At 45.8% G+C, this 144,179-nt stretch overlaps 1 protein-coding gene across 6 annotated transcripts; it reads right to left on the bottom strand.

The window, feature by feature from the left end:
- Nucleotides 1-26,210: 26,210 nt before the first annotated feature.
- Nucleotides 26,211-137,179, bottom strand: kank2 (KN motif and ankyrin repeat domains 2). Of its 6 annotated transcripts, none has more exons than XM_041177120.1 (15): nt 137,009-137,179; nt 107,630-107,843; nt 96,730-96,826; nt 83,185-83,315; nt 56,496-56,586; nt 50,338-52,233; nt 46,987-47,220; nt 45,644-45,755; nt 40,454-40,981; nt 38,641-38,728; nt 36,878-37,097; nt 35,563-35,705; nt 34,141-34,341; nt 30,302-30,409; nt 26,211-28,037 (listed from the first exon to the last, which is right to left on the bottom strand). In XM_041177120.1, exons 5-15 carry the CDS (start codon nt 56,530-56,532, stop codon nt 27,978-27,980), a joined length of 3,627 nt encoding a protein of 1,208 aa, XP_041033054.1. In that variant the 5' UTR covers nt 56,533-56,586; nt 83,185-83,315; nt 96,730-96,826; nt 107,630-107,843; nt 137,009-137,179; the 3' UTR covers nt 26,211-27,977. The 6 variants fall into 6 exon arrangements, with proteins under 6 accessions (XP_041033054.1, XP_041033051.1, XP_041033050.1 ...); XM_041177117.1 differs by lacking the exon at nt 96,730-96,826 and adding an exon at nt 82,189-82,247; XM_041177116.1 differs by lacking the exon at nt 96,730-96,826.
- Between the last annotated feature and the right edge of the window lie 7,000 nt (nt 137,180-144,179).

Genomic DNA, 144,179 nt, shown 5'->3' with positions numbered 1-144,179 from the left:
TGTTGATGACCTGGTTCTCTCCGACAAAGTATTTCTTCAATGGTGAGAGGCTGGGAAGTGTTAAACTTCAAAAGGATTTGGGTGTCTTTGTTCATGAGTCACTGACAGCTAACATGCAGGTACAGCAAGCAATTAAAAAGGCAAATGGTATGTTGGCCATTGTTATAAGAGGATTTGAGTATATTATATAGAGCTTTGATGAGATAACACCTGCAGGTATTGTGTACAGTTTTGGTCTCCTTACCCAAGGAAAGATATACTTGCCACAGAGGGAGTGTAGCAAAGGTTCACCAAACTAATGGAGGGATTGGTTTATGAGGAAAGTTTAAATTGACTGGGCTCTAAACTCTGGAGTTTAAAAGAACAAGAGGTGATTCAAAACTACAAAATACTTACAGGGCTTAACAGGGTAGATGCCTGAAGGATGTTTCCCTTGGCTGGGGTTGGGGGAGGAGGGTCTAGAAGCAGAGAACACAGTCTCAGAATAAGGGGCAGGCCATTTAGGACTGAAATGAAGAATTTCTTCACCCAGAAAGTGGTGAATCTTCGGAATTCTCTGCCCCAGAGGCTGTCATTATGTTCAAGACTTGAGATCGAAAGATTTCTACATATTAAAAACATCAAGGGATAAGGGGATCGTACCTGAAAATGGTGTTGACGTAGATCATCAGCCAGGACCTCGTTAAGTGGTGGAGCAGGCTCGAAAGGCTGAATGGCCTCCTCCTGCTCCTATTTCTATGTTCTCAAGTTATCACATTGCTGTTTGTGAAAGTTTGCTGTGTGCCAATTAGCTGCTGTGTTTCCTCCATTACCACAGTCACTACACTTCAAAAGCACTTCATTGACTGCAAAGTGCTTTAGGAAGTCCTGAAGATGCAATATAAATGCACATAAATTCTTTTATTAGATGGTGCCAGCTTCTATCCAACTCATCAGCACCCACCTGACTGATCAGAATTGTTACAATTGGCCTTATATTTCCAGACGAGGCAAAGGAAAATATCACCTGTAGGTTCAGAATAGAACTATTGACCCACACCCTAATCAACACCTTCAGGTGAGGATCAGCGTTGCAAAGATTTTATATGAGGATCTTTTATTCATTCAAGTGAGAGAAAACAAAGTGAGTCAGGAACATCATCATGGGCAGCGGCCTGCTTCTGCTTGTCAATGTCGCTAGTCAAAATCCTGGAACTCCCTAACAGCACTGTGGGTGTACCTATACCACTGGGACTTCAGCGGTTCAAGAAGGCAGCTCACCCCCACCTTCTCAAGGGATGGCCAATAAATGCTGGCCCAGCCAGCGAAGCCCACATCACATGAATGAATTTTAAAAGAAGAGATTAAAATCGGGCATGTGCAAGAGGCCAGAAGTGGAGGAGCACAGATTGGATAGCTGGAGGAAGTTACAGAGATAGTGAGGGGTATAGCTATGGAGGGATTTGAAAACAACAATAAAACTGTCCGATAGCCAGTGTAATTCAGTCAAGGATGTGGCATGAATGCTACTAGGCACCAGTTAATGTATGGCAGCAGAGTTTTGGATGAGCTCAAGTTTATTAAGTACCAATATCCCTCATCTGAGTGATGTATTGCCGAGCCAGACTTACTGCAACTAATATATATGAACCATCTTCTACCTGACATCAAGAACTCATTGTGTGAAGACGAGCAGAATATACATTGCGTATAATTACTCTGCGTTGCTTTCTTTAGCGAGGGAATGGTGAGAATGTGGAAATCTCGACCACATGGTGTAGTTGAAACGACAGCATAGATGCATTTAGGGGGGAAGCAAGATAAATACATGTGGGAGAAGGAAATAGAAGGTTATGTTGATACAGTAAGAAGAGGTAAGGTTAGAGGGGCCTCGTTTGAAGCATAAGCATCAGTATGGACAGATGGGTCAAATGCTCTGTTTCGGTGCTATAAATTCTATGTAATGTGAGCTACAGAAAGATTTTTTACAGTTATTCATTACAACCAATATCTAACCTCACCAATTTGATCAGATTGTATGTTTCTGTGTAGCCTCTCTCTGGGACATCCCATGTCAGAGTGCAATTTAAAGCAAGGTCTTGTTCCATATGTCTACTGTAATCTGTTAGCAAATATGAGAAATTAGAGGCAGGCCCTTCACACCTGTCAGCGCTCTATCGGAGTTTGCATGAAGCAATCAGACTCAGATTGAATTGAGTTCTTGAACACAAAAATCAAAGCTGACACTCCCACTGCAGTACTGGTAGAGTGTTGCATTGTCGGAGGTGCCATCTTTCGGATGAGACCCAAGTCTGCCCACTCAGATAGATGCAAAGTATCCTGTGGCACTATTTTGAAGAAGAGCAGGGGGGCTCCTCCTACACCCCTCCCACCCACACCACCTTGCTCCCCGGTATCCTGACCAACATTTATCCCTCAATCAACATCACAAAACTGAGCGATCTAGTCATTATCACATTGTTGTAGGATTTTGCTGTGCAAAACTTGGCTGCCTCGTTTCCGATATTACAGCAGTGACTGCTGATTACGAAAAGTATTTTATTGACTTTAAATTTCTTTGGGGCAGTTGCTGGTCATGAAAGGCACTATACAAATGCAAGTCTTTAAGACAGCAGTGAGATTTTTTTTATTCATTCATGGGATGTGGGCTTTGCTGGCTGGACCAGCATTTATTGCCCGTCCCTAATTGCCCTTGAGAAGGTGGGGGTGAGCTGCCTTCTTGAACCACTGCAGTCCGTGTGGGGAAGGTACACCCATAGGGCTGTTAGGGAGGGAGTTCCAGGATTTTGACCCAGCGACAGTGAAGGAATGGCTGATATATTTCCAAGTCAGGATGGCGAGTGACTTAGAGGGGAACTTCCAGGTGGTGGTGTTCCCATGTGTCTGCTGCCAATCAAGATGGCTGCTTTGTCCTGGATGGTGTTGAGCTTCTTGAGTGTTGTGGGAGCTACACTCATCCAGGCAAGTGGGGAGGATTCCATCACACTCCTGACTTGTGCCTTGTAGATGGTGGACAGGCTTTGGGGAGTCAAGAGGTGAGTTTTTCGTTGCAGGATTCCTAGCCTCTGACCTGCTCTTGTAGCCACAGTATTTATATGGCTAGTCCAGTTCAGTTTCTGGTCAATGGTAATCCCAAGGGTGTTGATAGTGGAGGATTCAGTGATGGTAATGCCACTGAATATCAATGTATATCAGTATGTCAGGCAATCTTGAACTGTATAATGAAACTGGTTGTTTCCCCTTAGCCATCTGGACAGTAGTAAGAACAAAACTGGAGAATTTCCCAGTCAGATGCCATAACCTCAGTGGTACATTAACAGAAAATCCCTTATGCACAGCATTTTGGAGTTTCTGCCTGATGTGACCACAGCTGACCGGAGGCACCCCAGCGGGGATATTCCTGGAGCAATAGTGCCAGGCATGCTGAGTGCAGAAAGGAAAGAGAAAGTGAAAATCGCAAATCACAGTAAGTGGCTGAAAATAGGGAGATCCCCACCAGTAATCAAATCAAATTTGACAAATTGCTACCTCCACTTAGCCCTGAGGGGACTGGAAATGTAGCAGGAAATTGTAAAAATAGGTTGAAACAAAGGTTGGAAATGGCATTTGCAAGGAAAATAATCCAGTTGAAAGATAGAAATGAGCAATTTCCTACATGTTATCACACTAGCAGCAATTTCAGCTTTGAAGACGTGAATTTGGTATTGGATGTGGTGGTGAATCAGTTGAGAGCTGATTCAATTTGATCAATGGAATGAATGCGGAGGAATTTCTCCTGGTCACAGGGTGAACCTTCAATCAGTACATCATCCGGTTCAGAGCTTGTGTGGCAGAGTGGCACAATGAAATGTGCTGGGCCCATAACTCAGAGGTTGATGGTTTGAAATCTTCCTCTGTTATTTACATTCTCTGGCATGGACTCGATGGGCCAAATGGCCTCCTTCTGTGCTGTAATTGACTCAAAGACCTACAGACTTAAGTGAACTGATATGATACTGGAAAGGGTATAGTTATGTGTAAAACATAATCCAGTTAAACACAATTTGACCAGATTTTGTACTGAGTTGTTTGTTAGCCTTGTGCCTAAAGGTCTTTGGGCTCTTGCAGAGCAAGTTGCAGTCAGCCAACCATCCAATAAAAGTTCAGGGGCCAGATAAAACAGTGCGAGAGAAGGGAGCGGAGGACCAGATAAAACAGTGCGAGAGAAGAGAGCGGAGGACCAGATAAAACAGTGCGAGAGAAGAGAGCGGAGGACCAGATAAAACAGTGTGAGAGAAGAGAGCGGAGGACCAGATAAAACAGTGTGAAAGAAGAGAGCGGGGGACCAGATAAAACAGTGTGAGAGAAGAGAGCGGAGGACCAGATAAAACAGTGCGAGAGAAGAGAGCGGAGGACCAGATAAAACAGTGTGAGAGGAGAGAGCGGGGGACCAGATAAAACAGTGCGAGAAGAGAGCGGGGGACCAGATAAAACAGTGCGAGAGGAGAGAGCAGGGGACCAGATAAAACAGTGCGAGAGAAGAGCGTGGTGGAGCAGATAAAATAGTGCAGGATGAGAGAGCGATGGACCAGGTAAAACAACGTGGGAGGAGAGACCAATGACCTGATAAAACATTGCAGAGAGATCTGGATACCAGATAAAACAGCATGAGGAGAGAGCGGCAGACCGGATAAAACATCACAACAGGAGAGGGCTACAGGCTAGATAAAACAGTACGAGTGGAGGGGGTGCGGGACCAGATAAACAGCACAACAGGGGAGCATGACAGACGGACCAGATAAAAGAGCACGAGAGGACAGAGCGGCAGAACAGATAAAACAGAATGGGAGGAGAGAGTGGGGGCCAGATAAAACAGCATAAGGAGGAGAGAGTGATAGACTGGATAAAACAGCATGAGAGGAGAGGGCGGGAGACCAGATTAAACAGCACGAGAGGATAGAATGCGATGGACTAGGTAAAAGAGTACAAGAGGAGAAAGAGGAGGACCAGATAAAACAGCGTGAAAGGTGAGAGTGGTGGACTAAATGAAACAGTGTGAGAGGAGAGAGTGGGGGGCCCAATAAAACAGCCTAAGTAGAGAGAGCGGGGGACCAGATAAAACAGTGTGAGAGGAGAGAGCGGGGGACCAGATAAAACAGCGCAGGAAGAGAAAGAGAGGGAGCGTGGTGGGCCAGATAAAACAGTGCGAGAGGAAAGATTGACAGGCCGGATATAACAGTGTGAGAGGAGAGAGTGGGGGACCTGATAAAACAGCACAAGAGGAGAGAGCGGGGGACCAGAAAAAACAGTGCAAGAGAAGGGAGCAGGGGAACAGATGAAAAAGTGTGAGAGGAGAGAGTGAAAGACTGGATAAAACAGTGCGAAAGGAGAGATCAGTGGACCAGATAAAACAGCGCGAGAGGAGAGAACGATGGACGGATAAAACAGCGCAAGAGGAGAGCAAAGGTAATCCATGAGGTCGAGACCAGAAACCCAGAAGACACACAGTCCTGCTTCTTGGGTGAGATCAAAGGTTGTGGTTCTTCATTTTGGAATGCTGACATCTGGGTAAACGGCCATCTGACAAATTTTAAATTAGGTTCAGGTGCCAACGTGACAGTCCTGTCAGCCGAGGAGCCATGGCTTCGAACAACAGACGCCCCACTTTCTGGGGCAGGAGGAGTCCGGCTCCTGGTCATTAGCATGATCCTGGAACCACATGAGATTTGGCAGCAAACAGATCTTTAAGCTGATGTACGTCATCCATAACCAGCCTTTGTCTCTCCTGAGCAGGGATGCCTGCAAAGCCCTGGATCCCCTCCAAAAGGCAGAGGATGTCAAGACTCTCACTGTTGTTAGCCAACCAGAACTACACAGCCCCAAGTACTCAAACACTAAAGAGTATTCAGGCTTGAATTTCACCTTTGATCTCTCTTGTCTATTTGTGGAGCGTTTTTGCTCATTATTATTCTAGGTTCAGGAAAGTTCGCAATGGTCCTACCGCCCACAAGATTACCATGACACATCCAGTGGAAACAGTGCCAGAGAATCATCAGCAGTCCAAGAAGCCTCTACCTCCAACTACGATGATGGTACAGCAACCGCTGTGCACAACACTGCAACTTCCAGCCAACATGCCACAACCACAAGGGAGGCTGGAATCCGGTATCAGTCTCTCACCATTGACAACAAAGAGCAGTGGTGAGTGTAATGCTAAATCTCCTCCTCCTCCTTCAGAGGGCTTCGAGGAGGCTCACACAAAGAAAGCGGAATAAAAAGCAGTGCCAAGGGGGTGAATACCATGCTCGTCATCCCACCAAGAAATGATCAAGAATAACAGCAACTGTGCAAAAATACTACAGTTGGACGAACCAAGCGTGGTTCCACATAAAGCATGGAAGTAAAGAATGAAAGCATACCCAAATGCTAGTCCAACCTCCGAGCCAACAGCAAGAACCAGAACCAACAGAGCCTACTACTCCTTGGACAGAACGGTGAACGAGATGTGGAAGGGTTATAAGGCCTCCAGGTCACTCGAACCTCAAACTTCAAGGACTTGAAGGTGACAGGTGGGTTACTGAGAATATTGTAATAATGCTAACACAGTATCAGCAATAATATTGGAATAGAACTAAGGCAGTAACAACCAGGTAAATGCAGAAGACTAATTACAATGTAAGACTTGAAGTAAACTAATGTAACTCCATATCCAGGGTGTAAAGGCTTAGGAAGTAGTGTAGTATAAAGGTCCAGTACTCACTAGGTTAATGTGTGACTGAGTACAGTACTACCCACACAGTGATGTAACCCAAACCTAGGGTCAGTATGGTGTTGAGCAGAGGCATGTTAAGACCTAGACATGGAGGTAGCTCCTTGTCTGTACCCTTTACATATAAGCAGTTGATAAAGACTTGCTCTTAAAATAAGAAGACTATGAAGACTGCTCTAACAGACCTGTTTTGTAACCAACACCATCCCAACAGGGAAAGCAGTGGATCAGTTAAAACAGCATGAGAAGGGAGAGTGGTGGACCAGCAAGAGGGGAGAGCAGAGGACCAGCGAGAGGGGAGAGTGGTGGACCAGCGAGAGGGGAGAGCAGAGGACCAGCGAGAGGGGAGAGCAGAGGACCAGCGAGAGGGGAGAGCAGAGGACCAGCGAGAGGGGAGAGCAGAGGACCAGCGAGAGGGGAGAGCAGAGGACCAGCGAGAGGGGAGAGCAGAGGACCAGCGAGAGGGGAGAGCAGAGGACCAGCGAGAGGGGAGAGCAGAGGACCAGCGAGAGGGGAGAGCAGAGGACCAGCGAGAGGGGAGAGCAGAGGACCAGCGAGAGGGGAGAGCAGAGGACCAGCGAGAGGGGAGAGCAGAGGACCAGCGAGAGGGGAGAGCAGAGGACCAGCGAGAGGGGAGAGCAGAGGACCAGCGAGAGGGGAGAGCAGAGGACCAGCGAGAGGGGAGAGCAGAGGACCAGCGAGAGGGGAGAGCAGAGGACCAGCGAGAGGGGAGAGCGGTGGACCAGCGAGAGGGGAGAGTGGTGGACCAGCGAGAGGGGAGAGTGGTGGACCAGCAAGAGGGGAGAGCGGTGGACCAGCGAGAGGGGAGAGTGGTGGACCAGCGAGAGGGGAGAGCAGAGGACCAGCGAGAGGGGAGAGTGGTGGACCAGCAAGAGGGGAGAGCAGAGGACCAGCGAGAGGGGAGAGTGGTGGACCAGCGAGAGGGGAGAGCAGAGGACCAGCGAGAGGGGAGAGTGGTGGACCAGCGAGGAGGGTTCACTCTGTGGGTCCAGAGTGGATCTGAGCAAAATCAAAGTATGACCTCACTCATTGGTTCACGAGTATTTTTCTTTTGCTTCTTTATCTTTCAAAACTCAGCAATGTATTTTGTTGGTAATTGTAAGGTTATTTTAATACTAGTAAGGTTTACTAATAGTAGTAAAGCTTATTACAGGTACAATGTCCCAAGCCTGTCACCTTTGGCTCTGAGACCATGCTGGATTTCAGACTTTCCTGGATTTTGGGGATTGAAAGATCAATTCTTTCACACAGGCTGTCTCTAAAAATAACTCAGTTGTAGATCACAGGACGAGAGTTTGATTAGATAATATTTTAAAAATGTATTAATCCAACAATGGAGTGATCCTTGCAATGAAAGAGCATTTGCTTGGACTGTAATAATGGGGACAGAGAGAAACAGCTGATTCCTGATCCCCTCACCCGAAAGGAGCCAGGAATGCTGCAATTGGGATCTTCCCGCTAGTGGAACGGCACCTTTGTGTCTGGAGATTAAGGAAGGCTGGTGGGGAAGCAGATATTAAAGTGCTGCCTGTCCTCTGGGATCAGCCCAAGAATGGCCTCTTCATTCCCCCACTTATTCTGTTCCAAAGGCAGTGCCTTAGAGAAAACTGTCCAGAGGGTTTTAAACTAAATAGTGGGTGGAAGGGAGCATGTGAGAGGAGATGTGGTAAAACAAAGGGAAACAACAAAGTACTAGAATAGAGGTAGCGATTTAGAAAATGATAATCATAGTATGGCAGGAAGGGGCAGAGAGTGGAAACATAAGACTGCACCAGCAGATAAGGCCAGGGATTGCAAAACATAAAAAGACAGAGTTAAAGGCTTTGTATCTGACTGTGTGCAGCATTCGTAACAAAATGGATGAATTGTTAGCACAGATAGAAATGAATATGCATGACTTGATAGCCATCACGGAGACATGGTTGAAGGGTGACCAAGGCTGAGGCCTGAATATCGAAGGGTATTTGACATTTTGAAAAGATAGGAAGCTAGAAAAAAGTGGTGGGGTAGCTTTGTTAAATAAGGATGTCATTAGTACAGTAGTGTGAGATGACCTTAGCTCAAAATAGCAAGATTTAGAATCAGTTTGAGTAGGGATAAGAAATAGGAAAGTTAAGAGGTCAGTTGTGGGAGTAGTTTATAGACACCCAAACAGTGGTTATGCTGTAGGACAGGGTATACAGGAAGAAATAAATGGGGCATGTAAGACAGATACTGCAATAATCATGGGTGACTTTAATCTACCTGTAGATTCGTCAAAACAGATTGGCAAAAGTAGCCTGGAAAATTAGTTCATAGAGTGTATTCAAGACAATTTCTTAGAGCACTATGCTGTGGAGCCAACCAAGACGTAGGCTTTTCTGGGCCTGGTAATGTGCAATGCAATAGGATTAGTCAATAACCTCATGGTAAATGAACCTCTTGGCGACAGTGATCATAACATGATAGAATTTCAAGTTCAGTTTGAAGGAGAGAAGTGTTGGTCTAAGACTAGTGTTTTAACCTAAATAAAGGTACATATAAGGCTTTGAAGGCAGAGCTGGGTAAAGTGAATTTGGTGATTAGCTTAAAAGATAGGACAGTAGCAATGCAGTGTCAGACTTTTAAAGAGCTATTTAATAACTATCAAGCAAAGATTTATCCCAGTGAGAAAGAAAGACTCTTTGAGAAGGATACATCATCTGTGGCTAACTAAGGAAGTTAAGGATAGTATCAAAGTGAAAGAAATACTACAAATCTGCAAAGATTAGGGTAAGTCAGAAGATTGAACAGATTTTAAGAACCAGCAAAGAATGACTAAAAAAAACATAACGAGGGACAAAATGGAATATCAGAGAAAGCTAGCAAGTCATATGCAAAGAGATAGTAAGAGGTCCTACAAATATTTAAATAAGAAAAGAGTAACCAAAGCAAGCGGTTGTCCTCTAGAGAGTGAGTCTGGGGAACTGATAATGGAATACAAGGAAATGGCAGAGGCAGGTATTTTGTGTCTGTCTTCACTGTAGAAGACTTAGAAAACTTCTCAAAGGTACTTGAAAATCAAGAGGTGAAAGGGAGGGAGGAACTTAAAACAATCACCATCACCAGGGAAAAGGTGCTGGGAAAACTATTAGACCTTCTGAAGGCTGACAAATCCCCTGGGCCAGATGGCTTGCGCCCTAGGGTCTTAAAAGATATGGCAGAGACAGTAGAGACAGTGGTTATAACCTTCCAAAATTCCTTAGATTCTGGATGGGTCCCAGAGGATTGGAAAATAGCAAATGTAACAACTTCATTCAAGAAAGGAGACAAAAAGCAGGAAACTATAGGCCAGTTAGTCTAGCATCTGTCATGGAATCCATTATTAAGGATGTTATAGTAGGATACTTAGAAAATCATAATGCGATCAGGCAGAGTCAACATGGTTTTGTGAAATGGAAATCGTGTTTAACTCATTTATTGGAGATCTTTGAGGAAGTAACAAGCAAGGTGGATAAAGGGGAACGTGCAGTGTTCTTGGATTTCTAAAAGACACTTGATTGGTACCACATCAAAGGTTACTACACAAGATAAGAGCACGTGGTGTAGGGGATAACATATTAGCATGGAAAGGATTAGTTAGCTAACAGGAAGCTGAGAGTAGGAATAAATGGGCCTTTTTTGGGTTGGGAAGCTATAATCAGTGGAGTGCCACCGGGATCAGTGCTGGGGTCTCAACTATTTACAATCTACGTCAATTATTTGGATGATGGGACTGAATGTACGACAGCTAAATTTATTGATGACACCAAGGTAGGTAGGAAAATAAATTATCAAGAGGAGGTAGAGGGTCTGTAAAGGGATATAGGTAGGTTAAGTGAGTGAGCAAAAGTTTGGCAGTTGGACTATATTGTGGGAAAATATGAACTAGTCCACCTTGGCAGGAAGAATGGTAAAGCAACATATTACTTAAATGGAGAAAGGCTACAGAACTCGGTGGTACAGATTGGATCTGGGTGTACTGGTACATGAAACAACCACAAAAGGTCAGTTTGCAGCTGATTAGGAAGGCAAATGCAATATTGGTGTTTATTGCATGGGGAATGGAATATGATAGAATGGACATTTTACTGCAGCTGTACAGGGTCTTGGTGAGATCACACCTGGAATACTGTGTACAGCTTTGGTCTCCTTATTTGAAAAGGGATATGATTGCATTGGAAGCTGTTCAGAGAAGGTTCACTCCACTCATTCCTGGGATGAAGGGCTTGTTTTATGAAGAAAGGTTGAACAGATTGAGCCTATACACATTGGAGTCTTTTTTCTCTCAGAGAGTTATTGGTCTGTCGAATTCTCTTCCCCAGAAAGCGGTGGAGGCTGGGTCACTGAATTTATTCAAGGCTGAGTTAGATAGAATTTTAATAGACACAAGAGTCAAGGGTGATGGAGGCGGGGCGCAGATAGCAAAGTTGAGACCACAACCAGATCAGCCATGATCTTATCGAATGGTGGAGTGGGCTCGAAGGGCAGAATGGCCTACTCCTGCTCCTAAGTCCAAGTTCTTATGTTCTATGCTCCTTTATAGGGCATCTAAGGAGCTATGTGATCAGGGCAAGACACCGTGCCTCTCTGTAGCCAATCAGGTGGAAAAATTGTAAATAAGCAGCGCACAATTTGAAGCAGGAAGTGTCAGGTAAACCAGTCAATTCAGTGTCAAATTGGGTACAGAAATAAAGAGGGAAAGAAAGATTTGATTGAGAGGCATTAAAGGCAAAGAAAAAGCAAAAAAAAAAAGAGAAACAAGCCTGTTAAAAGTGACTCGAAAACAATAGCTTCAGACAATGATTTTGAATGTCGAATACACTTTTCCAAAGCTTAGATGCTGAACCAATGATTATATTCACTTGGGACGTAAGGAGACTAATGGATATGAAGAAAGGGTGAAGAGTTGATTAAAGAGATAAAGAGCAACCAGGCTTAACAACATAATGGTACAAAGCTCCCACGCCTCCTTTCTGATCATTGTGGAGCGCTCACAACTTGGTGCTCTCCTGGTGCAGAATGATCTGAATGATATTTCAGTGAATATCTTTGCCCTAGGACCATGCACCAAACCCTGGAATAAAGTGGGTGCACGCCATCACTTGCAACACAGTTTGATGCAACATTCTAGTGATACACTCTGGTGAATCCACACTGTAGCCCTCAGGCCAGTCCCTGAGGTCAGTATCCAACACTGAACACAATACTCCAGATGAAGTCTGACCAAAAATCTGTTGGGACGAAGTATCACTTCCTCGTTTTCAAACTACAGGCCCCTTGAGATAAAAGCCAACATTCTGTTAAGTCTCTACATTGACTTTGTTGTACCTGTGTATCAGTTTTTGATGATTTATATTCATGGACAGCTTTACTCTTTGCTTTTCCACAGCTCTGGTTGCTGACTTTCTTGACAGTGGAAACTCTATCAAAACACTGTTAAGGAGGACGTTCAAGTGGAGCACAAATGCTGTGTAGCCTATGTGACATGTCTTTCTCAGATTCAAAGCAAATGGCCTTGCACTTCTCTGACAATGAACTCCACAACATTCCTGAAGGTAACATACACACAGGGGGAAGTGTGTCTGACAGGGAGGTGAGGCAGGTATCTCCCAACAAGGTGGCTCCTCTCTTCTGAGGGTAGAGGAAGGCAAAGGTGATAGTGTATCCCAGCATGGGGAACCTGAATCAATTCTCTCCAGTTGGACCCTTTCATTCATTTTGACAGCTTTGAGCTGTGGCATCTGGGTCACTGTTACTCCCACGTGAACTGTTTTGACAGCTCTCACCATTCTTTGCAAATCTTCTTTTAAATTTAGAATATTCTTTTGTGGGCTGAAGCACAGATTGTCATTTTAATGTGGGTGGCCCAATATTAGTGTTGCACTGATGGAACTGGCTGATGGATGCCTTACGCATGCCAGCACAGCCCACAAAGAACACGTCAACTCCCCGCTCCCCAGCCCCTGCCACCTGCAACATCCTGGCACCAACACCATTCCTGCTCTCAAATGAAGAGTCTCCAAACTCCTGTAATTCTATTGGAAAAACACGGCGTACAGAACGGCAACCAACAGGTTAAAGCTAACAAACAGGCCACCCTCCCAGTGTTTCACACTGTGAGACCTTCCCCTATCAAATAGAAGGCCTCATCAGCAACCTGTAACCATGGTTATGGCATGAGGCCTGCTTATTAAAGGCAGAGTGTCAAACGTCCAGCTTACTCTGAAAAAGTGACAGCAAAGGCTGAATTTGTGCTACACAAATATTCTTAGCTAGTACCTAACTAACCAACCGTAATCACTTACTATATACCCCCTTGACATTACACTATAATCTAATACCTAAGTATTAAATCATCCTATATTTAATTCCCTTATAATGTCACCCTATATTTAAATAACCGACTCAAGTTACTACTATAAGCTCTCTGTAATTGAATGTTCTGAGGTGTTATAATTTAAAGTGGGATTTAGACTAATAAAGGGGCCACTAGCTTGGAATGTCATCGACAAGTTTCTGAATTGAGCTGGAGGGCTGTTTTGCTGTTTCTCCCCTCCACTCTCCACATCCTCTCCAGAACTCACAAGGGTTTGGTTCACTCTCTCTGTCTGACATGCTCCTGATGTTAAAAAGAAAGACTTGCATTTATATACCACCTTTCGCAACCTCAGGAGGTCTTAGAGCGCTTTACAACCAATGAAATTAAGTCACTGTTGTAAAGTAGGAAATGCAGCAGCCAATTTGCACACAGCAAGCTCCCACAAGCGGCAATAATAACTAGATAATGAGTAGATCATCTGCTTGAGCAATGGGATAATCATTGGCCAGGATATTGGAGAAACCTCCCTGTTGTCCTGTGAATAGATCTAGGGGATCTGTTACATCTACCTGAGACAGCAGACATCAGTTTAACATCTTATCTGACATCCGATAGTGCTGCACTGATGTGAGTATGCTTGGCCATTGGATGAAGACATCCCTCCTGAGGTAAGCCTGCTACCTCCTCTCCTGAGCCAGGAGTATCAGGTGAAGTTCCTGGGAGGCCAGTCCTTGATATCGAGCCACTCTCTACCCGTCACGGCTGTTTGTTCTGGAATTCAGCTGGCAAATCCAGTGACTGTCCATTAGTGTCACCTGACTGAAAATAGTGGCAGTATCCCTGCTCCGGCTTCTTATGCCTGTGGTCCTCACAGCACAACAAGCACGCCACAAAACCAATTAATACAGTGAGTACAGTTTATCACAGGCCAAGCCAGCATCTCATGATGCCACGATCCTACAGTGACAGCATGGCAGCATCAGTAACAGCATTACTCTCAGTGAGACAGGAACAGGCACACTAGACACCTTCAGCGTATCATTCACAGATGTACTGAGAACTCCCTCTGTGTGTTATAACAGGCGCACTGAGACACTCTCTGTGCAACAGTAATAGGTTCACTAAGAAACCTTCAGTGTGACAGTCACTGGAGTGCTGAGAAACCTTCAGTGTGACAGTCACAGGAGCGCTGAGAAACCTTCAGTGTGACAGTCACAGGAGCGCTGAGAAACCTTCAGTGTGACAGCAACAGGTTCACTGAGAAACCCAAAGTGAGACAGTCACAGGCATACTGAGACAATAAAAAGGGTACTGAGAAACCCTCTGTGTGTCAGTAACAGGCATATTGGGACAAATTCAGTGTGACAAAAACAAGTGCACTCTGCTTCCTGTAGCAACAGACTGGGCCTGATAACAGAGTCACTTTTCCACTCCCCCCAGGTTGTGTAACTGAGTCTGTCAGGTGGAGATATGGTTTCTTTTGTGTGATCACACACCAGTAACGCTTCCTTCACCAAGTCAGCAGCTTTGCTTCATCTCAGTTCTATTCCCTGCCGGCCCTGCTCCTGCTCCTGGCTTTGTGCAGAGGAGATCGCTTCTCACCCTGAAGCCAGCCAGGTTTTCTGGGATATCCTCCTGAGTCATTCTCCTCTGGGTTCCCCTCATGATGGCTGCTGTAATAAGTCTGCCTTGGAGCACAAATCTGCAGTAATACACTGACTATTCCTCCGACAATGTCAGTGGCAGCACATTCTTACCGTTGAGTCACGAAGGTTCAATTCCTACTCTGTTAGAGTTAAGCACAAATTCCAGTGCTTCACTATATGTCAGAGGTGGCGTCTTTCAGATGAGATATTAACCTAGCTCCTGACCAGTGCCGTTTCACATAGACATAAAAGATCCCATGGTCTTATGTTAAAGAAGAACAGGGGTGGTCACCCAGTATCCTGGTCACAATTTATCCTTCAACTAACATCACTTAAAAATGATGATCTGGTCATTGCTGTTTGTGGGAGTTTGCTGTATGCAAATTAGTTGCTGCATTCCTTACATCGCAACAGTGACTACAAATTTCTGACTACAAAACATCTTGGGATGTCTTGAAGTAGAGAAAGGCGCTATATTAATGCAAGATTTTCTTTTTGTGCAGCTTCAATTTGCCTCAGCTCATCTGTACTATAGAAAGGAGGTACATCAGGCCGGGGGGGGGGTGGGGGGAGGAGGGAGGAGGGGCAGTGGGAGGGGGAGAGGGAGGGGGAGAGGGGAGGGGGGAGACGGGAAAGGGGGAGTGGAGGGGAGAGGGGTGGGGAGAAGGGAGGGAGAGGGAGGGGGAGGGGGAGGGGAAGGGGGAAGGGGGAGTAAATTGGAAATAAAACTTTGTGAGAGCTCCTTTAAGAAAACAGATTAAGGAGCTGAAGTGTTGAAGAGGGAATTGGGCTGGGAGATGTGAGCTCTCATGTCTATTTTCTGCTGTCTGACTGATTGACTTGTTTCTATCTGCTCCTATCCCTGCTCCCCCCACCCCCCCTCCCAACCCCACAACATTGCTCCATTTTATTCCCAGCGGGACGTGACTGCTTCCATTGAAAGCTGTTACAATCCTGGGCCTTGGCCAGCTCAGTCTAGTGATCGAGCTTGTGTTTGGAGGCCGTGAATAGGTGGTGGGCCCCCTGAGACGGGAGGCGTGGACTTCATATCACACCACCAGCAAGAGGGGCGTGCTCTTGTTAAAATTAGGAGAGGTTCCACCGTGCCCAACCTCTGCAGCCCTTCCTGAGCCTCCGTAGCTGTCAGGCTGAGGGATGACTCGCTGTAATGCTCAACAACAACTTCTGTTGCTCAGCAACCAGAATGCCAGAGACCTGGTTTGCTTCATGAGAAATTGCTGCTCAACAGAATTTTTTCTTTCTCTCTGGCTCATTCCTAAAGCAGAAAGAATGCGGGTTAATTAGTATTGAGTGGGATAGTGAGGAAGGGCAGTGTAAGGGAGACTCAGTAATGATTGCTGGGGGATGGGGGTTAAAAATTAAAGGGGAATGGGTTAAGGCCCTAAAGATCTTCAGTCTCAGTATAAACATTAATTTATTAACTGTCGACATTTTTTAAAGCTTTTCTTTATGTGTTTTGTTCTCCCTCTGCCCCACTGCTGTTGCACTCAGTGTCTCCCTGTAACCAGCTCCAGGAGCTCGGTGCAGGGGCCAGTGTTATTCATGCCCTGTGAAGCTGTCACTTGCTTAACCCCACCATGAGGTTCCCTTCTGCCTCTCTTCTCCTGGTGCTGGCACCCATTGGCATTCAGTACCAAGAGTGTCCAAGTGCCTGGCTTCAAATAGCATTCCTCGCATAGGAGCCTACAGCTATTGCACTGTGAAGGGCTCCACACTGAGTTTGATCCAGTCTTTGCATTGGTTATTGATCATGGGGGGAGACGATTTTTCTCTCTCCCCATGCTCTTATTGCCTAAGGGTTCTGAGGTTAACTATAATCCCTCCCACCAAATGCAGCTGGGGTCTGCTAGCTCAGGGGAGCCTAGGGGATTGAACCTAAGGGCTCCTGGTCTGTTTGCTTCAGTTACTAACTCATTGACTACCAGCTGAGACATTGAGCGGGATGGGGGTGGGGGTGGGGATGCTGTGTGGGTATGAACGTCTTGTCAGACTGTGAGGGAAGCTGAAGACATCAGCACTAGCAAGATGAGACCAACATAAAAGATCCTGGATAGCTATTCATTATCACCATGGAAACAGCCCCAGCCTGCCCTTCGCTTAACAGTTTGAATCGACATGTCTCATCTCATAATGGGGTCTTGTAATGAAGCGGCAAAAACGTTAACTGTTTGATGTTATTGAATTCCCTTCTTCCCTTGGTGATTGCTCTTAAAAGCACTGACAAAGGGCTGGGGTTGCAAGAGGCCTACTGGTGGGACTGACAGAATCACAGAAGGAGGCCATTTGGCCCATCGTTTCTGCACCAGCTCTCTGAATGAACAACTTCTTAGTGCCATTCTCCCTTCTCCTTGTAACCCTGCACATTCTTCCTTTGCAGGTAACAGTCTAATTCCCTCTTGAATGCTTCGATTGAACCTGCCTCCACCACAATCTCAGGCAGTGCATTCCAGATCTTAGCCACTCGTGTGAAAAAGTTTTTTCTCATATCGCTTTTGCTTTTTTTTTGCCGATTCCTTTAAACCTGTGCCCTCTCATTCTTGATCCTTTCACAAGTGGGAACAGTTTGTCCCTCCCTAATGTGTCCAAACCCCTGATGATTTTGAATACCTCTATCAAATCTCCTCTCAGCTTTCTTTTCTCCAAGAAAAACAGACCTAACTTCTCCAATCTATCTTCATAACCGAAGTTCCTCATCCCTGGAACCATTCTTGTGAATCTTCAGCATCTTAACATCCTTCCTAAAGTGCGGCACCCAGAGCTGGATGCAATATCCTGTCAGAGGAAACTAGTCCACAACTCAAAATCAGAATTGTTCCTTCTTTCCTCCTGCTATCCCTGTCCAGTCCTCTCCAAAGGTCTTGTTCACTCATCACCCCTTGACTTTGGCTCCCAATCCGAAAACGCCTGGTTTTCAAGTCTCCGCATGTCCTCACCATACCTTATCTCAGCAACCTCCTCCAGCCCCAGAACCTGTGAGATATCTGCACTCCTCCAGTTCTGGCTTTTTGTGCTTCTGCAATTTACTTCACCTCACCATTGAAGACCGTGCCTTCAGCTGTCTAACCCCTAAACTCAGGAATTCCTTTCCTAAAAATCTCCACCCCTTCTCCTTAAAACCAATTTCTTCCACCAAGCTTCTGATCTCCTGTCCTAATAGCTCGATGTCAAACTTTGTCTGGTATTGTTCCTGTCAAGCGCCTTGGGAATTATTCTATGTTACAGGCACGAGATAAGTGCAAGTTGTTGTTGTGTACCACATATCAGAAACCAACTCAAAAAACTCACTTATCACCCCACCAGTCTCCGCATTCAAAGGATCATCTTCGGCCATTTCCGCCAACTCCAGCATGTTGCCACGACCAAACACATCTTCCCTTCACCCCCCCCGGCGGCATTCTGTAGGGATCGTTCCCTCCATGACACCCTGGTCCACTCCTCCATCACCCCCTACTCCTCAACCCCCTCCCACGGCACCTTCCCATGCAACCGCAGAAGATGCAACATCTGCCCCTTCACTTCCCCTCTTCTCACTGTCCAAGGGCCCAAACACTCCTTTCAAGTGAAGCAGCATTTCACTTGCACTTCCCTCAACTTAGTCTACTGCATTCGTTGCTCCCAATGCGGTTTCCTCTACATTGGAGAGACCAAACGCAGACTGGGTGACCGCTTTGCAGAACACCTTCGGTCTGTCCGTAAGCATTACCCAGATCTCCCTCTCGCTTGCCATTTCAACACTCCACCCTGCTCTCATGTCTGTCCTTGGCTTGCTGCATTGTTCCAGTGAAGATCAACGCAAACTGGAGGAACAGCACCTCATCTTCTGACTAGGCACTTTACAGCCTTCCGGACTGAATATTGAGTTCAACAATTTTAGATCATGAACTCTTTCCTCCATCCCCACCCCCTTTCCGTTTCTTCCCCCTCCTTTTTGTTTTTTCCAATAATTTATATAGATTTTACTTTTCCCACCTATTACCATTATTTTTAAATGTATTTCCACCCATTGTTTACCTATACCTTTTAGCCCTTTTAGTATTCCTTCACCCCACCCCCGACTAGAACTATCTGTACCTTGTCTGTCCTGCTTTCTACTCTTAATTAGCACATTCCTTTAGATAATATCACCAACTTCAACACCTCTTTGTCCTTTTGTCTGTGACATCTTTTGGTTATCTCCACCAATTACTGGCTGCTTATCCCAAAACCGCCCCCCCCTTAAACCAGCTTATATTTCACCCCTTTCCTATTTTTACTTAGTTCTGTTGAAGGGTCATGAGGACTCGAAATGTCAACTGTGCTCTTCTCCGCCGATGCTGCCAGACCTGCTGAGTTCTTCCAGGTATTTCTGTTTCTGTTTCTGTTTCAAAAAACTGCTGTGATTTGGATGCATGTTGAAGATCCCATGTCACTGTTTAAGGGCCAGAACTCCCCAACCCCGCACCCCCTGCTTGACTGTACTTCAAAGTAAATCAGTGTATGCGAAGGAGAGAGCTCTGATACTATATAAAGGCACATTCCGTCTCTTGCTCCACTGCTAGTTACTGTTTGGAGGGAGAAATGTGCAGCAAGTGATTGAGGCTTTGCCAGCCAGTGGTTAGTTTTATAAGGAGCTGGGTGTTACCCTGCTGAACAGCTTCCTCATTGAGCGGGTTGGGAGTAGTGAGACATGTCTCTCATTCCTTGCATTTGTAGTCTTGGTTTTTCTCAATCCTTTGGATCCACACCAAGGTGTTTCCTAGTCTCTCTGGCAGCTGCTCCTCTGCTGGCCGCACAAATGATTAATTCTTCCTGGCCTTCTTATTGACATTCTCACGTTCGTTTTAAATCCCCATCCCGGCCTTGCCCCTCCGTCCCTCCCTCTGTAACCTCCTCCTACCCTGTGAGCTCTCAGTGCTCCTCCAATCCTGGCCTCCACCGTTGGCGACCTTTCCTTCAATTGCCTAGCCCTAAACTCTGGAATTCCTTCCCTAAATCTCTCTCCCTCTCCTCCTTTAAGCACTCTTTAGAATTTGCTGCCTTGCATATTTGTTGTCACCTTTCCACAGTGCCCTTACAGGGCGCTATGTCAAATTTTGTTCCATAACTGTGGACGCCCTGGGACTGTTTACTATGCTAAGGGTGCTACATCAATGCAAATTGTTGTTGTATTAGAAAGAAAGGCAGACCTGCCTTCCCCAATCTCATCACATCAATGGTGGGTGAGAGGGATAGAGAAGGGACATGAAGGATCAGAGCAGTAGTAGGTGGCATTCGGCCAATTGCATTGATTTTTTACCGCCTCGTACCAGATGGATTTTCCGGCCCAGGTTTGGTGGGACCCGCCATGGGAGATTTGGCGGCCCAGCCAAAAGCTCATTGACTCTCGGTGGGACCGGACACTCCCAGTGGTGGGCGGGGCCGGGATATCCCACCCGAAATCTTTTATCCCTAGGTGCCAAGCTGAGGTACGACCTTAAAAAAATGACTAAACTCTGCTTACGTAAACCAGAAATTGTTAGGCAAGTGGGAGAAATGTGTTCACACGAAACGCTTTCCCACAAGGGGCAGGGAGTGCGGCAGGAGGATTGTCTGGTGCATAAACACCTTATAGATCAGTTGGGGTGAATCGCCTGTTTTGTAAAATTCTATGGTACATCATTCAAAGGGGAATTGGATAAGCCACTGTCCAGGGATAAACCTCTCTGTTTGCTGAGGTCCCCAGCATCACAGGTGCCAGTCTTCAGCCAATTTGATTCACTCCACGTGATATCAAGAAACGGCTGAAGGCACTGGATACTGCAAAGGCTATGGGCCCTGACAATATTCCAGCAATAATACTGAAGACTTGTGCTCCAGAACTTGCTGCGCCCCTAGCCAAGCTGTTCCAGTGCAGCTACAACACTGGCATCTACCCAGCAAAGTGGAAAATTGCCCAGGTATGTCTTGTACACAAAAAGCAGAGCAAATCCAACCCGGCCAATTACCGCCCCATCCATCTACTCTCCATCATCAATAAAATGATGGAAGGAGTCACCATCAGTACTATCAAGTGGCACTTGCTTAGCAATAACCTTCTCACTGATGTTCAGTTTGGGTTCCGCCAGGGTAATTCAGCTCCTGACCTCATTACAGCCTTGGTTCAAACATGGACAAAAGAGCTGAACTCCAGAGGTGAGGTGAGAGTTACTGCCCTTGACATCAAGGCAGCATTTGACCGAGTGTGGCATCAAGGAACCCTAGCAACACTGGAGTCAATGGGAATCAGGGGAAAACTCTCTGCTGGTTGGAGTCATACCTAGCACAAAGGAAGGTGGTTGTGGTTATTGGAAGTCAATCATCTCAGTTCCAGAACATCACTGCAGGAGTTCCTCAGGGATGCACTGCAGAAACTCCCCCAGGCTCCTTTAGACAGCACCTTCCAAACTCACGACCACTACCATCTAGGAGGACAAAGGCAGCAGATTCATGGGAACACCACCACCTGGAAGTTCCCCTCCAAGCCAGTCACCATCTTGACTTGGAAATATGTCGGCCGTTCCTTCACTGTCACTGGGTCAAGGTCCTGGAACTCCCTCCCTAACAGCACTGTGGGTGTACCTACACCACATGGACTGCAGCAGCTCAAGGAGGCAGCTCACCACCACCTTCTCAAGGGCATTTAGGGATGGGCAATAAATTCTGGCCTAGCCAGCGACACCCACAGTCCAAAAATGAATTTTTAAAATGTGACCCGAAGCTGAGCTTCCGAGCACATATTTGCGCCATCACTCTGAGGCCACCTGCATCCTTGAGTCCACCCTGTCTCAGCTCATCTGCTGCTGAAACCCTCATTCATGCCTTTGTTACCTCTAGACTTGACTATTTGAACCCATTTTTGGTTAGCCTCCTACATTCTACCCTCCATAAACCTGAGTCTAAAACACTGCTGCCTGTGTCTTAACTCACACCTATCACCCCCACGCTCACTTACTTACACTGGCTCCTGGTCAAGCCATATCTCGATTTTAAAATTTGCGTCCTTGTTTTCAAATCCCTCTGTGGCCTTGCCCTTCCCCCCATCTCTGTAATCTCCTCCAGCCCTACAATCGTCTGAGAAATCTTCACCCCTCTAATTTCGGCCTCTCCGATATCAACAATTTTAATTGTTCCACCTTAGGTGGCTGTGTCTTTCTTTGCCTGGACTTGGGATTTCCCACTTCTCCACCTCTTTACCTCACTTTCCATCTTTCAGATACTCCTTAAAATCTCTTTGACCAAGATGTTGTTTATCTGACCTCATATTTGATGCGGGTCGTTGTCATATTTTATTTAATAATGCTCCTGTGCAGTGCTTTGGGAGATGCTGTAAACATAAAAGCTATTGTTGTTGAAAGGAAACAGCCTTGTTGAAGAGCTAACATTGCTTGGGTGTGATGGGGCTGAATGGCCTCCTCCTGTGCTGTAATTCCCATGGTTTAACTTTAAACACACACATGCTAAAGTACAACAAACGCCCTGAACAAACTTCAAACTGTTGCTGTAGAATGTAACAATGTTAGAAATGCAGGTCCCTTTACGAGTAAACCAGGACCAAGCTTCAAGGTGGATTGAGAGCAGGTGATGCTCGTTGAAGCCGGTACTTATTATGAACTAGGTTTTCCCCCCAGCAGAGGGAGATTGTGGGCCTGGACCAGGAAAGGATCCAGAAGGGAAGAGTGGAAATTGGTATTTGTTCAAACTATAGTTTAACAATAAAACAGTTGTGATTCACATAATGCCTTCTGCTGTCTGATTCAGTGAATGGGACATCCACCTATTAGAATGAACCATTTCCTTTGGCAGGGCTGTATGACAGCGCCATCTACTGGCAGCAAGACTCAAACGCAGCTGCAGATTGTATCCTCACACATCATGGACTTGCTGCTGTACTTTGGAGCAAATACTTATTAAACCTCATTCGCAAATAAACATATCCTACCAAACCTACATGGAAGTTTTGTGGCGCAGTGGGTAGCGTCCCTGCCTCTGATCCAGTAAAGAGCTGGGTTCAACTCCCACCACAGGATTTTGGCCAAGGAAGGGGCATCCATAACATGGTCAAACAAGCTGAGTGTCAACTTTTAAACCTTTCCAACATACACCAATAGCAGGTGGTAAGAGTGGGAGAGAATCTGGGCCAACCATATGATGGAAAGAATGTTGGAGCCTCTACCATCAGTCTCTACAACAGTACATATTGCAACAGCAACTCCCTGAATGAACTGAAATCTCACCATATTCTATGTTCCATAACGTATTTTTTCAGAGTCTTAGACAGTGTGTCTGACAATTCTGGTTAACAGTCAATGCAAGTCTTTAGCTGGATGTTGTGTTCTCCCTATCTAATTTCCTCCACCCCATAACCCTCCAAGATATCTGTGCTCCTCTAAGTCCAACCTCAATTGCTTTACTACTGGTGGGCACGTCTTCACCTGCTGGGCCTATAAGCCCCGGAATTCCTTTCCTAAAGTACTCCACCTCTCTTTCCTCCTTTAAGTTGCTCCTCAAAAAATACCTCTTTGACCAAGTGTTTTACCATTTGTCCTAGAATCACCTTATGTGGTTTAGTGTCAAACTTTGTTTTATGCTCCTGTGGAGCATCTTAGGATGTTTTATTATGTTAAAGTTGCTATATAAATGCAAGCATATATTGAGGTTCGGCATGAACTTAATGAGGCAGATGATCAACATCTCAGTCGCTCATCAAGAAAGCAAATATATTCTCATAATTGCTTTCCTTGAAATAGAGAGCGGGTGAGTGTGGATGTTATTTAAAACAGAGAGTGGGTGAGCGTGGACTTAATTTAAAATAGGGAGCGGGTGAGCGTGGACTTTATTTAAAATAGAGAATGGGTGAGCATTGACTTAATTTAAATAGAGACTGGATGTGTGTGGACTTAATGTAAAACAGAGTGGGGAGACTTCATTTAAAAAGAGTGCAGAGAGCAGCTGATTGGTGAGTTGAATTGGTGAGTATTTCTAGTCTTTAGATTAAAATTAAGGTCTATAGTTAGTGTTTAAATCTCTAGTCTTTATTTTCTCTTTCTTAAAAATAGCTTAAGTATAATAATTATTTTCAATAATGAATTAATTTCAATAAAGTGTAAAGAGCAGGGATATTATATCTAAAATAAGATAGCGATGGCAGGATAGGTGATGTGGAGCTGCTGGACACCAAGGTGATCCAGTGTGAGCACATCTGTTCCAAGTGTTGGCAGCTTGAGGAACTTCGGATCTGAGTTAAGGAGCTAGAGTCTGAGCTGCAGACATTGTGCTGCCTCAGGGAGGGGGAAAGTTTCCACACATAAGGCTACTTAATAAGATAAGAGCCCATGGTGTTGGGGGTAGCACATTAGCTTGGATAGAGGACTGGCTAACTAATAGAAGACAGAGGGTAGGGATACAGGGGGCATTTTCAGGATGGCAACCTGCAACTAGCAGAGTGCCACAGGGATCAGTGCTGGGGCCACAATTATTTACAATATATATTAATGACTTAGATGAGGAAATTAATGTACTATCGCCAAGTTTGCAGATGACCCAAAATAGGTGGGAAGGCAAGTGTTGAGGATGACACAAAGAGTCTACAGAGGGATTTGGACAGGTTAAATGAGTGGGTAAAAACATGGCAGATGGAATATAATGTGGGAAAATGTTAGGTTATGCACTTTGGCAGGAAGAATAGAGGAGCTGAATATTGGTTAAATGGAGAAAGACTGCAGAGAGCTGCAACACAGAGGGATTTGGGGGTCCTTGTGTATGAATCCCAAAAAGCTAACATACAAATTCAGCAGGTAATAGGGAAGGCAAATGGAATGTTGGCCTTTATTTCAAAGGGAATGGAGTATAAAAGTAGGGAAGCCTTGCTAAAACTATACAAGGCACTAGTTAGACCACACCTAGAATACTGTGAACAGTTTTGGTTCCCTTATCTAAGGAAAGATATACTGGCATTGGAGGCAGTCCAGAGAAGGTTCACTAGGTTGATCCCGGGTATGGAGGGATTTTCTTATGAGGAGAGGTTGAGTAGGTTGGGCCTGTGCTCATTGGAGTTTAGAAGAGTGGGAGGCAACCTTATTGAAACATATAAGATTCTTAGGGGGCGTGACAGGGTAGATGCTGAGAGGTTGTTTCCCCTTGTGGGAGAGTCTAGGACCAGAGGGTATAATTTTAGAGTAAGGGGTCGCTCATTTAAGACAGAGATGAGGAGGAATTTCTTCTCTCAGAGGGTAGTGAATCTGTGGAATTCTTTACCGCAGAATGCTGTAGAGGCTGGGTCATTAAGTATATTCAAGGCTGAGACAGACAGATTTTTAATCAGTAAGGGAATCAAGGGTTATGGGGAAAAGGCCGGAAAATGGAATTGAGGATTACCAGATCAGCCATGATATCATTGAATGACGGAGCAGAGTCGATGGGCCGAATGGCCTACTTCTGCTCCTACGTCTTATAGTCCTGTAATGGGAGTGACTGTGAAGAGGTCCTTTAAGTTTCAAAGGTTATATCAGTAAAATGGGGTATATTCATCAAGAATTCCTTGTAAATGTTGTATAGAGGTCTGCACAAGAAAGAAGAGGAGCTTTCGTTTATATAGAGCTCTTCATGACCTGAGGACACCTCAAAGTGCTTTAAAGCTAATTAATTAATTTCTGAAGTGTAGTCATAGTTCTAATGCAGGAAACGTGGCAGCCAATTTGTGCACAGCAAGCTCTCACACACAGCATTGTGATAATGACCAGATAACCTGTTTTATTGAAATTGATTGAGGGATAAATATTGGTCAGGACATTGGGAGGAACTCCTCTGCTCTTCTTTGAAATAGTGTTATGAGATCTTTTATATTTACCTGAGAGGGCGGATGAAACCTTGACTTAATATCTCATCCAAAATATGCATATGTGTGTGTGTGTGTGTGTGTGTGTGTGTGCATATATACATGTACATCAGTTAATCTCCTGTAGCAAGGCACACAGGGGAAACCATCAAAATCAAGTATTATCCTCAAGAAAGCCGATTCAGAGAATGGGAGAATGAACCTTGGCAAGAAAATATAATTCAATCCACGTTTTGAACTCAGATTTTAGTCCTTATTTTGATATTTCTATGATAAACTCCCACGTCCACATTTACAGTGGAAGCTGCCAGGGCAATGGAAAGCAGCCACATTCATAGTGTGACAGGTTTATATGGACACGTGTGGACCGAACCATCTCTAGTGGAAAACCTGACAGGAGTGGTGCAATTACAAGGCTGCACAGATGTAGATTCATTCCAAATAGATTTGTGCTGTACATTGATCCAAACAGATCCCTACTGAACGCTCAGCCCTTCTCCCGGTAGTGATCTGCCAGACAGGAACTGCACCAGTCGCCCTGTGATTCTCCACCTCGTCACCTTTGAAGTCTTAGCAAGATTTTCCTGCACGGGGAGATGGTTGATGAAATAAAGCACAGGCCAGTAATAATCCCTTTTCAGTATATTTCAATATGTGGATTACAAAACTCTTTGATAGATACTTCTGTATAAAGGCTAATACAAAGACACCAAGGGAAGGGGCAGGTCTAGGTCCCCCACAGAAAGCACCAATCCCAGCGACATCAATAGGAATGAAGTACAACTGGTTATTAGTAATAGATAAAACGGAGAGTGGCAGGAGACAAGACTGTAACCAGACCTGTAAATATCAGCTTAATAATATACACGAGAATAACTCCAATACATTTGGCTTATATATCAAGTGTGTGCAATGGGTGTGAGGGGAGGGAGGGTGTATGATGGTGCACGGTGTAACTTGCTTTATGTTCAACACTGGGTACAGCCTGGTCCTGAGCTTTCCATATTCCCTTTGAAACAAATCCGGTGATGTTTTAAATAAAGCATTTGGAATTCAAACACAATGAGGAGAACAGAGCGGTAGAATGGCTGCCCATTCCTAGGCCCCAACCAATTTTTCATGCCAATGTCTCCAACCTTCCTCCCTCCACTCTCTGTAGCCTCTGGTCTATGACACTGGGCTGGTCCACACTGGTCCTCTAGCTGGGTAAAGTAGTCATTGTTTCCTGGCTTTCCCCCTCCCCCAATCCAACCACAAAACAATTTGCTTGTTGAAGCATCACACCCTCTGTACTGTTTAAATGGTTAATCTCCGCTCCCTGCTCTCCTCTTTCAGTTTTCTAGCAGTCGTGCATCATTGCCCGGCTGAGGGAGTTGGCGGCTGGGTCCATAAATCGAGTACCAACTGGGTCCACTCCTTCATCCCGGGCTCTGCCAGTTCCGAGTTGGCAGCTGAGGACTGTGGTCAGTGAAGTTTGACCTTTCTCCGCCCCCGCCCCCCCCACCTTTCACTCTGGGTCAGGCCATTGCTTAAGCTGGGCTAACACAGCCCCACATAATACTCAGCACCTGCATCATTCTCACCATCTCCCGCTGACTGATATTAGGCAGAGCTGTTTGACTGCGTGTTCAGGGGAGTTCAGAACCAGATTCTGGCCTTAAGTCTCAGAGCCCTGGGGGTGTGAATCCAGCTTCACCTTCAGCTGGACACTGGTTGACCCAGTGCCATCCTAACAAGGCCGCTCTAGAGTCTGCCAGCGTGAGCTGGAGAACAACTGGGTGGCAGTATCGCCTGATGCCTGCATGATAGCTCCCTCTATCCTGTCAGTCTAAACTCTACAGTGCAGGCCCTGGAGATGCTGTTTGTCTGCACCAGCGTCACTGGCTGAAGCATCGATAGAAGCACAGCCCTCAGGAGATGGTGAGGGGAGCTCCCAGGCCGGAAACAGCTCCTGAGAATCTTGGTGAGGTGTCAACTGACCTAAAGGGAGGAGGGGGAGAGGAGCCAGAGATGGTCAGAATCAAACCGAATCAAACATAGGCCGACTGTTCTTTTTACAACGTCTATATATCTTCTTCATATAAAAGGCTGGTGGACGGATTGTGAGATTGTCGCGCAGGTTAAAGCTGCAGGTTTACCACCTGCTGATGTGAGGGTTTTAGTTTCCATTCGCTCTCTTTGTTCAGACCTCGTGCCTCAGTGTACAAGCTGTCCTCCGAGACAGGCTCGGCCGCAGTACCTCAGTGTCGAACGCAATCTGGGCCTACCCCGCCAAGGAGGTGCCCCGGCTGTGCCCGGTGTTGGGGAGAGATGCCCTCAGTCTGTTCAGGCAATTCCTGTTGAATTTCCACTTGGTGCAGCATAAGGAGCTGAATCGAGTGGCACTCGGGCCTACTGCTGGGCTTTAGACGGTGAGGGGTGAGCCAGGATCTGTGTGTGAGCAGGTGGAGCCTGTTGCAAATGATTAAGAAAGCACAGCCAGGGTTAGACATTTGTTCTTTTATCTACACAGCGCCAAATCAGACAGACTGGGATGAGGAGAAACTTCCGCATTCAGAGGGTTGTGAATCTTTAAATTCTCTACCCCAGAGATGTTCAGTTGCTAAGTATTCAAGACAGAGACTGATAGATTTTTGGATACTAAGGGAGTTAAGGAGGAGTCCCTGAGGTAAGTGATCAGCCATGGTGGTACTGAGTAGCAGAGCAGGCTCGAAGGGCTGAATGGCCTACTCTTGCTCCTATTTCTTATCTTTAATCAGACTTCACTGAGTTGGGCACCTGTTTGTGAGCACAGAGACAGGAATGGGAAGCAATGCATATCCTACAGAGCGAGGGTCACATTGATTCATTTACTCACTAACTAAAGAGCCGGATGAACAGCATTGACAGTTTGATACAGAGAGACAAACCCATGTAGTAAAACATCCCAAAGCCCTAAGCAAGAGTAACTATCACAGAAAATTTGACACTGAGACACATGAGACATTAGGATAAGTGACCAAAAACTTTTAAGAAGTGTCTGTCAGGCAGGAAATGTATAAAGAGGGGTGGAGAGTTTTAGGGAGGGAATTCCAGAGTTTAGGGCCCAGGCAACTGAAGACACAACCACTAATGATGGAATTGGTGATGCACAGGAAGCCAAAATCGGCAGAGGGGAGATATCCGCGAGCTTACAGAGATAGGGAGGGGTGAGGTCATGGAGGGGATTGAAAATGAGGATGAGAATTTTAATATTGTGCTGTTGTGGGACCAGGAACCCGGCGATCACTGGGGATGGGGTGTGATAAGCCAATGGGGTTTGGCGTGAGTCAGGATATGGGCAGCAGAGTTTGGTATGAGCTCATGTTTGGGAGGCATGGAAGGTGGGAAGCTGGTTGGGAAACTAGAGGTAACAAAGGTATCAATGAACCTTGTGTGGTGAAGGGATATGGAAGTGTCACTCGGGATTGTAACTGGATTAGGGTAGCTCTTTTGTGGCCAGTCCAATAGTGGACCGGGTTTATTTTTTAACAATTACAGGACACTTGGGGAAGGGGGACAATTACCGGCATGTAAAATGTGATAACCCACCCGAGGTTGTGAATGGTTGGATCTATCTCTATGACTGGGATAACGGTACTCATAGCCTCTAAATAATAAATTCACCACCAGAAAACCTTTTAAAAAACTGAGGCAATTCATATTATCACCAGGTGAGGGCACTAACTGCCCAGGGCTGTATCTAACGAACAGTTGCATAGAATTTACAGCACAGAAACAGGCCATTCAGCCCAATTGGTCTATGCTACTTTAGTTGCTTCACATGAGCCTCCTCCCATCCTACCTTATCTCACCCTACACTTCTATTCCTTTCTCCCTCAAGTGTTTATCTAGCTTCCCCTTAAATGGGTCTACGCTTCAACCACACAGTGTGGTAGCAAGTTTCACACTCTAACTCTCTCTGGGCAAAGATGTTTCAGCTCAATCCCTTCCTGAACTTGTTAATGACTTGCTTATATCTCTGGTCCCTAGTTTTCGATTCCCCAAGGTGAAAACATCTTCTCTAACATTTTACCTGATGAAAGCCCTTCATAGTTTTGAAGATCTTTATCAGGCGCCCCCTCAATTTTCCATTTTCTATAGAAAACAGCCCCAGTCTGTTCATTCTTTCCTGATAGTTATAACCTCTCAGTTTTGATATCATCTTTGTAAATCTTGGTTGCACCTTCTCCAGTGCTTCCGTACCCTATTGGTAATAATGGGGACCGGAATGGTGCCCATTCTGCTAAGCGTGGTCCAACCAAGATTCCATACAAGATCAACACAGCCTCTCTGCCCTGCCTTATACAACAGGCACCACAGGGGATGGGGGCACCAGAGAAAGGGGACACATTGAGCACTCCCTACTTGCGCCAAACAGAACGAGAGAGACAGAGCGAGGCAGAGATAATTAGGTGGGAACAGGTTAAAGATGTTAACACAGTGGGAAAGATAATGAACAAAAATTGGATTTAAAATGTGGTGAGGTAAAGCTGGTCCAGTCCTGAGCCCGTCCGACAGGAATCTCCGGCTGAGCGATTGACAGTTGTCATGGAGACCCCTTCGAGATGGCCTGGCCCAGCTACACCGTCGAAAAGAGACTAAGGCACTGGGAGGAAATCGATGGGTTTTGCGGGTTTCGTTGGCTCAGTTAATGTTGGGCGCAGGATTGAGGATGGGTTGTTGGGGATTCTCACCGGGGAAGAGCTGCGGGGGTCCTTGGAGTGATTCAGATGCTTGTAGAGAAGGGCAGCAATCTCCTTTTGTCCAGACTCGACTGCGATAGAGAGTGCGGTGCTACCGTCCTGTAGATAGGCAAACAAAGCATCAAAGAGTGTCCTGCCCCTTAAAAATACAGTCAGATCCTTGTCTCCGCACACGCTTGGCTGAATTTCCCAGCATGCTGACCCCCCAGCGCTCCATCCAATTAGGGACGGTGGGCGGGCCAAGCCGTGGGGAGGGCCAATGGGAGCGCTCGAGGCTGTGGGTGGTCAGCAGCTCCGCCCAGGAGAGGTGGAAGCTGCAGGTTTAGGTGGGTGACCATGCAGCGGCCTCAAGATGGAGGAGTCCTCAGGAAACCTCGAAAATGATTAAAAGTAAGTGTGGTCACGGCTGTCAGGCCAACGGTTTCGAGGGGAAACCCCTACACAGGATGGCCTGCAGCTGTTGCCCTCTGATTCCCATGGCCCCGGGGAGCTGGGGGGTCGGGGGTCAGGGGGGATTTAAAGGTAGTGGTGATGGCTCCTTGCCTATCTCTAGAGAGCTGGTGGGCTCTGCACATAGTGGGCAGCCACTCCATTGGCGAGAGGTTCCGTCTCTATCGGAAAGCAGCCTGTAATTGGGCTCTTAAGTGGCATAATTGGCTGCCTGCCACATTTCTTCGCTGTTTTCCCCAGGAAGTTACCTTGGAGACACAAATGCATTGGGAAGCCATCCAAAAGCAGCTCCCCTGTCTGTTCCCAGCCCCCATCCCCTATCTCCAACCTTGTCTCCAAATGGTTGGGATATTCAGCCCACTGTCTGTACACCCACGGTAGCTGTACTATGTATACACTGTCTGTACAATGCCCCCTGTGCTGTGTACACATTGTATGTCCCTGTTCCTCCTGTACTATGTACACACAGTCTCTTTCCCTGCTCTCCCTGTACTTTGTATGCATTGTTTCTGTACCATTCCCCCTATATTGTGTACAGTCTCTGTACCCATTTCCCCTGTACAGTGTACACACTTCCTCGTTACCCGCTCCCCTGTACTGTGTACACACTTTCCCTGTACCATTCCCCCGTACTGTGTGCACACTGCCTCTGTACTATTTCCTGTGTATTGCGTACACACTTTCTCACTATACACTCCCCCTGTACCGTGAACACACAGTCTCTGTACCATTCCCCCTGTACTATGTACACACTTTCTCTGTACCATTCCCCCTGTACTGTGTACACACCTTCCCTGGACCATTTTCCCTGTACTGTGTACACACTGATCGGGATTTTCCGGCCCTGCCTGCTGCCTGGATTGTCTGCTCCTGCCAAGAGTCAATGGACTTTTGGCTGGGCTGCCGAATGTGCCCGGGTGAGTCCCATCCACAATGGGGTCAGGAAATCCCAGCCACTGTCTCTATACCCGTTTCCCTCTGTACTGTGCACTTGCTGCCTGTGTGCCTGTTCTCCTATATATTCCCCCTAATCAATGTGTACGTCAATGCCTCTAACATAGGAATGATATATTGGTTTGTAATTTTAATATCATTTTAATTCAACATTACCCTTCTTTTAGTCTCCTGCCCACCACTTCCCTCTTACCTAGGATTTCACAGCTGCTGAATTTGTTTGTCTATTTTTGTTACTACATGATTGTTACATGTTTGTACGTGTTTAACCTGATTTACTTAGGCTTTATATGAATTTTTCGATGTAAGTTACATTGTGATTTAGCCTTTGGGCTTCACAAAAGTGCTCCTTGAATGAACTACCATTATATTTGTAACAGCCCCATCTCGTGACTATTTGTGTATGCACCAGTGTTGCTGTTCTGCAAAGATATCACAGTCTCAAGTCTTTTCAGTTCCTGCTCTACTTTCTCCCTTAGAGAATAGGGTCATGGAAGGGGCCTGCAATAAACTGGTCTTATGTTCCTCTGTATCTGTCCATTAGCCTTGTATCCTTGAATCAGTTTGGCTAGACATCAGAGGGTATTTGTTGATCACATCGTCTTACTATTTTGCTTTGACACAAGGAAGCTCAATCCAATTTAATTTAGTAACCAGTTTCTTCCGAACAAGGCTGGTTTCTCACCCTTCCCCACTATGGTGGGCAATTTTGCACATTGCTCATTGTGTGTGATAGGGAACTGACACACTTCCCATTATGGGAATTTTCTCTCCTCCATAACTGCAAAGCTCAATGCGTGATTTCTCCAGCTGATGTTGACTCAATTTTTCAAGACGTAGTGATTCGGAAATCGTGCTGACTGATGCGCCCCTGACGGTTTCCATGTTTACCGGAGCCCCATCCAAGGCTACTTGGACCACGATGCCCGGTGAATTTCCACTAGACATCTTTGTGCTTAAGGTCATATGGATCTCAACTGACCTCTCATCAACCTGTTTGACAGCCATGTGCAGTGACTGCCATTTTGTCCAGCCAGTGTTTTCTCCGTTTGGCACAGTGACCCTTCTTCTTGAAGCTGAAGCACCTTACCTTCACAAATGGACAATTCTATGCCCAAAGTTGGCCTAACTACCGGCAACAGGACTTTGTAGTACCACTGCTACTACTAACTGCTGGTGTTGGGGCCTTCAGCTTGCTCAGCTACAGCTGATGTACTTCAGCAGATGATTGACGGTTGTTAACTTTGACCTCTCTCGAGTCACGTTCCACCGTGCTCATGGACGGTGCTGTTTGACAAGCTATGTCGGAAGTTAACTTTGGCAACATCAGCAACTTACCGTGAATGCCTTCACTTTTTTTAACCGCGCACAAATCCCTTCTGCAACGCTCTCTCTTGAAATTCTCCAAAGTGACCATGAATGGACAGCTTTTTCAAGGCCACAATAAACTCTCCAATGTCCTCACTGGGCAACTGATTCCTGGTTCCGAATGATAGCTTTCTGCAAACTCCAGTGACTTGGGACTGCAGCAGTGCTCAAGCTTACACAAAATGTCTGACAGTGGCTTGTCTTTTGGCCTAGGAGGGGCAAGCAAATTCTTGAGCGTTTCAACCACATCTGGGCCTGCTTCAGTCAAAAATATCACCCTTTTCCCTTCCCCCAGGGAAACCCACAATCCCATCTCGCTGCCAGACGGTGATAGATTTGCAGGACAAAACCACTGGCGCATACACAAATGGTCACAAGAGGATGGGATTGTGCATTTCAGTTAGGTACTAAAACTCCAGTGCATACACCAGTGGTTTTGCCCTGCCAAGATATCACAATATTGTGTATACACTGTCCCTGTACCCATCCCGCTGTACTGCGTATACCCTCTACGCACAGTATGTGTCATCTCAGAATGCACTGTTCTTGTGCCATTCATCCAATGTACTATAAACACCATCTGACTATACCAGTATGTGTCTGAATAATACTCAGTAAATTACTTCAGTGATTCATATGTGATGACACATCTTTTCCCTCTCATTACTCTTCTGTTAAATATTTCTCCCTCCTCTCCTGATTCTCACTGAATTCAGTCCAAAGCCTTCTGCTGCCCCAAGGCACCTCACCTGGGGTGGGAGCTTAAACAAGACACCTTAGCCAGATACCATGCAGGGCATTGCAACCGGGCATCAGCCTCGCTTCCCTCAAACATCAATCCGTGCAAACTTTGGATTGGGGGAGCAAATCAGAGCGGGAATTCTGGCTGCTCTGTCCCCCTCTGCGGCCCAAGGTCAATTTTAGTTGAGCCACCTGGTGCAGGCCATGTTGCAGCCTGGGCGTTTCCTGCGTTTTAACCGGTTCAGTGGGCCGGGGGTGGGGGGGGGAACCTGCACCAGTCTCACCGCAGGGAGCAGTTCCCCATCTAACTCACTCACGTTGTCCGCTAAAGTTACATCGCAGCGCGGCATCTCCAACAGGAGCTTGACAATCTCCACGTGGCCATGCTCGCAGGCGCACATCAGTGCTGTCGACCCATCGTCATCCTGGACGCTGACGTCTGCCCCGCACGCCAACAGGGCCTTCACCATCTCTGCCCGCCCGTGGCTGACCGCTAACATCAGCGCCGTCTGACCCGCCTGTCGCCAAAGAAAGGGGAAATACCATTAGCGTTAAGGCCTCCAGGACCAAAGGTCTACTCTTCTACCGCAGCGGGTGCTCAGGGCCGCAGTCTGAGTCATCCTAGAACTAATCTAACTGTCCAACCCAAACCAGGTGACTGCTCAGCTTATAAAGGTGAGACCAAGGCTAAGAGATGGCTGGAATCTTCAATTGTTACAGGGCAGTCACAGGTATAAATTTACTAAATGTTTTTTCCAAACCCCTCATCCCACTTACAGCTATCGATAATTTACTCAATCGTCTCAGATTGGGAAACGTGATGAATAAATTTCTACAATTCTTTCACCAGCTGTTGACATCCCAAAGCGCTTTACAGTCAATGAAGTATTTTTGAAGTGTAGTCACTGTTGTAATGTTGGAAATGCGGCAGCCAATTTGCGCACAGCAAGCTCCCACAAACAGCGATGTGATAAACATAAAAACACAAGAAATAGGAGCAGGAGTGGACCACAGGCCCCTTCAACCTGCTCCGCCATTCAATACAATCGTGGTTGATCTTGGGTTTCAACTCTGCTTTCCCACCTGCTCCCATTTCCCTTGATTCCAAAGAGACAGAGAGCCCAAAAATCTGTCTATCCCCACAACCCTCTGGGGGTATAGAAGAAATTTCTCCTCATCTCAGCCCTAAATGATTGGCTCTTTACCCTGAGACTGTGCCCCCGGGTTTTCGATTCCCTGACCAGCGGAAACAATTTCTCAGAGTCCACCCTATCAAGCCCTCTCAGAATTCTGTAAGTTTCAATGAGATCACCTCTCATTCTTCTAAACTCCATAGGATATAGGCCCAATTTACTCAGCTTCTCATCATAGGACAACCTCCTCATCCCAGGGACCAGTTTAGTGAACCTTCAGTGTACCACCTCCAAGGCAAGTATAGCCTTCCTTAAGTTTGGACCAGATCATCTGTTTTATTGATGTTGGCTGAGGGATAGGAGACTGGGGAGAACTCCCCTCTGCTCTTCTTCAAAATAGTAACCGTGGGGTCTGTCATACACACCTGAGGGGGCAGACAGGGCCTCGGTTTAATGCATCATGGAAATCGGAGGTGTCACGAACCATTCACTAAGCACCATGACCTGTTGATGTCAGGTGCGAGGGTGGGCGCAGCTTCATGCCTGGACAATGGGGGAGGGAGGGGGAAAAATGGATGGAGAGTGCTGGTTCGACCTTTGACCCACCTGGCTGGCTTTAGCGTTGACATTGCCAAGGCGGAAGAGCTGTGTCACGGTCTGCATGTCGCTTTCGGATTGGAGAGCAGCGAGCGAGGCCAGCATGATGGCTGTGTAACCGGCTTTGTTCTGTTTGTCCAAACTGCAGGCGCCTGTGACAGGAAGGAGTCGGCACAGGTTAAATACACAGCACACCACCAACAGATCGTCAGCACCACCAGATCCAACTAGGTGCAATAGTTTAAAACTTTAAAGGACAGAGGGATTGTTTGCAAAAAAAACTTGCATTTCCAAAGGACCTTTCATGACCTCAGGATGTCCCAAAGTGCTTTACAGCAAAATGAATCACCGCTGTTGTAATGTACTAGGAAACATGGCAGCCAATTTGCGCACAGCAAGATTCCACAACTGATTAGATAACCTGCTTTCAGTGATGTCGGTTGGGGGATAAATATTCACCAGGAAGCACTCCCCTGCTCTTCTTCAAACAGTGATCATAGGATTTTTTTACATCCACCCAAATGGGCAGACGTGCCTTGGTTTAGCGCCTCATTCGAAAAACGGCACCTCCAGCAGTGCAGCATTCACTCAGTACTGTAATAGAATGTCAGCCTAGATTTTTTTGCTCAGGTCTCTGGGGTGGACTTAAACCCACAACCTTCTGACTCAGGGGCGAGTGCTCCCACTGAGCTGACACCTTGTCAAGGGCAGCTTGGAGGAGGGGCTAGAGGCAGGATTTTCAAAGGCTGATGGGGGGCAGCACTGGAGGTGGGTGGGCCCAGAATTGCGCACTGATGGCCGGCGTGCCAGTTTGCCAGCACCATTCTGTCCTCGAGCCATTTTCGAGAATACTGGCTTCGGGGTGGGTTCTCCCTCCTCAGTGGTGGCCTGACAGCTGTAGGAGGTCTGACTTTTTTGACTGCTTTCAAAGTGCTGACAAGGAGCTTCCATTTTGAGGTGCCCTCTCTCTCCCTTACCCACCTTGGCAGACTGCTGCTTGCTCAGTGCCATAGGAAGTTCCTATTAAGCCTCCAGTGTCGGAAGTCCACCCACTGTCCTTAACTAGATGGCAAAGTGCAGCCTCTGGCTATTAATTTGTATTTGTTACAAAAATTGTGTCTGTTGACTGTTTCCGGCATGGGGTGGGATCTGGAACCAGATGTTGTCCCAAATCTAGCCCTCCAGGTTCCAGCATAGTCACAGGTAAAGCAATACCTTAGGCTGTTCCTAAGTGGAGGGTTTATAAGGTTCATACTCTCTCCTAGTGGAGAAACACAGTGTGGCAATGAGAGACACAAGTTGTGGTAAGAGGCGAAGGTTATACCTGTGTCTAGCAGCAACCTGACGATGGGGAAATTGGAGTGAGAGACTGTGTAGTGAAGAGCTGTGTTTCCATTGCCATCAGCCATGTTGACTATCAGCTCTAGTAAATTTGGCGACATTGCCTTAAACACAGCCAGGTGTCGACGCACCACCTCAGGATCCGCTGTCTTCGGGCTTGACACTAAAAGCCACTCCTGCTGAACCTTGAGATAGCTCACTCTCTGCAGGGCATTGAAGAAGGAATTCATCAGGAATTGAATACATCTTAACAATTTGCAGCCAACACCCCCAACAAAATATTTCAAACAACTTGCCTATATACCCCACTCTAACTGTCCTAACACACTTAACTCATCTGCCCAGACACCCCTATTCTTATCTGCTCAGATACCCCCATACAAACCTGCCTAGACATTCCCATACAAACCTGCCCAGAAACCCCCATTCTAAGCTGCCCAGATACCCCCATTCTAACTTGCCCAGATACCCCTATTTCTAACCTGCTCAGATATCCCCATACTAACCTTCCCAGGTGCCCTTATTTCTAACCTGCCCAGATACCTCTATTTCTAACCTGCCCAGATACCCCTATTTCTAACCTGCCCAGACACCCCTATTTCTAACCTGCCCAGATACCTCTATTTCTAACCTGCCCAGAAACCCTTATTTCTAACCTGCCCAGATACCACCTTATTCTAACCTGCCCAGATACCCCCATTCTAATGTTCCCAGATTCCCCTATTTCTTACCTGTCCAGCTGGCCCCATACTAACCTTCCCAGATACCCCTATTTCTATCCTGCCCAGATACTCTTTAGCAAACATGCCCAACCTCCTTATCTAATTTGTCCAGATACCTCCAGCAAAGATATCCAGTACCCTCAACACAAGCCAATTAACCCACCAAAATACACTCTCAACGCATGCTCCCATTCTACCTGCTTACCATTGCAAAAACCTCTCTTAACCTCCCAAAACACCTCCCGCTTTGAATCCCTCTTCCGTCCTCCCTATCACCCCTTCGACCCCCAAAATATTTTAATGTCATAAGTATCATCGCAAAAATACCTAACATTGCTCGTGAAACTATTTCAAAATTAATACTGAACATATTTTGGTCAACAGTAACAAAGATGAACCTGTCCAGTCAGAAATGTAAGTATGTTTCTTAGCATAACATATTAGGGCCTTGGACAGGGTGCAGAGGAGTTTTCCCTAAATGTACCAGTGATAAGGGACTTCAGTTATCTGGAGAGACTGGGATTGTTCTCTTTAGAGCAGGGAAGGTTGAGGCGAGATTTTGTAGAGGTGTTCAAAATCATGAGGAGTTTTGATGGAGAAACAGCTTCCAACGGTAGCAGAGTTGATAACTAGAGGATTCAGGTATAAAATAATGCTGGAAAGTGCTGCCTGAGAGGGTGGCGGAAGCAGTTTCTAGAATAACTTTCAAAAGGGAATTGGATAAATAATCGAAAAGGGAAATTTTGCAGGGCTATGGGGAAAAAGTAGGGGGAGTGGGACGAATTGGAGAGCTCTTACAAGGAGCTGGCATAGGTACGATGGGTCGAATGGCCTTCCCCTGTGCAGTATTATTCCTTAAGAGGAGTGCGTTGTCAGCTAGATCCCTCTCACGCTGCTTCTGGGTCTATAGAATAATCAGGCACTTAACTGAAGGTGTGCAGAGAAAACACACTGTGAGCTTATCACTTGGTGTTGCATGAGGGGAGAGTGGCTGGGAAGATTGATAAACAGCAAGGTAGCATACCATGTCTTTGTTTGTGAACCGGCCTGGATCATTGAGGTGTTTCTGCAGAGTCACGCAGGCTGACACCAAGCCCTCAGTCAGCTCAAACCTGAAAGTAAGAAAGTCATAGATCAGCGAGGGATTACACAGGAGTCTGTGCCATCACATTCTGAAACACAGCAAGTATCTCATGGCAACAGGTACCTATCCTACCCCTCAAAGCGGCCCCTCAGCTGTTATCGGCAACATTACCGGTTGAAAGAAAGAAGAAATACTTGCATTTAAATAGCACCTTTCACAGCCCTAGAGCATCCCAAAGCACTTACATCCAGTGGAACACTTTTGAATTATCGTCACTGCTGTAATGTTGAAAATGCAGCAGCCGATCTGTGCAGAGTAAGGTCCCCACAAACAGCAATATGATAATAACCAGATATTCTGTTTTTAATAATGTTGGTGTTAATTCTATATTAATTGCATTTAATTGTATGCAGGCAGTGGGCATTAACTAGTGACTCACTTGATTCCCAATTAAATACACACAGACTGAAACTATGGTGGTTGGGTTAGGAGGTGTATGCTTGTACTGTGTAACTCTGTAACTAAATATACAAGCATGTAAAGATTGGCCCCAGTTCTAACCTTCGCCAACTGACTTTCTGCAGTATAACAGCTGCTTGAGAAATAACTATTGGTTCAGGACACTGAGATATAAAAGTATCTTATATGTCCACCTGAGAAGACAGATGGGACCACGATTTAAAGTTTCACCTGTAGGACAGGACCTCCAACAGTGTAGCACTTACTACTCACTGCACTAGGAGTGTCAGCCTAGAACTTGTGCTCACAGCTCCAGAGTGGGACTTGAACCCACTACCTTTGGACTTGCTGAATCCTGAGCAACCATGTTCCATTGGTATTAAACCTGTGACATCACACCCAAAAAGAGACATTCCTCTAGTACATGTCCTCACAGCTCTTGTTGGAATTCCCACTCAAATTATAAGAAACCAATTGGGCAGATTGGGTTCAGGATTTCAATACTGGGGTCTGAGGTTGAATTCACATGTCAGGACCTGTTGTGACATAAGACTGGGACAGTCTTAGCAATTCTTGTGACTGGCTAAGGAATGGTTGCAGAGACATAGGGATGTCTGATCACTCACTGGTTTATTGGATGAACATAACTATTCACAGATATACAAGGTTACAGGTGTTTCTTATTCTAAGACATGAGCTTTCTCCTTCTAAACTCCTAGTTATGTGACTCTCTCTCGTATCATCATGTGGGTGGTACTGTTTCTCCAGTCCCAGACATTAACCCTTTCAGCCCTGGACACCTAATACTCCAATTCATTGTATAGATTCTCAGCACAAACCACTCTAATCTCAGTACTATGTTATCTGTTCCATTTAGCGAGGGATCAAGGACAGGTAGGAATGGGAAATATCAAACTATCAAAATAAAGACATCTCTTCTCAGATAAAATAAAAACAGATAGTGCTGGAAATACTCAGCAGGTCTGGCAGCATCTGTGGAGAGAGAAACAGAGCTAACATATCAGGTTGGTGATCTTTCATCAGAACTCAGGTAAAGTCTAGAGGGAGATTTATTTTGTACCTAACCCAGTGCTGTACCTGTCTTGAGGGTGTTTGATGAGGACAGTGTAGGGGGGGGTTTACTCTGTATCTAACCACATGCTGTACCTGATCTGGTAGTGTTTGATGGGCAACTGAATGAATAACATGGGACAATTGATATTTCACAGCACTGTCCTTGCTCATATAAGAATGAAATTCTTAAAAAATTAAAAGTGAAAATTTATTTACATACGTGCTGCAGTTTGCTTCTTGCACTGAACTTTCTATTTCATGACGATTGGCCTTTTCTGGGTTGTCCTCTCCCTGCTTGACTGTTGCCTCTAGTTTATCTTCCGTTCTCTGCACCATCTCCTTCACATACTCTGCGCTCCCTACATTCTGAACCTCTTCCTCCCTTTCTGATCTTGCTGTGCACTGTGCTGGAGTCGCCACAATCTCGGTTTCTTGCACAGCCTTTGCTGGAGTCCCCTCGGTCTGAGACTCGTGCTCAGTCTCTCCTGGAGTCCCCTGCATCTGAGTCTCATGCATAGTCTCTGCTGGAGTCCCCTCGGTCTGAGTCTTGTGCACAGTCTCTGTTGGTGTCCGCACACTCTCGGTTTTCTGCACAGGCTCCGCTGGAGTCCCCTTGGTCTCTGTTTTCTCTGCCTGTTCTCCAGGGAGCCTCTCACTGGCCTCATGATAATCACTCTCGGTACTCTCACCATCTGACTCACTTGATGAGCTCTCTGAACTGGATTCTTCAGAAGATGTTGACTCATATCTAGAAGAAAGAAACTAAGGCTCAGAAGAATCTTTTCAAATGATTATTCTCCCCCAGATTATCTATCCCCGCCGTCCCTCCCCTGTCCCATGTCTCATATCCCAAACGAGCCAACAATGCCAGAATATAGCTCCATGTTGAGCAAATGCCCCCACTCACTGGAGCTTATCCATTGGACCATTCCTCATTTTCAAACAAAAACAGGAAATGTCAGGAAACCCAATCCTTTCCATATACTTACCTGTTGCAACAGGAGTTATTAATCAGGAGCAGAATCCCAGGCAACTGATCGAGAGCAGGGGCCCAGGATAATGATTGGGAACAGGATCTCGGGATAGTGATCGAGAACAGGATCCCGGGATAGTGATCACGGAAAGAATCTTGGGATAGTGATTGAGGACGGGATCCCAGGATAGTGATCAAAAACAGGATCTTGGGATAGTGATCGAGAACAGGATCCCGGGATAGTGATCACGGAAAGAATCTTGGGATAGTGATCAAGGACGGGATCCCAGGATAGTGATCAAAAACAGGATCTTGGAGTAGTGATCGAGGTCAGGATCCCGGGATAGTGATCATAGAAACATAAAAACAAGGAGCAGGTGTAGGCCATTCGGCCCTTCGAGCCTGCTCCGCCATTCACTATGATCATGGCTGATCGAGGATAAGATCCAGAGGTAATGATCTAGGACAGGATTCCAGGACAGTGATCGAGGACAAGATCCCGGGATAGTGATCGAGAATAGGATTCCTAGATCATTGTGAAAGTCATAGTGAAAGAGGACATGGTTGAGAGATTGGATGGGCTAAACCTGGATAAAGAGGAAGAATTAGAAAGGCTGACTATATATAAAATTGAATAAGTCACCAGGACTGGATAAGGTACCAAGGATACTGAAGAAAGTAAGGGTGGAAATTGCAGAAGCACTGGCCATAAGCTTCCAATTCTGTTTAGATACAGAGTTGGTACCAGAGAATTGCAGATGGTATATCCTTGTTCAAAAGGGCATAAAGATAAGCCCAGCGACTATAAGCCAGTCAGTTTAATGTCTGTGGTGGGAATGTTTTTAGAAATGTCAATCCAGGACAAAATTGAAAAATGTTTTAAAAATGTGGATTAATTAAGGAAAGCCAGCATGGATTTCATAAAGGCAAATTGTGTTTAAATAGCTGGACTAAATTTTTTGATGAGGTAACAGGGAGGGCTGATGAGGGTAGAGTGGCTGATGTGGTGTACATGGACTTCGAGAAGGCATTTGATGAAGTGCCACATGCATGACAGGCTTGTCAGCAAAGTGAAAGCTCATGGAATAGAAAGGACATGAGCAGCATGGATATGATGTTACCTTAGTGATAGCGAACAGAGAGTAGTGGTGTTGGATTGTTTTTTGGACTGGAGGAATGTATACAGTGGGGCTCCCCATGGGTTGGTATCAGAACCACTGCTTCCCTTGATCTGTATCAATGACACAGACTTAGGTGTGCAGGGAACGACTTCAAAATTTGCAGATGACTTAAAACTTGAAAGTATTGTGCACTGTGAGGAGGATAGCGACAGACTTCAAGAGGACATAGAGAGGCTGGTAGACTGGGCAGACATGTGGCTGATGAAATTTAATGCCGAGAACTGTGAAGTGATTCATTTTGGAAGGAAGAGAGTGGAGAGGCAATTTAAAATAAAGGGGTACAGTTCTAAAGTGGGTACAGGGACAGAGAGATCTGGAGGGTGTATGCGTGCAAATTGAAGGTGACAGGACAGGTTAAGAAACTCATTAAAAAGGCAGATTGGATCGTGGGTTTTATAAATAGAGGCATAGAGCCCAAAAGCAAGGAAGCTTTGGTGAACCTTTATAAAACAACTGGAGGGTTGAGTCCAATTCTGGCCACACTTTTGAAAGAGAGCAAAGGCTTGAGAGAGAGAGAGACAGAGAGAGAGAGAGAGAGAGAGAGAAGAGAGAGAGAGAAGAGAGAGAGAGAGAGAGAGAGAGAGCAACAAAGACTCATGAGAATGGTTTCAGGGATAAGGGATATCAATTATGTGGATAGATTGGAGAAGCTGGCGCTATTCTCCTTAGAGAAGATTAAGAAATTTGAAAGGTGTTTGAAACCATGAGTGCTCTGGAGAGTAGACAGGGAGAAACTGTTCCCATTGATGGAAGGACCAGGAGACATGATTTAAGGCTAAAGAACCAGAGGCAGCAGGAGGAAATTTTTTACGCAACAAGTGGTTAGGGTCCAGAATGCACTGCCTGAGAGTATGGTGGAGGCAGATTCAATCATTCCTTTCAAAAGAGAATTGGATAATTACCTGAAGAGAAAAATTTGCAGGACCATGGGGAAAAGGCAGGATGGAAGTGGGGAGGTGGTGGCGGTGGGACTAGCTCTTGCAGAGAGTCACATGGACACAACATGCTCAATGGCCTCCTTCTATGCTGCAACCATTCTATGGTTTAATGATCCTCCCCCAAGCACAGATCACTCTAACCAGCAGAAATAATAGTGTCAGCATTTACAGTACAAGACAGCATCAAACCATAAGATCGGCTGTACTTTCATTTGGGATGCCTGATCTGTAACCGCAAGGGAGTGACCTATCAAACCAGTAACTCTGGTTTAAAAAAGTCTGTGGCTCTTACATCAGCCACTGAGTGCAAAATAGCTGGATAATAAACGCACTGCTCCCCAGGGTATGGACTCTGTGTAACATTACAGAGTCCCTGCTTATTCAGTAGGGTAAGGATCACTCACTGTATAACGTTGCAAAGCCCCTGGTTATTCAGAGGGAATGGATCACAAAACAGTACAAAGTCTCTATTTATTCAGGAATGAAAGAGTTAATAACTTGAAATTCTGGAAGGGTTGCAGAGTCTGCTCCCAGAGTGATTCTCACCCTAGCCATGAGACTTAAGGACCAGCTCCAGGCCTCTGGAATTGATCTCAACATGAGCTAAGTCCATTACTTATTTTCCCCACCCACATATTACCCCAGGCCCTCTGTACACCCTGCAGAGTGCTTGACTCAGCCGAGTATAGTCCCTATGATAACATGGGTGAGATCAGGAACTTGTTGCGGAGGGAACTCTGGGTATAACTTCAGGACTAAGATTATAACCAGCTCACCAGTATTAGTTAACAATTTTTTCTAGTTTTACTCTGTAGCAGGGGTAAAAAGCACTAATTCATCAGTAAAGTGATGGAAGGGATCACCAACAGGACTATCAAGCAGCATTTGCTTAGCAATAACCTGCTCACTGATCCTCAGTTTGGGTTCCACTAGGACCACTCAGCTCCTGACCTCATTACAGACCTGGTTCAAACATGGACAAAAGAGCTGAACTCGAGAGGTGAGGTGAGAATGACAGTCCTTGACTTCAAGGTTGCATTTGACCGAGTGTGGCATCAAGGAGCCCTAGGGAAACTGGAGTCAATGGGTATTAGGGGGAAAACTCTCCACTGGTTGGAGTCATACCTAGCACAAAGGAAGGTGATTGTGGTTGCTGGAGTTCAATCATCTCAGTTCCAGGACATCAATGCATGAGTTCCTCAGGGTAGTGTCCTCGGCCCAACCATCTTCAGCTGCTTCATCAATGACCTTCCTTCCATCATAAGGTCAGAAGTGGGGATGTTCACTGATGATTGCACAATGTTCAGCACCATTCACGACTCCTCAGATACTGAAGTAGTCCATATTGAAATGCAGCAAGACCTGGACAATATCCAGGCTTAGGCTGACAAATGGCAGTAACATTTGTACCACATGAGTGCCAGGCAATGACCATTTCCAACAAGAGAGAATGTAATCTTTGCCCCTTGATGTTCAATGGCATTATCATTGCTGCTCCCCCATTATCAACATTCTGGGGGTTACCATTGACCAGAAATTGAACTGGACTAGTCATATAAATACTGTGGCTACAAGAACAGGTAAGAGGCTAGGAACCTTGCGGCTAGTAACTCACCTCCTGACTCCCCAAAGCCTGTCCACCACAAGTTAGGAGTGTGATGGAATACTCTCCACTTGCCTGGATGAGTGCAGCTCCATCAACCCTCAAAAAGTTCGACACCATCCAGGACAAAGCAGCCTGCTTGATTGACACCCCTTCTGAAAAACATTCATTCCACCCACCACCAGCGCACAGTAGCAGCAGTGTGTACCATCTACAAGATGCACTGCAGGAACTCACCTTTGACAGCACCTTTCAAACCCACGACCACTACCATCTAGAGGGACAAGAGCAGCAGATAGATGGGAACACCACCACCTGGAAGTTCCCCTCCAAGCCACTCACCATCCTGACTTGAAAATATATCACCATTCCTTCACTGTCGCTGGGTCAAAATCCTGGAACTCCTCTCCTAACAGCACTGTGGGTGCACTTACACCATGTGGACTGCAGCATTTCAAGAAGGCAGCTCACCTTCCGAGCACCACCGCTTTCTCAAGGGCAATTAGGGATGGGCAATAAATGTTGGCCTAGCCAGCGACACCCACATCCCATGAATGAATTTTTAAAAACCATCTGCATCTGAAGAATATGTCAGATGCCTGTTTAGAGTGAAACTCAGTGAGAATATCGATAAAAGGTCTTTCTGATCAAAACTGTGAGCCAGGGGATCTAAACCAGCAGAGTTGGAATGTACCACTGAACTGTGGTAACTCACCCGCCATTCACTCCTATAAACTGAAGGCTCTTCTTTGTCGGAGGGCTTTCAGGACTTGCTCCTCTCTCCTTCTTTTTCATGATGGACTTGAGTTGTGCTCCCTGTGGGGAAACTGAGGGGAAAAAGAAAGGGAAAAAGATCTTTACTTCAGAGGGAGTTGGCATTGTGAGGATCCCAGCCCCAACTCACAAGAACATATGAAATAGGAGCAGGAGTAGACTGTATGGCCTGTTCAACCTGTGCTGCCATTCAACACGATTGTGGCTGATCTCAGGCTTCAACTCCACTTTTCTGCCCTTTCCCATATCCTCCAGTTCCCTGAGAGGCCAAAAATCTGTCTGTCCCAGCCTTAAATGTACCCAACAAAGGAGCATCAGCAACACTCTGTGATGGAGAATTCCAAAGATTCACAACCCTTTGAGTGAAGTAATTTCTCCTCATCTCAGTCCTAAATGATCGGCCCCTTATCCTGAGACTGAGCCCCCATGTTTTAGGCTCCCCGACCAGCAGAGACAATCACAGTAAGTACTCTACCGAATTCCTTCAGAATCCTGTATAATTCAATGAGATGGCCTCTCATTCTTCTAAACTCCAGAGAATATAGGTCCAATTTTCTCAGCCTTTCATCAAAGGACAACCCCCTCTCTCAGGTGTCAATCTAATTAACCTTAGCTGTACCACCTCCAATACACATACATTCTTCCTTAAACATGGAGACCAAAACTCCACACAATATTCCAAATGTGGTCTCACCGAAACCCTGTAGCAAGTCTCCTTTATCCCTTTGCTCCAATCCCCTTGTAATAAAGACCAACATGCCAATTGTCGTAGATTCATGAACACATAGGGCACATCACAGGAGGCCACTTAGCCCATCATACCTGTATCAGCTCTTTGAAGGATGTGGGGTAGAGCATAGGGGGGAACGCCTCTGTTCTACTTCACATAAAAAATTTTTATGTTCACCTGAGAGGGCACACTTGGCTTAAAAGCCTCATCCCGAAGATGGCACTTCTAATGTTGTAGGACTCCCTCAGTACTAACACTGGAGTGTCAGTCTATATAATGCGCTCAGGAATCCAGAGTGGGACCTGAATACGCATCTTGTGACTCAGGCAAGCCTGCTACCCAGTACCTTCGGACCATAGTAGCCAGGGCAATTGCTATTCGAGCCAGTCAGGGAGCTACTTCTCAGGCACGTCAGCTGCTGCAATCTTCCTACAATCCATTATGCTCTGTGCTGCTCTCCTCCTGATACCAACCATCCAAACCACAACGTGGCAAGAACAAAAGGGGCTCAAACCTGTGAAAGGGTTAATACAGTAGACTGAAGGGTTACCTACCTGGCCTTGTCAAATCATCCTCAGATGGGACGGAATCCTCCTGTCTCACCGGAGCCAGACACCCCTGCTGGTGTTGGGGGGCTGTTGATTTCAGGGTGGGGAGCTGCTCCGGTAGCATCTCTATAGAGCTACAAACATTGGAAGCCAAAAAATGCCGAGGAGCCTCAGCGACATTGAGTGAGCGTCTGGAGGGAGCAGCAGGGTCAGCTTTGTGGTCTTCTCGAGAGGCTTGACATATAAGAAAAATTATAAGATAAGGTTCTATCGCTCAGCGTCTAATTCAAGATCCATCTGGACTGCAACTGGACCCCTCCCTTCAAGAAAATCTTTCTGGTGCAGTCTGCCTGTGTTTACCTCTTCCATGTTAGTGCAGGAACATATATCACATTAAGAATGCACTCCTCTGAGCATGAAGTTCAGGGGTGCTTGGCTAGTTTTACTCTGTAACTGTCCGGGGAGTGTTTGATGGGGAGAGTGTAGAGGGAGCTTTACTCTGTATCTAACCCCGTGCTGTACCTGTCCTGGGAGTGTTTGATGGGGACAGTGTAGAGGGAGCTTTGCTCTGTATCTAACCCCGTACTGTACCTGCCCTGTGAGTGTTTGATGGGGACAGTGTAGAGAGAGCTTTACTCTGTATGTAACCCTGTGCTGTACCTGTCCTGGGAGTGTTTGATGGGGGACAGTGTAGAGGGAGCTTTACTCTGTATCTAACCCTGCGCTGAACAGTCCTGGGAGTGTTTGATGGGGACAGTGTAGAGGGAGCTTTACTCCGTATCTAACCCTGTGCTGTAACTGTCCTGGGAGTGCTTGATGGGGACAGTGTAGAGGGAGCTTTACTCTGTATCTAACCTCATGTTGTACCTGTCCTGGGCATGTTTGATGGGGACGGTGTAGAGGGAGCTTTACTCTGTATCTAACCTCATGTTGTACCTGTCCTGGGCATGTTTGATGGGGACGGTGTAGAGGGAGCTTTACTCTGTATCTAACCCCGTGCTGTACCTGTCCTGGGCATGTTTGATGGGGACGGTGTAGAGGGAGCTTTACTCTGTATCTAACCCCATGCTGTACCTGTCCTGGGGGTGCACGCTATGAATAATGGATTAAGAAAATGTTCAGTTTCTGAGTGTTAGATGGTCATTTAAGTGTTCCTCAATCCCACATTCGGAATAATGCCTCCTACCTCAGTGGTGGGATGGTTTTCCAAAACTCAGCTAAGGTGTGTTCTGCTGCAGGTTAGTGTTCATTTCAGGCCAGCTTTCTACTCGTGTCTGTTGCATATAGGAACTAAACTGAGGCTGCCCAATCTTATTTTAATTGGGACCTCTCAGCATGGAGCGAGACTCCTTCCCCCACTGATCTGGGCTGGGTTTCAATTCCCCAGAGCTGAAAATTCATTGTCTTAGCCCCTGCCTGACCCAGTGATCGCCCATCAATGGAAAGGTTCATAATGCACTCCAGTTGATAAAGTGCTCTATCCACATAAACTCCCATGATTAAACCCACTTCCTATTCACCCTGATCGGACAGAATTTCTGTCCCAGTAAAACACAAGTCAGGATAAATCCTGGAGCAAGCTGCAATGCCACTATCCAGCTGCTGATGCTCAGCAGATCAGATATTCTCAATACAGGAATGCTAGGAGAAGGGGAAGAGAATGAGGAATAAGGACCCAGGGGAGGGGGGTGAGAAACAGGGATGGGGGAAGGGGGTGAGAAGGAGGGACCAAGGGAGGGGATTGGTTAGGAGGGACCAGGGGAAGTGGAGTGGGAATGAGGGCCCGGGGGGGAGGGGGTGAGAAAGACAGACCCAGGGGAGGGGAGTGGGAATGAGGGAGTCAGGCAGAGGAGTTGGGAATAGGGACCCAGGGGAGGGGGTGAGGAAGATATATGGGAGGGGAGTGGGAATTAGGGACACAGAGGAGGGAGTGAGGTAGAGGGAGCAGGAGAGAGGAGAGGGGAAGAGAGACTCAGCATGGGTGTGGGGGAAAGATATATGGGATAGGAATGGGAAAGAGGGAAGGAGGGGAGGAGGGAAGAAGGGGAACCTGGTGGGTGGGGATGGAGGAAGCAGATCCAGGGAAGCAGTGAGGAGGATTTAGCTGGAAGTGGCCCAGCAGCAGGGAGAGGAGCTCATGGGAAGGATGAGTGAGCTGGAGTTTGACAGGAAATGGGAGTCCGGTAAAATTTGGGAGCAGCAGTTCCAATGGGTGGGGGTGGTGGTGGTGATGTGGGGGGTGGTGGTGGTGATGTGGGGGGTGGTGGTGGTGATGGGGGGGGGGGGGGGGGGGGGGCGTATGTTGATTCCTGTCAGAAGATGCTGATGGTTGACAGGATGCAATTGCTGATCCCAGCACCATTGTATTGGAATGATCGGTTATGTCTCAGGCTCTGACTGCAGGCTGTCCTGGCAGACTGAGAAGATGCTGAGCGGATGTTGTGTCCATTTTCCATCTCTGCTCCCCTGTCTTTCCAGAGCTGCTATTTTAGGAGAGTCAGTCAGTCAGATCCAATGGTTCTGAGCACCCTGCTGGATCAGCTCTTCTGTCAGGTCTCTGGAAAGCAGATCCGCTGTTTTCCTGCATTGTTCCAATATTTTTCTCATTGCTTTTCCCTTGTTCTGCTGCTGAAATTGCAAAACCCCTGCTTTGGGCTCATGGGAGAATCATCCTCCATCTGGGGCAAAACTCCAACTGTTTTTGTAAAAATTAAACTAAACTGAAAGCTGATAACACCACGTTTACATGTTATCTTAACTCCTCACATAAGAGATAGGAGGAGTCAGCCATTCAGCCCATCAAGCCTACTCTGCCATTTAATGAGATCAAGGTTGATCTGACTGTGGCTTTATCTCCACTTTCCTGTCTGTCCTCCATAGCCCTTGACTCCCTCGCCAATCAAAAACCCGTCTAGCTCAGCCTTGAATGTATTCAATGACCCAGCTCAACTGCTCGCTGGGGTAGAGAATTCCAAAGACTAACAATCCCCTGAGAGACGAAATTCCTCTTCATCTCCATCTTAAGCAGGAGACCCATTATCATTACACTGTGCCCCCTAGTTCTAGATTCCTCCAGGGAAGGACACATCCTCTCAGCATCCACCCTGTCAAGTTCCTCAGAATCTTATAATGAGATCACCTCTCATTTTCCAATGAGTAGAGGCCCAACCTGCTCAGTCTTTCCTTATAAGACAACCTCTTCAGCCCAGGAATCAGCCGAGTGAACCGTCTTTCAACTGCCTCCAATCCAAGTATCTGTCCCCTTAAGTGAGCCCAAAACTGCACATAGTACTCTAGATGTGGTCTGTGCAACAATCAATGATAGCAGCATAGAGCACACTCACTTTAATACCTTACCTTGCGTGAGCTGCTCTACAGCTTCCCTTAGCTCCGCCCCGCTCGGTCCCGTCTTCACCTGCTTCATACTCTTTGCTGTGGTCATCACCGAGTTCACTTCCTCGCATGTGGACGCAAGTGTTGTTACAATTGTACAGGTCACCACCTTGGCTGCAACCTCCTTAAATGGTGTGTCAGAGGTAGGCCCCACCCTCTCCTCACTGACCACTGCTTCGCCTCCACTATGCAAGCTGCTGCCCAGTTTGGTTGCAGGTGGTGCCGTAGCACTGGCAGGGTGCCGGCTGCCGCTGGGCGAGGCCTGGGCTATGTCCACCTTAGAATAGGGCATCTCTTTCGGTTGTCCCTGCAGATGCGTGAACTGTGGCTGCTCCCTGTTCTGAATCAGATCCTTGCACGCCTGTTCGCCAAGAGAATATCCAAAGTGGCTAACTTGCACGCCCACTGACCGCTGTGGTACGAGCTGAACCAACCGGTCCTTCCTGTCACCGCCTGGGACAAGGCCTCCCCTTTTACCAGCCTTGCCTTCGAGTGGTTGAGATTGGACGTCTGCCTCGGGTGAAGCTCTCCAGGTCCTGTCTTGATTTGGTGGTTGCTTTGACCAACCCAGGATTGCTCCTCCAGTGCTAGCTGTCACTGAGATGTCTGCCTGTTGCCCTTTATCCGCCATCTCTTTCTTCTGGCCCTCAATGCTCCGGTGAGCGGCCTCCAGCTCTCTAGTGGTTTCCTGCAGTCGCTTCTCCAACATTGAGATCTTCTTGGTTAGAAGCTCCGTGACATGACGATAATGCTCTACCTCTAGCTGTAGTGATGAGGGGGATATTCCCAGGTCCTTTTCTCGCACCCAAACACCCACGCTCCTGACCTCAGCTGGGCTTCCGTTTGTCACTTTGACCCTTGAACTCTCATCAGTTCCATAACTACCTGGCCTGGTGTCTTTGGTTTGTTTAGAATTGTCCTTTTCAAGTTTCCCGATGTTACCCTGTGGCGATTTTTTGAGCACTGGAGATAGAGGCAATTCTGCTTTGCCCTGGTGGCTATCTTCTTCGGGTAGGTCAATGTAAAGCTCCCCTTTGGGCTTGCTGGGTGCAGTCAGTGATTTCTGTGGCCCAAAGCCCATGCTGTGGCCAAGGAACTTCTGACTCTTCAGCTGGACGCTGAGCTGCCTCTTCTCTTCTTGAAGGACAGAGATCTTCACCTGAAGGACAGGAACTATCTTCACTTGGTCCTCCAGCTCCCGCAGCCTTCGCAGAGCCACAGCCATCTGCTCCCGGATATTGTGCAAGTGAGTCGGGTTTGGGGTGGAGGGCGTGACCAAGCCTGAGCTCAGCGGAGTGAACTGGCCACAGGGAGCACTCTGTGACCCGTTGTGCGAGGAGAGCCTTGTGGACGACTGGGTCTGCAGGCCTGTTCCGGCCAGGGAGCTGGTGGAGCCCGCTACACTGCTGTGCAGGCTGCTCAGGCTGGTGTATCGTGGCCTCCTTCCCTCCCCACACCCCAGGGGCTCCTCTTCCAGCCGCCTCTTGGTTTCCAGCAAGGTCTTTTCCACCCTCGCGTTGTAACTGCTGGGCATCAGTGGTGGTGGCCTATTGTAGCTCCCGGAAAAGCTGCACGAAGGGGTGTACATGCTTCGGCCGCAGTACGAGACAGAGGAGCGCCGGCTGTCAGCGCTGGCGTTGGAGCAGAGGGACTCCGTGGAAGTCCACCAGGACCCCGTGTAACTGCAACCTCTCGGCTTCCGGTGGATGTGAACCTTCTTGATCGTGTTCCCCTTCTCAATATCATCCACGTACTTCACAAAGTCCAGGTCCAGGTGGAAACCATAGGGAGTTTCCACGGAGTAGGGCAAAGTCTGATCCTTATCCTTGACTTCTGAACCAGCTGAAAGGTTAACTTTACCTGGAAGACACAGCAAGAAAATCATAGGAGTGGGCTATCATTTATGACAGGTGTGCGCATTAAAAATAACCGCAATTTTATCCATTCAAGATCCTGCCATTCACACCTTCTCTAGACACCATTTAATTCTTTACTTGTCCCATTACAACTCCCTTTGGCCTTGCACCATGAAGCCTTTTGTCATTTAATCTCTCCCATCCTCCGCCTACCACAGGCCTTCCTTTTATTGTACTTTTCCCCTTCTGCCCTTTCACTTGCTCACAAAGCTATTACATTTCTAACTTGTGATGAAAGGTTACAGACCTGAAACATTAACTCTGTTTCTCTTTCCACAGATGTTGTCAGACCTGGTGACTACTTCCAGCATTTTCTATTTATATTGCAGATTTACAGCACCCGCAATATTTTGCTTTCCTATTACAATTTCCTCATGGTTCCATGATAAATGGAACTGCGAGGTAGGAGCAGTCCAAATAGGTCTCCCTACTCCATATGGGTAACATTGGGTTACTGTGAGAGTCAGACTGAAAGGAGAACTCATGTGCTGTCATTGACTCAAGGGGCTGTTTGGCCTCTTTCTGTACCGTATTGACTTCATGGCTCTATGTTTGGGGAAAAATTAGTCTGAGCAACATTTGAAATTAAGATTTAAACTTGGCATCTTTCATAGGGACTGGAGCGCATGATATAGTCAGCTGCTAGAAATTCCTCTGCGCTTGTATATATTCAGAGAGAGAACATACCATGATTGTCGAGACAGAAGCAGAGAAAGAGAAAGAGGCAAAGACAAGAGAGAAAAAGAGAAGGGAGAGAGAGAGAGCCGAAGAGAGAAAGAGAGGGACAGGGATCAAGAAAGCATGAATGCAACCATATCAAAAGATTGGAAGTGTTAACTCTCTATCTACACATCATAAGTTTCTGCTCAGTTGCAGAAGCATAAAAGGTTTATTAATTTTAAAGTGTTTCCTGTATCAGTGACTGACTTTTCCACAGAGCCACAGAGAGTACATTCACCCTGGTATCACGATGTCATTCTGAAGCATTGAACTCCTAAGGTTTTTTACCCTCGTGATTCAGGGCATTTTAGTACAATCAGGAATGACCTAAACAGAAAAACATTTTCACTGCACTGACCGACATCTTGGTTTCAACTTAAAAAAAATTGTTTCCAACATGGTGACACTTAAAATCTGTACCTCAGGTGTAGCATCTTATCTCTGGCCTCTGAGTGCAGTACTTCACAAATCCTCCTTGCCTTTCAGTAACCGCTCTCGCTGGGAGATACAATACAGACAACAGAGTCTGTCTGTCCAAATTCCACTCTCCCTCTCAGCCATGAACTGAGCTCACCAGTGTTTGCACCAACCAAACAGAATAACTCATCCTGTTGACAGACACAGTGGTGGGAGTAGTGAGGGTGGGTGAGGGGGGAGGAGGCGCCATCCAGCGAGAGCAAAGATCGGAGACTTGCACCCAAAGGCCAATTCTGGCATCGGTGCAGAGCCTCAGCTATTGACCGCGGATGAGAACTTGAAAGCAACATACATAGTGGACAGACAAAGTCTCTAGGAAATATTGTCCGTTCCACATACACTGTAAGTCGTACTCAACAGGGGGCATAGCAAGAACACATGGAGAGGCCCCTAAAAATTCAGCCAGGATTGTGAAGCAGAACAACAAGAAGACAGCATTGAGCAACATGAAAGGTCAACATTGTGTCTGTTCAATAAGAACGATAAGCCAGGCCAGGCATACTACTTCCTTCCAGAAAGCAACACTGGTTTCAAAAGGATGAAGGAGGATGGTTCAAACAAGAATACCCATCTCAGAACAGATGGGAATGTTTCTGGTAAAGACTGTCAATTGGGAATATCCGGGGAGCTGTGGTCACAGGTTGCCAGTGAAACTCACATACATTGGAACAATCCTGTCCAATTTTGGCTACCACACTTTGGGAACGATGTAACAGAGACAAAGAGTACAAAAGTAAAGAAGTTATGGTGAGCCTTCATAAAACACTGGCTAAGCCTCAACTGGAGGGTTGTATCCAATTCTGGGCACCGCACTTTAGGAGAAAAACGAAAGTATGGGAAAGGGTGCAGAAAACATTTACAAGAATGATTCCGGGGTGAGAGACTACGAGGATAGATTGGCAAAGCTGAGACTGTTAATCTTCTTTCCTCTAAAGATAAGAGGAGATTTGATAGAGGTGTTCAACAGCAGGCTCAAAGGCCGATTGACCTACTCCTGCTCCTATTTTCTATGTTTAACATCATGAGGGTTCTGGACAGAGTAGATAGGGAGAAACTGTTCCCATTGGCGGATGGATAAAAAACTGGAGGGCACGGATTTTAAGGTTATTGGCAAAAGAAGCAAAGGAACACAAATGATTTACTAATTTTAAAGTGTTTCTTGCATCAGTGAGTGACTATTTCATATCGCCACAGAGAGTTCATTTACCCTGGTACATTGCCACTCTGAAGAAGCCAGTGGCTAGGATCTGGAATGCACAGCTTGAGAGTGTGGTGGAGGCAGATTCAATCGTGCCTTTCAAAAGGAAACTGCATAATTATCCGAAGAGGAAAAATTTGCAGGGCTACAGGGAAAAGACAGTAGAGTGGGACTAGCTGAGTCGCTCTTCCGGGGAGCATGACAGCCCAAATGGCCTCCTGCTGTGAGGTAACCCTTTACAATGCTATGATTTGGAGAGGGCTGAGAGAGAGATCCGCCCAGAATGAAAGCAGGGATGAGGGGGTTCAGTTACATGGAGACACGAGAAAGGTGGGGTTATTTCTCCTTACAGCAGAGTTCAAGGGGAGATTTAACAGAGGTGTTCAAAATAAGGGGTTTTGATAAAGTAAATAAGGAGAAATAGTTTTCACTGGCAAGGAGGGTTGGTAACCAAAGAAAATATGGTTGAAGAAGCAGAGGAGAGATGAGGAGAATTTATTTTATGCAGCGAGTTGTTGAAATGCCTTACCTGAAAGGGCAGCAGAAGCAGATTTGATAATAACAGTGCAAAGGGAACATGGATAAATATTTGAAAAGGAAAGATTTGTGGAGCTATGAGGAAAGAACAGGGGAGTGGGAATAATTGAGCAGTTCTTCCAAAGATTCGGTAGCAGACATGGTGGACCAAATGGCTTCCTTCTGTGCTGTAGGATTCTATGATATGATGCACACGACATTCTGAAAGATGCTGTTGGCTACGACATGTTAGATGTGGCAACCATTTTCCCCAGTTTTCCAATCTTGACTGCTTGGTCATTATCTCTCAATAGAGGACCAGGGAGGGCCAGAAAGAATTACAGCCTGATCCTGTCCCGAACCAATAACCACACATACACACACTCTCTGGCAGAGGTCACTAGATAGTGAGCGGGGGCAAGGGCACAAGCTGAGATTACTCTTCAATCACTGGGGCTCAGTAAGCTCACCACAGTCCCAGGATTAAATCTAGGACCCTGTGGTCTGTAGGATTCAGCATTATGTGCGTGTTTAGTCACTAAGCTAGAGAGCTTAATAAATAAATGTGAAATCACTCTGTTACATTTAATGCAATATGATGTAACTTGTACAAATATGCAAAATATTAAGCTCTACCATGCATTTGGAGCCCTTGCCCACATATAATCTTAATTGAAAGTGACTTTTAATTTAATTTTCTACATTATGGAAATACATTTGATGCATATTAAGTTTGAAAAGCTTCACTGTGTAATTTGTGTATGTAGCTTTTATTTTTCATTAAGAAGATATATAAACCTATAGGGCCTGATTTTAACACACACAAAACCCACTCGCTTAAACAGAGTTAAAATTGGGCGTAATGTTCAGGAGAACATCTTTAGGTTCACATAAAGGCAATTGTTGGAGACTACAGGAGCAGTTTTAACTCAGCTCTCTGGATGGGATATCCTTGGGTTCAGGTGGAAAGACAGATTTTACATTCCATTTCAATATCGATTTCAAGAGTGAGTAAAATTGGTCTGGATATAAAACCAGTTCTGATGAAAGATCATCAGCCTAAAATGTTACTTGTGTGTTTCTCTCCATTGATACTGCCTGACCTGCTGGGTGTTTCCAGCAATTTCTGCTCATCAAACTAGTGGTGTACACAGATCCCACCACTTTCCCGATGGGCAGGTTAAGTTAGAATCATCCCCATGTGTCACACAAGTCTGAACAAACCTAGATTTATGCCAAGCTGGTTATCGAGTTATCACCTTAACTTAATATTGATTTGAATGCATTGTACATACCAGGGAAGCTCGCTTTCATTTGGAGCACCTCTGCCATCTTGACCTCTGATCTTCTGTCAGTCACTAGGAGATGAAGTAATCACACGGGAGTCTGTAGCCAAGAAGAAAAGGAAGTCAGAATGGTACAGAGAACAGGGCAGAACATTTGTGTTGTTCTGTCAGCAGTAGCTCAATAATCAGAGGATTGTAAGTTCAAGACCCACTCCAGAGACATAAGCACATTATCTAGGCTGACACTCCCTGTGCAGCACTGGGGGAGTGCTGCACTGTCAGAAATGCTGGCTTTGGAACGAAATGTTAAATCAAGGCCCTATCTGCTTTCACAGGTGGACATAAAGGGTCCTATTACGGGAAAGAGCAGGGGGGTTCTCCGTGATGTCTTGGAGCCAATATTTAACCCTCTGCCAACATCACTAAAAACAGATGATGTGGTCATTATCTTACTGACATTAATGGGGTCTTGCTGTGTGCAAATTGGCTGCCAACTTTCCTAAATTACAATAGTGAATGCACTTCAAAAGTACTTCATTAGTTGTAAAGCGCTTTGGGAGGTCCTGAGATTGCAAAAAGGTGTAATCCCTATCTTCAGCTTGCTTGGCCAGTGTTGTTGACACAAATGACCCTCTCTTCCACCTGCTGCTTGATACCTCCCTGCTCAGCACGAAGTATATTGGGGGCACCCTGCTCTATGGCACAAATTTGGACACAGGGTTGAGCAGCTAACCCCCTATTGGGGGAAGCTGTCCTTGAATACACAGTGTCGAAACAGGTCATTTGGCCCATCCAGTCCAAGCTGGTGTTTAAGCTCAATTTGAGACTCTTCTCAATCTAACTCTATCAGCATAACCCTCTCTGCCCTTGTTCCTCATATCTTCTCCCTAAATGCAAGTATAATATTCACCTCAACTACTCCCTGTGGTAGTGAGTTCCACATGGTCACCACTCTCTGGGTAAAGAAGATTTCTCTGAATTCCCCATTTGATTTCTTGCTGACTAGCTTATATTGATGGCCTCCAGTATTGCTCTTCTTCACAAGTGGAAACATTCTGTTTCTGTCAAAATCCTCCTTGATTTTAAAGACCTCCAGCAGGTCACCTCATTTCTAGAGAAGAGGGATCCAAGCTGCTCATTCTTACCTGATAGGTGTATTTTGAGCTGAAGCGATCTTACTGGACAATTCTAGGCTTGCAGTTTAATTAGGAACTTAGACCTGGGCATGAGTGAATGACCAGCACCAATATAATACCGCATCTAACAGGTAGCTCAGGGAGTTTTAACATGAGCAGATGGGGTACCAACAACAACTCGTATTTATAGAATACCATTAACTTAATAAAATGTCCCAAGGTGCTTCACAGGAGTGCTATCAAACAAAACGTGACACAAAGCCACATAAGGTGGTATTTGTGATGAAAGCTAGGTCAAAGGCTTTAAGGATCATCTGGAAGGAGAATAGTGAGGGAGAGGCGCAGAGAGATTTAGGAAAGGAATTCCAGAGCTTGGGGCCCAGGCAGCTGAAGGCATGGCCACTAATGGTGCAACGATTAAAAACAGGGATGTACAAGAGGCCAGAATTAGAGTATAGGTAACTTGTGGGGCTGCTGGGTTGGAGGAGATTTCAGAGATAGGGAGGGGGCAAAGCCATGGAAGGATCTGAAAACAAGGATGATAATTTTAAAATTGTGACATTGCTTAGCAACAGTACGATAGAACTGAACATTCTATCTGCTGACCTTATGGGACCCTCAACACAGTCTGAGTTCCCACGTCATACTGCTCACCCTCTGAATGTCAGGTTCAATTATTTTCAATGTATTTGCTCTTGGCACGCAGGGAATTCTGTCAAAGTCACATTTATTGCACTGAGGGCTTTGAGACAACAATTCGGTGGAGGCAGGAGTTGTATGTAGGGCTGGGGGTGGCAGTTCCGGTTCCTGAAGAATTCAGAGAGATTTTTCTCTACCCTGATGTTAACCTGCAATTTACCAAATTGCTGAATTCAACATCCATGTTAGGATTTGAACTCAGGATCCCTGGATTTTTAGCTTCCTAGCCCAGTCCCACAGCCCTTGTTCAGGGGCATTTAAGAGTCAACCACATTGTTACAGCAGGTAAGGACAACAAATTTCCTTCCATTAGTGAGCCAGAATTGGCAATAGTTTCATAGTCATCATTAGACTTTTAATTCCAGATTTTTATTGAATTCAAATTCCACCATCTGCTGTGGTGGGATTTGAACTCAGGTCCCCAGAGCATTACCCTGGGTCTCTGGATCACTAGTCCAGCGACAAGATCACTATGCCATCGCCTCCCCCTAACTATGTTTACATAGTTAAGTACAGCACAGACCAGGCCATTTGGCCCAACAGGTTAATGCTGGTCTTTGTGCTCCACACGAGCTTCCTCCCAGCCCTCTTTATCTCTCCCCATCAACATATCATGAGTAACTGAGGTATGGAGTAAATTGTGAAGAACGGGAATCTAGGGATGGATACACATGGACCATTAAAAGGTGGAAAAGGACAAAAAACGCAAATAGAATAGTTTTTGTAAGTTGCAACACTGAATTAAAAAAAGGAGTTGACGTGGAACCTGTACAGACATAGTTTGGGCCAAAGATGTTTGAAATGATTATTTTCATAGTGTGGCGATCACACAAATAAGGGCTGTACTCAACACAAACTGTTTACTTGTGGCGCCAATATATCTGCAACAGTCTGAATGCTTTGTTGGGTCAGTTAGGGTTGAACCCAAACTTAGCTCTGACCTCCATTACTGTGTGATGTCCTCAAAAAATGAAACTAGAACATGGTTCTTCACCTCTTGATACTTGGCATTAACATCATACATACTCCCAGCCCCAGTATAACAGGTTTTAAGCACAGAGCTAAGCTCCCTATACACATCCCCATCAAAAACTCCCAAGGCAGGTAGAGCATGAAGTTAGATACAGAGTAAAGGTCCCTATACACTGCCTCATCAAACACTCCCCATGCAGGTCCAGCACGGTGTTAGATTTTGAGTTAAGCTCCCTCTACACTGTCCCCAACAAATACTCCCCGAGCAGGTACAACACTGGGGTAGATACAGGGTAAATTTCCCTTCACACTGCCTCATGAAACACACCCGAGCAGGTACAATGCGGGGGTAGGTACTGAGTAAAGCTCCCTCTTAGTTGATTGACAATCTATGGAATGTAACTTGGTTCATTAAGGGGATTGAATTATTATGGATTTTTTTCTTCCTTTTATTCGTCCGGAGTTACACTGTTGTGTGGGGAGAGTTCTGGACTTGGCAAGTTGTACACATGTGGTCAATTAGAAGGAACAAGCAGACTTACTTTGCTCTATACTTCCCAATGATGCCTCCCCCAGTGCCAGTAATCCCCAAACTGCCTGAATCGGCTCCCACAATTTCCAGAGCAGCCAGTCAGCTCTCTGTGTGTGGCTGTTTGCCAAGCTGCTGCTCAGGTTTGAGTTCTGGCCCCTGCAGCCTGCAGCCTGCACCCTGCTTTAGCACTGAATCATCTCCCTGTTTGGCATCAATGCTGGTGTATTTGGCCTTGAAGATAAGAGGTGAGTGCTCAGTCCTGTAAAACGGGTGTCCAACAACACAGTTTCTGGCTGCATTCCATTCCTATTAACGATGCAGTTCTAATATTATGAGACAGCTCTTCCCTGAGATAAACACTCACGGCTGTCAAGCACTTATTGTGGAAATAAATTGGGGGGGGGGGTGCGGCAGCAAAATTGTTCTTGGTATTGATGGAATATGGGTGATAACAGGCCATTTTACACCCCTCCCGTTGTCTTTTAATTGAAGTTACTGTTAAAGGGATTTGGACCTAGTGTACGATGGCCCATGGTCCAGGATCAGTGAAACAGGCAGCCTGGCCTGGCCTCGATTGAAATCTCTCCTGAGAGTCCTCTGCAGCATTTTAGTGTCAGCCTAGACTAGATGCTATAGCCCTAATGTGGACCCTCCTAATGCAGACCCATACGCCTCTGACTCACCAGTTAGAGAGCTATCAAATCAGCCAAGCCTTGAGGGTCCATTTGATGTGCTGAATTGCAAATACACACAGCAGGTATTTTCTTTTATAGAGGGGACTGGGGTTAATTGGATAGCTCTGCCAATGAGCCGGGGATAGACACAATGGGCCAAATGGCCTCCTTCTCTGCTGTATCATCCTATGATTCTACTTAAACTGTGAGCACTTTAAAAAAAAACATTCACACGCTCAGTAGGAGGGAAACAGCAGAGCAGAAAGGAAAAGCTGCCCACAGGGGAGTACAGCCTTTGTCTTTAACTCAAAGGGGAATGGCCTCATTGCTAACTGATCAGTACACTGTGCAGAACATTTCCTGGCCTAGAAGTGTGGATTTTCCACAGCTTGTTCTCCTTGTGTTGTAGATCGACATGTTAGAGGGCTAGGGCTAATGCAAGTGAAATTTCCACATTATGCTATGAGCCCTTTCCCCGCAAGGTCAAGTGTTAAGTGGTCAGGAGCAATACCCATTGGGCATTGAGTGATGATCTGATGATGGACTGAGGTTAGGGGATATTAGCTAGCATAGGCTAACTGCTGCTGGGCGACACTAACGTTCTGATTAAAGGAGCCTTTGTCGGCCATTTAAAATGTGCTGCCTCAAATTCAATATTCTTGCCCGTGTGTTAAAATCCCTCCATGTCCCTTCCTATCTCTGTAATCCCTTAAATCTATAACCTTCTGGGATCTCTGCACTCGTCTAATTCTAACCTCCCCAGTTTCATTGTTAGCTCTGCCTTCAACTGCTTGGGCCCTAAGCTCTGGATATGTGCATCCTAAACTTCACCCCATCTCCCTCCTCCTTCAAGACACTCCTTAAAACCCACCTTTTCAGGAAGCTTTTGGTTACTGTCTTAACATCAACTTATCTGGCTCTCTGATAACCCTTAGGATGTTTTACTATTATTTTACTACTATTAATGGTGCTATATAAATGCAAGCTGTTGCTCTAAGGGGTGTTTGTGTGACCAGTGCATGGTACCATGGTTACTGCAATGATCTCCACTTCTCAGAGGTTAGGCCGTGTTTGGGCCTAGATGCCACTCTGATGGTTTAGTGAGTGAATGTACCGTATGGCTCGTGCCTTATGGATGACAGGGTCACTCAGTTTGCACTGGGCTGTGGTGGCAATAGGAAGCCAATTATTGGCTTTGGGGCCCTTGGGATGGCTCCTAATTTGCTGGGGCAAAGGGAGAGAGGACTGCATAAGAGGCCAGAGCTAGAGGAGTGCAGAGGCCTGGGAGGGTTGTAGGATTGGAGAAAGTTACAATGATAGGGATGGGTGAGGGATTTGAACATGAGGACAAAAATTTTATAATTGAGGTGTTGCTGGTTTGGGAACCAATGTAGATCAGTGAGCACAGGGGTTGATGGCGGAATGAGAACAGGATGAGGAGCGATAGGATACAAGTGACTACTTTCCAGTTCTGCAGAACCCACTTTATGGGAATGTTCAGACCCCGGGAGAAATTCCTGATCCCAACAGCTGATCTTCCCACTAGGCTTGTTCACCATCCTCCCCTCGAGCAATCATTTCACTCAAATACACCCAGAGATAAGAAGCCAAACAAAAATCGCCCGCAATTAAACAATTCCTCTTCCTCTAGATTGCATGCTACAGGCAACAGAAACAACTCATTCTCTCGCCATCTTCAGTAAAGTTGGTTGAGGCCAAATCTCTGATGGATGCTGGTGATATTATTCCAAAGACAACTAATCGTTAATGATGACAGCTCATCCAATGTTCCCTACGATATTCCTGCATAACTGGATCCGCACTTGGAAGTGCTGTAACATGCAGAGCAATGGACCAAGAGCTGGAAAGTGGGATTAGGCTGGATTGCTCTTTATTTGGTGGCATGCAATGTACACAATAGGCTGAATGGCCTCCTCTGTGCTGCAAATTTTCTATGCCTAGAGAACACAGAATGCACCAACACAGGAAGAGGTAAATGTTTACAGAAGAAAACTTGATGAAAGGAAAAGGAATAGAGAGCTAGACTGAAATGCTGGGATGAAGTGGATGGAATAGGAGGAGATTTGTATGGAATGTGAAGTCCAGCACAGACTCATTAGGCTGAATGTCCTGTTTCTGTGCTGTTTATGAAGCAGAAGGTCTTGCCTCCAGGAAGAAGGGAATGCTTTGGGAAGTCCAACTATCTCTTTGTATGCCGAGTAATTCTCTTGATAGATTTGATTTGATTAAAGTAGTTAAGTATGACGTGCCATTTACAACCTGGTTAGCTCAATGTAAGAGTGATTAATGCTCTCTGGCATTGCAGTCTTTTGCAGTCCACATACAAGAGGGTTAATTCCTGGAATCCAAGATTGGCTTCCCAAGGGAAGGGTTAGATTGTGGCATTTACCTTGATCTTATTCAAGTCTAGTTCTCCCTGACTTTTGGAATTATCCATAAAGGTTAAGGGAATTGTGTAATAAATCACCTCACAACACTCCAACAAAGCACAGTTCACATCTCCATATTGTGAGGATAGAGACACTGGAGAAGGTGCAAAAAAGATGATACCAGAACTGAGGGGCTAACTCTCAGGAAAGACTGAACATGTTTGGACTCTTATCACAAAAAAAGAGAGGCTGAGGGGTGACCTAATAGTGGACTTTATGAAGGGATCCCACGGAATAGACATAGAGAAGATATTTTCACTTGTGGGGGAGACCAGAACTCGTAGCTAAAAATATACAAGAGTCAATAATACATCCAGTAGGGAATTCAAAAGAAATTTCTTTACTCAGAGAACGGTTACAACATGAAACTCACTATCATAGGGAGTAGCTGAGGTGAATAAGCATAAATACATTTCAACTAGATAAGCATGAGGGAGGAAGAAATAGACCGATATGCTGATAGGCTGAGTTGAAGCCGGGTGGGAGGAGGGTCATGCAGAGTATAAACTGGCATTGAGGAGTTGGGCTGAATGACCCGTTTCTGTGCAGTAACTAAAAATATTTAACAAATTTTAGGTTTGCATTTAGAAATCAGGCTTGAAACTGACTGCACCAGAAACCCCAGAATTGAATATCACCATATCCCTCCAAATGTAGAGCCCAGTACTTGCTTATACACTGACACACAGATAGTGCTATATGCATAGACGCACACACACACATCCATCTCCACACACAGGCAGACACGCACATTCACACACACACACACTTAGAGACACACACATTTACACACAGACAGGTGCACACATTCATATACACACACACTCACAGATCCACAGACAGACATACACATTCTCACACTCACATACACACACGCATTTACACACAAACAGATGCACATTCATGTACACAGAGACACATACTCACAGACCCACAGACACACACACATTCTCACACTCAGACTGACAGACACACTCGGACGCACGGACAGACAAACACACACAGCCAAGACATGCAGCAAAAAGCATTCTCACCTCTGCAGCCGCTAGCCTGGTGCTGAGTTATATTGCCAGCTGCTCTTCTCTCATTCTCCTGCAGACCTGGTGTGTGTGACAAAGCCTGCCTGAGATGTTGAGGCTACATCACCTCCCTCCCACACTGGGTCACACTCAGTTAAAGGCAGCAAATTCTTCACTGCAAATGAGACTGACATTCTGCATCATGTGACAATGTTTACACTTTTGGGTTTAATGTTGGCTGAAGCTGCGGATTCACTCCCACCAGCGACAGCACCTTATTGGCATTTTTCGACTCTGGTCTTATTAACCCCCTGAGTGCTTCCTCTTATTCCCTTTTCCTCAGCCAATGCTTTCTCTTTCCTCCTGTCTGTCCCCTAACTCTTCCCCACTCTCCTCCTCATGGAGCTGACTCTGACTTGCACCAGACACTGTCCATCACCTAAATGTTCAGGTGAGCCGAAGATGAGTGTTACGGGTAACTTTATTGCTGGAGCCGTGCCTGACAACGAAGGGAACAGGGCAGCATAGAGAGAGGCCATTCAGCTCATCAAGTCTGTGTTGGATTTTTTGTGGGGGACAATCTAATTTGGAAGCTACGATTTAATCTGTATCCATTAACCTATCAAGCAGTGTATTCCAAATCCTAATCACTCACTGCAAAAAAAAAACAGTTACTCACGTTGTTTCTGAGTACTTTACCAATCATCTGAGCCCTCTGGTTATCATCCTTCAGCCACTGGAAATAGTTTCTCTTTATTTAATCTATCTAAACCCTTCATTTAAAAAAAAAAGTCTCCATCAAATGTCCTTTTAGCTTTCTCTGTTCAAAGGGAGAACACACCCTTCTCTAGTCTAACTAATCTCGTTCCTGGAACCATTCTACTAAATTTATTCTGTACCCTCTCCAAAACCCTCATAGCTTTTCCACAGTGTGGAGCCCAGGATTAGGCCGAATTAGTGCTTTGCAAAGGTTTAGTCTAACTTCCTGGATTTGAACTCTCTGCTTCTACTTACAAAGACCAAGATTCCTTGGGCTTTATTAACCATTTTGTTAACCTCTCCTGCCATCTTCAAAGATTAGTGCACATATACCCACCCCAGTCTCCCTGCTTTTGCACCCCTTTTAAAATTTAGCTTCTATTGTCTCTCTTGACCTAAGGTTTTAAAAAATGACTTAAAGGAGGAGAGATGTGGAGAGGTTTAGGGAGGAAGCTCTGAGTTTAGAGCCTAGGCAGCTGAAGATACGGCCACCAAAGGTGGCCAAAGATTAAAATCAGGCATTCATCAAAACCCTGACTTCAAGTAAATTGGAGTCTTGTAGGACTGGAGGAAATTACAGAGATAGAGAGGGGAGCAGGGCCATGGAAAGATTTAAACACAGGGATAAAAAATTTAGGTGTTAGCAGACTGGAGTCCAATGTAGGTCAGCAAGCACAGGGGTAATGGGTGAATGGGACTTGATGTGAGTTAGGACATGGGCAGCACAGTTTTGGATGAGCTGAAGTTAGGAAGGGGGTGCTGATATGTGGCCAGCCAGGACAGCATCGAGTCTGGAGGGAGCAAAGTCAAGGATGAGGGTTTTTACAGCAGACGAGCAGAAGCTCAGGGCATTTTTTGGATAGAGATCAGGAGCGGGAATCCTGCACGGCATTCCTCCACTTCCCTGGGTTCAGGGCCTCTTGTACCTATTTCTGTGGCAGTGCTCTCCGGGAATGATCAGTCCACCTGTGGAGAGGGGGGAAAGAGGCAAGTACATGGGGGGAAAAGGGAATAGAAAAATATGCTGAAAGGTTGGGATGGCGTACATGGAGGCTGGTGTACAGTACAGTATAAATACCAGCTTGGGCTGAATGGCCTGTTTCTGCGTAATTCTATTTAAGGATACCTGGGGTGCCAGGGGCGGGGGTGGCAGATAGGAGAATTAAAGTTGCCATCTGAAGCAAGAGACGTGACCTAGAGAAAAGCTCAGAAATCGGAGGGACAAAGGTACGAGGAACACTGTAGAAATGCAATGGAAAAAACAGTCAAAGGTTTAGCAGTGTTAAACCCCGCACATGTTTCTCATTTAATCCAGTTTAACAAAATGACTCATGACCAAGCAGCAATTTGTGCAGTCAGGAGAATGTGACGAAATATGTCCCTTGGGAAGCCTTTTATTCACGGCCTTTCCCTGTCTACAAGAATCAGTAGAAGAATCACATAACCCAAAACAGAACAGCTCACAGACAAGGGTGTTTAACAGCAGCACTTGTCCTGGGGTGGGGTGCAGTGGGAAACACGTTTATTATTATGGACCCCCACTCCTGTCCATCCACTGGAGCTATTGTCATCCTCGCATGTTCAATCCCCTTGACTCCACTCACTAATTAAATGGGCTGTCAGGTCTCCGAGGCCTCTATTTATCTCCTGTTCCCAAGACAGAAATCTCTCATCTCCGGGTAACATAGTTCCTGAGTGATGCGACAGCCCACAGACATCCAGGAATGCCTGGAGAGAGCTTAAAACAAAGCACACAGGCGCTCAGGAGCACAGAGCCGCAGGAACACAACCAGCCTCCAAAACAGAGGCCCTCCGAAGTGCCGGCCCTCCGAAACATACTCAGAAGGGCAGAATCTCTGAAATGTACAGCCTCCGAAACACAACCCCTCCAAAAACGCAACACCTCCGAAAACACAGCCCCGCTCGAAAACGCAGCCCCGCTGAAAAACGCAGCGCCTCTGAAACACAGCCCGTGAGACACACAGCCTCTCCAAAAATGCTGTCCTCTGAAACATGCAGCCCCTCTGAAAACACAACCCCTCCAAAAAATACGGACTCTCCAAAAGGACACAGAGCCTCAACATTCCGAGGAGAGATTTGGTCCACTTGTTCTCAAATTAAGAAATATTATGGTCTATGTGCCTCTCTCTTAAACTATCCTTCCTCACTCAGTAGCATTGGTGCGAGGCAGGGAGTTGGTGGTGAATGCTGCAGAGTATCAAAAAACAATAAATCAATTAAACAAAAAGGTGAAAAAGTAATTACCTTGTTGTCTCTATAGAAGCCTGTCTTTTTCCCAGTTGATAAATCGCTCTAGACAATGTCAGATTATGTCTGTGTTAAACCTCCCCAAACTCTGACTCACTGCTTCCGACGGCTTGACTCATTTTTTCTCAAGTCACTGTGTACGATATTCTAAACAGTATCCACAGGATCAGGAGAACCACAAGAAGGTTTGAATCAGCTGAAGCCACTTCCTACAAACCAGAATAACGGAGCCAGGCCATTCTCTCTCTCTCTTTTCTGGGTTGCCATCCTTTCAGTGAAGGTCCTGGATACATATTTCTGGGTAAAGAGAGTTTAATGCTCGCCTCACAATCTTCTGCCCTAAAGGACTCTTCCTGGGGCTCAGTTTTACAGACGCCATTCGACAGTCAGTGTCCATTATTCAAGTGTGATCCTCAGTAGGGGATATTCCATTGGTGTGCATCAGCAGTCCACACACATTTACCTTCCAGCAGGAGTCTACTGGCTATAGGTCAAGATCAGGCCCCCAGTTGTGCTCTGATTCCTCAGCCCGGGTTAATTATCACATCTTCACCACTATCCTAGCTCAGAAATCACCACAAGTGCAACCTCAGAAACACACACAGCTTTAGAAACGTGCAAACAGTCTCGGAATGTTGCACGCACAGCCTCGAAATGTTGCACCCACACAGTCTCGGAATGTTGCACGCACAGTCTCGGAATGTTGCACGCACAGCCTCGGAATGATGCATGCATAGGGCGAAATCTTGTTGAGGTGTCGAGGGTCTCACCTGCTGGCTGGAGAGCCGGTGAGGGACCTGTGCCGCCTCTTTGGGAAGGCCTGCCGAATCGCATACCAACCAGGCAAGGGCGAGGCCAGTGGTGGGCCTTCGCCTGGAGTCAGGACTCTTGGGGGCGGAGGTCTCACCTATCGAGAGCTGATGGGCAATCAGAGACCGGCAGCTCTTGTGCTCAGCAGCGCCACTGGGTGGCCGAGGCTGCTGCTGGAAGGACAGGTACCGGAGTCCCAGGGTCACAGTGTTTCTTTTTCATTCATTCATGGGATGTGGGCTTCGCTGGCTGGGCCAGCATTTATTGCCCATCGCTAATTGTCCTTGAGAAGGTGGTGGTGAGCTGCCTTCTTGAGCCGCTGCATCCATGTGGTGTAGGTACACCCACACTGCTGTTAGGGAGGGAGTTCCAGGATTTTGACCCACCGACAGTGAAGGAACGGCGATGGTGAGTGACCTGGAGGGGAACTTCCAGGTGGTGGTGTTCCCATCTATATGCTGCCCTTGTCCTTCTAGGTGGTGGCGACCATGGGTTTGGAAGGGTCACAGAGTGACACAGGCCACAGGTAAGTCATGTGGGTGAAGGGGGGGGTGGGGTGTGAGGGGTGGGGGAAGTGTGGTTTCGTGGGGTGCGGGTCAGGGAGTGGGGTGCAGGGGGCAGCAGCAAGGGCAGGGGGCTGGCTCTCAGATGGGTCCCTCCCCTTCCCAATGTGAAATCCCTCAAGGGACACTGCTCCGCCCCAGAGGTGACCAGCTGGCCACACAGTTTCAAGCCACATGGCAACAGGCATGTCCGCCGCTAGCGGTGGTGGGACGAGGTCCTTAAGTGGTCGTTAATTGGCGACTTACGGGCCTCAATTGGCTGCGGGAAGGTGACATGGTTCAGGGGCGTCACCAGCCTACCTGATAAAATGTCCTTCCAATTCCAAACTCGCCACCAGAGAGAGCAGGAGGTTCCGCCCAGAGTCTCCGAAACACACAGGGAGCCACGGAAAAACACACAGACCCTTGGAAACACACAAACACAAACGCACACAGCCTCGAAAACACGCGCATAGCCTTGGAAATGCACTGACCCTCGGAAACTTGCACACAGCCTCGGAAACACACACCTCAGAAACATGGACCCTCAGAAACACCGAGCCTGCTCTGTGTCACTCAACAATACTCTGGATAGAGCATGTGCCCACCTAGGACATCCCAGAATTAACATTTAAAGTTCAAAGTCTAGGTTCAGCACAGCAACTAATCCAATTAGGGATCTAACTGATCCTCTTACTGGAGCCAAACTCTCACTGATCTTGGTAATTTGTGACTCTATATAGTGGAAATAAACAGGGCGATGTTCTGCCTTTTGAAATTTTACAAAAACAAAATAAATCCAGTAATTTATTGAAAATCTTACATCTGTTCCATACTTGCTGTCAACTTTTACCATTGTAAGTTTCTTCGTCCATATCGATAATGAAAATTTCCTATGTAAGCTTGTCACGCTGTGAATACAATTATTCACTAATGGAGGCACAGCAGATCTAGGGTGTAATTACCTCTGCTTCTGAAGATGGGCAGAGGAAATGTTTCACCCCTCGCTGTCTGTAAATAATATATCTGAAAAATTAATGCACGGATCGCCAAGAAACTCTGTACACAGGTGAGGTATGGCACAAGAAGAACAGATTAATTTTTGGCGAAGATGTGGATCCAGATACAGATCCTGGGGCTTTTTAAAGGATCTGTTAACATTGGGAGCTGGGGCAAACGGACCTTCTTTCCTCTGGAATGTTGTTGATTTTTTTTAAAGAATGCTGTGGTTTGTCTCAGCTGCTGTGGTGGAATTTGTCACAGATGTCAAAATGTGAGCAGAGTTTTCAGAGCAGGTTGTTAGATGTGGATTGGCCTGAAGCATCCTCAGTGAGATGGAAGCTCTTGAAAAAATTATTTCTTTTTTCGGCCTTGCAGTTACAGAGCATCAACCAGGTAGAGAAAAGCCTCAAGGAAGAACTGAGTATATCTAATAACATTGGGTTAACACAGCAAAGCAGAGGTACTATTGAGTGTCCTCTTCATTTGTGACATGATATCAGTGGTTTCTTCATAAATGTGGGAGAAAAAATTTATAACGAAAATATTAAAATAAGCACAGGCTGACTTTGAAATGGGGCTAAGTTATGTTGGTTTGTCCTGATCAATTATTCCCACCCTTTCTTGCACTTCACCTGAAAATTAGTCTTCACTCCTCATGTGCAACATTGTTTAATAGTTATATAAAGACCTTATCACATCAGAAACCTTTCAACGTGCTTTAACGAATGAATTGCTTCCTAAATGTTGCACTATTGGAAATGTGACTTTTGGCTGAGACATTAAACGCATGGATGGAAAAATTTGCATGGCACTGTTTTGAAGAGGAGCAGGGGAATTATCCCTAGTGTCCTGGATATGTCATTGGCTCTGCAAAGTACTTTGGGATGTCCTGAGGTGGCGTGACAGAAATGCAAGTCTTTCCTTACGTAATGGGTAGGACAGTGTGGAATCCTGTATAAGGTGTGAATGGGGAGGGTATTCAATCGAGACAGTATAACACAGTAATCTTTGAATTTGGGGCAATTCGACCAGTTTAGTTGGCAGGCTGAGCCTATCTGGTTCTGTACATTTCTGTGATTCAAAGTGGTATGGCCCTTGGTAAGGAGAGAAAATGGGTAATGATTCCACTGGGGTTTCTACACAGCAGGAATGACAGGAAGTGGTTTGACCTTAGAGGGTACGTAATAACATGGGACTGGTTCAGTGGGACAGCTCGATCTGGTCACTGCAGGAGACTTTCTCAACTGAAGCTCAATGCTCAGTTTTGAGGTATGTCTGTATTTGGAATGGGGAAATGGCTTCATTCGCTTAAAGTGGTTATGATTTTTTTGACATTTTTCTCTGTAGAATGTACAGATGTGAACTGTGGGCCCATGAGCATGATCAGTTGGAGCAATTAATTAAGCAGGATAATACACAGGAAAGGTGGGGCTCAACTGGTTCAAGGACCATTTCCTATTTTGAATCCCTCAGAGACTCTGTCAACCCCTGTCTATTCAAAACAAGATCGGCTTTCCAAAAATGTTATTTGAAAGATTAAATCCTGCTCTCATCAGAAATTCTTGGAACAAGTACTAAGGACTGAGCGCGTCACCCAGTAAGGGTTGCCAACTCTAGGTGGGCCTGTTCCTGGAGGTTGAATTATGAGCTCCATCCCCCCACCACCAGCATCTCCAATGTCTTTGGAATTAATAACCGAGAGCTCAGAGAAAAAGGAATGAAAAGGGCTCTTTTTTTTTTTCAGTACCTCCATCTGCTGGGTTTGTTTGCAGCATTTTATTTGTCTTGAAATCCTGAAAAGCTCTTGGACAATCCTGGAGGGTTGGCAACCCAACTGTCTGCAGCTTGGTGTCTGATGTAACGTCTTGCCTGGACCAGCCTGCCACGTCTGAGGGGCAAAAAATGCAGATTGCTTGGCCAGTCACCAGCACGGGGTGTGGCTGGTTCTGTGGCCTTGTTTCCTCCGCCGTTTCTCACTCATTCCAGAGGAAGATACCACTGCTGATCACTGAGTCATACAGAGCGGGGTCATCCCCTGCTTCAGCCTGAGTCTGTTTTGCTGTCAGCAATGATTTCAGGATAGGTGGCAGCAATGTGCTTGGCAATGGAGACGGAAAGGCACAAGACATCAATCAGCCAGAGTCCCTGGATCACTGTCTGATTTCTGCTGGAATAAAAGCTTGGATGGACATCAAACGTGGAGAGACATCAGTTGTAACTCAGTGGGCAGCAATGTGATAATGACCAGATAATCTATTTAAGCAATGTTGATTGGGGTATAAATATTGGCCAGGACCCAGGAATAGCTCTGCTGCTCTTCTTTGAAATAGTGCTGTGGGATCTTTTACATCCACCTGAGAGGACAGCTGCAGCCTCAGTTTAACACCTCAATTGAAAGGCTGCACCTGCAACAGTGCTGCACTCCCTCAGTACGGCACTGGGAGTGTCAGCGCAGATTTTGTGCTCAAGCCTCTGGGGTGGGGCTTGAACCTTCAACCGTCTAACTCAAGGGGCCAGAGCGCAACTCACCGAGCCAGGGCTGACAATGCTATGGGTGACTTTCTCAGGCACCCATCTCACCTGCCCATCTCTGAAGGGGCAGCCAGGGCATGGCTCTTAAAGGGCCACTCCATGGAAGCTGAGAAAGCCGCAGGGTTAGAGGCAGAGCAGGAGGGCAATATTCATTGTTTAGAAAGACGAAGAGATGCCTGTCTGTTTCACTATTGTTATTTATTTTTGTCCGTCAGGCTGGCAAAGCTTTACCACGGCTGACACCTCCCAGCTGAGCAGGAGAAAAGGCAGTTCCATTTTTACTCTCTGCTGCCTGGGGTCAGTCAGCCAGCTGTCAGTAACAGGGAGCTGGCACAGATGAGCAGAGCTGAATCACCCCAGTCTTACCGTATATGGTATTAATTTTGAGAGAAAACAAACAGAACATTTCTTTTTTAAGCCACTGGCAGAAGCATTTCTTCTCAGATGCACTACACAGGGGGAAGGAGCTTCGGACAAAGCTAACAAGAGCTCCCTCCCACGTCCTTTGGGGATGCTGAGTGTTTGTCAGGCACTCACTTGAGAGCACACACTGTCTCCCAACCTAGCAAACATCAACCCCGACAACCACCACCAGTGCCCCAGCCTCTGTACAGTGGTCTGTGTTAACCCAACTGATTAACAGTTTCAGTGAATAATTCATGTAACTAAGTCCATCATCTACTCCTGATACAGCTAGCTTGGAACGTGATTAGGGTTGCCAACTGTGATTAAATGTATTCCTGGAGGTTTCATCACATCATTTGCCCCCACACTCCAGCCATTAGTCGGCCAAACACGTCTATCTTGTAACGCACAGCCTTCCTGTGCCAACTGGAAAGCAAAAAGAGTCATTGCCCAATTGGATGATGCTTGACCATCAACTGAACAGCCTTTCCCAACCATTTTCAATATTTTTAAATCTGGTAAAGAGAAAGGTTCAAAGAAAATTTAAAAAAGAACTATCTTTTATGGTTCACATTAGCACATCCTTTAGCTAATATCACCATCGTCAACACTCCTTTGACCTTTTGCCTATGACATCTTTTGCAATCTCTCCTTTGCCTCCACCTATCACTGGCCCTCTATCCAGCTCCACCTGTCCCACTCCCCTTAAGCAGCTGATATTTCACCATATTTCTATTTCTCTTTAGTTCTGATGAAGACTCGAAACGTTAGCTCTGTCTTCCTCTCCACAGATGCTGTCAGACGTGCTGAGTTTTTCCAGCAATTTTTGTTTTTGTTTCAGATTTCCAGCATCCGCAGTATTTTGCTTTTTATCTTTTTTTAGTGTTCCTTTGATTTTTCACCAGTGTTGCACATGGCAGGGTCCTGTGATCTTCAATTCCAGGAGACTCCAAGCCATTCCTGGAGGGTTGGCGACCCTAAACATGGCAAAGTTCAAATTGGGTTGCCAACTCTGTAATTGCCCTGGAGCCTCCAGGGATTGACACCAAGCTGCAAGCAGCTCCCTGGAGTTAAACATAGGGGCATTAAAGAAGAGTGGTTGAAATTTTATTTCTTTTGAACATTTTTTTTTATTCATGAGTTATAAAAATATTGGACATGTTGGGTCCTTTACATGAGCTACTCAGCTCATCCCACGAACCTGCCTTTTCCCTATTGCCCAGCAAATGTGGTGCTTATCCAATTCTCTTTTGAAAGCCACCATTGAATCATCCTCCGCCACACTCTCGTGCAGCGCATTGCAGATCCTAACCACTCACTGTGTCAAAAAGCTTTTCCTCATGTCACCATTGGGTCTGTTGCCAATCAACTTAAATCGTTATCCTCTGGTTCCCAATCCCTGCGGCAATGGGAAGTTTCTCGATATCTACTCTGCTCAGACCCTTCATGATTTTGAACGTCTCCTTCAACCCAGCTCTCAACCTTCTTTCCCAAGGAGAACAGCCCCAGCTTCTCCAATCTCTGTGTAACTGAGTTCCCTCATTCCCTGGAACCATTCTCATGAATCTTTTCTGCACCCTCGCTAAAGCCTTCACATCCTTCCTAAAGTGTGGTGCCCAAATTGGACATAACACTCTAGTTGAGGTCGAATTGGACTTCTATAAAGGTTCACTATAACTTCCTTGCTTTTGTACTCTATGCCTTCATTTATCTTGTGTACTTTCTTAACCGCCTTCTCTACCTGTCCTGCCACTTGCAACAATTTTTTGGACCAATACCCCAGTATCCCCTTTAGAATTGCACTCTCTATTTTGTATTGCCTCTGCTCATTCTTCCTACCAAAATGCATCACTTCACACTTCTCCGCAATAAATGAAATCTTCCACATGTCTGCCCATTCCACCAGCCTGTCTACGTTCTCTTGAAGCCTATCTCTATCCTCCCCACAGTTCACAACACTTCCCAGCTTTGTGTCATCTGCAAATTTTGAAAATGTGCCCTGCGTGCCCAAGTTTAGGTCGTTAAAATAGATCAAGGAAAGCAGTGGCCCTAATGCAGTCATGTGATGGAAAGTTCCGGAATACGTTCAAAATTGGCAACGGTAAATCCAATCCTGGGTATTTGCTGTTGGCTCTGGGATTTTGTCCCACAGGCGGCCTGTGACATTAATAAGCAGCAGGAAAATAAACACAGAGGTTGTTTTGGTCTTGAGCTTATCTTCAGGGAAGTGGAGATAAACATTTGTTGAGATTATGGGGTCAGAAGCAAGTGAAAAGATTTCTTTAATGGAGCCACATCATTTCAACCAATATTTCAATAATATTTAGGATATGTCTTTTTGATTTCCTCTCTCACTATCATTGTCCAGATGCAGTGTGCAACACATCTGGAACAGCTGTTGATCCACCCTCTTTATACTTCTCACACATCCCCCCACCCCGCCCCTCCACCATCAGTGCTGTCTCTCGGGAGATGCTCCAATGCATGTAAGAGGGAGGAAATAGATTGAACGTCAGGTCTGAGACAAAGTTAGACTCTTACAACATTGGGAGAGAAAGAGAGTTAAATTGAGAGACTTTGGCCCTAAAATTGTCAGCCGGCATTTAAATAACTCCTCATCACATCCCTCAAGCTGCTTCAGATACAGGGCAAATAAAGAGTACATCTCCCTCTACATTCTCCCAGCAAACACTCCCAGGACAAGTACTGCTCTGGGTTAGATACAGAGTAAAGCTCCATCTACACCGTCCCCATCAAATACTCCCAGGACAGGTACAGCACGGGGTTAGATACAGAGTAAAGCTCCCTCTACACTCTCCCCATCAAATACTCCCAGGGCAGGTATGGCATGGGATCAGATAGAGAGTAAAGCTCCCTCTACACTGTCCCCATCAAACATTCCCAGGACAGGTACAGCACAGGGTTAGATACAGAGTAAAGGTCCCTCTACACCGTCCCCATCAAACATTCCCAGGACAGTTACAGCACAGGGTGAGATACAGAGTAAAGCTCTCTCTACACTGTCCCCATCAAACACTCCCAGGACAGGTACAGCACGGGGTTAGGTACAGAGTAAAACTCCATCTACACTGTCCCCATCAAACATTCCCAGGACAGGTATAGCACAGGGTGAGATACAGAGTAAAGCTCTCTCTACACTGTCCCCATCAAACACTCCCAGGACAGGTACAGCACGGGGTTAGGTACAGAGTAAAACTCCATCTACACTGTCCCCATCAAACAATCCCAGGATAGGTATAGCACGGTGTTAGATACAGAGTAAAGCTCTCTCTACACTGTCCCCATCAAACACTCCCAAGGACAGATATAGCACGGGGTGAGATACAGAGTAAAGCTCCCTCTACACTGTCCCCATCAAACACTCCCAGGCCAGGTATAGCACGGGGTTAGATACAGAGTAAAGCTCCCTCTACACTGTCCCCATCAAACACTCCCAGGCCAGGTATAGCACGGGGTTAGATACAGAGTAAAGCTCTCTCTACACTGTCCCCATCAAACACTCCCAGGACAGGTACAGCACGGGGTTAGATACAGAGTAAAACTCCCTCTATACTGTCCCCATCAAACACTCCCAGGACAGGTACAGCACGGGGTTAGATACAGAGTAAAGCTCTCTCTACACTGTCCCATCAAACACTCCCAGGACAGGTACAGCACGGGGTTAGGTACAGAGTAAAGCTCCCTCTACACTGTCCCCTTCAAACACTCCCAGGGCAGGTACAGCACGGGGTTAGATACGGAGTAAAGCTCCCTCTACACTGTCCCCATCAAACACACCCAGGACAGGTACAGCACGGGGATTAGATACAGAGTAAAGATCCCTCTACACTGACCCCATCAAACACTCCCAGGACAAGTACAGCACGGGGTTAGATACAGAGTAAAGATCCCTCTACACTGTCTCCATCAAACACTCCCAGGACAGGTACAGCACGGGGTTAGATACAGAGTAAAGATCCCTCTACACTGACCCCATCAAACACTCACAGGGCAGGTACAGCACGGGGTTAGATACAGAGTAAAGCTCCCTCTACACTGTCCCCATCAAACACTCCCAGGACAGGTACAGCACGGGGTTAGATACAGAGTAAAGCTCTCTCTACACTGTCCCCATCAAACACCCCCAGGTCAGGTACAGCACGGGGTTAGATACAGAGTAAAGATCCCTCTACACTGACCCCATCAAACACTCCCAGGACAAGTACAGCACGGGGTTAGATACAGAGTAAAGCTCCCTCTACACTGTCCCCATCAAACACACCCAGGACAGGTACAGCACGGGGATTAGATACAGAGTAAAGATCCCTCTACACTGACCCCATCAAACACTCCCAGGACAAGTACAGCACGGGGTTAGATACAGAGTAAAGCTCCCTCTACACTGTCCCCATCAAACACACCCAGGACAGGTACAGCACGGGGATTAGATACAGAGTAAAGATCCCTCTACACTGACCCCATCAAACACTCCCAGGACAAGTACAGCACGGGGTTAGATACAGAGTAAAGATCCCTCTACACTGTCTCCATCAAACACTCCCAGGACAAGTACAGCACGGGGTTAGATACAGAGTAAAGATCCCTCTACACTGTCTCCATCAAACACTCCCAGGACAAGTACAGCACGGGGTTAGATACAGAGTAAAGATCCCTCTACACTGTCTCCATCAAACACTCCCAGGACAGCTACAGCACAGGGTTAGATACAGAGTAAAGATCCCTCTACACTGTCTCCATCAAACACTCCCAGGACAGGTACAGCACGGGGTTAGATATAGAGTAAAGCTCCCTCTACACTGTCCCCATCAAACACTCCCAGACAGGTACAGCACGGGGTTAGATACAGAATAAAGCTCCCTCTACACTGTTCATATCAAACGTTCCCAGGGAAGATACAGCATATTGAATTTATTCTGAGTTAGGCAGATTTTTGATAGACAAGGTAGCCAAGGGCTATGAGAGACAGATAAGAAAGTGAAGTTGAGACCACAAGATCTGCCATGACCTTTTTGAATAGCACAGCAGGTTCAAAGGGCCAAATGGCCTACTCCTGCTCCTAAGTCCTATGTTCCAAGCACAGGTCTTCTTTCCTTTATATTGTCCCATCAAACACTCCCAGGACAGGTAGAGTGTAGGTTAGATACAGACTAAAGCTCCTCCATCATTTTAAGTAGCATTTAGATTTAAGTTCGAACCATGGGGGAAAACTGATGGTGTTACATTTCTAAACATCTGCAGATTTAAAGGTACTGAAAGAGGAGGTGGCTCAGTGTTAATAAAATAAATCTGAGATGTACTTAGCTCCAAATTAACATATACCGCAGCTAAACGCAGAACCCTAATGGGACAAATCCCTTTCCATTTGCTCCCACTGTGTAGAATCCTAATGGGCCAAACTGTTTCCCATTCATTCCCATTGCTAATGTCACGATGGGGAAAATTTGTAATGAGCTATCCAGTGTGACCACCCATTCATTGGCCGACTGAGATGCTGATTACAGAAATGAGGTGCCTCGTGCAATATATCCTATAGGCCAGTTGAAGTGATGTTTTCCATGGTCTGGGACACATGTCCACATTCATACCAATGATCCAAACCCCTCCCATTGACTCCCATTGCATAGTCCCAATGGACCAAATCCCTGGAGAGGCATAACCTTAACAGATCCGGAAGTGTGTAAACAGAACTGGACCAGTCCTGGAGGCCCTTAAAATCTGAGCTTTCTAAAATGGGGTTTAAGTGTGTAAGATTAGTGTGTGAATATGTTAAGTTCTTGGCTATACACAGTGGATTACAAACCTTGTGACAAACAGATGAAAAAAATTAATCTGGGCCATGAGTAGCTTTGTAGGAGACCATGTGAATTATATTGGCAGAAGGATCAAGAATCTGGGGATATTGATTTAATGTGATTGGCAAAAGAAGCAATGGTGACCTGTTGAAAAACTTTTATATGCAGCAATGGTTAGGATCAGGATTGGACTGCCCGATTGGGTGGAGGAGGCAGATTCAATCAGAAGAGAAAATTACCTGCAGGGCTACAGGGAAAAGACAGAGGAGTGGGACTCGATTGCTCTTGCAGAGAGCCAGCACAGCCACAATGGGCTGAACGGCCTCCTTCTGTGCTCTTAACGTTCTATGTTTCGATATGAAGCAGTTCTTATTTTCAGCTGAAATAACCTGACTCTTAAAATTAAACCAAGTCCCACAAGATGATGGCTATATTGCTGAAAAAAGAGGCATTTTCTGTCAAAGATTTTCATCTTTCACTCATCAGGACAATTCACAAGAGAAATGATAGGGGAAGCAACCTATTTATACTGTATGAGAAGAGAGTGCTGATTGGTTAGCAAGTGGACTCTGATTGGTAGAGACATTGCCATAGAGAATGCACCAGTTGAATATGTTGTTTCCTCTGACATTGATATTTTCATGCGAATTGCTCTGTGAGTACAAGATGAAAAGTTTTGACAAAAAGTGTTTTTTTTCAGCAATATCCAAGTTCTGTACGACCGAATGACTATGATGGCTCTAAGCTGACAGGGAGAGTCAGCCTCATATCCTTTACAATGAGCTTGACAGTCACTGTACACCTAAAATCTATCGACCCGAGTCAGCTGGTATCAATCTCTCCTGCTCTGGCTAGAATGCTCAGGAAAGTAAACTGATTAAGAGGATTCCTTTGTAGTAAGTGACTTCAGTCCTTTGAGAATTGAGTTCTGACCCAGACAGAAACATCCTCAGTTGTGAGGCTGGAATGTGAACGCTCAGGATGTCTGGGGTCAAAAGGGAAAATAGCTCATCTTTATTAAAAATAAATAAAAGAAACAGTTAAATACCCAATAAAGAAAGGAAATATTGCCAGCGGCTGGGTCACAGAGTGCTACAACATCGACCTATCAACTCTGGGGGGGCCAGGGTCAGGATGCAGCCTAAGTCAGAGAGACTGAAGTGAAGTCAAGAGAGCTGCGTGGTGTAGTGTACTAGTCAACTCTCTTTTCACCCTCTAGGATCTGATCTGCATCCCCTGTGGCCCAGTGGGATGAAGAGCTCTTTTCTTGGGTGCCATTATGAATCGAAAGTGATACAATTCTGGGGTAGGGCTGAGCTCGATCCCTGGTGGGCAACACTTTGTGGCTTCCCCATTTTCTTCACCTATTTGCTAATCATTTCTGAGCCCACCAGGTCTCATGTGGTACCCAGGCTCAGAGGATGGCACCCACACCACTGGACTGCTGCTAAAGAGTGAGGCAAAGTGTTTACTTAGTACACTATCGAGAATCTCAGCATCCCATCAGAGCAAATCCAAGAATGAAGAATTACAGAAGACACCTACTAGCAGGCAACACACTCCTGAATGCCAGAATCAGACTGTATATTTTCTACATTCTGATACTTTATTACCAGATAACATCTCCTCCAATCTCTCTGCCTAAATATCTGTTATGAAAGCACTCTGTCATACTGAAGGAAAGAAGTAATTACTCCCCCACCATGTCACTGAATAGGTGACTCTCTGCCTCTCGTTCTGTTTATCTGTCTCTCTCCATCTGTGTCTGTTTCTTATCTATCTCTTTCTCTGTTTCTCTATCTGTCCTTGTCTTTCTCATTATGTCTGTCTGTCACTCTGCCCCTCTTTCTTTATGATCCTTTCCCTGTCCCCTCTCTGTTTCTTACCTATCTCTGTCTTTGTCTATTTCTCTCTATGTCTGAGTGTGTGTGTCTCTCTCTGTTTGTCCTGTTCCTTCTCTCTGTCCCTCCCTCTCTCTCTCTCTTTCTGTCTGTCCCTCCTTCTTTCTCTGACCCTCCCTCACTGCCTGTCCCCCTCTCTCTCTGCCCATCTGTCCCCCTCTCTCTGTCTGTCGTCCCTCTCAGCCTGTCCTTCCTCTCTCTCTCACTCTCTGCCTGTCCCTCCCTCTCTCCCTCCCTCCCTCCAACTCTCTCTGCCCTTATGTCCCTCCTTCCCTTTCTCTCTGTCCCCCTCTCTCTCTGTCTGGCTGCCCATTGCTCCCCGTTTGTCTGTCTCCCACGTTATATTCTGGAAATGTTCCTTACTAATCCTTTCATACAGCTTCACTGAACGCTAGCTGTTGAGACTTTCAAATTGCATTTTACATTTCTATTATAAATTTAAAACTACATTTTATACTCAGTTTGAAAGAGTTAACATTCATAGCATTCTGCAGCCTTTCCTTATAATTGTATAACCTATAGCTCAATCCAGCTATTAATTTATTTGGCCTTTCTGCACTCCCTCATCCAACCCCTAAATGCCTGGGTGTCATAATAGACAAAGGTCTGTGGGACATCCTAAACAAACTGGTAGCACAGCAGGAGTCCAACAAGATGCCAAGTCTGCCACACGCTTGCCAATCATGCCAGTTTTTTTGGGAATTGAATTAACTGCCTGCCTAATAATTATATCATATTTACAGCACAGAAATAGGATAATCCGTCCGACAGGTCTATGCCCACGTTTATGCTTGTGCAAGCCTCCTCCCATCACTAACTAAATCAACATTCCTTTCTCTCTCCTGTGTTTATCTATCTCCCCCTTAAACGCATCTATGGAATTTCAGAATCCTAAGGAACAGGGGGAGGTTATTCAGCTCCCCACTCCCCACAACCACCTCCCATCAATCCTGATCCACCATTCGATTAGATCTTGGCTAATTTGTATCTGAACTCCATCTGCCCACCTTGGCTCTGTAACCTTTAATACTCTAACCCCAACAAAAAAATCTATTCATCTCAGTTTTGAAATTTTCAGTTGATCCCCAGCATCAACAGCTTTTTGGGGGAGCGAGTTTCAGAGTTCCACTGTCCTTTTGGGTGAAGTAGTGGTTCCACACATCACACCTGAATTTTAAGGTCAATGCCCCCTTTGTTCTGGACTCTCCTAACAGAGGAAACAGTTTTTCTGTATCTACCCTATCAGCCTTTTGGCTCATATTAAACACCTCTCTCAGGTCACTCCCTAACCTTCTTTACTCAGGGAATACTAGCAAAGTCTGTGTTCAGGGTTAGGTTACTGGCCACTGCAATGAAAGGGCACCTCAGCATGACATGCAACCGTCTGCGAGGGTCTGAACCTTTTCAGGCACAGTCCGAACACTATGCGACTTGGGGGAGATGGCGGTGTAGTGGTAATGTCAAAAGACGAGCAATCTAGAAGCTCAGGCTAGTGCTTTGGAAAAATGGGTTGAAATCCCACCATGGAGTTGGTGGAATTTAAAATTCAATTAATAAAATCTGGAATTGAAAGCTTTTCTCAGTAATGGTGACCACGAAACTATCACTGGGCTGTCTGGTTCTCTCATGTCCTTTAGAGAAGAAAATCTGCTGCCCTTACCTGGTCTGGCCAGGCCCACAGCGATGTGGTTGGCTCAGAAATGGCTTCAGCAAGCCACTCAGATCAAGGGCAACTGGGGATGGGCAACAAATGCTGGTCTTGCCACTCACCCACACCCCTCACAGGATACTAAACCATTACAAGAATTGAAGTATTAGCAAATTATGCACCCCAAGAGCAAATATTAATTCATAAAGAGACCCTGGCACTGGGATATAAAATTCAGAAGTGGGGTAAGAATACTCCAATCTCCTTTGGACCTGGTAGATCTTAGAGCCACTTTCAATCCTGAAATTATATTGATAGAATCTTACAGCACAGAAGGAGGCCATTCAGACCATCGTACCTGTGCCAGCTCTTTGAAAGTGAAATCCAATTAGTCCCACTTCACTGTTCCTTCCCCATAGCCCTGCAAATATTTCCTTTTCAGGTATTTATTCAATTTCCTTTTGAAAGTTACTATTGAAGCTGTTTTAGGCAGTACATTCCAAATCATATCAACTTGCTGTGAAAATAATTTCTCCTCACCTCCCCTCTGGTTTCGCTGCCAGTTACCTTACATCAGTGTCCTCTGGCTCCCGGCCCTCCTGCCAGTAAAAACAGTTTGTCCTTATTTAGTCTCTCAAAATTCTTCATAATTTTAAATGTGTCTATTAATACCTCCCCCTTGACCTTCTCTGCTCTAAGGAGAACAATCCCAGCCTCCCCAGTCTCTCCGCATTAACTGAAGTTCCTGGTGCCGTGCTGGTAAAGCTGGTCTGCAGCCTTCCCTCCATAATGATACCAATCATGTTTGTGAGATGTCTTTGTCCTGGGCTCTCTTGAGAGTGGGCTCCCTTCTGAGATTCACTCTCACAGACTCTATATTATCAACGAGCGACTGTAATTATAACAGGAAATGTTCATTCCCACAGCAAAGCCTGTGGCCCCGCCTCTCCAACCTTAATTAAGGAGGTAGTGCTGTTGCCATGGGCACCGTACAGGGGAGGACGGCAGGGGGGCTGGGTGAGGGGTAGGGATGGCCGATGGGCTGTGAGCTGGGACTGTAGATATATATATATATATATATATATATAAAATTGAAGCCCAGCAGCTGTTCTGGGATAATTGGGATCATCTGAGGGATAGTGCAACACATTCTTAACCTCCACCACCCCCCCCAGCACCCTGCCCTGCGCCCCCGCCACCCCCCCCCCACCCTCCCCCCATTCTGATAGCTTGCCGTCCCACAGGTTAGGTGTATTAATGTGTTCACTTCAGTCTCTAGGTGTAGTGCCCTTCACCGTGGCTCCATGACAATCTCAGTAACATTGAGGAGCCATCCTGTTGCTACCCAGGAAGGGGGCAGGATTACGGGTCCCCTGGTGGGATAAGAGGGATCAAGGGTTGGATGAAGCAGCGAGCAGGTTAATTCAGGTCCATGGATTACAAATTCCAACTGGCAGATGGCTCAACAGAGTAAACGAGACTCATGGATCCTGCAGTTAAGACCTTTGCGAACGTATAAATTTAGGTGTCTCTTACCAAGCTCAGTAGTCTGCGTTGATCTGGAGTCCAAGAGAAACGGCGGCTTCTGTGAAGGTCATAACATTGCCGTGTTCTGTGACCGTTCCACAGGGACCCACGTCGGAACTCAGTTCAGCTACTCCACAGACCTGGAGGAGTGAAGAAAGAACTTGGATTTAAATAGCGCCTTTCACCTCCTCAGGATGCCTTAGAGCATTTCACAGCCAATGAAGCACTTCAATGAGGTGTGGTCACTGTTGTAATGTAGGAAACACGGCAGCCAAGTTGTGCACAGCAAGATCCCACAAACAGAAATGTGAAAACGAATCAGATGATCTGTTTTAGTGGCACTGATAAATATTATTCTTTCACGGGGCGTAGGCATCACGAGCTAGGCCAGTATTTATCGCCTATCCCTAATTGTCCTTGAGAAGGTGGTGGTGAATTGCCTTCTTGAACCGCTGCAGTCTGTGCGGTGTAGGTACATGCACATGGCACTGAGCGGATCAGACTTGCAATTCTGGTCAGGAGGTTCAGGGAAGGATTGACCTTGTAGGGCAGAGGACCACTGCACAGTTCACAAGGCAGAGTAAAATAGGAACGTTTAACCCTGAGCACTACTTGAGTTAATATGGGCCAGTACACAAGGGAGAACTCCACCTCCTGCTCCTCTTCAAAGAATGCCTTGGGATCCTCTGCATTCACCTGAAAGGGCGGGCGGAAACTCAGCTCATCTCATCCGAAAGATGACACCTCCAACAGTGCAGCACTCCTTCAGGACTGCAGTGCGAGTGTCAAGCCTGGATTTTGTGCTCAAGTATATGAAGTGACACTTGAATCTACAACTTTCTGACTCAAAGACAGAAGTGCTAACACAGAATCAAAATCATTTTGATACTGTAGTATCTTCCCCCCCCCCATACATAAACTCAAATCATCACACATGGGCACTAGAGGTTCTCGTACTGGTGTACAAAAACTCTAGGTGGTCCAGGTCTACAAGTATATATGTATACAAGTATATATATATATATATATATATATATATATATATATATGTCTATAAGTACATCAGCCCCCTGCCCACCTGGGGCTGCTGTATCACATACAGCAAATACAGTCTTAGGAGAATTCTCCCTTATTCCATATTTGTTGATTTATTAACAAGAAAGATTATTTGTTTTTTAAAAATGTATAATTTTCTTTGGAATAGCTGACATTGGCCTGAATTTTCACTCACGCGAGTATGCAGAGACGGGGGAACACACGGCAGCGTGAATGTGACATCTATAAAAGTGGCTTGGAATGTCAGATTTTTGATCTGAAGGGCAGGCGACTCTGGAAACAATGTGGAGGCTGCCGGGTGTGGAGATGGGTGGGGTGGGGTGAGCAGAAGGCCTGCCTCGGTGGACCGGCATTTTGTCCAAGACTTTAATAAAATGTAAAACAGCTCTGCAGCCCTCACCCCTCTCACCTTCTCATCCCTCATGACCTATTCATGCCAACCCATGGCCCCTCATACCCTCCATGCCAATCTATGACCCTCTATCCCCCCCCACATGGCCCTTTATAGTCCGTACACCAACTTAGTCCCAATTTATGCCAACTCATGCCCTGCACCAACCACACTTTTCCCTTACACTCTCCATGCCAACTCACCCAGTATCCACCATGGGCAGTCACAAGACTCTGAGTTTAATAAATTTTAAGTGTCTATTTTAGACTTTAGTTTTTAAAAAACTCATTAATACAAACAATTCTCTATATTTACATTCCTTCAACTACATAATCCCTTTCGTTCAAGTGCATACTCCCTTATAAAAACAAACATTTGAATTCATAGTCCCACAGAATCACAGAATCACACAGTGCAGAAGAGGCCCTTCGGCCCATCGAGTCTGCACTGACACGTGAGAAACACCTGACCTACTTACCTAATCCCATTTACCAGCACTTGGCCCATAGCCTTGAATGTTATGACGTGCCAAGTGCTCATCCAGGTACTTTTTAAAGGATGTGAGGCAACCCGCCTCCACCACCCTCCCAGGCAGCGCATTCCAGACCCTCACCACCCTCTGGGTAAAAAAGGTTTTCCTCACATCGCCCCTAAACCTCCTGCCCCTCACCTTGAACTTATGTCCCCTTGTGACTGACCCTTCAACTAAGGGGAATAGCTGTTCCCTATCCACCCTGTCCATGCCCCTCATAATCTTGTACACCTCGATCAGGTCACCCCTCAGTCTTCTCTGCTTCAATGAAAACAACCCAAGTCTATCCAACCTCTCTTCATAACTTAATTGTTTCATCCCAGGCAACATCCTGGTGAATCTCTTCTGCACCCCCTCCAGTGCAATCATATCCATCCTATAATGTGGTGACCAGAACTGCACACAGTACTCCAGCTGTGGCCTCACCAAGGTTCTATACAACTCCAACATGACCTCCCTACTTTTGTAATCTATGCCTCGATTGATCTAAAGTCTTCTAAATGTCAATCAAACTGAAATGGCTGGTGCCCCACTCTGATAATGGAAGGGCAATTAGGGATGGGCAATAAATGCTGGCCTAGCCAGTGACGCCCACATCCTGTAAATGAATTAAAAAAATCAGTCATGCAGCACTAATCCAGTAATGATAACCCTCAGGCTTATGTCAACAATGATTTTTTTTAACACTCCACAGTTTTTTTCAAAAATTTAAAGGGCAGTTTTAAATGCCTTGACAGCTTGACATTTGCTTTTGACAGTTGCTTTTGACAGGTCTTGTGACAGTTCCAATGAGTTTATGCACCTTTTACACACATTCATGTCTACTTTTAACAACCCCAAAGGGAATCTTACCTCTCCCATAGGTCACTTGGCCTTTCACAAAGAGCATCCTCCCTCTCCCAAAGTGCACCTTACCTCTCCCAAAGGTGTCCCTGGGCTGTATCCAAAGTGGTACCCTACTTCTCCACCAGGGTACCCCACCTCTCCAAGGGATTCTGCAAAGTCTAGACCTGCTTCTACCAGGTCTAATCTGTACACATTGTGTTTCCTACTCCTGGCTAATGAAAATTAAACATGATTTGAGGCAGCTTCCTCCACGAAACACGCAAGTGCAAATCCCGGCCTGACCCCATTCCCGCCTCATGAAAATGATAGGTGCTGTGTTCGGAGATGAAACTTCTGGATTTCAAGCTCCTCTGCCACATTTCACAACTCTGTCTTTGTGAAAATCCAAGCCATTGTCTTTTGGAAGTTTGGGCATCCAAAAGCCTCGTCAGTATTCACAGGAGGGCCCTGGGAGCATGTTAATATTTGCTGGTGTTGATATTTGCAGGGAGATCAATATTTGTAGGAGATCAATATTTGCTTAGATGAGAGGCTCCCCACAGCCGAGCAGCCTGCTCTTCAAGCTCTACATGAATAAAGGCCATTTGGCCGGAGACTTGTACGGGGGGGTTGTACTGAAAGGCAGTAGAATTCCTGACGCGCACCCTGACTGACTCGGGCCCTCTGAAGAACCATTCAGCAGCTACTGTGTGGGAGTCCAGCTGCCAAACTCTGTTTCATTGCGACCTTTAACCTTAAAGAATAGGGCCATTATTGCAACCAGATGCCAAATGTAAATGAAATTGCTGGCTTGTTGACTATGTATCTAGACAGCCAGCAAAGCTTTATCTGTTGGTGTGTTTATAACACTGAGCTATCCAGTCAATAAACAAGAAGAGTGAGAGCTTTTTATCATTATATCAGCCAACTTTCAATGGGCAATTCACTTGCACCAACCAGGTAGAATGTCCTGTTGCACTGATTTGACTGTGGCTTTTTCACTTGTTCTGAGGATAGGAACCTCACTGTGGGCCAGAACTGCAGTGGTTCAAGAAGGCACAGTCAGGGATGGGCAATAAATGCTGGGCTTGTCTGCGATGCTCATATCCCAAGAACGAATAAAATGAAAGAAGAAGCTCTCTGACCAGCTCGAAGGGGGAGTCACCAGGGGCCAGAGGAAGGGGACTGAAGCTTAACGGGCAGAGACATGAGTCTGATCTGAAGACAAAGACATTAATTCAATGTTGCCAACATGTACTGGCAGTCACAAATCTGAAGCAGCCAACAATTAAATAACCCTGATGGCCAAATTGTTTAACACCGGCAAGCCCTCGATCCACTCATCCACCCAACATAAAAAAAACACAGTGCCAATCATGACCACTTCAACGTTTTATTGCGTATATACCAGAGATATGATCGACCAGGGAGTCACTTGCAGCCGACTCCAGCTTTAAATATCCTGGCAGCCTGCGAGTAGGCAACAAAAAGACCATTATACAGTGAGAGTCCAACAGCTGGAATCAATAAGCATCAGGGACCTGGGTAGACATGAGAATGGCACTTATTGGAGAAAGAAGGAAAGCAGGAGGCGGTGCAAATGAAGCTGTGTTCATCTGTCAACCCGCCAGGAGATCGAGACTGATTCCCTGTCTGTTCCAGCTCTGAGCTCGGCAGGGGTTGGTGGGGGGGGAAACAGTACACAGCTCAAGGCTCAACAACATTGTCACTGTGATGAACACTCTTCCCACAAGTTTGTATTTTACCTCCGGCCTTCACTGCCGCTCCCCTCTATTCCCCTGGCACTGGACGCACAACTGAGGTATGAAAATGTGAGGGATGGGGCGGGGCATACTGAAGTGGAAATGATTCATACGTATAGTTTTTACACTTGGGGGATTGGGTGTAACTTTTTAGAACCTTCAACATGCCTCACGTGTATCACTGCAAACACAGTAATGTAATCCATTCCCCCCTTACTGTAACACTCTCCGATATACTCCACAATCCTCACTGTAACGCTCTCCGATATAACCCACACCCTTCACTGTAACGTTCTCCAAAATACCCCAAAATCCTTGCTGCAACACTCTCCGATATACCCCACACCCCTCATTATAACACTCTCACATAGAGCCTACATGCCTCACTGCAATCCTCTCTGATAGGCCCCACGCGTCTCACTATAACACTCTCTGATATACTCCACATCCCTCACTGTAATATTCCCTGGTAGAACCCACACCCATACTGTAACACTGTCTGATATACCACACCCCCTCACTGTAACACTCTCTGATATACCCCACACCCCTCACTGTAACACTCTCTGATATACCCCCACACCCCTCACTATAACACTCTCTGATATACCCTTCACCCCTCACTGTAACACTCTGATATACCCCTCACCCCTCACTATAACACTCTCTGATATACCCTTCACCCCTCACTGTAACACTCTCTGATATGAGAAATATTGAAAGCAATATTAAACTATTGAAACAGGTATCAGTTGTGCTCAGTTGGTAGCACACTTGCCTCTGAGTCATAAGATTTTGGGTTCAAGTCACTTTATGCTTGAGGACAAAAATCAAGGTGGGCACTCTAGTGTAGTACTGAGGGTGTGCTGCACTGTTGGAGGTGCTGTCCTCAGATGAGAGATTAAATCAAAGGCCTCATATTTCTGCTCCGATGCACATAAAACATCCCGTGGGACTATTTGAAGAAAAGCTGGAGTGTTCTCCCGAGTTTTCTGGCCAACATCAGAAAAATAGGTTATCTGGTCATTATCACACTGCCGCTTATGGGAGCTTGCTGTGCATGTTTTGGCTAGCGCATTTCCTACATTACAACAGTGACCAAGTATTTTATAGGTTGTAGAACACTTTGGGATGGGTCCGATGACTATGAAAGGCGCTATATAAATGTGCCTTTCCTTTATCCTTTCAATCAGCTGTCAGTCCCTCACACTCCTGCTGCTGAGGGACAAACAATCCCATTCCCCAAACAAGCTCCAACATATTTAAGGAATTGCTTACCGTATGTGGGGATTGAATCCACCCGGAAAATGTAAAGATAATAAATAATCAGTCCGTGAGGAAGGTCGGCACTGGCGGTAGGTGTGGACCGGCTGACTGCTCTTGCTTTCTACACTTCCATATTATCATTGGCTTGGCTCTCCACCGCCTTGCAGCCTCACTGGATTTACCAGAATGTTCCAATTACAGTCAAATCTCACAATAACAGTAACTACCTCACAGAAAGAACTGAGCTGGTATCAATTCCTGCACAGACTGGGCCCATTCCACCAAAAACTAGGATAGAATTGCAGCAAGGCTTGGTGAGAGACCGTGACAGGAAGGGGTTTGGAAGAAAGAAAGATTTCTTTCGCACCTTTCATGACCTCAGGACACGTCAAAGAGCTTTACATCCAATGAAATACTTGTGTAGTCACCATTGTAATACAGGAATTGCAGCTGCCAATTTATATACAGCAACTCTCACAAACAGCAGTGACCAGATAACCTGTCTTTTTTAGTGCTGTTGATTGAGGGGTAAATATTGGCGAAGACATAGAGTCATAGAGGTCTACAGCACAGAGAAAGGCCCTTCAGCCCATCGAGTCTGCACCGGTCAAACAAGTGCCTGACTATTCTAATCCCATTTTCCAGCACTAGGCCCATAGCCTTGTACGCCATGGCATCGCAAGTGCACATCCAAATACTTCTTAACATCTGGGATATCTGGCCTAATCTTCTTCGAATTGGTGTCATGGGATCTTTTACATCCAACTGAGAGGACAGATAGGGCCTTGGTTTGATGTGCCATCTGAAAGAATAATGTGCAGTGTAGTTTGACTTCTTCATTGCACAACTATGCTCTCCACCAGTCTGCTTAACCCAGCTCCCCAGGTTCCCAGACTAGGGTGTGTGATGGCTACATATGTGATGATTTACAACAGATCCCACAATAATTTCACTGTAACATATGCTATTTTAGGCAACATTTCATTAAAAGAGCTAGGATTCTCATGGATACATTTCAGGGCAGTGCTGAGGGAGTGCAGCGCTGTCAGAGGTGCCAACCTTCAGATAAGACGTTAGGCCAAGTACCCATCTGCCCTCTCAAGTACATGTTAAAGATCCCATGGAACTTCTTTGAAGAAGAGCTGTGGGGGGGTGGGTGGTTCACCTAGTGTCCTGGCCAATATTTATGCCTCGACTAACAATCACGCACACAAGTCATTATTACATTGCTGTTTCTGGGATCTTGCTGTGCACAAATTGATTGCTGTGTTACATTACAACAGTGGCTACACTTCAACAGTACTTCATTGGCTGTGAAGTGCTGAGATTGTGAAAACCGCTACTTAAATGCGAGTCTTTTTTATTGTTATGCAGAGGAACATGTTGCGAGTGTTATACAGTGAGAGGGCTGTTATAGAGAAAGGGACAAGATACAGCTACTGCCTCAGTTGGTAACACATTTGCTTCTGACTTAGAAGGTTGTGGTACAAACAGCAGGATGAACAAGGAGATACTCTACGATAAGACTTCAGTGCAGTAGTGAGGGGATGCTGCACTGTCAACAACCCCTTTTTGACAGTGTTCCTTCGATGAGATGTTCATCCAACCATGGATGTGAAAGACCCTATGGCCCTAAGAACAGAAGAGCAGAGGATTCTGTGCATGTTCAAGATTCAACCAAAAACATGTTACTGCTGCTTGTGGGATCTTGCTGTTCAAATTAGCGGGTTTCTTTGCTTATACAGCAGCCACTGCCTTTGAAAGCAGTGGTCCATCAGTGAAGTACTTTGGGACATTACATAAATGCAGAATTTGTATTTACATTAAATAGAAAAGCAACGTGTTAATGAGAGGACATGACAAATACAGGCAGCCAGGTAGAGAAAGGCAGGTTATAGAGGCAGAGACACATAAAGGGCATGTTATAGAGACTAGCATTTATAGAAGCAAGGGCACAGAGACAGGGGCCATGTTGTAGAGATGGAGAGAGACGCAGAGACAGAGGGCATATTGTAGAGAGGAGCATTAAACCAAGACAGGAACAACATTACAGAGATTGGCAGAGGGCTAGGGTGGCGCTGGTTGAAATTACTGCCCAGCTATACTTTCGAGAACCACAATCGCTGCATGCCTTATCAGTAAGTAGTGTACTGAGTGCCTGATACCAGCTATCTGTTAACTATGGAGATATCAGCAATGTGTTATGTCAGATAGAGTTATCGGGATGTTGGTGAATCAATACTGACACCACCAGCAGGAGACATTGTTCAGCGCCAAGACGACACAAAAAGCAAACTCATTTGAACAGAGGAACTTTCGACCGATTTGCATCTCAGTATTTATACTCAAGATAATCTCTCACAAACTCCTTTAACCCCTTTTCCTTCAGAGGATCACTCAATGAGTCAGAGCTGCCAGTTGGAAACAGCTGCTTCCCTGTTTTCTGGATCATCTCTGAAAGAAGCCAGGATTTGAATTACTGACTTTTTAAATCCATTAAATGGCTTTAAAAAGAACTCGATGGGAAATGGGAGCTGATAGGTTTCCCCAGTGCACAGGGAAAACTGCCAACCTGTGTGCACTCTGCACCAAAGCGCAGCCAAGGCATGAAGCAGCACGGTGCATCATTTATATAGCATCTCTCACGACTTCAGGATGTCCCAAGATGCTTTACAATCAATGAAGAACTTCTTGAAGCACTGTTCAGACGTAGGAAATGCAGCAGCCAACTTGTAGATCACAAGCTCCCACAGAAGCAATAAAATAAACGACCAGATAATCTGCTCTAAAGGTACTGGTTGAGGGACAAATATCGGCCAGGGCACCAGGAAAACTCCCTTACTTTTCTTCAAAGTAGTGCCTTGGGGACTTTTACATCCACCTGTGAGGGTAAACGGGACCTTGGTTTAATGTCCCACCCAAAAGACAGCGCCTTTGGCTGTGCAGCACTCCCTCACTGAGGTGTTAGTCCTGACTTTGTTCTAAAGTCCCTGGAGTGAGAATTGGAATTCCTGACTCCCATTGCCCCATGGTTGACACGCACAGTTTACCGAGCACTTCCTAATAGCTCAGTGCACCATCCAGTCCATTAATGAGCCGTCTTTCTTCTTTTCAAGCAATCCTTCGGGATTGAGGGATGACTTGTTTCACCTCTGGTTCAATGGGTTCTGAGGCAGCTGATAAGTCCAATGTGCAATCTGCAGATTCTGTCACATGCAGGGCAGGTGGTGCTTGAAGGGTCGGGTAGATGGGTTGTTTGGAGGTTTGACCACTTTCCCCGACATCTTGACTTTGCCTTTGCGTGTTCCCGTCGAAGTCTCTCCGTATGTTTGCTGCCTTCCCAAATGAACCTTCTCCATTTTGGCTGGTCACAACCAGGGATTCCCATGAGTCAGCGGGGATATTTGACCTCTTCAGGGATGTTCAGAAGACATGCCTAAAGCGTTTCAGCTCCCCTGCTGCGATTGAGTTCCAAGTAGAGCAGTTGACTTGGGCGTCTGGTGTCTTGCACAAATGACATATCCTGCCCAGTGAGGCTGGTTTTGAGTGGTTAGCGCCTCAATGTTGGGCCTGTTGGCTTGGTAAAGGACGCTGCTTTTGGACCACCTTCCTTGCCACTGGGTTTGGAGGATCTTGCGAAGGCAGCACTCATGGTACTTCTCCAGTGCTTTGACGTGCCTGCAGGTGGTCCAAAGCTCTGAAGCGTGCAGGAGCACAGGGATCACTGACACAACACAGAGAGCAGACAAATTCCACGGTCAGTCATGCTTTGTGTTGAGTTAGTCTAGACAGCTATTGGGGCCACGTAGACATGGGAGAAGAGGGCACCTGGTGATCGTGGAACTGCCCTGCGGTGGGTGCAGGGATGGTAAAGAGAAAGGACCATGCAGTGAATAGAATCCATATCAGTCGAATGGAATGGGTTGATGTTGATCACAGAATCATGGAGCATAGAAGGAGGCCATTCAGCCTATCATGCCTGAGTTGGCTCTTTGATAGCGCTGTTCAATTTAGTCCTGTCGATCTGTGGCAATAGGGATTTCAATGAAGCAGCATTGTGAGCTAGCTGTTTGCATACAGGGTATCAGCCCAGCTGCTCTAGTCTCAGGATATAATGGTGCAAATCAAATGTTATTATTGTCAATCCTCCTTCCCATTCTGACCTGCCTATTCTCGGTCTCCTACACTTTTCCAATGAAGTTCGAGGCAAACTCAAGGGACAACAGCTTGTCTCTCTGTTGGACACTTCACAGCCTCCAGCTTTAAACATTCTTATTCCATCTTAAACACCACTTCCATTTTCTCTCAGACTTTTGTAACCATTTATACCTCATCCAGGCCCATCTTTTGTTTCCACTCCTGCCCTTCACCCTATCATAGACTTTTCATTTTATTCTTTCCCTGGGCACCCGTACCCCACACCAGCTCTGTCTCTGCTTAAAAGCTGTAAATCTCCAACATCTTACAGTCCTGACTAAACATCATCAACTTGAAGTATTATCTCTGTTTCTACCTTCAAAGATGCTGCCTGACCTGCTCGGTGTTTTCTAGCATTCCGTAAAATTACACAGAACTTACAGAAGCTAAACAGGTCATTTGGACCAAGGCTGGTGTTATTGAGCCATGCAAGTCTCCTCTCACCCCTCTTCATCTCCCCCTATCAGCATAACCATCTGTTCACTTCTCCCTCATGTGTTTATCCAACTGCCTTTATATCTATTCACCCCACTACTCCCTGTGGTAGCGGGTTCCTCTTTCCCACCACTTAATGGGTGAAAAAGTTTCTCCTGAATTCTTCTGTGTCACATTTATTTGAGACAATCATAGTTATGGCCTCTGTTTTTTGTTTCAGATATCCAGTGTCCGCAGTCTTTTGCTTCTAAGTTTTATTATATGTTCAGTTGAAAGCATTTCACCAGAACAGTGAACATAAAAACATAGGAAGTAGGTTCAGGAGGTGGCCATTCAGCCCCTCGAACTTGCTGCACCATTCAATAAATTATGACTGATCTTCTACCTCAGCCACACTCTCCTGCCCTGTCCCATATCTCTTGATTCCTTTAATGTCCAAAAATCTATCGCTCTCCGTCTTGAATATACTCAGTAACTGAGCATCCACAGTCCCCTGTGGCAGAGAATTCCAAAGATTCATAACTCAGTTTTGAAAACATTCTTTCACAGGATGTCAGGGTCGCTGGCTAGGCCAGCATTTGTTGCCCATCCATAATTGCCCCTTGAGAAGGTGGGGGTGAGCTACCTTCTTGAACCTCTGCACTCCCTGTGGTGTAGTTATGCGCACAGCGCTGTTAGGGTTGGAGTTCCCGGATTTTGACCCAGTGACAGTGAAGGAACGGTGATATATTTCCTAGTCAGGATGGTGAGTGACTTGGAAAGGAGCTTACAGGTGGTGCATCTGCTGCCCTTTTCCTTCTAAGTGGTGGAGGTCGCATGTTTGGAAGGTGCTGTTGAAGGAGTCTTGATGAGTGAATAAATTTCTCATCTGGTAAAATGGCCTACCCCTTATGCTGAGACTGTGACCCCTTATCCTAGGCCCTCCAACCAGGGGAAGCAACTCAGCACTGACTCGCAAGCCTTCAAGAATTTTATACCTTTGAATGAAATCACCTCTCATTCTTCTAAATTTCATAGGAATATGGACAAAATGAAGTGTATCTTTGCTGCCATGTGCTTGGCTTTCTCTCTGCTACTGCACCAAAAAACCCTGTAAGCTACAGCCAATAGAATCTGACCTGTTTTCTAGCACACACTGTACTTTTACCTCACTGAATGCCACTCATTAGCACTACCACCGGCAAAGTAAGCACACATCAGAGAGGCCACAGTATGATTACTGACATTACTGCTTAATGATGGAATGAAGTGTGCTGTCAGATAGAGGGAGTGAGAACAGTATTGGTGGAGCTTGGGAAGTGAGATCACTGTATTGTAGGAGAGAATCTGAAGAGGGGAAAACAGTGCATAAAATTATATAGAACGTGCGACACAATACAAATAGCTCCATGCTGGGGTTTATACTTCACACAATCCTCGGCCCACCCCTCTTCACCTCACCCTATCAGCAAAACCTCCCAGCCCTTTCTCCCTCATGTGTTTATCTAGCTTTCCCTTAAATGGATCTATTCACCTCAACACGTTAGTAAGTTTCACAAACTCCTCACTCTCTGGGTGAAGAAGTTTCTCTTGAATTCCCGATTGGATTAACTGGTGACTGTCTTATTATGAACCCACGCCCCCAAAATCCCCCCCCAACCCTCCAACCCCCCAACCCCTCCTACCCCCATTCCCACACCACCCCACCCCACCCCATCCAACCATTCTGGTCACCTCCATTAGTGGAAATATCTTCTCCAGATCTGCCCCATTCTTTAGCACCCACCAGTGCGAAGGAATGTTGAAGAATGTTTGCATTTTTAAAATCGTCCCTGTGGAGCCGGGAGTGAGCAGAGCGGACACGATCCGAACCCTCCCACCCTTCGTGGCTTAACTCCCATACCCCCACCGGGGCTTTTCCAATGGCCTCCACCAGTGAGGCCCAACATTGATCTCTTTGCTCAGGTGGAGATGTGACCAGCGCAGAATTGGCTTGATGAGGCCTGAGGGCCAACCTCCAATCAATCCTCTGGCCTACCTGTTCAGGGATGTAGTGTCAAATCTGGACTCAGAAATGAACCGACACCAAAATCTACCCCAGGACACTTGAAAGGGAACATTATCCTGAGGGACTTTTTGCAGAATTCCCAACCACCCCCTCCTCCCTACCCACCTCAGTTATTCTACCAGGTTCAGTGCAGCCAATTTTGTCACCTTCTTACCCCCTGACTCTGGCTGGGGTACAGCTCCATTGCAAAATCTGGCTGCCCTCAGGTACTTCACCACATTTTTCACATTGGAACTTCGCTGGTGACTGTGAGCAGGATAACTGACCATCATTATTCATCCCAATCATATAAGCTTCCAAAGTCCAGAACGTGTGCACCCTTTGAATTAAAACTTGAGCAGGGCAGGTTGTCGATCTGATGTTTTTCCATACCCTAGCCCAGGGGCACTGAGGTCAATTGCAGTGCCTCAAATTCAGCCCAGGCTAACTAAATATGAGGTGGGGAGGGAAGTCGCCTCACACAATATATGGAATTAGGTCACAGATCAGGCATGGCCACCTTGAATAGTAGAACAGATGTGAGGGGCTAAATGCTCTATTAATTTTTCCAGGACATTTACTAGCTAACTCGGAGTGGAAATGGGATCTGGGAGCATCGGGCTTTGTCGTTCAGCACCATGTTGCCTGCTACTGGGATGGTGGCATAGTGGTAACATCAGTAGATTAGTAATCTAGAGGCCCAGGCTAGGGACTTGGGTTCAAATCCCACCTTGGAAGCTGGTGGAATTGAAATTCAATTAATAAATCTGGAATTGAAAGCTAGTCTCAGAAATGGTGACCATGAAACGATCATTGAATGTGTAAAAGCCCAACTGGTTCACTAATGTCCCTCAGGAATGGAATATTCTGCCCTATATGCAACTCTAGACTAGTGATGGGCAACCTAGACTAGTTCCTTCAGCTCAGTGGGGGGCAAGATTGAGATCGGACATTTGCACCAACTATGTCCCCATGAATAAGATTTAATACATGCTGCATATCACCTTATTACAAAATGGCCTCGGTTTCTGTTCAATAACAAAACAATCCAACTCTCATTTACCATTCTGCCCTCGTCACCGATTTTTCCTCTTTTTGGCTACTTCTTCTTCCTCTGTGCTTTTTGATCTTTCACTTGATTCTCCTTCTTTATCACGCCACTTCAACACAAAGTGATCCATTATATAACCAGAGGCAAATTAAATTACTGGCAAAAAGTGAGATAAAAAACACAACCTCCCATGTCCACCGACTAGCCAAGGTGGTTTTCCAGGATTGGGTAATTTTGCTTTCTGCGCTTGCGCACCTAGACTTTGCGGGGCGTGTTGATTGAACCATAGCAGCGCTTTGACTGGATGCAGAGGGAGCACAGACAGCTCTCATAGTCGATGCTGTGTGCACTCAGCACGCACCTCACTTCATGTGCCCTTGCTCTGTGTACACATCATTTTAGTAATGCCGGCAGGAGAGAACTACACCGATGGAAACCAGCGGAATCTGACAACATTGCGCGTTGGCAACGATCAACAAAATGTCTCGTGGACCGCACTCAGGATCCTGATGGGCTGCGTGTGGCCCTCAGGCTGCAGGCTGCCCACCACTGCTATAGGCCTACAGCAACGTGTTTGGCTCTTAACTGCTCTCAAGGGCAATTAGGGATAGACAACAAATGTTGGCCTTGCTAGCGAGGCCCACATCCTATGAACGAATAAAATAAAAGTCACTCCTCAGTGGACTGCCCTGGCTTAGAAAGAAATAACTTGCATTTATATAGCACCTTTTATGATCTCAGGATGTCTCCAAGTTGCTTTGCAGCCTTTGAAGTAGTTTTGAAGTGTAGTCACTGTTGTTGGCAGCAGCCAATTTGTGCACAGCAAGCTCCCACAAACTGTGCTGTGGTAATAGCCAAGTAATCTCTTTTTAAAGTGATACTTGAGGGATAAATATTGGCTAGGTCATTGGCAAGAACCCTCCGTTGCTCCTTGCAGATAGGAAACATTTATGTACATCTGAGAGGCGCCTTAGCTAGTTTCATCTGAAAGCTGACCGAGATCAACATTCCTATGTTGTATAATAGATGGGTAATCTGTGCTATTTACATTGGCTCACATTAGGGAGACTATGGCCCTTACTAAAATTATTGTTTTACTAGTAAATTCAAATGAAGGCCATTTGGACAGACTGAAACTCGAGGCAAAACCAAAACTAATAGAAGTGATTTCTGGAAGTTGACATCAGACCAGGCTGTGATTTCTGAAACTCAATGTGACTGTAAAATAAAGCATTGCTTGTAATGTGAGGCTGGTGTTGCCAACTCTGCCTGGAATAACCTTGAGGTTTTATCACATGACCTCACATGGCCCACAAATTCCAGTCATTAGCTGTTGGAAAAGCCCATCCTTACAGAGTCCCGCCTTTCCAAATTCATTGGACGGCGAATAGCCTCTTCACTATTATCCAATGGGATGATCGTTGACTGTTGTCAAACAGAGCTTCCAATGCAACCCCCAATATTTGTGTAACTGATTTTTAAAAGTGTTTGAAAAATGAAGAAAAAATACTTTTCCGTGCTCCTCAATGTGACTTTTCTCCTGTGCTCTGCTCATAGCCATGCCCCAGAGATTCATCTGCAATTCCTGGAGCCTTCAGGGCAATCCTGGAGAGTTGGCAACCCATTGTGAAATCATGGATAACACAACACATGCCCTCACAAGTTCTGGGGGAAGTCAAACGCCAATAATGACAGTTTCTGAAACATAAAATCCAAGTTTTGTTTGCTACAGGAATCACAAATACGAATTATTGACTCTCCTCACCTCCCCTCGCCTACAGTCACATTTCTCCATGTAGAGAAACCGCAATCAGATTATGAATCACTGGGTTATATCATTGAATATCCTAGAATTACACTCTGTGGTGTCTCTAAGTTCACTTCCGCAGTGCAGATCAATATTGATAAGTGCACTGGGTTTTACTCTCACTTCCCAAACTTGCTCTCACCCTCAACTTTCCTCAACAGATGTGAGACAATCATTGGCTGAATCCATTAATCATGTTCTGATCAAAAGATGCAGTGAAAAATTCCTGTTAATCTGGTAAAAGCCCAAACCTGATCTCCAGTGTGTGTGCTCTGTGAATTGATCTTAACTGGGTTAGAGAGGAACTGACTCTCACTGGCATACATACAGTAGACACTGACTCTCACTATTGATGCTCATTCTCATTGAGGTACAGGTCCACAGACACTGACTCTCACTGAGGTACAGGTCCACAGACACTGACTCTCACTGAGGTACAGGTCCACAGACACTGACTCTCACTGAGGTACAGGTCCACAGGCATTGGCTCTCATTGAGGTATAGGTCCACGGACATTGACTCTCACTGAGGTATAGGTCCACAGACACTGACTCTCACTGAGGTATAGGTCCACAGACATTGACTTTCACTGAGGTATAGGTCCACAGACATTGACTTTCACTGAGGTACAGGTCCACAGACACTGACTCTCACTGAGGTACAGGTCCACAGACACTGACTCTCACTGAGGTACAGGTCCACAGACACTGACTCTCACTGAGGTACAGGTCCACAGGCATTGGCTCTCATTGAGGTATAGGTCCACGGACATTGACTCTCACTGAGGTATAGGTCCACAGACACTGACTCTCACTGAGGTATAGGTCCACAGACATTGACTTTCACTGAGGTATAGGTCCACAGACATTGACTTTCACTGAGGTATAGGTCCACAGACACTGACTCTCAATGGGGTTACAGGTCCACAGCCACTGACTCTCACTGAGGTACAGGTCCACAGACATTGATTCTCACTGAGGTACAGGTCCACAGACACTGACCCTCACTGAGGTACAGGTCCACAGACACTGACCCACACTGAGGTATAGGTCCACAGACACTGACTCTCATTGAGGTATAGGTCCACGGACATTGACTCTCACTGAGGTATAGGTCCACGGACATTGACTCTCACTGAGGTATAGGTCCACAGACACTGACTCTCACTGAGGTACAGGTCCACAGACACTGACTCTCACTGAGGTATAGGTCCACAGACACTGATTCTCATTGAGGTACAGGTCCACAAACACTGACTCTCACTGAGGTACAGGTCCACAGACACTGACTCTCATTGAGGTATAGGTCCACAGACACTGACTCTCACTGAGGTACAGGTCCACAGACACTGACTCTCATTGAGGTATAGGTCCACAGACACTGACTCTCATTGAGGTACAGGTCCACAGACACTGACTCTCATTGAGGTATAGGTCCACAGACACTGACTCTCATTGAGGTACAGGTCCACAGACACTGACTCTCATTGAGGTACAAGTCCACAGACATTGACTCTCACTGAGGTACAGGTCCACAGACACTGACTCTCACTGAGGTACAGGTCCACAGACACTGACTCTCATTGAGGTATAGGTCCACAGACACTGACTCTCATTGAGGTACAGGTCCACAGAAACTGACTCTCACTGAGGTACAGGTCCTCAGACATTGACTCTCACTGAGGTACAGGTCCACAGACACTGACTCTCATTGAGGTATAGGTCCACAGACACAGACTCTCACGAGGTATAGGTCCACAGAAACAGTCTCTCATTGAGGTACAGGTCCACAGACACTAACTCTCATTGAGGTACAGGTCCACGTACACTGACTCTCACTGAAGTACAGGTCCACAGACATTGACTCTCACTGAGGTACAGGTCCACAGGCACTGACACTCACTGAGGTACAGGTCCACTGACACTGACTCTCATTGAGGTATAGATCCACAGACACTGACTCTCATTGAGGTACAGGTCCACAGACACTGACCCTCATTGAGGTATAGGTCCACAGACACTGACTCTCATTGAGGTACAGGTCCACAGACACTGACTCTCATTGAGGTACAGGTCCACAGACACTGACTCTCATTGAGGTACAGGTCCACAGACACTGACTCTCAATGGGGTTACAGGTCCACAGACACTGACCCTCACTGAGGTACAGGTCCACAGACAATGACTCTCAATGGGGTTACAGGTCCACAGACACTCGCTGGCATACAGGTCTAAAGATGTTCACTCACAGTTCCACAGACACTGACTCTCATTGAGGTACAGGTCCACAGACACTCGCTGGCATACAGGTCTAAAGGTGCTCACTCTCAATTCCACAGACACTGACTCTCGTGTGGTACAGTTCCATAGACACTGACTCTCACTGGGGTACAGTTCCATATGTAACTGCTGCTGTGTCTCTGTAGAGTCTAGACAGTGAATAGAAATAGAAAATAGAAGGCAGAAGGTCATTTGGCCATTTGAGCCTGCCTGGCAAATAATATGGTCATGGCTGATCCTCTATCTCAATGCCATACTCCTGTGCTCTCCCCATACCCCTTGATGCCTTTAGAATCCAGAAATCTATTTCCTTCTTAAATATATTCAGTGATTTGGCCTCCCTGGTCTTCTGTGGTAGAGAATTCCACAGGTTCGCCACCCTCTGAGTGAAGTAGTTTCTCCTCATCTCAGTCCTAAATGGTCTACCCTGTATATGAGATTGTGACCCCTTGTTCTAGAGCCCCCCCCACCCCACCCTCCCAGCCAGAGGAAATTTCATCCCTGCATCCAGTCTGTCCAGCCCTGTCAGAATTTTATATGTTTCAATGAGATCCCCTCTCATTCTTCTAAACTCCAGTGAATACAGACCTTGTCGGCCCAATCTCTCCTCATACGACAATTCTGCCAACTTAGAAATCAGTCTGGTATACCTTCACTGCACTCCCTCTATGGCAAGTATATCCTTTCTTCGGTTAGGAGACCAAAACTGCACACAATACTCCAGGTGTGGTCTCACCAAGGCCCTGTACAGCTGCAGTAAGACATCCTTGTTCCTGTACTCAAGTCCTCTCACAATGAAGACTAACATTCATTTGCCTTCCTAACTGCTTGTGTACCTACATGCTTGCTTTCAGTGATTGATGTACAAGGACACACAGGTCTCTTTGTATATCAACATTTCCCAATCTATCACCATTTAAATAATACCCTGACATTCTATTTTTCCTACTAAAGTAGATAACTTACATTCGTCCACATTATACTGCATCTGCCATGTATTTGCCCACTCACTCAACCTGTCTAAATCGCCTTGAAGCCTCTTAATACCTTCCTCATCATTCACATTCCCACCAAGTTACAAGCAAACTTGTAAATATTACATTTGGTTCCCTTATCCAAATTATTGATATATAATGTGAATAGGTGGGACCCAAGCACTGATCCCTGCAGTACCCCACTAGTCACTGCCTGCCATTCGAAACAAGGCCCATTTATTCCTACTCTCTGTTTCCTGTCTGCTAACCAATTCCCAACCCATGCCAATATATTAACTCTAATCCCATGTGCTTTAATTTTACACACTAACCTCTTATGTGGGAATGTTGACAATCTTCTGCTTGTGGCAAGGGCATCACAGATAACCCCAATCCTGCCTTCAGCTAACACCTATACATGTGCCCTTTCCATGTGGAGTGTGACCCTGCCTGAATTATTTTCCCCTATCCCCTAACTTAGGTCAGCTATGGAATTGTATCCAATATGAAACAGCACATTCTGGGAAGGAGGAAGAAAAGTAAACAAGGACTTAATTCTTGGTAATCTTCCATTCACCTTCTTTCTTGATGACCATTGGATGTATTCCATTTATACTAAAGTCTGTTTTACTCCACCCTTGGGTTCTGCTTGCCTTGCCCTGTAGTTTAGAAATTGGTGATGTTATCCAGGTGGGATGCTGGTTATGTGGTTGGATGCCAAGAATATGCAAAACCTGCCACTGTGGTATTATTCTCTTCCTTCCAAATCTAGGCACTCTAGCCATCTATTCACTGCCTAGACACTAAAGAGACACAAATTGAACATAGACCTGGGAGATAAGCAGGGACCCCCTGGCCCGTTTGCCTCAGTATCATGGCGGGGGGAGGAGTGTGGGGTGTTGTATGCACTAAACATTAGAAATTCTGATTGGGATGATCATGTTAATCCTAACAAATGAAAGAGTGTTACCAGGTTTGTTTCTTACAAGGTATAAGGAAGCCAGTTTGCCTCACTCTCCCGGTCTAGTTTCCACTGGTGTTAAGCAGAAGAGGCAATCTCGCTGCTATTGAATATCAGAAAGGAGCATTGTCAAACTTGACGCCCACAGCCTCTAATTACTTGCTGCAGTTTCAGTAATTATAACGTTCTCAAATGCAACACAGGCCCCAGTCCTGATTGTAGCACTTCCCTCTCACTGTAACACACTAACTTCACATTATCCAACATTATATTTACTGACAAAACATTCGCAAGTCGGAGTGCGCAGTAAATGTCCCCAGCCCTCAAAATAGCTCAAGAGAAGGGTAGCTGCATCGAGCAACTCTGCTACCTGATAAACAACCAAGAGGTTTGGCCAAGATAAATTCATGTTCCTTCTTAAGATGGCGATATTCCCACCACTACATCCAAATGTGCAGTGTTGACATTTCTCCTTGTTTCCAGGAAATACCTCACCTTTCCCATTAAGATCCAGAGGTTTAACTGATCCATTTGAGCATAGCCAAGCTTGAACAGGTAACCCCCTGAAGAACACGCCAAGGTTCAGCCAAATTCTTAACCCTCTCCCACTATTGGTCAAGCTCTTCAAATGGTCTCCGCAAGTGAAACAGTCCTGGGCTTCCTGTTACAAGGCTCAATAGTTCTGGAATAGAGGAGCCAATAGTGCTGGGGACAGACTTGGACAGTGACGAGATTTGATAGAGGTGTACAAGATTATGACAGGTTTCCGGAGCTTAGACAAAGTAAAGCTGTTCCATTAGCTCATGGTACGAGGACTAAAGGACACAGATTTAAAGCTTTGGGTAAGGGGTGCTGGAGGGGGGGGGGTAATAGTGAGGAAAACCTTCTTTTACACGGCGAGTGGTAATGACCTGGAACCCACTGCCTACGAGGGGGGTGGAAGTGGAGACGATCAATAATATCAAAGAAAATTGGATGGGCACATGAGGGAAATAAACCTGCAGGGCTGCAGGGAAAAAGACTAACTGGATTGCTCTACAGAGAACCAGCATGGACTCAATGGGCTGAATGGTCTCTTTCTGTGCTATAATGACTATAATTTTATGATGTGGCAATTCCTGGCATTGTACAGTTCTCAGAAGTGATAACTGGGTTTCATAACTACAATGTTGTGAAGTGATAACTGCTGGGGAGGAGTGATTACAGTTCTTTCAGAGACAACTCTTGAAAATTCACATTCAGTGTCAGAAACACAGCACACTTGTATACTGCTACACTCAGAGAGAACTGATTCATGTTTTTGGGGAAATTGCTCCTGTTCTATACACCTGAACCGGTTCGATCGATGCTGATTTAATTTGTGATCCGATGGACTCAGATACTTCCTAACATCACAGAAACCACAATTCAGACCACTCAAATCTCAGCAGACTCACTACAGTCTGGAATAGAGCAGTATCTCATTTTCAGCACAGGACTCCCAGTGTAAGGAGGCTGTATACACTGTACAATCACACACACTGCATGAGAGGAAAGTCCAGAGACAGAGGTGGGACAAGCATCCAGCCCAACCTGGTCAAAGACACCAATGTAAACTTGACACCCCCATTCAACTACAAAAGTTTAAGGTGGCTAATGGCATAGTTGCCATCGACGGGGCTAAGGTCAGTGTTTTGGGGCAGGGGGGCTGGTGGTGGTGGGCAGTGATGCTCAAGAGCATGTAGTCAGCGGAACCAAGTGTTCTGAGGAGGCTGAAGGCTGTCAGGAGGTATGGAGAGGGTGAGGCCGCAAAGCATTTTATACACAAGGATGAGAATTGGAGAAAATTGTTGGACCTGAAGCCAATGTAGATCAGCAGGCATGCTGGCAGAGGGGGTGGATGTTGGTGAGGTTGGACATGGGTATAGGAGAGAAGTTGACCAGCCGAAGCCAGTTCTGTACTGGCTTACACCAGAAACATTGTGCGAGCTGCCTCTGTGATTCGAGCGGATCTGCCAAAATCTCAGGTCTGGGTTTTTCCACTTACCTGGAACATGCCAGCAAGGATTATGGAGTCCGAAGAGATCAGAGGTGATGCAATTCCAATTGAGTTTTGAGAGTGGAGCCCTAGTCACTCTCTGAGTGTCACTCATTGGGAGTCACTCACTGTGACGAAAAGGAACAAAGAAATAATTGAGTAAAAATAAATGAAGTAAAAACAGAGAGGGGTTAATGAGGCTGCATCTGGAGAGCAGGGCAGATACGGAGGGAATGTGTGTATGGAGAGCTCTCTGCTGCTGCTCTTGTTGCTCTGTCTCCAGCTGAGAGGATTTAAATTCTCTGCCAACATCACCAGTGCCAGATGCCAGACTCAGTAACCCTTTCACAGGCAACGCTGTGACAGACACTCCTTAACACAGTGTTCACCTCGCATTTCCGCTTCCTGTCTCTATAATCCACTCCTTACTTCACACCGTTAAACATGTTCCATGCCTGCTGAGCAAGGTGGTGTCTGTGTGGAAAGCGAAGGCTGGCCTTCCCTCAGTAACGGGTCAAAGAATATCCAATACAGGTCCTTGGCTCTATATAAATGAAATTTGTTGCTGCCCAGTAAATTCACTTGGAAGTGGCCTTTGCCGAGGGCTCACTCTGGGAATGGGAATCTGCAGAGAGATTTCCCTGGGAATGGGGATCTGCAACCAGCCTTCTCTGGGAATGGGAATCCGTAGAGATCTCACTCCGGGAAGGGGAATCTGCAGAGAGAGTTCTGTGGGAATTGAAAGTTGTGGGGTGACGTCTCTGGGAATGGGAACCTGCAGATGCCTCTCTCTGGGAATGAGTGTTCCATTATCAATTGAACAGGTGTGCCCAGAGATTGGCAATAGCCTTGCAATGTGATGTGAGCATCGATCTCTGTGCCTCACCCCTTGCACATGGAATGCAAGCGCCATTCTGTAGGAAACCCTTGCGTATTTCCTAATGTGATGTATTTTCCATTTTACTGATGGCCTTCCCCAGAGGCACTATTTCAAAGAAGATCCGCGGAGCTGAGCTGTTAGTGGGAGTTTGCTGTGTGCAAATTGGCCGCTCCATTTCCTGCAGGGCTACACTTGAAATTGGTTGTAAAGCACATCCTGAGGTTGTGAAAGGCGCTGTATAAATGAAAGTTTCTTTCTATTGTTCCTCCTAAGAGTTGCAAAACATTTAGTGAAATCTACCCTAAAAACCCACAGATTTACAGTAAGTCAAAACTCCTCACTTTGAGATGGGCGGGGGTACTGTAAAACCCTGAATATTTTGTCACAAGATGCACATACCACGGGCAGTGGGTCCTGATCTTCTAAGATATTAATTTCATTGTGGTCGCACTGGCCAACCATCCCCCAATAACCACCCTCCCACACTCTCCACCCTGTCCCCCCCACCCCTAGGTTCCTCCAGATTCCGCTAGCTCTTTCGTGCAGTTTGTTTCTATAATTCTCGAGCTGTACTGAACAGCAGATGGGACGGTTTCCATAACACACTTGCTGCCAAAGCCTCAAACATTCAATCTTCTCAGCACAGCCTTAGCTGTCACAGCTGTTCCAACTTGGAGCACAGCCACCATAGTGGACAAGGACCCCACCCCTGCACTGTCAGTCTGACCAGCCAACATGCACAGATCCCACTAACTGGCTCCCCCTGCACCATAAACTTCCATCATGCAGCGCTCAAGAGGTACTGAGCTCCGAGTTATCCAATCAGCGGGAACTGGAACAAGCTGTGAGAGATGATACTGAGAAAGGCGGGAGGCTTTTGACACAGACACAGTTTGGATTAAAAACACACTGCCATCCTAACTGACCTTCAAGTGCCTTGGCTGCAGGCAAGACTTTGTGCAGGAAGATTAACTGAAATAACATTTAGAGAAATGCATTCAATCCTGGGCACCCCGTCTCATGGAGGATAGATTATCCTTGGGTGGAGTGCAGTGCGAAATGATACCAGGGAAGAAAGGGTTAAATTATGAGCACAAGTTGCATTGACTAGGCTTATATTTTCTCGGGTGTACAAGATTAAACAGTGACCTAATCGAACTGTTTATGATGATGAAATGATTCATTAGGGTGGATCGAGAGAAAGTGTTTCCTCTGGTGGAGGGGGGAAGATTCTAGAACAAGTGGACAAAAATTAGAGCTAGATTGTAAATGGGTGATGTCACGAAGCACTCCTTCACACAAAGGGTAGTGGGAATCTGGAACTCTCATCCCCCAAAAGCTATTGAGCCTGGGGATCAATTGAAAATTTCAAAACTGATAGGATTTTGTTAGGCAAGGTTATTAAAGAGATCTGGAACCAAGGTAGCTAGTTAGAGGTAAGATATAGATCAGTCATCATGTAATGGCAGAACAGACTCAGTGAGCTGAATGTTCCTTTGACATGATCGTACAGACTCCACATTCTCTGAGTTAGGAAGCCAGTGCCTGCATGACCTGCTCAGAGTTGTGACATCTACCAATTTTACCCTCCTTCCATGTGGTGTCACACAACGATCCAGAACCAGGAGTGGGTAAGACTGTTATCCCAACACTTCTTAATACTCACAAGGTCAGTGCAAGAGAGGGAGCCCCATCTGGGATAAACATCCTACAAGGTAAACAGCTTCCCACAGTCTCCTAAATGACTCCAAACTTTGGGCATCCCAAGAGTTTTCCTAAACTCCATTTGACATCCTGATTGCTCCATAGGGAGGACTTCATGACATTTGATTTTCTCTGGTTTGATCCTATGTCCCTTCACCTACTCTTGTGATTTTACCTTGAAGAAAGGTTGCCGGCTTATTCTTTCCAAAACCCATTTATTGCCTCAAACACATTCCCTTTTCACAGCTGTCGACAGAGCTGGGGAGATACACCCAAATGTGATCACTGACCTTACTTGTAAGTCCAAGGGGGCGTGGTGGGTAGCAGTTTCGGAAGGGCCACTAAACAGAGGCTCGATCTGCTCTCTCAGGTGGATGTATAAAATCCCATTTGAAGTGTGGGCAGTTCTCCCGGGCATCCCAGGCCAATACTTATCCCTCAAATCCACACCATCAATCCTTCATCTTTCAGACGCTACAATTTCCCAACATTTCCGGGATATCACTGAATGTTAAAACAAACATAACAAATTACAGATTCAGCAGTAGACCACCCTGCTAGACTCCACTTAGCACCCCAGCAGATTAATGGCAATTCAAACAAACATTTCAGGGCTATGTCGAGGCCAGTTACAGTACAGGGCTCTGTGACAGGCACGACAAATGCCAGACAGGGCAAAGGTCAGAGCACATCAGCTGGGATGAACTGAGTTTGTCCGAAGATTAATTCGCTGCATTCCACACATCATGCAACTCCAGCATCACTTAACATAATACTCACCGACTCCTGATCGTTAACTAAAACACAGAGCACATACCATCACATGTAAATGACTATACATTCATACACAGAGATAAAAACAAAAAAACTGCGGATGCTGGAAATCCAAAACAAAAACAGAATTACCTGGAAAAACTCAGCAGGTCTGGCAGCATCGGCGGAGAAGTTCTTCTCCGCCGATGCTGCCAGATCTGCTGAGTTTTTCCAGGTAATTCTGTTTTTGTTATACATTCATACACTCCCAGTTTACTCACTGTAACACTCTGATATACCCCACACACCTCACTGTAACACTCTCTGATATACCCCACACCCCTCAATGTAACACTCTCTGATATACCTGACACCCCTCACTGTAACACTCTCTGATATACCCCACACCCCTCACTGTAACACTCTCCAATATACCCCACACCCCTCACTGTAACACTCTCTGATATGCCCAACGCCCCTCACTGTAACACTCTCTGATATATCCCACACCCCTCACTGTAACACTCTGATATACACCACACCCCTCACTGTAACACTCTCTGAAATGCCCAACGCCCCTCACTGTAACAATTTCTGGTATACCACACCCCTCACTGTAACACTCTCTGGTATACCACACCCCTCACTGTAACACTCTCTGGTATACCACACCCCTCACTGTAACACTCTCTGGTATACCACACCCCTCACTGTAACACTCTCTGGTATACCACCCCCCTCACTGTAACACTATCTGGTATACCACCCCCCTCACTGTAACACTATCTGGTATACCGCACCCCTCACTGTAACACTCTCTGATATGGTTGTTGATCACTAGATGACATGCAACTCACTGCCCAGTGAAGGAGCAGGTCCGCTGTATTTACAAATTAGGAATCTGATTGGTCAAGAACTCATGCAAAACCTGTGGGATTGCAGCTTGTTTCAACCAGTGACCTGTAAAATCAAATTAACAATAGAAATAAAAAGGAAATGGACCGTGATTCCCAACAGGGAGTGTGAGGTGATCAAGGGCAGGGTGGCCGTCAGTAAATGACAATGAGTGGAACTACACTGCTCTTGTTCACTTGGCTGTATTCCAGACCAGCTTTGATACTGAAGCCTGGTCTGGAGTGCCAAGAGATGTCAAGCGAGCCTGAGCATCTGCGTCATTCGATCCAGACGCCCACGTCCGTTAAAATGGACCTTCACTTTCCAAATTTAGATTCCATCATAAATAATTACATCCAAACCCGTCATCATGTTAAGCACTTGGACTCCTGCACCGATCTTATCTGCAGCAAACTTGGCTGCTTTATGTGTTCGCATTAAACTGTCAGTTTTCTTTAAAGAGCGAGATCAGGTCTCAGCCACAATTTACTGTCAGGTAACAGCCCCACAGAGACATTAAGTTCAGGCCTCGGCTCAGACCATGGGCCTTGGTTCAGAACACAGGCCTCAGATCAGACCACAGGCCTTGGTATGCTTGGATCGGAGGCTGCAGCCTAGAATGCAGGCTGCAGGCCAGAACACAGGCCACAGTCTACGCGCAGCCATAATGCACAGCTTAGAACACAGCTACACAAGATCATAGGCCACAGGCCAGAACACATGGGCCGCAGCCTAGAGGACAAGCCACAGCTAGCCTAACGCACAGCTCAGAACACTTAGGCCAACTAGCTCAGAACACAGCTCAGGGCACAGCTGGGACATTAACACATTAAGACAGGGACACAGAGAACAGCCCACAGAACAAGGGCACAGCTCAGAACATAAGGCACAGCTCAAAACAGGCCGCAGCCTAGAATACAGGCCACAGTTTGGCAGTCCAGAGCAATACTGGCCTCAGCTCAGAAACAGCAGCCCAGCTAGCTCAATTGAACTCCCTGGTGTTATTTAAGCTCAGCCAGAATTACAACTACAAAATTGGCCTCAGTGCCCCTGGGTAACACCCCCATTCCTTGTAAACAGAGCACTCAGAGTGGAAGCAGCAAGCAGATATAGTGACTGGAACATTGTGCTCTTGAACACTGTAATCCAATTCCTCAATGGTTCATTTTAAAGTCCCTTCTATGGGGACATATTGGAACAGCAGATTGGGCTGAAAGTTGGTCTGCATGGGGGGAAGTGGTCTTCTTGCAGCAATCAGCCATTCCCCATGTGTGAGAGGGGTAGCACATATGGAGAGGCAAGTTGTGAGAAATAAGCGGAAGAGAGAAGGGAGCTGCTCCTTCCAAAGATGACTGCCAGAAAGCTTGCTGCTAATTTCCATTCTTTCAGCTTCAAACAGGAATTGTTTGCATCTTGGACAAGCATTCTTCAGCAACAGAATGGCAAAGCTGGGCACTGCTGCCTCATACCTTGTTTTTTTAAGTGGTTCATTGTGGGATATGGGCGCCGCTGGCTAGGCCAGCGATAAATGCCTAATTGCCCTTCTTCAGGTGGCATTTTAAGAGTCAAGCTAGAGGACACTAGCAAACCAGATGGGTTTTTACAACAATCAGCAATGGTTTCATGGTCACCATCAGATTTTTAATTCCAGATTTTTTACTGAACTCAAATCTACCGTGATGGGATTTGAACCCAGATCCCCAGAGAATTACCTTGGGTCGCTCGAATACTAGTCTGTGGCAATGCCACTATGCCATCACCTCCCCTTATCTACATCACGCTGTCATCTCTCACACTTCTCCTAGGCCCACACTGTCTGGAGCCCCACACAAGTGTTCACAACAGATTGAGCCAGACTATCTATTACTGTTGACTCACAGAAGCCTGCGATGTACTGTATGGTAATGGAATTAAACCGGCATTTCTGGGCAGTGGATCAATCAGGTAGGTTGTGGCCAATCCTCTTTTCCAGACCGCACTCTCTTTATTAAAGATTCATTAACTCTTTGAGTGATAGAAATCTCCATTCCAAACAGTGCTGCTGCTACCCCTACCAGGGGACCTATGCTATATCACGTTCGCCTGTCTAGCGCTGTTCTTGCACATCCACTGTTACTCATCTGTGATGTCCGTCATCCAACTACACTTAGGTCAACCCATCTTTCTGCAGCCCTCCACCTGCCCTTGAGAAGAGATCTCTGTAGCTTTTCAGATCTGATCAAATGGCCGAAATGTTGACATGTTCTTTTCTGGATGTGAGCCCTTTTCACTCTTGTAATTTTAAGCACCTCTTCATTAGTCCTATGGTCTGTACGTGGAATTGTTAGTATAGAGCCTAGGTAAAAACAAACTACACAAATATGAGCTGGACCCAATCTGTACATGAATCGTGCACCAGTTTTTTTCTAAATCAATTGCTCTCAGGATAATGGGTGAGGCTGGAAAGCTGTCATTTTAGCTGCCTCGAGAAAGTGGACTCGGGCCTTCTTCCTGACCCTACTGCAGCTCAGGGGCACAACCAGTGTCAGGGACTAGATTCCAGGGTTTAGATCCAGTGACGACGCAGGAACAATGATATATGTTCAAGTCGGGATGGAACTGTTTCGAAGGGAACTTGAAGATAATGGTGCTCCCACAAGATTCTCTCTTTCCCTAGCGTGGTTGGCAGGAGAGGGAGAGACTGTCACTTGGTGAGATGCCACAATGCAACCTGTAGAGTCTATGCACTGCGACCACAACATGCCAGCTGGTGAGGCAGTGGATACCTAGTGTGGTGGCAGGATTACATGATCAAGTGAACTGCTTTTCCCTAATGACGTCAAGTGTGGCTGCACCCACACTTGAAATTATTGTGGCTGCTGGGGGGGCGGGGGGGCGATGGGGGGAGTGGGGGTTGCAGTGTGGAGGGTGGTCAGCTGAAAACTTAAAAACCGAGATTGACAGAATTTTGTTAGGTGAAAATAAAGCGTTGCAGAATCAAACCGAGTAAGTGAAGTTAAGATACTGATCAGTGATTGTAGAAATGAATGGTGGACAGGCTGGAGGAACTCAATGGCCTCCTCCTGTTGCTACAAGTGATGAGTATTCCATCACATTCTTGACTTCTTGATTTGAAGTGTTGTAGGTGGTGAAGATACCTTAAAAGGGGTCAGGAGGTGAGCCAGTTTTCATAGAATTCCCAGCTTCTGCTCTCCTGTTATAGTCATAGTATTGGTATGGCTGGCTCAGGTAAGCCTTTGGTCATTGGTGACCCTCAAGGTATTGATGGCATGGGTCTTGGCGATGGCAGTACTCATTAAACTCGGGCAGAGATGGTTGAAGAGCACTTGGTATGTCTCAGAATGAGGAACCAATGTAGACAAGTTATTGCACAGGGGTCACCTGACTGCCAAACATCCAACACAATAGACTATTGAAAGAGTGAAGCAATTCCACAACCAACAGATCAAAGCACAATTGCCCAGTCATGTTACATTCAGTCAAGCATGTTGGTAGGCAATTAATAAGAGGAAGAGACTCCATGAATATTCCCATTCTCAATGAGCGAGAAGGATGAAATGTTTGCAAATGTCTTCAGCTAAAAGAATAGAACGGACAATCAGTCTCCTTCCAAGGTCCCACCACCACCGCTCTGCATTTACATAATGCCTTTAATGTAGGGAAATGTCCCAAGGTGCTTCACAGGAGTGTTAACAGACAAAAATTGAGACTGTGCCAACGGAGGAGATTTTAGGATGGGAAACCAAATACTGGGTTTAAGCAGTTTTAAGAAGGCGGAGATGGAGATAGAGAAGGCTTAAGCGGAGAATTCTGGAGCTTTATGCACAAAGTAAGCACCCATATTGGGATGAAGGTGTGAGGGAGTGATGGCAGAGCTGGATGAGTGCAGAGTTCCTGGAGTGTTGTAAGGCTGGAGGAGGTTACAGAGACAGGCAGGAGGGGAGAGGTTGCAGAGAGGTTTCAACACAAGGTTGAGAGCAAGGTATTGGCAAGCCAGAAACCAATGTAAGCCAGTGAGCACAGCGGCAATGATTGAATTAGACTGGGTGTGAGTTAGGATACAGGCAGAAGAGTTTTGGGTGAGCTCAGGTTTCTGGAGAGTAAATGGTGAGCCAGGAGGGCGTTAGAATAGTCGTGGATGGAGCATCTGTTCCCTTCAAACATTTTTTGTTATTGCACAAGGCCAATCTTTCACAATGTGTGGTTCGTCTAAATTTTCTTGTGGGGTATTTAATCTGGAACGCATGTGCAATAGCTTTGTAGGCATGTGCAGCTTCACAGGAACATTGGCCTGGAGGTAATAAAAACATGGTTTCGGGTTTCAGCAGATGTGCTGAGACATGCTGCAGAAATTGTGCTCGTTATCCCTGGGCTTGGGAGTTGTACAGCCTGCATGGAGGGTGGACAGTCGGTCAAGATTGCTGCCACATAGAACAGGGCAATGACCATGGGTCACGTGAACAGGTCTAGGGGTAGTCAGGAGCTCACTTGGTCATAATAACCCAGTGGTTGCTACCCAGGCCCACATATGAAGGATGGCTAATGGGGTGAGATCCAAGAGGACACCTTCGACTGGAGCCCTGTCGTAATCAGTGGGAGAGAAGTGAAAAGGGAGAACAATATGAAATTGGGGGGGCGAGGGGGATAAATTTTCAAACTGAAGTCCCAGAGGCAGAAACTCTGGTCTAATTTTGCTGGGTATATGAGACACAAATTAAAGAGAGTGGGTTCACCAGTTCTTATCACCCCTCCCCCCCCCCACAACCCCCAAAACAGACCGGAACTGCTCTCCTCAGTTCCAGTTCAAGATGCTCAACTAATCTCTATTCTTCAACCTCAATTCAGCTTGCTTTGTGGTAGAAAGTACAGATCATAAAATTCCTTTAATTCCAGTGGTAACAAATCAATGTTGTTCCATGAGGGAGGAGGGAGGCAAGCGAGGGAAACAGGCAGGCCATGCACAAGAGACCTTTTGTTTTCATGTTGGAAGCATGGGGATGGTGGGGTGGGGGTGAGTGATCAGGGATACTATTAGGGCAATGCACGATGAGCTCTGTGCTGTACCCAAGGGGTTCTTGAAACACTGCCTGTGAGAGCAAAGTGCATAAGTATTCACTGAGGGAAACAACAACTCAGATTGTCCATCTCATAGGTCAAAGTTCAGCTCCAAGATAAATGGACAAGCACATGAAAGAAAAATAAGGGAGGAACAGGGTGGAGAAGTATAGCTGAGGTCAAAGATACGTCATGATCTTATTAAAAGGCAGTGCAGGATCGAGGGTCCGTATGACCAACTCTCGCTCTTACTTCAAAAAGGAGAAAGCTTCCAACCTGGGGTTTGGTGGGGGGGGGGGGGGGGGGTTGGAATTGTAGCTGCAGAGTGATGAACTCTCACCAGGGGAATAATAGCATCATTCCACACCTCCACTCCACATTGAAGCTCACATCATCTTCACTTGACCATTTCTTTGGTGAGGGCAGAGATGTACCATTGAGGGATGTCCAGGTGACGTACCAGAGAGATGACTGGGTAATGTACCATTGAGGGATGTCCGGGTGATGTACCATCAAGGGATGTCTAGGTAAAGCAGCCTGGACTGAGCTCGTCTATTTATGACTGAGTGGGGGAGCCGCACAGATAGTGAATCAGGATACTACTTGAACAGCCCCTCGAGTCTGTTCTGCCATTCAGCTAGAACATGGCTAATATGCAACTCAAATCTATTTACCTGTCTTTTGTCCCATATCCTTCAAAACTCCTTTAGCTAATTATCGATCTCAGACTTGAAAATTTCAACTGAGCCCCAGTCATTTGGGAAGCAAGTTCCAGAGGAATGTAGGAGAAGGTTGTGGAGGGAGTTACGGCTGACTGCGGTGGGAGTTCAGCAGAGACAATATAGCTGCATCTCTTGACAGTTTGATTCCAGATGCTGTTACAACAGTACACTGGAACAGTTAGCGGCAGGCACTACACACAGTTCAAAGCAAACAAACACCAGAACCAACAATACAGCAATGAAGTAAACTGAAGCTCAATGGGAGAATGCTAAGAGTGTTATGACCAATGCAGTTGGTAAAGTTGTTATTTAAAATTCCCAGAGAGAAACTTTAAACAACTGTCGTAACCTATAATTTTAAGTGTTATGTTTGAGATGTGACTCTAAATTCAGGAATCAGACCACCAGTTCTGGAGGCTTTACATTAAACTAAATGAAACATTTTATTAGTTTACACTGGTTAAAATATATATACACGTGACTTCAAATTACTACAATCATAACTTGTAACAAATTCCCCAACTAATCTCCAATAAGCCAACAGCAACCCATAGACGTAACCAAACACCCAGCAAAGCATTTTCACCTTACAAATTCAAAATGAGGTTCTTTTCACTTTGGTTCCTATGGAGACAGTTAGAGGCTTACAACTGCCTTTTGAGCTTATATTGCCTCTGCTGTGCACATCCAAAAACTGCTCAAGTTATACCTACCACCCCCAGTGAATGTAAATTTTCATTGTATCACCAAACTCTGAACTAAACCTCTCTAAACTAAACCAATAAAACCCCTTTCATAGTACCAATTTTACTAGTAATATAAACATATTGTTTGGTAGCTGCTGGATAGGTGTCAGTTTTCACCCCACTGCTTGAATGCTCTATTCAAAAAATGCAAATACACTCTATCTCTCTGTTTACATCTCAAAACTAGTACACCTCAAAGCACTCAGGCTAGCTGTCTTTAAGCTAATTAAGACACACCCACAGACTAACCCTTTATTTTAAAAGACAAATATTTTCCAATAATATTATATACATTAATAGCTTCACGACAGGGAAAAACCAGGATATCTTAGAATTCCGGGCAGTGAATACTGAATGCGAGGGACCCAATAGCCACTCTGCATTTTCTGATTGTAGTGGGAGGCCAGGGAATCCCAAACCAATTAAGATCTGTACCTTTCCATCTTGCATACAAACCTGAGCACTCGATGCATGTGGTACACCAGGGTTATTGGTTATCCTCTGCAGCACTGCCAATTGGCAGGTTATAGAAAACCAGTCCCAACCTCAGTCAGTCAACCCCGTGTCTGAACTCAGTCGGTTTTGTGGCTTCAACCTCCGCCAGAGCCCCTAAACTCCCAGTGAGGGAGTGCTGTCCTGTTGGAGGTGCCATCTTTCTGATGGGGTGTTACTGACTGCCTGCGCCTGTGGCACTATCCCAAGGAAAGCAGGGAGTTTCTCATGATCTCCTAGTCAACATTCCCACCCCAACAACGTTGACTTGCACCTTTTATGCAGTAAAATGTCCCCTGGTACTTCACTGGAGCATAATCAGACAAAAATTGACCCAGAGCCAAGGAAGGAGACATTGGGACAGGTTACCTAAAGATCCAAGAGGTAGGTTTTAAGGAACATCTTAGAAATGGAGAGGTTTAGGGAGGAGATTCCAGGGCTTAAAGCACAGCCACCAAACATGAACTGAAGGATGTATCGAATCTACAAGGGGTCAGAGGGGATCAAAATCAACCAAAATAAATGAACTGATCGTGAATCACACCGCTGTTTATGAGATCCTGTTTTGTGTAAAATAACTGCTGTGTTTCTCCACTTAAAGTCACTGTGTGAAACGCTTTGAAACATTTCGCACAGATGTTTGAAGCCTCGATAAGTTTCTTCTCTCTCTCTCTATTTCCATGTGAATACAGTGTTAGTTCCTAAACTAACCACAGCCACTGCTTCTGTAGCTCTTCCCCTGCAATGGCCCCATGTTTACACAGGATTACTGGCTTGCAAAGGCTTTAATACCTGAGGACTGGTGACGTTATCCAGCTCCATGTAGGTCTCGTGAGTAACTCCAGGAAAATGGTGAAGGATGCAGTCTCCCCTCTTAAAATAACAGGAATTGCAGCACTTAAGGGACAGCTGCCTCCACAGAGTCCTCGGACAGTTCAGACCCTTGCTTGTAGAGGGGGGCCAGGAGTGAGGGGGAAACAGCAGACAGGGAGGGCACTTTTGTTAAATTAGTTACATCACAGACTCACACATACACACACATATGGCACGAATTAGTCAGTCTTCAGGACATATGCAGCACATATGGGCCACTACCCCATGAGATGCCCATTGTGTACTGATTACCACAGGCCCACAGTAATACCGAGGAAACCACTCATATACAAACATAAGTTGGAGGATGTGCCCTTAGGTGCTGGACCTCCCCAACTCTTTTGCTGCATGTGCACTGTGACATGTGTAAGAGCATAAGATACAGGAGCCTTAGTGGGCAATTCAGCCCCTCCTTCACCATTCAATAAGGTTATGGCTGCTCTGATCGTGGCCTCAGCTCCACTGTCCCCCATAGCCCTTGACACCCTCTTAGATCAAAAATCTAACTCAGCCTTGAATATATTCAATGACCCAGCTTTCAATGCTCTCAGGATTGGAAAATTTCGAAGATTCATGGCCCTCAGAGAAGAAATTCCTCAACTCCATCTTAAATGGGAGACCCGTTATTCTGAAACTGTGCTCCGTGGATCTAGATTCCCTCAAGAGCAGAAACAATCTCTCAGCATCTACCCTGTCAAGCCCCCTCAGAATCTTATACGTTTCAATAAGATCACCTCTTACTCTTCTAAATTCAGTAAGTATAGGCACAACCTGCTCAACCTTTCCTCATAAGATAATCCCTTCACCACAGGAATCAATCTAGCGAACCTTCTCTGAAATGCCTCCAATGCAAGCATATCCCTCCTTAAAAAGGGAGCCTAAAATTGTACAGTACTCCAGGTGTGTTCTCACCCTTCCTATCTGCATGCTAATGTTTGGTGATTCGTGTACAAGGAGAATAGATTGCTCTGTACCACAGCCTCTGTATTTGTTCTCCTATTCTTCCTACCATGCACGAAAGGGTATAAGTGTCCCCAAAGGTTCTAGCGTTATGTTGTAGCTGCTGACTTTGAGTGTCGATGCTGTTGTGACCAACACTAGGCCACCTAACACCGTCCTCAAGAGACCCTCGAAACACATAGGCTGCCACAGGTGTCTCTGCCTCACCTTATACCCCAATGGACATCCAAACTCCAGAGAGGGTTGGGCTACAATTGGAGATCCCCCTCCATCAAGAGGACACCCACGTTACCCTTCACTTCGACAGCAACGCCTCTGCACCAAGGATGACATTTTTCATCCGACCAATGGGAGTGAGGGGAAGGCCCGATGGAGTGATGGGCAGAACCAATGGATTCATGTTAAACATCGCTGGATCAAAATCCTGGAACTCCCTACCTAACTGTGGATGCGCCTACACCATGTGGACTGTTGCACTTCAAGAAGGCACCTCACCACCACCTTCTCAAGGGCAGTGAGGGATGGACAATAAATACTGGTCCACCCAGCGACACCCAGGTCCTGTGAATGAATAAAAAAAAAGTCATTGAAGTCACCAGCCTTATCTTTTCCACTGAAACCTGCAACAATGCCCATTTCACAGTGCCCAGCTGTTTATACCAGTCAGGCTCCTGGTGCCAACGGTACTCAAACAGCTTTTTAGGATTGTTTACACTACTGCTTTAAAATTGAGGTTTTCAAATCCACGGGCTTTCAAAACCGAAGCTTTTTGACCATATGAGCCAAGCACAACTGAACTTATTTTACTGTCCAATACAATAAGACATTCTGGAGCATGTTCCATGAACTGCACAAATGGTCATGATCTCAACCCAAAAAATAACCAATTCATACCACAGCATGGAGTAGGACACAAAACTACTGCTGTTTCTATGGTTACACCCACCAATGATCCTAATATCAAGATCATCACCATTCCCAGGAACACAAATTAACTTCTTCTCTCCAACAATCTTTGTTGTTTTCTCTGAGCCACTGCTCATGCCTAAACAAGAAGGGTTTGTGCGTCACTGAAGGGCAAGGAATGTTCCAGGAAACTTTCACACTGGCTATTATCTTGAAATAAACATCCCCTTTAAGAGTTACCAGCTCTCGAGTTATATAAGCTCGGCAGCAGTGAACTTTAGCTGAGGTTTGTAAGTTAGATTACAATCCTTCTTTTGAACTGAGAGTCTCACACATGCATTAGCGTGATTTAATCAGAGCTTGAACATGCTCACAGACAAGCATGTGGAACCTTCTGCGTCATAATATAGTACAGGCTGGCCTCACTGGGACCAAATATTCCCTTCGTCTTACTGGGCCAGTCACAGGACAATCATATCTCATGAGGATATCGTTGCCTAAGAGTCAGAAGGTTTAGTGTTAAAGTCCCACTCCGGAGACTTGAGCACAGAAATCAAGGCTGATACTCCAAAACAGTACTGAGGCAGTGCTGCACTGTCAGAGGTGCTGTCTTTTTGGGTGAGATGTTTAACTGAGCCTCTTCCACCCTCTCAGCTGGAGGTAAATGACCCCATGGCGCTATTTCAATGAAGAGTAGGGGCAGTTATCCCTGGTGTCCTGGTCAATAATTATCCCTCAATCAAATTTCACAGAAGTGGATTATCTGGTCATTACCGTGTTGTAGGATTCCGTTGAGGAATGTGGAGTTGAGGCCATAATTAGATCAGCCACGGTCCTATTGAATGGCGGAGCCAACTTGAAGAGCCAAATGGCCGACTCCTGCTCCTAATTTGTACACTGTTTATGGGAGCTTGCTGGCGCAAATCGGATGCTTTGTTTCCTGCCTTGCAACACTTCAAAGAGTGCTTTGTTGGCTGTGAAGTGTTTTAGAATATCTCGTGGTCATGAAAGATGCTCTATATTTATTTCTTTTAAAACTATATTTATTTTATTTCTTTTAAAACTAAGGCCCAGCCTACCTTCTCAGATGGATGTGAAAGATCCCATGGCATAAGAGTGTACAGCCTAGTGTCTTGACCAATATTTATCCCTCAAACAGCATCACAAAAATTGATCATTAGAACCTTGCTGTTTGTGGGACACTGCTGTGTGGTATTTGGCTGACACCTTTCCTTCATTACAACAGTGATTACAGTTCAAAAAAATATTACTTAATTGTTTGGGAAGCATCCTGAAGCAATGAAACGCACCATATAAATGCAAGTTCAGTTTTTACTCCTTTTCTCCTGTCTGCTGATATTGTTCCATTGCAGCCTACAAATCCAACTAGGTATGGCTATAGTGTTCAATTGTTCTGTGTTTGATTATGTGATTTTGTTAACTGATCTATGCTCACTGCGCTTGATTGGTTAAGCCTGGGTGTTGACTCAGAGCAAAGTAAACAGACCCCACAGAAGCTACTAGAAGCTGATCTGTAAATATGACTGCAGGCATTTTGTGATTGCAGAGATATTTAAAAACTCTTGTTACTCACAAAGAAATTGGTGAGATCTCTGCCTGGCTGCAAGATATAAAATAAACCACAATGTCTGAGCAAGTCGGAGGATCATTCAATGACCAAGCTCCACTGTCTCCCTGGGTCACTATCTGGGTGTGCAGATGGTGGGACTGAAACATTAAGGAAAATTATTTGTATCTGCAATCTGCTCATCATGCTCCTGGTGACTGTTGAGAGATACATCATAAAAACATAAGAAACAGGGGAAGTAGATCATTCGGCCCCTCGAGCCCTAATCTACCCTTCAATAAGATCATGGCTGATCTTCTACATCAACTTCACCTTCCCACACTATCCCTATATTCCTTAATTCTCTTAGTACCTAACTCCACTTTTCCATCCAATCCCTATTATCCCTTGGTTCCCTGAGAGACCACAAAGCTACTGATCTCAGTCTTGAATATACTCAACAACTGAGCATCCACAGCTCTCTGCGTTAGTGAATTCCAAAAATTTGCGATCCTCTGCATGAAGGAATTTCTCATCTCAGTCTTAAATGGTCATGCTTTTATCCTGAGACTTATGATCCTGAGTTTAAGACGCTCCAGCCCGTTTGATGTGATGATTACCTCAGGTCAGTGGCAGTCAGTATGAGCCATGGTCTCACTATATCACAAGCCATAAAACCTCGGTCCACACTGGGACCCCTCTCTGTGGGCCCTAGTTACATGCACAGGGAATAATACTTGAGCTTATACAGCACCAAAGCACATTGTTGAAAGAGCTTGGCCCCATAAATGAGCCTTTTTGGAGGGGAGATTAATGAATCCAAGCACGGTCCTCAGTCTAAGCCAGCAATGAGATTAAGAATCAGCTGCCCAACACAAACACAACCCATGCCTGATACCCTGCAGTCACACACACCAACAGTATCTGAGGAGTAGGAGTGCTCAATGTTTCCAGCAGAGGCTCCTCACCAAGTGTTAACAGTCTTTCCTCTTTTCAAACTCCACCCAGCCCAAGGTATTGCAGCATCTTCTGTTTTTATTTCACATTTCCAGCACAGGCAGTTGTTTTCTTTTTGTTTCTGATATCCTGAAAATGTGAAGCCCAAATAGCAACAGGGCTTATGACACGATCCACCCTGTAAAGTCCTTACCCTAACCTTATGGCCCCTGAACGCAAGGCTCAGCTATATAGACAGTGCTGGTTTTTAATTCTGTTTTTCTAGCTGACAGGTCATAGAATTAAACATTATTTACAGCACAGAAACAGTCCATTTGGCCCATCTGATCCTTGCCAATATTTATGAGCCACCTCCTGCCTTACCTCATCTTGTCCTATCAGCATATCCTCCAATGTATGTTTACCTGTTTTTCCTTAAAGGCGTCTCCGTGACTTGCTCCAACTGCTGCTCGTGGTAACAATTTGCACATTGTGTGTAATCCTTTCCTGAGTTAAGAACTTCTTCCTGAATTCCTTGGTGACCATCATATTTGTGACCCCTGGTTCTGAACTCCCCCCACACCTGGAAATATTTTCTCTACATCTACATACACCCCCATTGAAGCCTCCTTTCTTTTGTCAAAAGAATCCCCAGCCTTTTTAGGCTTTTCTGTTATCTCACAATTCTCGTACAGTTTTATACTTTCTCCAGTGCCTCTAGTATCCTTTTTGTCATTTGGAGACCAGGACTGTGCACAATACTTCAAGTGTGGCCTAACCAAGATTCTATATGAGTTTAACATAACTTCTTATATTTTCAATTCTATTCCTCAAGAAATGAACTCCACTACTCTGTTTGCATTTGTTTGGCCTTGTTAACCTATGTTGGCACATGTTATGATCTGTGCACCTTCAGCCCAAGAGAATTCACCTTGTTTGCAAGAAGTGTTGCCGCTTTGCTCTTTGAGACCCAATGGGGCCAAGTCCAAAACATGGCGGCTCTGAAGGACATCACCAGTTGCTTGAAGTCCATCAAAAACATCCAAGATATTCATTTGTTCCTCTATTCCATTTGCACTCCTATTTTTCCAAGGAATATGTGACCAGCTCATCCGCTTTACCAAAATGCACCACCTCATGCTTACCCCGTTCTGAAATCAATTTTCCCATTGCACATCCTTTCTGCAAGTTTACTTTTCTTTTTGTGTTTGATCACAGTTTTCCTCCATAGCATTAACTACATCCTCCAATGTGGCACCAGCTGCAAATTTTGAGTTTGTACATTCAGTTCCAGAGTACACATTGTTTGGGTCAATGGTGAAAAACAGCGGACCCAACAGTGATTAATTTTAACATCAATGCTGATGCATTGCAGCAACTCAGCAAGGCTCTTTCGACAGCATCTACCAAACCTGTGATCTCTATCATCTAGAAGGACAAGGGCAGTAGATGCATGGGAACACCACCATCTGCAAGTTCCTCTCCAAGTCACACAGCATCCTGACTTGGAACTATATCGTTTAACCTTCACTGTCGCTTGGTCAAAATCATGGAACTCCCTCAGGCACCGTGGGTGCATCTACACCACATGGACGGTAGCGGTTCAAGAAGGCGGGTCACCACCACCTTTTCAAGGGCAATTAGGGATTGGGCAACAATTGCTGGCCTAGCCCAGCGAGGCTCACACCCTGTGAAAGAATTTAAAGAAGCTACACATCATCCAGGACAAAGCAGCCTGCTTGACTGGCACCCCATCCACCAACTTAAACATTTGGTCCTTCACCACTAATGCACAGTGGCAGCAGTGTGTGTACCATCTACAAGATGCACTGTAGCAACTCACCAAGGCTCCTTCGACATCACCTTCCAATCCCATGCCCTCTACCATTTGGAAAGACAAGGGAAGCAGGCACATGGGAACACTAGCAGTTGCATGTTCCCCTTCCAAGTCACACAACAGTCTGCCAATGATGTGCAGAACCCAAGGGTGAATTTTTAAAAAACATTTAATTAGAAATGCATCTGTAAAATTCACAGCAAGTTTTGATGTTCCCAACAACGTACAAAAGCCAGGGTGACTGTACCCAATGCTGTTTAGCACAGAGTTTTAATGGCCAATGCAAAAAACTAGCTGGCAGTCAACCAGATACAGGCTGTGATCAACCCACTGGAACCACCCGATGTACAATTAATCACCACCTCAAACTGGGCCCAACTGCAGTGAGTAAACCAGTATTGGCAGCAAAGTAAATCAGACTGCCTAGTTTGTTGTAGAGATGAGATTTGGATTTCAGCCATACTCACTTCAACAATGCCTTCACCAATGAAGCTCAAGCCCAGAGGCTTTTGCACCCGGAAAAATGCTTCCTTACATTTCTCTCGTCTCGGGTACTCTTCCCACCTCACCTCCCAACAAATACCTACCCCAGCCTTTCATTACTCCTCAACCCTCCCAATTTCCTGCCATGGTGCCAGATTTGAATCCTTCCTGGATAAGCCCACAGGTTGCATCCCCCATTTTCTTTGGTCTACCACTGCCTTCAGCTGCCTGGCCTAAACCTCTCCATCCCTCCTACATGGAGCCGTTGGGCTGAATAGCCTCCTTCCATGCCCTAATGACTACATGACAATTGTCTCCTTTAAGCTGTTCTTTGAACCCAACTTGTTTGACCAAGATTCTAACCATCTGTCCGAATATCTCCTTATGTGACTTGGTGTCACATTTTCTCCAGTGATATTCCTGTGTTAAGTGCCTTGGGATGTTTTATTACAAAACAAAATGCCAGTGTGGGCACCTTATTTATGTCCAACCACCATCTGGTTTGTGCTGGCAGGTCTTGACATGGCAAATGTTCAAAACAAGCCAGGGGTCAGGCTGCTCACAGCGGGCCAGTTAAATGGCTAGGCAACAAGGTGGCAGATGGAGCCTAACGTGGGCAAGTGTGAGGTTATTCACTTTGGCAGTAAGAATAGAAAAGCAGGGTATTTTTCAAAAGGTGTGAAACTTGCAAATGTTGATTTTCAGAGAGCCTCAGGTGCACTAGTACAAGTAACAGAGGACGTCTGCATAAAGGTACAGCAAACCTAGAGAAGGTAAGTGGCATGTTGGCCTCTATTGCAAAGGGACGTACAAGAATAAAAGGAATCTTGCTACAATTGTACAGGGTTTTGGTGAGACCACACCTGGAATACTGTTTGCAGTTTTAGTCTCCGCATTTAAGGTGGGGTACGCTTGAGCTGGAGATGGTGCAGTGAAGGTTCACTGGATTGGTCGCTGGGATGAAAGGAAGGTCCTAAATGATGACAGGCTGAGTAAACTGGGCCTCTGTTCTCTGGGGTTTAGAAGAATGAGAGGAGGCCTCATTGAAACATACAAGAGCCTGAAGAGGCTTGACAGGGTAGGCCCTGGCTGGGGAACCTAAAACACAGGGAGCATTGCAGTCTCATTCAGGACTTAAGATGGGAGGAAACTTCTTTATTCAGAGGGAATCTATGGTATTCTGTACCACAGAGAGTTGTGGATTCTCTGTCATTGAGTGTATTTAAAGCCAAGCTAGGCAGATATTTGGACGGTCAGGGAGTCAGAAGCAGGTGCCAGTGGGGTTGAGACAGAAGATCAGCCATGATCCCACTGAATGGCAGAGCAGGGCCATACAGTCTGCTCCTGCTCTTATGTCTTATGTTCCTATCTTCTTATGGACACACTCAGTCACCACAGCTTCCCCCACTGCCCTGACCCACAGTTTGGAGGACCACCAGTAGAGGCCTGGTAAAATGTCAAATTTTCAGCCTGGAGTGATGTGGGATTCAGAGTCTGCGGAGGGGGTGGGGCGGAGTGTGGTTCAGAGTGCAAGAAAAAATGGGCAGGAAATAAATTTAAAAACAACAGAAGAATATTAATATTAGTGTTTAATTTTTACAATGCTGTATTTATATTAATACAATGTAAAGACATGGACAGCATCTGGGACTAAGCTGATGGATATTTGAATTCCTTTGGGAATGCTCAGAATCTGGGATCAGTTAATGGAACATGCTGCAGAACTTATTATGTTAAAATGCAATAACATGGACAAAACTCGAGGCATATTCTCTGCAAATTCTTTGTCCTTTTAACGTTTTATTAGGGACTGCTTTCTCCCCAACCTCTCTACGATGCACTGCTCTCTCATGTCCTATCCCAACACAAACAAACACACACAAACACACTCAAATACACACACACACAAGCACAAACACACTCAAATGTACAAACGCACACACACAAACACACTCAAATACACACACACGCAAGCACAAACACACTCAAATGTACAAACGCACACACAAACACACTCAAATGTAGAAACGCACACACAAACACACTCAAATACACACACATGCAAGCACAAACACACTCAAATGTACAAACGCACACACACACACAAACACACTCAAATGTACAAACGCACACACACAAACACACTCAAATACACACACACGCAAGCACAAACACACTCAAATGTACACACACACACACACACAGACACACACACACACACACACACACACACACACACACACACACACACACACACACACACACACACACACACACACACACACACACACACACACACACACACACCAATGAAAACAAACTGACTTTCCAATGAAAACAGCATTTATATCCTCTGCCTGGGAGCAGAAGCTTTTCCAGACGGGATAAATCACTTTCAGTCCTGCAGTCAAGGAGTCTGCTGAAAATTGTATCCCCCTTCCTTACACTCTCACCCTTCAACATAGGAGTCCGAAGGGCTTCATGTGAGAGTGTTCAGCCTGGTGGGATAACAGATAGCCTTTCAGGCATGGGATAACAGATGGGATAACGCTGGTGAAATAACAGAAAGCCTTTCAGGCATGACGTTTTCTTTGGCTGGAGCCTTTATTAAACATGTTAAAACTTTATTAAGAGAAGTGGGGGGCGGTGGGAGAAATCAGTTTGGTTTGTACTGCCCTTAAAAGTTCAAACAGAAAGTATTGCAGCAGCAATAACTGGATTGGGGTCATCCCTGAGCAGCATGGATCAAAAATAATAGTGGAAATGAAAACAGTAAATGTGGAAGTACCTGGAGATGGAAGACTTGGTTCAGTGAGGGTCAACTCCTGAGGGAGAGACCAGTTTGAAATGTTACCTCTTTCTTTTATTTCCCCTTGTACTTTATGACACAGACTAGCTGGATAAAGGTTTCACCTCCTGCCTCTGCAGGAGTGAGGCTAGTGTCGGTGGGTGGTAGAGACTGTGATGCTGCAACTGCTCTCTGTTCACTGCGGACTGAAGAGGATTCCCAATCCTGGCCTGGGTCCCAGTGGCTTCAATTGTGGCTGGGTGGTATGTGTGTGTCAGGAGACAACAGGGTTGGATTATGCTGTGATACCCTTCATGGCCGAATAGCCATCTGCCACTCCCTGTCTAGACTCACACATGAAGCTTGTCCTCTTGGGAGGAGGAATCAGAGAGTGAACTCTACCCCTGTAGCCCTTATTCTGTCAGATACTGAAAGAGCTGCTGTGAATTTGCAGCATTTTCTGACACAAATTGCATTAGCCCCCATTCCTTCCGTGATGTAGGACATTTGATCCCAAGGAGGAGTTTATTCCTTTTTTTTTTAAGTAAATTCAATTCAGCTAAACCAAAACATCATGAGTTCAGCTCACTTCAGGGACTGCACAGGGGTGTGGCGCGGGACCCATGTCCTCAGTGTTTGTCCAACATGAAGCGAACTGCACTTGGAAAGGAGGGAAAGCCAACAAACCCCACCCCTGCTCTGCATTTCGTGAACTCCCTTAATTCCCCATGGGAAAATCAAAACTCCACTCTGAGCGCAGGCTTGCCTCCCAGTTTCAGGGGTATGGATCCAGTCTCTTCTCCTCACATCTTGCATGTTTTACAATCCCACACAGCAAGGCTTAGAAATTATGTAAAAGTTAAAAAAAAACACAAACGCAGACGAGTGCGTAATGTTCGCCTTGTCCTGTCCTGGACCTCTGGGCGACAGTGCTGGGTGTGGCTGCTCAGAAAGCCGCAGTCCACACTGAGATCACTCAGAAGCCAAGAAGGAACATCGTGTCATCCACTTCACAGAGCAAGGGGAAACATAGGAACTGGGAGCAGGCCATTCAGCCCCTTCAGCCTGTTCCACCATCCATTGAGATCACAGTTGAGGCATAACCACTAAGGCAGGTTAGAAACCAACTCCCAACTCAGATTAAAAAGTGATTCCCGCTCAGCTCCGTTATCAGGCCAAGCCAATAGGAAGTCATTTCCCGACTCAGATTCCTTGTTTCCCAGGTCTGGCGAAATCCTATTTTCCAATTCAAATCAGGTACCTTTAGAGCGAGAGTATCAGTCAAGTTAAACCAGTCGAGTGACTCGACTGATCCCAGCCAGTGTACAAGTGCTCGATAATTTAATAATTTAAAGTGTTTGGTTGCAGCCTTTTCTGTTGTGTAGCTTATACAGGACATTGAGAAGTTTGGATGAAGTTTGAGCACCTCTGAAAGTATGTCAGCGTTTTTAAGGTTTATGCCACAGAGAGGTTTAAACTCTTGGAAACTGTAAGTGACAAATTCTGATCCTGGCCATACTCAACTCAATTATCTGCTGCTGGAATCCTACAATTTTCTACAAAAAGACAAGGGTGGAAATGTGTGTTTGCGAACGGATCTGGGCAATAGGAAGTCACTTGTCTGAATTGCAGGGTCAGTGTTATATCTAACAGGCAAACACTCGCACACACAGCTCCCAAGACGAGCTGTCAGGAACACACGTTTATAATTAATCAGATAAATCAACACGACCACCTACTCCTCAGTTGCACCCTCCTCGTGGTCACAGATAGGGTTCATGGTCTTCCCCAGAGGTGTTTGGCAGATTCCCATCAGTGGTTCTCAGTTACACTACAGTTACAAGGCCTCCCAGGTGACAGATTAGAGTCAGCAATAAAATATAAATAGTCCAAGCCTCTCAACAGACCATATCACAACACGCTTTGAAACATATTTTCCACTCTATTTCAGGCCACACAAGCATCATTGTGCAGTTCCCTTGTCCTTCCTTGATGAAAGCCAAGTTTCGCTCACTCTTGAACACTTTTTTGCCAACCCCTCAACCTCTTCCCTATTTAAAACTCTGGGCTTTAGTCTGAATTGACAGCTGTCATATGTTAACTGAGTTTGAGCAGCTTCTACTTTACTCTTAATAGCTTGTGGGCTCACAGCATCCCCACTGAGGCAAAAGCATTGAGCCACGGGGATCAACCCAAGCAATGGAGGGAGGAATGCACAGGGCCATGAGGAACTGACTAATGGAGAGGGCAGTGCACAGAGCTGTCCAGAGTTAAGCTGTTTGATCTGGTACATTGATTTTCCTGCTATGAAGCCAAACCACAAATAAGTTTTGAATGAGCATTGATGCCAACTGGAGCAAAACCTAACAAACCAAACCACACGTAAATAAATCTGGTCAGTTCCCTTTTGCATTACATTAACCAAAATGCCAGATTTAATGTCTTGTTACCTCAAAAGGCAATGTTGTTAGGCATTTTTTCTTTCCGTTTTGCAAAACAGAATATCCTGTAGTCAGGTGCAGCAAAGCAGACACTGTCTTTTCACTGAAGGGACCCAAGTCAAATGCAGCCCAGACTCACTCTCATCCCTGTTGGCTCCAAGAGTCCTCAGCGGAATGGGCTTCAAGCAGCTTCAACCCAGCTTCGAAAACAAGATTGCCCTAATTTGGTGCTCTATTGGCATCAGACCGCTGTTACCAGGCCACACCCCATAAACCGAGAGGTTTGTAATGACTGTAACAGTGAGAGTGCTATAACGGAGAACAGCATCGTGAGGTTGAGATGTATCTGACAGGATGTTATAAAGGAAAGTATCACAATGATGATGCAATGCAGCAGGACATCTGTCAGTCCTTATTGTCCAGCTTCCCTGTTTATCACTTCCTTCCCATTCTTGTTCAGTCCTTTTCTCTCTTGTATTTAATCTCTCTCTCTCCTGGTTGCTTCCAGACTCCTGGCACCATTCCACCTCTGTCTTTCCTCAGCAACACGAAGAAAATAATCAAAATCAGCTCCAGATGAAAAGCAAATCGAGGAAGGAGGAGGGGATGGGGGGTGGGAGGGTGGTGGGGGCGAAGTAATAATTAGAATAATGACAAACATCTGCCGAGCCCAAAATAACAGCAGCCAGTTCCAGTCTTTGCTCTTGGAGCACAGACAGCTTCAACTGGAGACTGGGAGAGAAAGCCCAGCGGAAATCGCTGCAGAACATCAAAGCTTGAGATTGCTGTTCAGGAATCCCAATAAACGTTTTTAAACAATTTTCAGTCTATTAAAAAAAATGTTGGGAGCTTTTCCACTGTTTTGTACAAGCCCATTTCATCTGTTGATTTGAAAAAGTGGGCGTGTTAAACTAGGCTGGAGCCCAGTTTGACTCTTATACCGTGTGAGAATTGTAATTCTGTAACTCAAATTTAATTATTCCGCTTTCAGCAGCTCTTAAGAACATAAGGAATAGGAGCAGGAGTAGACCACATGGCCCCTCAAGCCTGTCCGCCATTCAAAAAAAATCATGGCTGATCTTCTGCCTGACCTCCACTTTCCCACCTGCTTCCCATATCCATTAATTCCCTGAGAGGCCAAAAATCTGTCCATCCCAACCTCAGATACATTCTTTGATGGAGCATCCACAACCCTCTGGGGTAGAGAATTCCAAAGATTCACTACCCTGTGGGTGAAGTTGTTTCATCTCATCTCAGTCCTAAACGATTGGCCTCTTATCCTGAGACTGTGTCCCCTGCGTTTTAAATTCTGATCAGCTCAATTTTCAATTCCCTAATGTCTGACCCCATTGCCCCACTCTGTGGGTTGAATCAGGAGGCAGGGGGCTCAGATCCTAGCTGTTGACACACTGGCTCCAGCATTTATGCCATCAGTGAATTCCATGCAAAATGCTGCAGAACTCCACACTTCAATCAGGATCAAGCCTTCACAATCCATCGCTGTCTGGGAAGAGGAGCATTTAAATTGAACAGGAATTTACATTAAGCCGTCTTTTGGTCAAACCTAGATTCAAGCTGACTCACCAATTTTTTTTTGGAAATGTGGTTAAGCACAGTGAACTATCGATGATTCATTTGCTCCAATTTACAACAAGATTATTCCATGAATGTGCTCAGTTAAGAGAATGGGAAATTCACTGGTTTCAGTTAGACACAATTCCATTGGAGTCCAGTGGACTGACTGGCAGAACTCTGGACTCTTGTCTTGGCTAGTACATTGCAGCCCAGCAGTTGCAGCTGTGATACATTCAACAGCAGTCTTGGGTGATGCCTGCACTGTTGCTTAGCAAGTCCAACTTAAGAGTCAAGAATTAGATAATATTTCTGCTCCATTTCAGTTGCTCACTCAATATTCTGTCTACAGCCTGATGCCAAAAAAAACAATCTCCATCAGCAACCCTGCGTCCCTCACAAAATGAAATTTTGCAATCTTATGTCTGACTTGTATGGAACCATAAGACTAATCATGACCCTTGTACCACCATGTACTCCTACAGGAAAGATGACACTGCTAACACCATGTTACACTCATACTAAAGTTAACAGTGGGGGAGATGATGGTGTAGTGGTTATGTCACTAGAATGATAATCTGTCTAATGCTCTGGGGACAAGGGTTCAAATCCCACCATGCAGCTGGTGGAATTTAAATTCAGTTAATAAAAAATCTGGGAATTGAAAAACTGGACAGTGACCATGAAACTATCATTGATTGTCATTAAACACCCAGCTGGCTCACTAAAGGGAAGGAAATCTGTCATCCTTACCTGGTCTGGTCTGGCCTACATGGGACTCCAGACCCACTGCAATGTGGCTAACTCTTAACTGCCCATCTGAAATGCCCCTATCAAGGGCAAATAAAGATGGGCAACAAATGCTGGCCTTGCAGGTGATGCCCACACCCCACTAAAGAATATTCAAAAAAAGTCAAAATGTGATTACAGAGAAGCAAAAGAATGCAGTGCATGATCAAAACTCCAATCATTGATTGGCTTAAACTGCTCCAAAACAAAATAATAGAGTGCAGTATCTTGGCAGTTCCATCAGGAGCTATTAATGGAATCACAAACGAACAAAACATGATGTGCGTTCAGCTGCAACAGAGCTACTCCCAACACTGAAAAGGCAGGAAACTAAAGGAAGGAACAACCTGCAACACTGACATCAGCCCAAAGCAGGCTTCACCACACCAGATCAAAGAAACCCTCTCCCATTAAGCAGATAATCATGTTATTGATCACCACTACTGTTTGAGTAGATAGGCTGTGAAGAGGAGAATGGGCATCATTTGCTTTTGACCCTTGCTGACATTTCAAATATGCTCTGAAATAGTCAGATTGGCTCTTATATATGAGGTTGCAACTGGGAAGCATTAACATTTCAGAAACACAAAGGGTTTTTAAATACAATTAGCTTGTGTGTAAATGGAACAACTTCCCCTAACAGCTGGACCCCAGACTCTATATAAAAACATATATATCAATATACTTGGACTGAATTTATTGATTGCAATTTTCTCAGCAGCGACACATGAACCCTCAAACACATAGCCAAGTGAGGTCACCTTCTTAAATATTATGCTCTATCTAAAATTTGATGGGTAACAGGTATAATACAGAAAAGTCACAGTGTGAAATGCTTCTCTCCCATCACAACGTCCACCATAAGTTGGCAGCTCTACTGATAACGGCACTCCATCGCTGTCAGCCATGACTCAGCTGGTGGCTCCCTCACCTTGGAGTCCAAAGGATGGTGGGTTTGAGTCCCACTCCAGGCATTTGAAAACATAATCTTGACTGACGTGCCCAATGCATTACTGACGGAGTGCGGCGTTCTCGGAGATGCCATCTTTTAGCTGTTTGCTGTGTGCAATAGGCTGCTGCATTTGCACAGTGACTGCACTTCAAGAAAGTATTGCATTGGCTGTAAAGCATTTTGGAATGTCATGCCAGATGCTGTTAAAAAAAAAAATCTTAAGAGCTTCTTTTCCCCTTTTCATGGGTAACTGGAATTCCAGGGATTCTGTAAATTGGAACTCCACACTCAAACTAAGTAAAATTACCACTGCACAATTCACACTCAAGTCAAATCCTGGGTATTCCCAGTTGAAGGAGGGGCAGTATGGAGGCAGAATGGCCACAAAGAGAGACAAGCAATGAGTTAATTTAAAGGAAGAATGAATTAGCTATATACAATAGCTGACACATAACCATAACTGAACCAATAATACATTTCATCACTTAACAGCAGGAGAGAAGCAGAGGAGAGGAAGAATCCTCAACACCAAATTATTTAATCATTCATTTAGTTGCACTCAAGTGCACCTTTGCCCCTGCCTGCCCTCTCACCTCACAGTTTGATCCTGCACTAAATTCCTTTAAAACATTCCTGGAATCATTAATATTAATACATCAAGTCCTCCTGACCCAGAATCAATCTTTAAAACAGATGTCACAACTCATAACAGTCCATAATATTAGGCTCCTTGAAACTCGAGTGAAAACTCTACAACATGATGCACCTTGGCTTCTAAGATGAATTTGACAGAGTTCCAGGCACACTGTTATTCATTATCATCAAAGACTCAGGGGCTCAAGAGAAAATCTTGGGAATGGGTGAGAAATTGGCTGAAGAGTGGAAAACAACAGATACTTGTTGAAGATGTTATATCGGCTGGAGGGGGGGGAGGGGAGTTCTAAACGGCTTGCGTCAGGGATCAGAATTGAACCATGTTTGTCTCCAATTTTCCTCCATGACTCATTCCTCGGGTTTAGCTGGGATGAGGAAAGGCTCCTTCAGTCCAGACCTGACTCCCGTCATTATCCAACAGTTAAGCCATCAATGCAAACCACACAAAAAAAGCTGCTTGGGCAATTTGCAGGTGGTTCCAAAATGGAAGAGGAGGCATGGATGAATCAAAGGAGGCAAGATCCGAAATAACAATGGTCTGGACAAAATATTGAAGTCAGAACAAACAACTGCTGCTGAAATGCCTGATACGACACTTGTAATTTATAAATGGCACTGAAATAGAGAAGGGGAAGTGTCCTGGGAGTGACTGTCGAGTTAATGCTGGTCAGCAATGAACAAAGAAATCAGAATGCTGAATGATATAGTCAGAACAGTAGAATGTATATCAAGGAAGTCATGTTTAAATTGGATAGAGCTTTGGTTAGGCCACACCTTGTGCATTACGTCCAGTTATAAGAACATAGGAACATGAGAAGTAGGGCCGGAGTAGGCTACTCAACCCCTTGACCCTGCTCTGCCATTCAGTAAGATCATGGCTGATCTGGTTGTGGCCTGAACTCCAGTCTTCTGCTTGCACCTCGCCCCTCCCACCTATAACCCTTGACTCCCCTGTAGATCAAAAAATCTGTCCAGCTCAACCTTAAATAATATTAATGGTCCAGCCTCCGCTGCTCAGAGATAAAGAATTCTAAAGATTAACAATCCTCTGAGAGAAGAAATTCCTCCTCATCTCTGTCCAAAATGGGAGACACCTTATTTTGAACTGTGTTCCCTAGACAAGTCTGGTCACTGAGCTAAAGGAGATATTCAAGCATTGGAGGTAATGGAAACAACAGGCATTGAGCCCAATATAAGAACACTGGAAATGGAGGAGGACATTCACTGCCTCGAGCCTGTTCTGTCATTCTATTAGATGATGGTTTATCAGAGTCTTAACTCCATCTACCTGCCCTGAAGCCCTGACCATTAGCACCAATGTCTAACAGATATACATCCAGCTCTGGTCCTTATTGTTACGAGTAAAGTCTGAGCTCCAACTTTGAAGGAGGCATCTTAGAGGCACATAGGATAGCAAATGGTATCCTGAAATGGCAAGTGGAGGGTATCCCATCACAATCCTGACTTGCGCCTTGTAGATGGTGGACAGGCTTTAGGGAGTCAGGAGGTGAGTTACTCGCTGCAGGATTCCTAGTCTCTGACCTGTTCTTGTAGCCACAGTATTTATATGGCTAATCCCGTTTAGTTTCTAGTCAATGGTAACCCCCAGGATGTTTATAGTGGGGAATTGAATGATGGTAATGCCATTGAACGTCAAGGTGCGATGGTTAAATTCGCACTTGTTGGAGGTGGTCATTGCCTGACATTTGTGTGGCACGAATGTTACTTGCCAATTTTTGGCCAAGCCTGGTTATTGCCGAGGCCTGACAGCATTTAGACATGGACTGCTTCAGTACCTGAGGAGTCACGAATGGTGCTGAACATTGTGCAATTATCAGCGAACATCCCCACTCCTGACCTTATGATGGAAGGAAGGTCACTGATGAAGCAGCTGAAGATTGTTGGGCCGAGGACACTACCCTGAGGAACTCCTGCAGTCATGTCCTGGAACTGAGATGACTGACCTCCAACAACCACAACCACCTTCCTTTGGGCTGGGTACAACTGAGAGGGCACTGCACTGTCACAGGTGAGGCATTGGCTGGATGTGGCCGCAATTTGCCTTGCCTTGCCAGCTGTTCAGGTGGTTATTAATTTGAAGGTAAGCAGGGAATTCTCCCAATGTCTTGTTAATATTCCACCGTCCATTAAGAGCAGATTAAGCAGACAACCATTTGTGGAATGTCGCTGGTTCATGTTTGTCGGCATAACGGTAACTTACCTTTTGAAGGGTGGTTGCTAATGGTGTGAAGAAAGTTCGAAAGATTTTGAAGCAATAAGTTGTCACATAAACACAATTATTATACTACAGCATCTCAATTGTACAGATGTTACTCAATGATCCTCTTTACACAAACGCAGCTGAACTGGTCTGTAGGTTGTGCATGTTTACAAGTACAATAGCTGTGTTCTGTCACGATGTTGGATGCTCAAAGTAAGTACAGTTCAACACAAAGATAAATAACCCAATAACTTTAATTCCCCAAATACCAGGTCTACAAAAGTGCAAATCTACCTTCACTCAATGCAAACCAATAGAATTCCTGGCAAAAGCCAGACAGTTGGAGCACAGACAGAGTCGTACATAAAAAAAAAATCTCGAGGAGGTGGGAATATCAAGGAAAATTCTGGGATCTGGAAATGGGAGAGGAGGAGAATGCTTGGGGAGGGGAGGGGAATGATTAGGGAAGGGAGGGGAGGAGAATGATTGGGGGGGGGAGGGGAGGGGGGGAGGGGAATGATTAGGGAAGGGACCAGAATGATTAGGAAGGGAGGGGGAGGGGAATGATTAAGGAGGGGAGGAGAATGATTAAGGAGGGGAAGGGAATGATTCGGGAGGGAGGAGGAGGGGAGAGGTGGGGTGTGCTGGGGTGGGGAGGGGGAGGGGTGGGGAGGAGAGGGGAATGATTAGGAGGGGGGGAACGATTAGGGAAGGGAGGGGAGGGGAGGGGAAGGGAGGGGAATGATTAGGGAGGGAGGGAGGGAAGGGGAGGGGAGGGGAATGATTAGGGAGGGAGGGGAGGGAAGGGGACGGAGGGAAGGGGTGGGAGAGAAGGGGAGGGGAGGGAGGGGAGAGAAGGAGAGGGGAGGTAGGGGAGGGGAGGGAGGGGAGGTGAGGGAGGGGACGTAGGGGAGGTGAGGGGAGGGGAGACCGGGGTGGGGAGTGGAGGGAGGGGGGGGAAGGAGTGGGAGGGGCGGAGAGGGAGTGGATGGGAAGGAGGGAAGGGGCGGGGAGGGGAAGGAGGGGAGGGAGGGAAGGGGCGGGGAGGGGAGTAATAATTAGGGCGATGCCCAAATATTTGGCAATTGTGCGGGAAGCAGGAACACTCGTCTCATGTGGAATTGATAAGAATCCTGGCTTGCAGTAGAAATTTTTTTCGGGGGTGGAGTAAAACATGGAAAGTTTAGTTTGAGCTTTAGTAGTACTCAGAGGAAGATGCTTTCGGACCAATGGGAGTATTCAACTCACAGCTCTCACAACATAGGAATAAGGAAGGGGAGATGGTTCAACTGGCATCTAAGCATTTCATAACTCATCTCATTATATAATCTAACTTCAGAGATGCCGCTAAATTAACGAATGGGACCAGGTTTTCAAACAAAATTGAAATAATACGGAAAAAATGCTTTCTCTCTCTTTCTCAGGAAGGATCTAGTTGACTGTCCTCCCAGTTCCTCAATCGGTGACTCCTTTTTCCTTTTCATCATTTTATGCTGGCCTCTTCTGACTGACCCTCGGCTCCCAATAACTTCCGAGAATTCTACCCCGGGGATTGCGATCGCATTCCCGGGCTGACAGGCCAGGATGAACGGCCAGGATGAACACTGTTATTTACATCAGCCCGCCGACCGTCAGTTTCACTCTGTCAAACTTTTGCAAAACTTTTCCCCGCATCCTCGGGAGCGCTTCAAACTTTATCTCTCTCCCCACCAACAACTCCCAGAAAAGTAACAGTCCACAAAGGACAATTCGCCTTCAATTAAATCTCCCGAAACTCAGTTCAACTCCAAGCTGGCCGATTTAAACAAAAGGCACCAGTTTGATGCGGGAGGGGAAGTCGATCGTATTTGTAAAGATTTTTTTTTAAATTATATTTTGTAACTTTTCCATCATTTTCATCAAATACCAAATTTATCAAATGCACTGCAGGCTCAACAACAAATCTTAGTACAGTAAATGCAAATATCAGGGTTAGAAACATCAATTTATTTCTATGTAAACGGTACTTTAAAAACTGATGTGACTTACATTGAAAGCTGACTCCCAGGGATTGGCAGCCAAATCCTCCTCCAGCTTCAACTGAGAAGCAGAAACCTTTCAGGATCCTCGCTCCAAGCGGCCGGGCGATTGTTTAAGGGACTCTCTCCAAATTGCCACATCTGACACAAACGTACGACGTGATCTTCAGCAGCAACAGTAACCTCACCAGACAGCGAGCAATCCTCCTCGGGTGCTCCAGAAGCCTAGGTTTTTTTTTTATTTTGTTAACTTAGCTGCCAGGGGGTACTCCAAATAAATGTGTTCAGTTTTAAGTGAGCTGCTGTCCTCTAATGTAGAATTATACAGCACAGAAAGAAGCCATTTGACCCATCATGTGTCAGCCTTTGGAAAATTGATCCAATTGGGTCACAGCCTGCTCTTTCCACAGAGCCCTGCATTTTATTTTTGCTTCAAGTCTATATCCAATTATTTTATAATTGCTTAGCATTTATATTTTACCATTTTAGTTTTTGTCTCCTTTATTCTTTCCACCCACAGCATAAAACGTTTCTTAGCCTGCAGGATCATTTGCCCACCTCTTAGCACATCGAGACTCTGCCACTTGAATTGGAGGTTGCTGAGTTGGTTCTTCCCTAATGGAGACAATGGTGGCCCCATGGTGGGAACCACTGGGATGTGACATTCCCAATCTACTAATTGCAGTTTTCATCCATTGGCCCGCAGTGTGTGGAACTGCTTTTAATGTAAAGCGCACTCTGGCTTTGAAGAAAGGAACTTGGCTTCATCAGAAACCCCTTAGTCAGAGCAACTGTACCTGCAGAGGGCAAGGGTTGGGTGGGAGAGAATATGGGTAGGCGGTTGTTCCCTGAGGAACAGTACCTGGGGAGAGGGAGGGTGGCTGGTACCTGAGGAACTGCACCGGGAGTTGGGGATGGGGGAGGGGGAAAGAGGTACTCAATTGTGACCAAGACCAGGAGCAGGCAGAAAATGCATCATCACTATGAGGCTATGCAGGAGAAATGCATTAAAATCTTGCATCATGTGCTAAGTCTCTGTTGCAAGGATGAGCCTTCAGCCTTCAAGGGTGAGTCTTTTGGCCTTGGCAAAACCAAAACTAACCTCTTTGGAAATACTGCTGTGGTTTCACAGAGCACTGATTACATACTTTTTTGGAATATCATGCTTGGTTTCAGATGTAAGTTCATATCTCCTGGAGATGAGGAAACTGATCCGTGGGCTTTTTCTTTGTTCATTCATGGGATGGGATCTTGCTGGCTGGGCCAGCATTTATTGCCCCATTCCTAATTGTCCTTGAGAAGGTGGTGGGTGAGCTGCCTTCTTGAGCTGCTGCAGTCCATGTGGTGTAGGTACACCCACAGTGCTGTTAGGGAGGGAGTTCCAGGATTTTGACCCAGCGACAGTGAAGGAACGGCGATTATATTTCCAAGTCAGGATGGTGAGTGAATTGGAGGGGAACTTCCAGGTGGTGGTGTTCCCATCTATGTGCTGCCCTTGTCCTTCTAGGTGGTAGTGATCATGGGTTTGGAAGGTGCTGTTGAAAAAGCCTTGGTGAATTCCTGCGGTGCATCTTGTAGATGGTACACAATGCTGCCACTGTGCGGCGGTGGTGTAGGGAGTGAATGTTTGTGGATGTGGTGCCAATCAAGTGGGCTGCTTTGTCCTGGATGGTGTCAAATTCTTGAGTGATGTGGGAGCTGTATTCATCCAGGCAAGTGGAGAGTATTCCATCACATTCCTGACTTGTGCTTTGTGGATGGTGGACTGGCTTTGGGGAGTCAGGTGATGAGTTACTTGCCGCAGGATTCCTAGACTCTGATCTTCTCTTGTAGGCATAGAATTTATATGGCTAATCCAGTTCAGTTTCTGGTCAACGGCAACCCCCAGGATGTTGATAGTTGGTGATTCAGTGATGGTAATGCCAGTGAACGTCAAGGGCTGATGGTTAGATTCTCTCTTGTTGGAGATGGTCATTGCCTGATACTTGTGTGGCGTGAATGTTGCTTGCTGCTTGTCAGCCCAAGCCTGGATATTGTCCAGGTCTTGCTGCATTTGGACATGGACTGCTTCAGTATCTGATGAATCGCGAATAGTGCTGAACATTGTGCAATCATCAGTGAACATCCCCACTTCTGACCTTATGATGGAAGGATGGTCATTGATGAAGCAACTGAAGATGGTTGGGCTGAGGACACTATCCTGAGGAACTCCTGCAGTGATGTCCTGGAGCTGAGATGACTGACCTCCAACAACCACAACCATCTTCCTTTGTGCTGGGTATGACTCCAACCTGATTGAGAGTTAAAACAATGAAGGGGATTGACGAAGAATAATTCTGATGTGTTGAGAACTGGGGGTGAGGGAAGACACAAGCTTTAAGTTTTAATAAAACCAGTTAAAAGTGATTCTAAAAGATCCCCCCACCCACCCCCTCCAAGCTGCCTGGTTTTGAGGTAGGAAGGCTGGCTTAGGCTACACACAGCCAGATTCAGCATGGGAGTTTGAAGGTGCAACAAGCAACATGGGGCTGCTGGTGAGAATATAGGTCTCACATCCCATCGAGCCAGCTCTATTATATTAGTAGCCTTGGTAGGTCTTCATCTCTTTGATCCAATTCCTCATCCCTTCTCCATATCTCTTAATCACCTTATCTCCCAAGTAGGTTTCTGTTGTCCTTTTTTTATTGATCTCAGCTGATTCTGCATCTGTGCCCATGGGACAGTGGTCTTCATGTTCTTATGGTGTTAGGGGAGGGATGAAGAAAACTTTTAACTGTTTTGTTTTGCACTTAAAGCTTATGACACACACCCCTCACCACCCCCTCTCCCCCCCCCCCCCCCCCCCCCCCCCCCCCCCCCCCCCCCCCCCCAAAATAATTCTGATTTCATCTACTGGAGTTGTTAATTCCCTTCATTATTTTAAACTCCCAACCAGCCCACCTGTCAGTTTCCTCAACTCCAGAAATATAGCCCATACTTATCAAGTGCCAGTTATTATCCTGATGAGCTGTCGCTGGATTTTGATTTTTAAAGCTGAACATGATGTTCCAAATGACTGCGTAGCCTGTACTCTGTGAAACAAAAGCAGTGTTTCCAAAGAGGATGGTTTTGATTTTGGTTTTGCTGACAGTGAGCTGAAGGGGTTTTTGGCTCAGCACCGCAACGGAGACTTAGCTCATACTACAAGATTGTTATGCATTGCTCTTGCATAACTTCACAGTTTGTTTGATTGTTTGATATCTTCACACTTTTTTGCCCCTTTGGAGGATAGAAGGGAGATGTCGGAAGGATTAGCAGGCTGCTTATCCAGTGTCATGAATGCTCCTTCCATGGCCAAGAAGTCCTGGAATGAGACTTGAGCCCAGATCTTCTGGCTCAGAGATAGGGCCGCTACCTACTAAGCCACAAAACCTCCATGATTTCATAGTGATGCACAGTGAAGATGATGCTCAGTACAGCCAGTGGTCAATGATGCTGCATTTTCTGTCAACCTCCCTGGTTTTGGTCACAGTTCCCTTCCCCCATACCCAACAGCTAGTTTTTAAAATAATTTCACAGACTTGGGTGTCGCTGGGTAACCCAGCATTTTTACTGCCCATCCTTAATTGCCCTTGAGAAGGTGGTGGTCAGTCACCTTCTTGAATTGCTGCAGTCCTTGCAACCACTACGGTGGTCCAGCTTCTAGCCACACTCCCATATCTTACCCTCCCACCCACATGCTCTCCAGGTGTAGTTCCTCACGTACTAGCTGTAATGCAGTGCCCAATCTTTCCCTGTACATACAGCACTGCCAAATTCAGTGTGTTGAATTCAAGATCCTCATCCATCTTTAAATCCTTCTTCAGTCCACTTGACCTCAGTGATTCCTTCTCACAGCACCCACTTCACCTCCCTCTGAATTACTGCTTGTTCCCCTCTTCCTCTATTCTCTGGAACACTCCCAAAAACACTTTGCCTCCTCTAGCCTCTTCCTTCAGAATCCACTCAAATCTTTCTTTTTAATGGTAATTTTAATTTCCCCACCTCTTCTCCTGCTCAACATCCTAACCCTTCCCTTGTCAATGGTTGGGGTATTCTACATAAAAGTAAGTTGTTGCTGAATGGCCCAGCTTGACACAATGAGTCTGATTTCTCTCTCTCTCTGTACGGTGTGCCAGACCCTTCAGTGGGCAACTGTAGTGGGCATAGTGACATCTTCAGCCTCCCTCCCTGTAAAGTCAGTCAGCATCTAACCAGGGGCTTCAGCTGTACAGTATAGGTGTTTTAGATGGATCATCTAATATCTTAACATCATGCAGTCCCAGTGGTACTGACAACCAGCCCCTTCTTCACTAACTTGAAGGAAACCTCCGTGTGTCTGTCAGTTGGCTTTACAGAGGCTCCGGTTGGTACTTTGCCTATTGGCTTCAGTTTTGACCTATCTGAAAGGTGGCAGCTCAATTTTGCAGCCTTTGTGGTCAACCAGTTTGGTTTTTTTTCAGGGTTTCTTGCATCACTAGCATTTTTTTTTCTGTCCTCCTTGGTTTCCTCTGCACATTGGCTGCCCAGCTTCTGCACACTCTTCAACCTGGGTCCCACGTTGAATACTCAATACAGCACTTGTTGAAATTTGAGCAAGGTTTACCTCCTTCCTGATTGGGGAAAGGGGGCATTCTGCTATCAATTTAATATCTTTGCTAAGAATTGACAAAATGCTGAGAGTCTTAGACAAGCCAAAGACCCACCAACCTGAGTCTGTATGATGCAAGGTCACTCGTTTAATGTATTTCGAATTCTCTATCCAAGAGGGCTATGGATGCTCAGTGGTCAAGTATATTTAAGACTGAGATCAATAGATTTTTGGGCACCTCAAGAAATCAACAGACAAATGGGGACAGGGAAGAAATGTTAAGATTAGCCATGATTTTATTGAAAGGTGGAGCAGACTTGAGCCTACTCCCATTCCTATTTCCAATGTTCTAATGATAATGTACAATCCTGGCAGCATCAATGGCAATGTCATTAGGTGAACTATCCCATTGTCCTGGGGATGAATTTCTATTGAAATGACATTAAGCACAGGAAAGAACTCCTAAATTTAATGAGTTAAAGTACTACCCAATATACTGACCCATACAAGGAAAGGTGTCTTGTGGTGCAGTGAGCAGAAGCAGAAGCTCCGGGGTCAAGTCCCACTCTAGGTCTTGGTGCATTCATAATGTGACCAAACAGGTTGAGTATCAACTTGTAAATTCTTCCAACACATGCTAATGGCAGGCAGCGATGGAAAGAAAATTGGAGCCTCTACCTTCACTGTTTATAGCCCTGAGACTACAACATGCATGTATTCAGGACCTGCCTCCTTGCCCTACCTGTGGTGGAGGACATGGTGCTGTGGGTTGGCTCTCCCTTCGAGAAGAAAACTGAAGCATAGAAATAAAACAGTTAAGTCCTAAGTTCGATTCCTGTTTTGTGCTGTGCTTGTGATCGAGGCCAGGTTAGTAAATGAGCCACAGTTTGCCCAGACTTGGGAGGTGAATAATGTAGACCAGGCTGATCTGATCAAGATCCAACTGCCTTGTTAGTAAGGACAGGATATAATGCCACATTAGGACTGGACCGGGTTCAGTTCTGATGCTCCCATTGGAACATTGCTGCCAAAACACAGACATAGAGCAGCCTAGGTGAATATTTCCACTTGTTGAGGAAAGAATGGGAATTGTGGTGATAGACTAACTCTGCACAGAAGTATTTTGAGGTGTTCCCTAAGTGGAGGGAGTTCTGGCTCTATGTAGTTCACATTTCAATCAGTTTTATGGTTAATTATTGAGGTGATATTCTACAAATCAATAGGATAGCTTCTGGGTAGTTAGGCTGCTGTGATTTTCTACCACTGTGTTCAACTCTTTATCATAAAAGGAATTAAACTTTTTAAAATAACAAAACAAACATTCCAGGCATTACCAACTGGCACTGTCACGGCAAAACATATAAGTCACTCCATCACTGCCCCTTTCAAAAAACATCTTGTTCCATCAGTCTCTTCCAAAGTTCAGCCTGGGGGCTCAGAGCCCCTTCCAAAAAAAAATTTAAAGGCCGATTAAGTATTTCCTTTAGAGAAGGGAAGACTAAACTACTTCCTGTTCATGTGTTCCCCCTCCCCATCACTATATGATAAACAATAACCGTATCTTTTACAAGTCCTGAATTCCTGTTGCACACATTTTATTCAATTTGTATTGGCTCCTTCCAGGGCTGCCCTGCTCAAGTCAGAAATATGGTGGAATACTCACCATTCACCTGGTTGGGTGCAACCACAACACACAATAAGCTCCATGCCATCTAGACCAAAGTAATTTTCTTATTCTATGCTTCTGCCCTGGACTGAATATTGACCCCCCATAACAATTGGCGCACTGTGCCTACAATGTGTCCTCACTACTGGAAGTGCCACAGCAGCTTACCAAGCTTTGCTTTGGTAGCAGTCATGTCCTATCATCTCTACCACCAAGAGGGACAAAGTATAAAAATATCATGGAAACACCATCACCTCCTAGTCACACACTGTCCATTCCTCTATCATTCCTTCTTCAATACCTCAGAACTCCCTATTCAATGCCAACATCATCAGCATGCTGGCTGAACTGGTTTGTGAAAAATCCTCACACCTTCCCTGGGTGGGCAGTAAATGCAGCCTCACCAATATTACCCACATCTCATGAAGAAAAATATACAGCAAGAGGCCTGGTGCTGAGTGACTTCATTTATTCGAATGGTTGTTGAGGTTACAGGTCAATCTGCCGAGTTGGTTGATAATCAGAGGTCTTACATTTGAAATCACTGGCAAAAGATCTAGAGGGGTGATGGGGAAAAGTGTTTTCACATGATTTATCAAGATCGAAAGGCTGTACCTGAAAAGGCGGTGGAAGCCGATTCCATAAATAGCTTTAAAAGGCAGTTGAGATGCTTGAGGATGAGGCACTTACAGTGTTAAGGGCAAAACGGGGGAGTGGTGAAGCAGAACTGTCCTTTTAAAGAGACAGCACAGGCATAAGGGCAGAATGACCTGCTTTTTAGTGCTGTTCATTTGCTGGTTCTGTTTGGAGCTGCCTCTCGGAAGGAACCCTCCTTCGCTGGGAGAACATTTTCTCTGGGATCAGAGAGTTCTTGGTCTGTTCCCACAGAGCTTCACAGCTCCTGGG

This window comes from Carcharodon carcharias, chromosome 30 (genome assembly GCF_017639515.1).
Source record: "Carcharodon carcharias isolate sCarCar2 chromosome 30, sCarCar2.pri, whole genome shotgun sequence".
Lineage (NCBI taxonomy): Eukaryota > Metazoa > Chordata > Chondrichthyes > Lamniformes > Lamnidae > Carcharodon > Carcharodon carcharias.
Note: the sequence above shows the minus strand (reverse complement) of the source record. Positions and strands in the feature narration are given on the sequence as shown.

Bases quoted from the DNA above. Each gene is read 5' to 3' on its own strand.
- kank2 (XM_041177120.1), bottom strand. From the start codon at position 56,532: ATGGCAGAGGTGCTCCAAATGAAAGCGAGCTTCCCTG. The intron at 47,221-50,337 runs GTAAGGTATTAA...TTTTTCTTATAT, and splicing joins TGTAGAGCAGCTCACGCAAG to GTCAAGCCTCTCGAGAAGAC. The intron at 38,729-40,453 runs GTATGTAAATAA...TCTTACTTTCAG, and splicing joins CAAGAAGCAAACTGCAGCAC to GTTTGAGCTGACTGAGGGCT.